The following is a 122,071-nucleotide window of genomic DNA, read 5'->3' as shown; positions in this document are numbered from 1 at the left end:
ATTAATTTAACGAAATTATTTTTATTTACTTTCTACGTGGTATAATTGAAAACATGGTGTTACGCATAAAGCGAGTACTGGGTCGCGAGATATCTCGTCAAAAGCGTTGATCGGCCAGTATCGGGTCGCGAGATATCTCGTCAAAAGCGTTAATCGGCCAGTATTGGGTCGGGAGATATCTCTTCCAAGGTAACGAAAGGGTTAAAGGCTGAGTCTTGAAATCGATCCAATTACCGGCGTCGGTTAATCGGGAATATCGGGAGGACGTAAAACATTGCAAATCGACCGCTTGGGGTCGCGTCCATTCCGGATCGTCGTTATCGCCGGGCGATGGTTGCTGAAAATGGTCACATCCGGGGAACCCTCGGTCTCTCGGGACGATCTTCCGGACCCCGGTAGACCGCGCGGGCGAGGGGACGCGGGGCAGGCCCCGACCGAGCCCGAGCTCCGACTGAGCCGCCGCGGTCGAGCACGCCTCGTCCCGCGCCGCGACTGGCCCCGCGGTCGATAGGACCGCGCGTGCGCGCGCGAGCCGAATTCCGCAAACCCGCCCCTTGCTCGCCTTCGACTCGTTATTATTTAAGCGGGCAATTCCGCCCGGTGGAAAAGCCTCCTGGCCCAAGGCGGACGCCGGACGCCACCGAGAGGCGGCGTCTATGGCCAGGGATCCCTCGAGGACGAGGGATGCTAGATACTCTCCCCTTATCGAGGTCATTTTTCACGGCCGTTTCCCTTCATTCTGAGCGTTCGAGTTGTTGTTAAAATGGACGATTCCGTTCATTGTGAGCGTTCGAGTTGTTAAAATGGACGATTCCGCTCGATGGAAGCCGGACGCTAAATTCTAGACTCCGTTAAAAAATGGCATCCTTGGTCAAGGATATCTCGGAGACGAAGGATGCTAGAAATGTTCTCGTTATCGAGGCCATTTTTAAGGGCCGTCTTCCATCATTGCATTAATTCAAATTGTTGTTAAAATAGACGATTCCGCCTCGTGGAGTAGCCTTCCGATGTATGCCGGACGCTAAATTTTAGACGCCGCTAAAGAATGGCATCTTTGTCCAAGGATGTCTTGAGGACGAAGGATGCTAGAAATGTTCTCGCTATCGAGGCCATTTTTAAGGGCCGTCTTCGATCATTGCGTCAATTCGATTTGTTGTGGACGATTCCTGGTGGAATAGACTACTGATGTATATCGAACGCTAAATTTTAGACGCCGTTACAATTGGCACCTTTGGCCAAGGATCCCTCGAGGACAAGGGATGTTAGAAGCGTTCCCCTTATCGACGTTATTCTAGCTCCGACCGAGTTTGTTCTATCAATTCGGACCGTCATTGTTTAAATGGGCATATCCTCCCAGAGGAAATATCTCCGAGTGTACGTCGGATACGGTCAGGAAGCTCGTTGTCGAGGATCGTTTAAGGACGCGAGACAGTAGGACGAAGGACGAAGGACGTGAAACAAAATCCTCGCGTAATATTTCCCTCCTGGCGTTTATTCCAGGACCGACCTACTTTACTCGTAATGTCAATTCGACTCGTTATTGTTTAAGTAGGTAATTCCGTCCGGAAGTTGGACGCCGGACGCGGCCAAGAAACGACGTCTACCTGAGGATCGCTCGAGAATGGAAGTGTTAGAAAAGTTCTCTTAATCAAGATCGTTCCAGGTTCGATCGACTTTGTTGGTTATGTTAACTCGAATTGTTCTCGTTTAAACGGGTAATTTTTGCCGGGAATGTGCCGAATATGATCAGAAGGCGGTGTTTGTTGCGAGGACCGCCAAATTGACGGGTAATCGAAAACACGCATTTTCTTTAAAAAATCGATTTATTCAAATTAAGTCTGTATTAAACAACACTAGGCTTTACGTTTAAATAAATTATTAATAAGTAAAAAGTTCTTTTTTAAAAGATTGGAACGCTCGTCCTCTCATCCTCGGAGTCAGAACTAGAAAGAACGCGCATCCTTTTCTTGCTACGACACCCTTTCAAGAAGTTTTCCTCTTCACTATCCGAAGATCCTTCTATTTCTCCACTTTCAATGCAAACTTTCACTCTCATCTTCGCCTTACACTCACTGCAACGAAGCAAATATATATGGATTGTTTATGAAATTAGCTAGTCCGTCAATTTGACGGGTTTCGTAGAGATAGGTATACTACATACAGATTTTAATAATTAGAAGGCTTAGGAAAAAATAATTGTGTGTACAAATTCTTTGGATGAAATGATTAATTTACGATACAAAAATGGTTAAAATTAATGCTATGGTTTTTTCGGTATTTCTTTTTGAAGTTTGAATTCCGTCAAATTGACGGGTCCCGTAAACCTAGTGTTCAGTAGGTAAATCTCCGCTAAAAAGCCTCCGAGCGCAAGTCGGATGTCGAATGCCGGACGCGGCCGAAACGCCAAAAGACGACTATCAGTTCTCGTCAATTCTCGTCGATTTATTTTCTTCGCCATTATTTAGAACACTCAGAGTGGCCATGCTTTTTAAACTGCCTTAATTGATCTTAAATCAAATCTTTTGATTTTGGAGGAGCAATTATTAGCCATTAGGACCAAAGTTGCAGATCGGAACTATGGTTTTTACCCTGTGTTAGGAACATTAGTGCCCGTAGTGAACTCGTTACAAGTGTTCCACATATTTTTTGCACGTGTTTGTGCATGTGCGTAAATATCATTGTATATTTTTTTCGTTACAATTTTATGGCGCGAGTGATTTTGGCGTTCCGCAAATTTTCTCTAAAGCGTTCCAGGGCTGAGAAAAACTTATGAAGCACTAAATCAGATGCTTATTTATTCTGGTTAACAAACAGTTTAGCCGATGATCCGGTTCCCGACGCTTCGTGCCGTCTTTTCAAGACTTGTCACTTCGTTTTTGAAACCCGAACGCGTTACCCGCAGGCGTCTTATCAGGTTTTCCGATTAGACGCAAAAGTCCGTTCGCGATCTCGGGGAATATTCCTACGTATAAAGGCGGTCCTCCCTTTGACACGGTCCCCTCAGAATGACACGTCGAGCGTATTAAATTCCTTCCCCCCTGGTTTTCCGGGACATTATCTCGGGTCCGAGTTTCGCCTCTTCCGGTGCTCTGGAGACCCTCCTCGGTGATTTCCACACTTTCGACATCGCGAGAATGGCTTTTCTCCGTCGCATGACTCGCCGCCATCGCCCTGAGATCTTCTTCGGTGGAATCCGAGCTTCGGGATCTTCGGCACGAGTTCGTATTTCTTTTCGAAACGGGTTCACCTCGACCTAGAGAGGTCTTCTCGGGCTTCGAGAAACCGAGGGATCGTGCATTTTATTTTATTTCATTTTATTCTATTGGGTTTCTTCATTCTCATTCTTACGTCGTTAAGGATCTTTAAGGTAAATCCGGGTGAAAGATTAATATTAATGTGTTGCCTGTATATTATGTAAATTATTTGCTGTGTCGGTTTCTGAGGTTTGTTTCCCTCGAAGGAGTTATACGAGAAGTTTTAGGTGTATTCGATATATCAACACGTAATTATTTTTATTTTTGGACAATGGTCGACGAGTTTCTAACCTATCCTAAAGGCCCCTACACGCTATGCGTGGTTCGTGATTTCTATGACGAACCATGCGTCTACCCTGTACGTTTCCGCTTAGGAGCGATAAAGATATCTTTTTCTGTGCCATTTTCCGCTAAAAAGGCGAACCAGCGTACACTGAAGTGGCCGCATCAAATTTTGCACGGGTTGTATACGTAGGTACTATTCGTGTACAAGGGGCATCATGCAGGACGAATCACGAATCGTGCATAACATGTAGGGCCAAAAGAAACATTCGACGCGTTTTATTGTACTTGTTCGATTTTTTTATTAAGCTTAGCCCGAAAAATTGACGTTGTGTGTATTTTATTGTGTTCTTATGTTGGGTTGCCCAGGACCTCTAAAAGACGTCCAACGTGCTGGATTGTATTATTTTTCGTATTATTTTTAATATTATTTTTATTGTATTATCTTTAATAATTAGACTTCTGTTGAATCGAGGCGCGAAATTTGTAGACCGAGTAAGAGAATTCTAATGAAAAAAGTTTCACTCGCTCCAGGCATTATTGTTTGCTTCTTTTTTTTTGCGCGACCGCGGCACGAGTTTGCACTGCGTGAACCAACGAAGAAATTGGCCGTCTTCCAGTATTGCCTCTTCGCGTTACGCATTGGCAGAGCACGCGGTGTGTCTCGATATTTGCATAAGAAATCTGACGGGTTATTATGGAAGATTACGAAGCAACCGGGATTAGTCGCCGGTGGAAACAAGATCCAGGTTTACTGACGGGAAATTTGGAAAAAATGTAACGAGAATAGGTTAAAACGTACCATAAACACACGTGCACGGTATAAACGTTAAAATTGTATAATATTCGAATAAAGTAGCGATAAGCTCGTGCTTAAACCTTGACCTGAAAACCCTAGGTGACATCAAACACACCTGTATGCGATAAGAATATCACGTTTCGTTACAATTAATACTATTGTCATTCGCATAACGCGATCTTCTCGGGTTACAATGAGAATAGTATCTCTGTTACGAGCCCGAGATAGACGATAAAAAATTGTTTATTCTTTGTTTCAGGTAAGAAACATTATTAATATGCAGCGCGCGATGGACGTAAGATGAGATCACGGAAGGATCACCTCGAGATCGGTGAGATAAAATTCCACAAATCCGAGTGTCTTTGTAGACCCGGTTTTTACACACGTGCTGGATGTTTCGTACGCGAATGTAGGATATAAAGACCCTGCACATCGATCCGACTTTAAAGGCAACCGCATTGAGAGTAAAACATCAAGAGATGCTCTTTTTTTCTCCCCCTTTCTCCCGGATTCACTGATCTATGTACCAGCTAGATAGCTGATACCTATTTACTTCATACGGAGATGTGTGCAACGAATTCAAGGCACACAAGCACGAATGTGGGCAGTAGGACCAAACAAGTACAGAAGAACATATGAAGTTTTTGAATAATCATACAGGTACTTTTTTTTTTAAACGACGCGCTATTTTCGACGCATGCGCGAATACTAGAATATTATTAGGTTGAGGGACTTGTTCCTCAACTTAATAGTTGACGTGCCCATAATCCGAGGCGCGCAGTCGCTTTAAATCGTCACGCCATTTTGTGGGATAGCAGCTATCCTGGTATAGAGATCAGTGCTCCGATTTTGTGTAAAACAATCACGCAGCGCAATATGGCAACGGGAAGAAAGAAAGAAAGAGGATCGTCCCTTGTTCCCCTCTTTATTCTTGCTGCCGTTACAAGAATATCAAGCGAGTGATTCGCGGGTCCATACATCCTACATCCATGATTTCGCAAACGTCGGGGTAGTATATTAACCCTTCGTAACCGAGTACCTTTTTCAACCCGAGAAAAAGTGATATACCGTGAAACTCGGAAATGTTACCTGTTTCGTCATTTTACAATTTATGTAAATTTGTGTAAATGACAGTGTTTATTGATCTACAATTTGTAAACAAATCCCTTGGTCATAAATGAGTGGTAATAACAAGGTGCTACGTTAAGTTCTTACAGGAAAATAATATAACCTTAGTAGCATAGAATAATTTCTAAATATTTCTTTGTAATCTTTGCTAAATATCTCAAGCGACAGATTTTTTTTAAGATTTCTTGCAGATTTCATTCGATGATATTTGAAACATTTGTTGAAAATTTCAATGACATATTTAGTTTCAATAATTTATAAACATAGAGAAATATTTTTTAACTTATTAACATAATAAAAATACATTTTTTACTTCACACTTGATTTGGTATCTAAAAACACGAGAAATTTTTCTAATATTTTCGTTCCGCTATTTCATTATGGGAGCAAAACGTGTGAATTTGATTTTAAATATTTTTAAAACGTTTACAATGTATTCGGCAGATAGTATTTAAAAAATACTTGTATTAAAATGAAACGAAATGTTTTGTATATCTGGTAGAAAAATATTATGAAAACACATGGAGCTAATATCATATAAATATTATAGAGATAGTATTCTAAAGTGAACGTTTGGCAAATATTTCAAATGTCTGCTAAATATTTACAAAATGTACGATATTCGTTAAATATATAGACAATGTAGGACAAATATTTTGTGCAACTAGGGGAGACTTGAATAACAGTCACATGACGTTATAGAGTTTTAAGGAGAACGCAGCTTTTTAAAAAAAGGAGTATCGAATTTCCGCGAGATGAGTATATATATCTAGGTGGATAAAAAATGGACATTAAATCCCGCCCAATTGGCAGATCTCCACCGAGCCGCCGACGTTCCCGGGATAGTCTCTCCGGATTACGCGAAACGAGGGAAATTGCCGGAGTCCCTCGCGTTTCGCCGGTTTCGATCGGCCTCTTGCTCTTTGGCCGGAGCCCCGGGTGATTCGGCGGGCTCGCGAGGCACAAAGCCGGCGAACGAAAGGGGGCCCCCTCGGCAGGGGCACGAGGGATATACTTTGGAGCGCTTTGGAATACTTCGGAACATGTCGGGGCCAGCGAGGGAATAAATGATTGCGAAAGTCCCCGGAGGCGACGACACCGCGATCGCTCGCTGCCGGAAGCGACATCGGGATCTTTGCCTTCCCCGTTCCGTTTCGTTCCGTTCCGTTCCTTCGGTACGGGGCCAAGTGTCGGCCTCGGGGCCGGTTTCGCGAACTTCCGGGCTAGGAAAGGAAAATTGAGAAAGGACTAGAAATTAAGAAATTAAAGATGCAATGCAGGGCACAACTGCCACGGGGTCTCAGAAATGCACAGCATCCAACGCGAAGAGGTGCGCGGTCCTTAAGGTGAAGTGAAACCCCCTTCAAATCAGTCGATTCGAGTACAACACTCTTTTTTAAGGGTATTAGACTAAACTGTCCGAAACTTTGACACATCACTCCTGATGATCAAAGAATTGTCCTGACACATTCAAAATTTGGATTTTTGAACGAAATTTTTTAACTTAGCCCAGACCAGAATCAAAATGGCGTCGAGCTCTCATATTTCAATCAATATACAATTATCGAAGACTCTGATATGAGAATCGAAAGGGTCAGGACAATTTTACGACAATTAAAAACACTCTGGTAATCGATAAACTCGCATTTGAACGGGATAAAGACAAAAAAAGTGTTGTATGCGCTTATATGTCAAAACGATGGGAATACGAGGTCTCGGAGTGAAAATTTAATTGACCTGGAAATCACTGATGGCGCAGGGGGTCCTTTTGCAGTCAATTAGTGCCCCAGAAAGCACGAATCCAGAAGATTTCTGGAGTTTTATTTCGATTTCTTTATAATTATTGTACGAAAACGACAGGTGGAGTATGCCATTTGGGACAATACCCAATATAATTCGACCCAGCTATTCATATAAAAACAACGTCGGCAACGTAGGCAACGTAGGCATTTAGAAAAATCTTCTTTATCGAGGTCAATCAAGTTCCTCGACGTATTTCACATCACCTTAATGCGATATGAAAACGGCATCCGAAAGATCAATCGTTTATCCCCCGCACCGAGGTGTACAGAATCGTTTGTAACTATTACGCCCTAAGAAAGGCCCTGACCCCCCATAAAATTTCCTTTTCATACAAATTTGGAGAAATGCTTATAGATCATAAAGAAAGAAATTTCATGGGTGTTAGAATCTACTTTAGGTCCTCCAAATTCGCGTGGGGAAGTTTTCACAGGATTCGGTACTCCCGGGTCGGTGAAAAGTTTCATAAACGAGAACCCCTAGACGGCACTTTCGTATCACCTTTAAATATGTAGCTTGATATGGTCGTAACTTATTAATAAATCCGACCTCGTGTAGAAATTAAATTCCCTCCTGGCAACTGAGAGTTGGAAATTATCGCGCCCTCGGGATATCTCTTTCTCCCTCTCTCTCTCGGCTCCGACGAGGGTTTCTCGGCTCGAGGATACGAAAGAAAGGAGAGATGCGAGGAGGAAAGAGTCGCACGCCCAAAGACCACGTGCGGTGCAGTGCCCTGCGCCGAGGTGCAAGAGCGGGGCAACGCCGTTCCCAAATAAGCTCCTCCTCGAGGTCTATATTTAGCTGGGCTGGTTATGAATGGACCACCTTCCCGCTCGGTGCACGATCGCGATCCCGCGGTCCCTTCCTCCTCGTGTGTTTACGATTAGTGGCATCTCGACTTGGACACCCTTAACACGTTGAGCGCGGAACCGATTTTGCTGAACTTTCCGTTTGGGCGGCACAATTTTTTATATATAGGATTCTTGATGCCGTGTCAGTCCCAAGGGACCGACGCCGCCCAGACGGAAAGTTCACTGTCGGTCCCCAGGGACCGACGCCGCACTCAACGTGTTAACGCGTAGAAATTGGGAGGCATTAGGTCGCGAATCAACGGCCGGACCCCAATCGAGCTCGATTTACTTTCAATCGATTTCCAAAGGTGGATTTTCATGAGAGAACTTTTGAGCGTGCAAATGGTATGCTCGCATGCACGATGCATAGAAATCAAGGTGTGTTCTCACGGAGGTCTCGTTTTCGACTTGTACCGCGTCTTCCGAAACGCTATGGTCGCAATGTCGCACGGGTATACGCAAGTGTCAGGAAGAATTAATTGTTTTGGAAATTGATAAATGTCTAATGTTCGATAAACTTATGTAAAACCAGGAATTGAATGATGAACGTCACTGTCTATATATTGTTTTTATTATATCTCTTTGTATTTACTTCGTATTCGATTGTTGGTACGTTAGACACTTGAGTAACGGATAAGTTTCATTTTGATGGAAAATAGAGGTAGCAGAAAATTGAAGGATTTAGCAGGTGGCACACGAAGAGCACGAGTGTTAACCTTTCGTAACCCGATTTCTTTTGTTAAGCCAAGAATAAACTGACGTAACGTATAATTTCCAGATATCGATCTTCTGATATTAATCATTTGTATATACATTTGCAACGTATAAAGCAATTCCTTGGTTGCAAAGGAGAGGATACAATAATGAGGTGCTGTATAGTCATGCCGGATGAATCGGGGAAGACTTAAAAAATAATGACATACAGTAGACTCCCGTATAACGCGAGTTCCTCCAACGCGCCAAGGATATTCCGATTACTGTTTAGAAATAACGCGATTTAGTATTGCGCGCCAAGTAATAAAACACATTATACGCGTTATAGGAGAAAAATTCCCGTAACGCGAATTCCTATAACACGTAACGTATTAATCGCGTTATACGGGAGTCTACTGTACGGACCTAACTCCAAAATCACCCGGTGTTAAAAAGAGAAGATATAAAAAATCAAATGTAGACATCATGTCCGGATCATTGGACCCATCTTAACGAAGAAAATTGCAGTCCGACGAGTGGTATCGATAATTGGCCCTATCGGGTCCCTTATCAGCCATTTGCCACGTTGCCTCGCGCCGCCGAACCGCGGAACATCCGGAGGAACGCGAAATCGTCGACGCACAACGGGGCCCCGGAATGTTCCGCTTCCTTGGCAAATTGCGATTCGTTGCATCAACTCGGGATTCGCCGCGATGGCAGATACTCGGGGAGTTGGTGAACTTGGATTTGCTGACATGTCGGGAGGGCGGGGCACTTCCTCGGCCGACTCGACGGGGTAATCGTTGCACGAGTTTCGGAACCGATGACAGCGAGCAGGGTCGACTCTCGGAGGAAATCCGAAGGCGGAGACGCGTCGCGATTTTGGGTTAACTACTCGCCCCTTTTCCATTTTCATGTTCACCCGAGTCATAAGGTCGATGGGTCTAACTGCATCAACGAGGAAAATGCGGCTCCTAGACGGATCAAGCCGATTCTCCTGAAAGATCCAATACCATTGGAAAGTGATACCGCTATATGTGCCCATAATTATGAAAGTGGTCTAAGTCATATATTTTTTGTTTCGAAATTACATTGAATTAATTTCGTTTGAAATAATATGGCGTGAAATAACTGATAAACTCATTTTTTTTTTTAATTTTGACTTAGACCACTTTCATAATTATGGGCACATATTAAGATGTACCAAGATAGCTCTAATATTGATTACACATCGTAAACTATATCGAGGTGCACGAAAAATAAAATCCAGGCCCCGGGACGATGAATCCACCCTCCAGGATATTTTAATCGGGTCTCCGAAAAGTCCTTTTGCGGGTTTACCCTCGCCTGGTAGACTTTTCCGAAGGCGAGTCGTCCTCGGGGGCAAGGAAACCCACTCGGCTATTTTTCCCCGGGAAGGCTGCCGAGAAAGCCGAGACGGCACGGCAACCAGGTGCCTCCTCGTCGCGACGGAAGGCCAGAACTCGCCAACGGGGCCCTGAACTCTCCTCGTCGGGAATCCGACCCGAGGTTAATTTCGGCACAACGCGTCGAACCCAAAGCGATATCTGTAACCCGAGTCGCATGCCTGTACGCGCTCGTGGACGCTCGAATACTCCCTCGTACGTTGTTGCCGCCCCCGTACGTTCCTGTACGCTTTTATACCCTCCTAAACGTTCCCGTTCGCTCAAACGCGCACCGGGGGGCGAAAAAGGTGTGCGTGCTCGACGTGGAGCCGGGTGTAGCGGCTTAATTGTGTCGGCCGTGCGAATCCGCGTCCCACGTTTCCGGCGGTCGCGCGAATAATGCCGGCCGGGGCTCTGATTTTATTGACTTTTAATTGGCCACCGGTCCCCAGGCCACATTTGTACGTCGACGCCGGAGAAAAAGCGAGCCCGGGTCTCGCTGTATCTCTCCCTCTCCCTCTCGCCGGTTATCTCCCGATAAATCGCCCGATGTTGTGCCCGCCACCCGCGGGAATCCTCGCGCGAATTTTTAATCCCTTCGACGGGGCTCGATGAACGGAATTCCCATTAATATCCGTGATATGAGGATCTTGTGCACGGGATCTATAAATTAGGGAGTAAATAAGTAAATAAATAATTAGATAAATGATTTATTGCCGTTGACAATGTATCGTTGGCGCCGCGAAATTGTACGAAGTACGACGTCGGGTATCGAAGTCGATTCCCATTTTAGGCGTCCAAGATCTTCGGATTTCCGATTATCTGGTGTTGAGAGCAACTCTTTGGTGAAGCTTTGCTATTAAAAATTATCATCTGGTAACGTTTATGATAGTCTCTGTCGCGCTAAAATCATCGCATTCCGTGTCATTTGGGCTAGTTGTCGTTGTGTAGCTTGATTGTAAGATCACAAGCGATTTAGGTTATTTACGTCGGAAAATTTTTTTGCAGTGCCCTATCGGCGCCTAGGGGCTTTAACAATTTTCAGTAATGTACCGTAGGCGCCTACTGGCGTCCGGTAATTATTTTCAACGATGTGACAACCGAATGGCAACGAACAGAAAAGAACCTACTATTTAGGTTTCGCCGTCCATGGCGTAAGTTGGACGTCTACCGTCCGTCACGGGGGCTACGCGTTAACCCTTTAGTTGCAAAGCGCCACTATGGTGTTTCCCTTTATTCTCACGCATTCGAAGCGACATATGTATTCATAGAAAATGTACCATTCCGCAGCCGATTCCGTCGTAGTTAGCCTCTTCGGCTACAATATCGCGTGAGAGACGTGGTATGTAAATCGGGCGAAACGTATATAAAACGTACGAGAGACGTGTGAGACTTCGAATGTTCATCCAAACCATGAAATGGCCCGATGTATGACCGACATTTTTCTTGTTCATCGCACTATTGGAATTTAAATCGTAAGGCAAGTGGTTAAAGCGTTGAAACCGTAGCGAAAGGGTTCAGATCCAGGACTCGCTCGTCGATTCCACTCGTCCGAATGTCTTTTCTCAGTCCGACGGAATTCCAGCTAACTCCGCCGCAAACGAGAAAGAGGAAAGGAGAAATATAGGAAACGGAAAAGAGCCGAAGCGCGATAACCTCTAAAAATATATCGTGCCGGTGACAGGTCCGATCCCTCGAGGACGGCGGAGCGACGTGTATTTATAACCCGGCCGAGCCGGACAATCCGCCAGTTGCGATCGACTTTTTCCGCGGATTCCCCTCTCGGGCCTTTATTAGGCGTCGATCGGACCGACGCCCACGGCGCAATCCTCCGTGGAGTCGCCGCGTCGACTCGCGAGCGGACGAGTCGGCTCTGAATGGGGTTATGCGCGATATGAATGGACGGACCGGACGCGGAGAGGAGGGGAAAGAGAGAGAGAGAGAGAGAGATGCGGCACGCGTGCCCGGCGACGAGAGTGAGAGAGAGAAAGGGCTGGGGGGGGGGGCGGGGGGGCAGAAGACGCGCGACGTCATCGGGTGACGTGGAATGACGGGAGCGACGTCTCGCGTTGATTGATTTGTTGTCGCCACTGGGTGGCCTTGAATCTTGGATACTGTACAACCGATGCCAAATTCTGTGCAAATTCTTTGGGAATATGCAGCGAGACGGACGGACGCTTTCGAGGGGAATTTTTGGACGCCCACAGTGGGGGGAAGTTATGAAACATGGACACGTATATTTCATCCCCGGAAAAATGGATGTTACGTTCAGTTTGTAAATATTAAACGTTAGTATGTACTAATTAGTATATATGTACTTACGATTAAGTAAGGATTTTTAAAGATACTCGTGGTTCGGCATTGAGAAATTATATTGAGTTTTACTGGAGAAATCATATGAGGCTAGACAAATATAATGTACCGATATGTGGCTGTAAAGTTACTTGGCGTTATACAGGGTTTAAATGGAATTTTCGATGGAGCGTTGTGATCGATTTTTGCCCGCGGTTGGGGGATGCTTTTTAAGAGGTGATTTTATAAAGATTCACCAAGAGGTAGACACGGTGGGTGAATGTGATTGCGTGGAATTTCTTTGATGCAATTTTTTATCTCACCGAGGAGGTACGACCTTGAGTCGCGGTTATTGCTTGTACGATGCCAAACTGTGGGCATATTCCTTGGGGACATATAGCGGAATGGACATTTTTTGCCGTAAATTTTGGAGCATCGAAAATCGGGGGAATGAAATTTGGTCGCAGGGTTGGGACGGGGAATTTCAAAAATGGAATTCTGAATGAAGGTCTGGGACCGATTTTTTGCGTACAGTTTGGGGTATGCGTTTTTAAAGAGGTTCGGCAAGTGGTAGACCCATAGGTAGATGTGGTTGGGTCGAACTTCTTTTTATTAATGCAATCTCTATTTCACCGAGAAGGCCTGCCTTCGAGTCGCGGTTATTTACGCGATGCCAAATTGTGTGGAAACTCTGCGAAGTTATGCAGGGGGACGGACATTTTGGCAGGGAATTTTAGAGCGTCAAAAATGAGGTAAATGAAATTTGGCCGGTGGGTTGGAGGATTTCGAAAATGGAATTTCGAATGGAGGGCTGTAATCGATTTTTGCGTGCAGGGCGAGTGATGTGCCATTATTTTCTTCATTTCACGGAGGCAGACCTGCAGGTGCGGATGCGAATGTGTTGTGACATTTTTTTTTTTTCGTGCATTTTTCGTTGCACCAGGGGGAGGAAATGTCGTTCTATTGGCTGGCCTTGAATCGCGGGTGCATGTGCGGCACATGCGAAGCCAACCTCGGCAAGTTCTTTGGGGACGTGCAACGAGATGGACGGATATATTTGCGGGAAATTTGGAACACGCCGGGAGGGCGAAACGAAATTTGGAGGCGCGGGCTGCGATGTTGGACATTTTGAAAACGGAAATTTGAATAGAGAGCCATGGCCGATTTCCGTATGCAGTTCGGCCGACGCACCGCGGTTTTGTGGTAGACCCATAGGAGTGAACGTGGCTGCGCGGACATTTTTGTATGCAGTTTTCGTTGCACCGGCAGGAAGGAAATCCCGACTGAAGTGGTAGTAATTACGCAATGGTGGTCGAGTGTGCGGTAATTCGCGAAATTGAGGTTATGGTCGATCCGAGTGTGCGTTTCAGACCATGAACCGTACACGCACGGTAGACCGGACAGTGCTGAACTCCAGCCGTGGGTCTGCACTCGATGTTTCCAAATGAGTGGACTGGGCATAATATGCTCCGCGTTCTCACGTGCATACTCGAATCGACCGCGACCCTGATCTCCGGAATCGAGGAATTCCGAACGGCGCAAATGCCACTACTTGAATGGCAAAGTAGACGAAACTCGTTTATCAGGATTTCGGCAAACGTCGCGCAGGCGTGTTATCATCCGCGCATAAAATATAGCAAAGGAAGGGACAGGCGAGAAATAATTAGGTGAAATTCGGGACAGCCGTCAGGTGCAGAGTTTCCGCGAGTTCTATAAGCGCGAGACAAATCGCGCGAAACTGGGTCGAAGGCACCGAAATAAAATGGGGAAAAAATCCCGCGGGATCGAAATAATTCGCTCGGCGCGTCGCACTTATTTACAGGCGAGGCGGGTGTTGTATAGTCCTCCCCGAATAGTTTTCTTTACTATATCGTAAAATATTCCCCTGCGATAAAAATTTACATTTAAATCGACGGACCGGTAAAGGTCATCCGGCGGGTTCGGAATTGCATCGGAAACCGTATGGTGCTTGAAAATAGAATTTAAGCTAGCCGAGAGAGCGCGAGAGAAGAAAGGCAAGAAATGAATTTCGGTGTTAACAATATCCCTGTAATCTTTTATCTATTCATTTCCTTTTAGGCCGGCCCCTCATAGCGGGTAATGAAATTCGCGGCGCACCGATAAATAAAAAGCTTGACGTCCAAAATTATGGAAAGCGCTTTATTTCCCGCCGTACAACGAGGCTTGCTTTCTCCTTTTTTTCGGTTCTCTTTCTTCTCCTTCGCCCGGCCCCCTCCTCGTCCAATAAATTACAGGAACCACGCGATAGAGACGGCCCCGAACCTTCGAGCACCTCCAGGTTTGGTTTCTCGCATCCTCGAGGAAGGAGCGAGGGTCGAGTGCTCATTCTCGATTCATCCTTGAATCGATCTCCCACAGCCATCTTGATTTTCCCAGGATTTTCATGGCAAGATGCTCTTCCGGGCTTTCGACGCTAGTCCTCTAACTCCTGTAAAAATATTCTTCGCGTAGTCAGCTCGGTTCTCGGTATTTCCTGAAAAACTCACTCTTTTTTCTCTGAGAAGCTTTTCGTTTACGCGTGTTTACGCGCAGACGAGGTTCGAGGGCTGGTTCTCGATTCGCCCCTGAATCGATTTCTCACAGCCATCTTGATTTTCCCCGGATTTTCTTCGTAAGCTGCTCGTCCGGGCTTTCGACGAGTCCTCCCATCCCAGGAAAAACATTCCTTGTCTGGCATATTTCGTCCTTGGTGTTTTATAAAAAAAATCCTTGTTATCCGTGAATTTTTTTTATAGGGCCTGCCCCTACATACCCGTGAATGAGGGTTGAGGGCTCATTCTCGATTCACCCCTCAATCGATTTTCCACAGCCATCTTGATGTTACCCGGATTTTCTCTGTAAGCTTCTCTCCGGGCTTTCACCGAGCTGTCAAACGGTTGGGAAAATATTTCTCGTACCGGTAATTGAAAATAATGTTAAAACATTCTACTTTACGAAAGAAGAGGCGAGGGTTCCCTTTTATTTCCGGATGCTGTCCCATCGAGCTTCTGGCCAACCGTCTACTTACATCTTATTGCTTTTGCTTTTTTATATTGCGATCTATTTGTCAGGAATAAATTCAAGGTTTGTCACATTTACGTGGGTTTCTGGTCGGTCGAAAGATAGATATTCCGCTCGACAGCTTCGTCATGTCGACTCTCGAGTAACAGGGTCGAGATTCGCGGCTCTGGTAGAAAAATCCTGGGCATCGCGCTGAAACTCAGAATAGGAATCGGCGCCGGTCGGAGGCCTTCGCGTATCGCTTGAATAAATAATTCGTCCTATTCCCGGCACGGGTTTACTACTGCTCGACTTGTTCGCGAGTGTTCGTACGAAGACACCCGGTAGGAGCGTTTTACTGCCCCGCTCGACGAACGGTCGTACACAAAAGGAGATGGCAAGGAAGAACAGAAAGAAAAAAAGAAAAAGAAAGAAAGTACCTCCGCTTCGATAAACATTCATTCCAAAGTGAATTTTAATTGTGCAATACCGAGTTTCGAGTAGATGCTCAGGTCCGTGAGAACGCGATTACGCGTTAATTTCTCATCGCCAATATTTGGCTCGTTAGGTGGCGCAAAAAAAATGCGACGAAATTATCGGGACACCCCCGTTGGGGTGTGATCAAGTTATTCCGGACTTTTCCCTTCGTCGCCCTTAAAGTTCCCCTTACGAGCCACCCTCGCCCCTACAGCGTTTGCCTCGTTATTCCTCGAAAAGTCTTTGAGGAGATTCTTCGACCGAGGGGCCTCTTCCTTGGGGAGGAAACTCGAGAATTAGCAGGGCTAAACTTTAATCGAATCCTGATAAAGACCTCGAGTCCGGCTTCCACTTGGGCCGCTAGTCAAAATTCAATTTAACCGACAGCTTCGAGGGCAATGGAATTATCGAAATCCTAGGAAAACATGGCCGGGCCGACACCCGAAGAATCGGGACGGAGAATTAGGAAAGAAAAACATCAATGGCGACGCTCTCTTTCGCACCGCGCATTCCCCGGGATCTGGGGGAACTGGAGGTTCGGCTACGGATAATGAACGCACGAAGAAACGGAGAAACTTTTACCCTAAAAGTTTGTCCTCATTTTCTATGAGCTCCTTTTAAAAAGGCGACGCCTGCGCACACCTGCAAGGCTGAACCCTGGGGACGGAGAACGTTTTTTAGACTTCCCGCCGAAGTAGGCCGATCTTCTGCTACGGGTAACCCGAAAACGAACGAGTCGGCCGTTTAACCGAATCTCGGTAATGACCCCCGCACTCGTTACCTCTGATTGCCGCAGCTCCTCGTCGAGAGAAAACGGAGCGCGGTGTACCTACTCTGGGCGGTGCGCATCCGCGCTCGCGCAGGCCCGATCCGGGCTCCCCTCGACTTCGCGTCGAGCTTGATTGCCGTAATTCGATAACGACTGGAAACTTGGCGAACTTGGCCGGCTTGGTGCGCCCCTTTGGTATACAGGCCGACGGGGAACTCGAGACTCGTTCCTTTGAACTTCTCGGCCGTGGCCGGGCATTCGTCCAACTTCTTCGCTCGCGGGTCGTCCGCGACCGCTCGCAGCGCCCTCTGCCGCTCCGACGCCAGCACCGCGGTCACGTGACCGGGGAAGGCGTGTTCAAAAGTGGCGCGGGAAGGGAGAGTCGGTACTTAACGATTGGACCGTACCTCCTGAATGATCTTTCGATATTTCGAACACTTTCGAATGCAAGTGTACGCACTAAAAGGAAACAGCGGCACCCGAATTGAAAGCCTGATAAATGTATATCGTGTTTCGAGGAACACCATTCTTCCACGAGGATTCGCACGAGTCCTCGAAATTTTGAACGAAACGGAAAAATCAGAGTAGAAATCGATACAAATGGTAATGAATATATATACTAATTTTCGATCACAGTACACAAGAGTATCCACGATTAAGTACAAATGTCGTAAAATAAGCATGCAAAGGAACTCTATATCTCGACCGATAGAGCTTCCGCCTCCTGAGTAATCTTCAAACAATGTTTTCAATCCTTTCTTTTGTGTGGTCTCATAAAGGATTCTATTGTGGTGCGTCCTTATAGTCTCTGGGTTTCGCGTTCCATGCTTTTCTGCCCAGATCCACGGGCTGGACGGGGTCGCGTCCGCCATATTGGAAGCCGAGTCGCGCCACTGGCCGGTCCAACGGAAACGACCAATCGGACGGGCCACGCGATCGATTCCGATTCCGGCGTTCCTGGCGTTCCGGGTGGGTCGCGCGTGCCTCGCCGGCGCGGAAAAGGGGGCGCACGCGTGCATCCCGGACGCGCACCGGTAATTAGGGCGCGAGGCTCGCGCGGTGTTGCCGGCTCGCGTCGGTGCGTGTCGGTGCGAGCCGTCCGGTGGGAGCGCACGGTCGGAACGGCGTAACGAATTCCATTCGCACGCCACTTTTCTTCGCTACGTTGAGCGAGTTTGTCCAGCCGAGGGAACGCTCGCGCGTGGCTTCCCCCCGACCTCGTCGATTCCTTATCAGAGGTGGAAGTCTTCCGGTATCTTTTAAGCCAACCGCCCCAACGCGAAATTATTTCCTGATGCACCGACGGGAGAAAAAGAGAGAGAGAAAAAAAAGTGGAAGTTCTCCAAATGCCCCTAAAGCGTAGGTTGCCATCCCTCTCGCGGAAGTAAAATCCTCTTCCAGCTTTAAGGGCCCGTTTACGTGGTGGGTTTTCAAACGCGCGTTCGTTCGCGCAACGACGCGGCTTACATATCGCGTTCGCAAGAAAACGCGCGCTTTGCTCGTAAATAGCACGCGTTTTCCTTCAATGTCACAGCTATATCGCTCTCGCAAGCAGATCCACGCGTGAACGGGCCGTGAGATTGCATCCAGGTTTTAATGTCCTTCGAGATCAAGCCTAGATGAACGTTTCCTTTCGGTGCGTTGCGTTATGGGTCTCGGGAAAGTAAGATTTAGTCGTGGACTCTCCTCGCTCAGGCCGGTCCAACGGGAACGGCTAATCGGGAGCGGTGGCGCGATCGATTTCGATTCCGACGTTCCCGTCGTTCCCGGTGGGTCGCGCGTGCCTCGCCGTTGCGGAAAAAGGGGGCGCCGCGTGCACGTGGTACGTGGCAACGGAGCCGCGCGCTTATCTCTCCACCTTGCTCGTCGTTCCAACGCAAATATTCTCGACGTTAGGGAGGTTATCTCTCGCGCCCACTATGCGCCCGTGCACGTGCACGAGGCTTGCGCGGACCAGCCGGCGAAGCCACCACGAGATTCCGCATCGGGAGGGTTAGGGCTCGCCGCGGTACCCCGGGTGCCCTCGACTCCCAAGAGACGGTTCCAATATTCCCTAAGCGAATACCGCATAGTAAAACAATTTCCCTCGTTAAACTCGCTTCTATCACGGCGAGGACCTACGGCACGCGATAAGAGTTTCCGCAAACCGTCCAAACTTAATTACCCACATCTAGTTACAGTCCCGCGGACCTTGCCTTATTATCCGAGAAGTCCGACCGTTTAATTTTAATATTTCGGTTATCGGTTAAAAATCTTTTCTTTTTTTTCGTTTTTATTTTTTTCTAAATCTAACCGCGGCTTCACGCATGGAAGACCGTATCACGGTATGCATCCGTATCTGGTAAACGGTTTTAGATCCAATTTTCGCGAGTACGAAGTCATTGTTGTCCGATTTTCATTCCGTCTTATGGCAAAAGTCTACCGAAATATCTGAAAATGTACTCGCTACTTCGCGGTACGGCACGCATGCGGTCGCCGGACACGCATCCGTCGAGCCGCTCGGCGTCGCGGAGGCACGCCGCGGAATAGCGCAGCGTGTAGGGAGCTATCGCGCGGGTGCCCGGATCAATATTCCGTCCGGTCCATCCTCTGACCCATATCTCTCTTTCCCTCTTACTTACGCGTCCTCTCCTCTTTCCCTCTTTCCTGCCCCTCCCCAGCCACCCACCCGCCCGCCCCTCCCGGCCCGCTCCGCGCGCCCCTACCGGCGCGACACCGAGTCTCCCCATTACCGCGGTAACGCGACATCCCTGCCTTTCCTTTTACCGAGACCTCTCTCCGTCCCTCTCCCGCCTCCTCCCTCTCTCGCAGCCTCTTCTCCGAGCGCCGAATTCTCGGCTGCCGATACCGCGGCTCCACCTGTTCTCCCCTGGGAGGAGACGCCATCTCGCGGATTCGATTTTCCGCCCGGTAATGGACCCGATTGCGATCGATCACCCGGATGTCGATATTTATTCATACCGTCCGTTTCTCTAAGTATACCGCTAAATGGCCGGCCTTAGGAAACAGCGGGCCTGGCTTATATCGCGCCGAGATCGTTATCGGGATTATCACTGGCCAGGGGGCGTCGCGATTTAACGCCGGTCTTGACGTCGTTAACGACGTTGACGGGGTGGACGTGTAATAGAAGCAGTCGGCGTTACATTTCAGCCGAGTTTAATACCGCGGCCTTTATGGAGCGGGCTTTGATAAGAGCCAGGCGGTATCGTAATATTACGGTCATCGGAAATCACTGGTGCCCGAGGTTCTCTTAAAACCCTCTCGGATAACCCTTGGACAAATTCGTTGAACCGGGTCATCTTTTTAATCTCTTTTAGCTTTTCTTCCCTTTTTTTAACACCTCGTTTAGATCCGCGGCCGTATCCTTCCTCGTTACGTCCGCGACGACGTCGTCGGGCTCGTCGGCTCCAACGGAAATATCCCGGGGAGCAATAATCGAAACGGCCGGTTTTTATTATACACGTACCTCCGCGCATTGCATTACGCCCGCTTTTCCGCCGTTTCGCGTATACATCGCTGGCGGACCTTCGTTAAATGACGTAAAACTGCACGGGGTAGTTGACATCGCGGATTACCGCGTGACACGCCGGGGCGCGGGAAGAGACGTACGGGTTTAATGAGCGGCAGAGTGCGGATGCAATTGCACGGCACTTTTACGCGTACTTGACCCGCTCGGGATTTTATAAATGCTAGTATTATGTACACGAGATGGTCGGGGGTATGGTGCTGGGTAATATGGACAATAGCTCGGAGATGCTCGACTCTCTGGAGATGCGAGTCGGCTGTAATATGGAATCGTGCGTGGCGATGCAGACATATTGTCGCCAATTCGGCGCGGAATTAGATTTAATTTACGTTCCTCTCTCGCGTCGGTTTATTTTTCTCGCCCCTCCTGTATTCCTACCCGAATCCTGTTTTTTTCTTATTTTTATTATAGCTTACCGACAACAATTTCGATCTCGCTTAGTTCATCAAGAAACTTGGAGTTCATTTTTCTCGTTAGAATGTAGAAGTCCTCGGTACGGTTGAATTGAATCGATTGAACGGATTGACGTTTTAATTCAGATGGAATGGTTATTCCATTTTATGCGAGTTGAACCTAATAATCGTGAAATTATTAGACATCGGAGAATGACGGAGAACATCGGTAAACTTTGGCCTTGATTTCTTTTTTTTCACATTATGTTATTTACAGTCTATCGGGAATATGAGCTTGTTGTTTTAATATGTTCAGAGGAGGTACAATCTTTAAGGCGTCAAACTTAATATTACTATTTATGCTAATAGTTTATATAAAATTATTTCTAAGGGGTGAGGGGGAGGACCTCGAGGACGAATCAAAGTTCGGTTGAGTATTTGAAAATGGAGGATGGATTCCAAGGTACACCCGAGTCTCGTTTTAATGTTCTTTTGGATCTCGATATGAAAGGAACGGATACAAGCTTACCCAACGTTATGGCTCAAAGAGGCCGATTTCATTAGCACCTTCCCATCTTAAATTCTCGTATATATCTCGAATCCTCGCGTTTGCGAGGCTTATACGAGGTAAAAATACTACCCCAGGTTCGGCTAGTGAGTGACAACGCCAAGGACGATCGCGTGGTATTATTTTTCTCCCTTCTTCCCTCGGTCGTTTCGGTCGTCTCTCTACTGGCGGCCGTCGAGACGGTTCCCCATGGCGAGCCTTAAGTGAGAACTGTATTTCGCCCCCGTGGGAGGAGGAGCGATTAGAAAAGTTTGTTCCGCGCCGGCCACCTCCGACATGTTCATCCCGAAACTCATTATCCGTTCCACGCTCCCCCTCCCTCCCGGCCCCCGAAGGACCCCTCGAGATGATTTATTTATATCGGCGAAGAGAAGCGAGCCCCCCGGAGATTCGCTCCCAGGGCCTCCCGAAGTCCGCGTTGCGTGCAAACTTCCTCGGCGGCCGAGATAAGGCGATAGCTGCTCCTCAGGATGTGGATGCTGCCCTGGGTCCGGATCGCGGGAGGAGATAACCCGCAGTGGCCGTAAGATTTATCTGGGTCAGTACGTGACTCCGGCTCGTTTAATTTGTTTTTTTTGTTTTTCTTTTTTTAATCGCTAGGAAGGGAGCGCTCCTTATCACCGCGGCCGTTGCCCCTGGCTAAGACGAGGGGGCGAGAAAAGCCGCGGATGCCGCGTTCCGGATTGCGGTCGAATGCGCAAGGATGCGACGTCGACTCGCCGCAGGAAATCCGAGCCACCGTGTTCCGTCCCCACCTCCCTTTTGCCATCTTTTCCTTCCCCTCCACTTTCCACTTCTCACGATGCCTCGTTCCCAGCGAAGCAAACTATTCCCGAAATTTGCCCGGACGCGGAGCTCCATACTTATAAAGTTCTCCGTGCCCGGTTTACATCCCTTTCCTTTTAGCATTTAGATACGTCCAAGTAAATCAAGCGATATACCGAGCGATGAGATTTGCATTTTTCGAAGATTCGTTTCCCTCGGCGAATGGAGGAGAGCGGGGCGGGCAGTCGACGGGTGGTCGTGCCTCCGTAGAAATTCCCCCGATTTCGTCGGTTTATCGCGATAACGAGATTATCTCGACGCTACCTGAGTTATTTCGGGGGTCTTCGACCCGCGGCGACCTCCGGGGTCAAGGAGGACCCGCGACTCGGAGATACGCATCGGCTCGGACGCGTCGCGGCGGAACACCGAACGGTGCGTGGAAAGTTCTTAGATTTTCCCCTAGATCTTTTGGATAAATCTCACGGCAGGGTCCGCCGTCTAGGTTGCTCGTGCGCCTGGGCGAGGAGTTTTTTTCGAGGGCAGCGCCACCTGTCGGGTCGTTTGTTCAACGACCGGCGGATAATACGCTTGTGTCTCACCTTACCTCTCGGCCGACGATGCCAAAGTGACGAAGCACGGCCGACTGGCCGACTGCCAATCCAGTCGTTACGTTACGCGCCGGTTCCCGCAATATCCCCGACGTCCCCCGCGAGCTCGTCCCTCGGCGCTGCTAATGGCGGCACTCCGAGACACTTTGATGGACCGCCGGACTCGCGCTTTTTATCGCGCGACGACACTTCCTCCGTCGGGCGGACGTGCCAAGCCCAAAGTTTACGTGAAACCTGAGTTTGATGAGTTCGGACGACGCCCGGCGCCGGGGGGAGCGTCGGAAGTCACGAGGTGGAGAAACGCGACGCGGTGTTGTTTCGGTCCGCCGTGAATTTCGTCGATTAGCCCGGCGCGTCGAGCGGAGCGCTAATGGCGACGCTCCCGGATGCTTCGGTGGGCCAGAGATTTTGTACTTTCCGTTCCGCGATGATGTTTGCTTCCCTGTAGGATCGTATCAGGCACAAGGATTATGGGGAAATTGATTTTCCTGAGATCGAATGTCGGGGGGCGGTATAAGGGGATTTGGAAGTCGCGAGGTGGATGAACGCCTTGCGGGTTTGGTACGTTAGCTCGACCTCGCTCGGCCGATGGCGCGTCGCTCTTTCCTCTTCTCTAAGTGGGGCTTCGGAATACTTTAACACGCCACGAGTCTTAGCCTTTATGGCATTAAAGCATTTTCTGTGATACTCGATCGCGCGAAGCACGCCGTTTGCGTTAAAGCCGGAGACAGTCGAGGTGCAAATTAGCGGGATTTTATTCCCGTTAAGGTTACGGAAAAGTGGCGTCAAAGAGCTCTTGTTCATGAAACTTTTCTTCAAATTGGGTGTTCGTAATCGATTTAAATTTTACAATATAAATATGGAGAGTATAAGGAAGGTCCTGAAACCCATGAAATTTCAATTTTTTACAAATTTGTTCATAGATGTTTCTAAAGTTTGTTATAAAAAATGAAATTTCATGAGTGTCGGGACCTTCCTTTTAACCTTCATGTTTACGTTGTAAAATTTGAAACGATTTGGTACACCCAGTTCGGAGAAAAGTTTCATGAACGATTGATTCTTCAGATGCGACTTTCATATCCTCTTAATCTCAAACCATTCCAATAAGCCTGTTAATTTTGTTTGTGCCTCAAACTAGATTCCAGGTTCACACAGCCTGCAACTTGTTCGTGTAACGCAGTCGCGGAATATAATTATCATCGGCTGTGTGATATCGATTATGGTACCATCTTGGAATCAGTCAAACGTTTCAGTTCTCGATTTCGGGGTTTGAAACTCTCAACCGAAGCGTGTGCTTGCATACACACGACCTTGTCGTTTCTCGTGAAATTCTAGTAAATAGCATTCACCTTGAACTCTTCACCCGTTTCTGGCTCAGACAACAGGCGATGTGAAACTTCCCGAATGATTCGCACTCATCTGGAACGTTACAAAATGTAGCGCCCAAAATGTATATTATTCAAGAGACATATGTATTTTCTTATTATCGCGTGAAATTATGCTATAACGGTCGGATATAATCCCCTGGTCGACAATCAATAATAAGTACCGCAACAATCGGGTATCGGCGAATGATCTTAAAAAAAGGAATGCATTCTTCCATAATAAATGCAGAATCTGCAGTTTTAATCTCTCCCTATTGCAGATTTACGTCAATCCCCTAGGAAATTTCTCATCGGGGAAACTTTCCTTCCATCGCATCTCGGCTTTAGCTCGAAGCGGGTCTTTCAAACTTTCCCGCCCAACTCGTCGATCTCCTCGCGCCATCTTTGGGGATTTCGGAAGTTACCCCCCCTTCAATCTCCTCACTCGCCGCGAACGTATCACGGATCCTTCGTTGCCGAAGAAGGATCCGCTCCATCGGCCGGGACGCACGACGACTTTTTCTCCGCTCCGCGGCCTATTTCCTGGGAAATTATTCAACCACCGTAAGTATCGTATTATTTCCCGGCTCGCTGCCCTCGAAACGTCGTAAAAGCGCGATTTATCTCATCGCGCGGCCGTCACGTTGCGAGTTTGCCATTTGTGCCGAGTGCCTTTTCAAAGGAGACTTCCGACCTCTGATCCTTCTCGCGGGTCCACGAAAAATTCCTCGACAGGATCCCCATCGCTTCTTGTAACTTTGCAGTAAGGACACTTCGTAGCGGACGAGCGAGTTTCCGTTCCCGTTCCCGTTCGCCATCAATCGGTCACGTCGAGATCCGCCATCTTGACTCGCCGTCTCGCTCGAGCCCGAAACCTCGTATTCCACCGAAAATAGAGAGGAAAGAGAAGAGGATTATCTCCGAACGGCAAGATGTCTCGTCCTCGACTCGGATTCGCACGATTCGGATCTTATTCCGCGCTCGAAGACCCGCGAGCGATTTCTTTCGCGAGGAAAGATCCTGGAACCCCCTGAGTGCTCCGGCACTCGGCGAACGAGGTGAGCTCGGGAACGATCCCCTTAATGCTATTTTTATGCGCCCAATTTTGCTCCTTTCACGCCCGTCGACGGTCGGTCTTCATTCGCGGGGTTAAGAACGGACCGGTTACGACCGATCGCGAGATTCGCTTGCCTTTTTCCCTTGGATGGCCTTGCTCGTCCAAAGAGGCAAGGCCGAGCTCCTGCGAGCTCGAGATCGGCGCGTTCCGGAAATACCTGGTCTATTTTCGTGCGAAAGAAGCGCCGTCTGGCGGTGCCAATAAGTACCGCGTACTTTACGTGCCCCTAACGGCACCGATCGGCTGGTGTCCGCGTTCGTTTACCTATTTATAAGTGCCGCGAGTATATCGCTTACCGATTAAAGCCTTAACACCCGCGGTCGAGCAAGGCGCTTTTGTCAAAGCCGCTATTTGTGAGGGGAATTTTTGGCCGGCGGCCCAACTCTACGGCGGTCCTTCTTCACGTTGCGAGGCATTGCGGAATTGGCCACGTGGTCATTATTTCACTCTTGTTAGAGTTTAATGCATCCCGAATATCCTAATCAGAGGTATTGCGGCTACACGTTTGGGAGGCGTTCGCGCAAATTTTCACGTATTTCTCGGTCCCCTCTCGACTGGTCGGATTTAAATACCACCTTCGGAAACGCTACAAGGCGTAATTTTCTCGTTGAACCCCCAGGTCCAGTCTCGATGATCGCCGGAGATCGATGAACGATCGTCCAGGATCGGACGGATGGAAACGGCCGGCTGTATCTCGGGCGGGCCATCGGAGCGGCATTTAGGGAGGTGGATGCGGTTCCGAGTTCCGCCGGGGAGGAAGCTGTCCGTAGGCGTTTCGGACGATTCCGGACCGGTTCCGCTCCAAGGAGGTCCGAGGCCCAACGAATAGGAAGCAAGGTTCAGCGGAATTCCCCCTTGGGAAGGGCATGGAAGTTCTTTTTAGGCTTTCCCTTGAAGCCGACCAGCGTCCAATCGCATTTCGTAGGGAACGGGCATTCGCCCCGACTAGCCGGGGATCGCGGAATCAGCGACTCTCGTCCTCGTTTTATCCAATTTTACGTCCTCGTCGTGGTTTTAACTTGTCAACGTCGTTTTTTTACCCGTCATCTTTTTAACCTGGTTAATGATTTTAGAGTCACTTTGGGTGGATTCCGCGATCCTGGGGCGAATTTCTTGCGTTCCCGGGATTTTCGATAACGGACGTTGGATAAGGCAAATCATTGGGGAGCACGTTGCAGGAAATCAGTTATGAACCCTGAGAGTCCACCGATTTTCCGATTGAACTGCTTTCGTTGATTTGCGCAGAGAATCTCTTGCTCGAGGGTCGTTTAGTACGGTGGAAAATCGTTTTAATGTGATTTGAACCGAATTTCTGGTTCTAGGTGATGTACGGTACAACTAGGAAGGAATACGATGCTTCAGGAATTAATTAATCGAGCCACTTATTAATGTTTGGGGAAATAGTATAAATAACGATAGCTGACATTCATGATTTTTTGTGTTTTGCCGATTAAGGCTTATAATTACCGGCGATGGCGAACTTCTTGAGCTCCCAGGCCATGGTTTCTATTTGCGAATTTGTGAGGCAATTTTAGGGTGCTTTTCTCAGGATGAAAAATGGGATTCGCGACGGAATCGCCAATCGTTCGATGCCTGGTGCTATGTTTGCTGTATTGATCCCTTTTCCCTTCGAGTTTTTCTTCTTCCTTTTTTTTTGGAAATGCATGTACGAACTTTTGTCGACGAACAGATTTAGTCATGTGCCGATTTTTCGTTCTTTCCGGTCTCAGACTTCGAACGACCCGATCGATTCGACGATTTCGACCGTTCCGGCGATTTTGCAACTTAGCGATTTTTTCCGTTTCATCTTCGCGCTGAAATTATTCGCAAAAAATGACGAATCGGATCGCTCTCTGAATGGACCGCGGGGAGAATTGGTGGGCCCGGATAAAATCGTGAGTCGCTGGGACAAATTCGAAGGAAGTTCGCGAATTGGCGCGACTCGGCTCCATTTTTTAAATCGCTGGTTAAAAAATAAAGTCGGCCGCGCGGATTTCGTGGATTGGCGTTCCGCAGGGATTCGTTCGACGTCGAGCACCACTTGAAGAAGAATGGCGCATACGAATTCGGATTTTCGCCAGACGAAGCTCGGTACGATGTTATTTCTTAAAATAGAAAGAAAAAGAAAGGAAAAACTCGGAAAAAGTCCCCTTGTCATATTCGACTCGGCCCGGAGGACCTCGGCGAATTCGGCGATTAATTTCCGTCGCTCGCTTGGTCCGAATTATGCCGAGCGATCGGCAGAAAATTCATCAAGCGAACCGGCGCAAAAAGTCGCCGAGCGAAGAAAAGCAAACCTTTCGCAAAAACCAAGCCCCATTATAATTAGTACATGCTCCAGAAAATAATTCATATCTACAGTTTGGTCTCGAGAGACTCGTTCATTCGAGCCCCTCGTCGGATATCGAGGAAAATAAATACAAGCTGCCCGGAATTTTGCACAGCCAGGAATTTCGCGATGTTTCTTGCTTAATAAATATTATTAAACGAGAAATGTCATTTCAACGGAGAGTTTGCTCGTTCGCAACAGTTGAAGCAACCGTTGCGAAGACTCTTTCCAGGTAATAAGAAATGGTACGACGGTTCCTCGGTTGCTTGTGGGAAATTCTCGATCAGCTGGATTTTACTTTTTCTTCGATATTCACTTACAAGCTGTATTAAAGTGGTAATTGAAAAACTCGGGAGCACCTTGCTCGATGTATCGAACCATTTGTTACGAATTAGTAGGAATTGTTTTTACGTCAAATAATGCAATCTCGAAGCAAGGCTCCATATTTCCTGGCGGGAAAAAGTTATCTCGATGAAATAGTCGATCTGTACCGAATCCGGCGACGGCGGACGTGAATCAAACTTGTGTGGCCGAGTACATACATCTCGGTACGTAACCGCAGCGAATTGAACGTGGCTCGCTGATTAACCATAGTTAGGTCGACGCGAAAATGCGAGAATGGCTGGAACGTGTCGCCATTGGAAGCCGAGCCGAATGGGAGATTTCGGTGTTCTGGGTAGCGAGTACATTTTTCCCCTTTTACCAATTTAATTTCGTGAAGAGAGCATCGCGTCGTGTGCCCTTATTCCCGATATTTTACCGGTACTATTTATCCCGACTAAAGTAAGTCTTAGAATGTCGTCTCAATTTTAAGGCAAATCGATGTCGGTTTTAATATCGGACTTTTATCGCCAACTCTGCCCGAGGAATCTCCTCTTCGGCTCGATTTCCATAACCTGCAGGTCCAGCCATTTTTTCTTCAATTTCGTTCGACTTTAATCGCAACTATCAATCCTGACTGAAAGTACGGAAATTCTCCTCTTTCTTAATTTTTTCCTTTGCGCCATCGAATTGTCCTTTCTGAGTGCCGACGGCGGAATTTAGGAAATTTTCATATCTACTGTCGGATGGATTTGAGTCTCAACTTTCCGAGCTGGAGGAAAAATTGTCAAACTCGTCGCTGTGACAAACCGAGCGATCGTCGTGCGTCTCGGCTGTAGGGCGATCCTGACCTACATTAAGTTTGTGTATCCATTATTATTTGTGTCTAGATAGTTCATATAAATGAGTAAATCGTGTGTTTCTACGTGTATGTAGTCGATAAGCAATATTTGTCCAAAGGAGGAAGGATCCGATCTGTGGCGTAAAGTTCGTGTCGATTAGTGTCGTATTTGTATTATTACCGATCGATATTATTTGCGAGTATCTTAGAAGCCTTAAGTACCTTTTTTGCTCCTCTATGGACTTAACGGTAGACTTAGGAATTTCGATCGAGGGTAATCCCGATTATCTCTTATTATTTCGATACTAAACGCGGCGATTTAATTCGTCTTCGTAGTTACATTAAATACTAACATTTTATCTCGATTATGCTTTTATTTTAAGGAGGAAGTAATACTTTAATCATCAGACGTTATCGATTAAGGATGTGGTATATAGTCAAATTCATTTAAGTTAACATTATTATTATATTGATACGGCAATTGATTTAAGTTACGTATTGAGTGTAGCGAGTAATTCCCATATATGCGATGTTTTTTTATTTTGGGATCACGAGTCTTGTATTATTATGGAGGAGCTGGAATCTCTACGATGGCAATCGCGCGAGACCCTCGTCTCGTGCATTAGTAGTAAGCTGGAAGACGTTATGGAATGTATCGTAATAAAGCAAAGAATATTGCCAGAAGCCGGGGAGCGTTATCGCTCGCGTAATACCCTTTTGCAATCCGTATCCGAGCTTCGCAAGACTCGGGATCCTCCCATCGCGACCTGATTTCGTATCTGCGTTTTCGCTCGCTTCGAAGTAACGAAAGATCGCCTCCATCTCGATTCGGTCGCGGTCCTTGGATCTTCACCTTGGGTCTCATTTTCACAAATCCCGCCGGTCGAACCGGCGGCTAGGAGTTGGCAGAGGCCCCGTAATTCGCGTTGCTTAACAAACATCAACTTGTCGCCAGGTCGTCTCGCTTACTCGACCATCCGTCACGTGGCCGAGGGATCGGCAGTCGGTGCCAGGAGTGGGTTTCTTGCTTTTTTATAAATAAGACCAAAAATAATAAATAAAGCGCAGCTCTTTGAGAAGCGGCGCTCCCCCGTGCTGGGCACTCGCGCGAGATCTCGTGAAAATTTGTTCAAATGTGAAAATGTTAAAAAAAAAAAAATTATAATTTTATAATATTTTTGTTGTTAGTGTTCATGTTTTTCTCCATGTACGCACTTGCTTCGCCTCGAGGACGCCCTAATGGCTAACCTACGCGAACTTATACACCGTTAAAAAAGAAATATTATAATTTTATAACATTTCTGTTGGAAGTGCCTTCGTGAGCCTCCTTGGCTCATGAACCAGAATAAAATTAAGTTTCGCCGCATCCGTCCATTATTTACGCTTTTCAGTAATTAACAAGGAAATTATTGCCTCTGGGGCGATCGCCCCCAACCCATTGCTACAGAGGAGACGCGTGTAAAACTGACTAGAAAATCTTAGCGTCTATTTAAAGAATTTCATGTTAGAAATTCTAGACATAGCTAAGGTAGGACTTGAGTCTCCATGTAAGACAATTTTTTCTGTTTGACGCCAAGCTCAGATCTAGTTAGGACGTAATTTTACTTCTAAAACAATGTTATCGAAGTTTTCTCCGACAACGTACGCTAGGGCCTATTTAAAATTTAATTATGCATGAATGTATTATTGTTTTTATTTTTTTTTATTTTACATTACATTTTTTATTTTATTTTTTTTTATTTTACATTACATTTTTTATTTTATTTTTTTTTATTTTACATTACATTTTTTATTTTATTTATTCTACATTATATATCTTTGTCGGATTCTTCTTTTAATCGTCCAACCGAGGACATCTTAGTTCGGTCTATATCGAATCCCCTGCATAGAGAAACGTGATATCCCCTGCTCTAGATTGGTAAAGGGGTATTTTAGCTAGCAGGCATATACTCTGTGAGCTTCTTTTACTGGTATTAGTATTTTTCCACCTCTTTGTATAGTACTTATTTCCACGGCCTTAATGGTATTCACAAACCCGGTAGAATCTCCGCTAAAAGTAATTAGCCGGTTTAATTAAAGGCGGATTAACATTTGCGGAGTCCTCGTCGCAGCGGCGGAAATCGGGAAACAGCACTAAAATCCGGGGAAAATAGTCAACATTATCTAGGAATAATCAGTAAATAATACGCTGAAGAAAGAAAAAACGTGACTCATTAAACAAAATCGTTCGATTGGCTGTGTTTGGTTCATTCTAGAAAGAATTTTGATGGAGAGAACCGAGTTTCATTTCACTTAATCAATACTCGTTTGCTTATGTTAATTAAAGTGTTCAGTTAAATCGCTTTGTTAATTTTAGAAAATATTTTCATCAATAAACGAAATATTTTAGTTAAATGTCCCAAACTTCTTTAGTATTTGGGGTGATCAACCAAAAGTTGATCAAAGAATTTTGTCATGTCACCCAGATATTCCATATGATAACTACACGGTAGAATTAATACACATTTTATTCATTCGACTAAATAGTTTTTCTGCGCTAATGGAACTGCCCAGAAGTTTAGAACCTAGAATTCCGGGGACTCGTATGTTTCCGTTGTTTATATATGTTCGTAGAGTCGCCTTGTTTTCATTTTTGTCCTCGCCCTGTCTTCGTGGTCTTGTAACTGTGGAATTTGGATTCCATTGCGTATTTACCCAAAGTTGGTACGAATCACAAACGGGCTGGTCTCGCAGTACTCGCGAGGCAGTCGAAGGGCAAACAACCGTGAAATGCGAGTCTTGCTCTCTTAGTACCGACTCTGCATTCCACCATCTGTCCGAAAAATGTTTCCTTGCCCTCTTTATACGACTCCACATCCAAGGTGCATCACTCCATTATCAAGGGTAAGTAAATGAAAATCGTGTTATCTAATTATCAGTAAAATGAGAGAAGAAGTTCCTAATAATTCACGGAATTCCTATTATTGCTAAGACTGGAATGCGAGAGCTCTCTGTGTCTCTGGTTATTTAAAGTAATTTTCAAGTAATTACATATCCTGAATTAATTTCTTTTATTATTTTTTTTTCATTTTTACGGCTTAAAATTGTCCCTATTTTTTAGAGATCTAACGAGGAGATGTCTCGTCTTTGCCCGGACGACGAGGTCTTAGATAAAATCTTGGAGAAGGAGTTGTCCCACATAAGCATGCTCGATATTGAGCAAACAATATCAACGAAAGATGTAAGTATTGTGAATAAAAAAGGATGTTGAATCAGAGAATGTATGTTCATTCGTTATCCAACCGATATAAAGTTTTCAAGTTAGAGCCTTCTCTCGTGTTTTTTAAATATCGTCGATAGTGTAAGATTTTGAAAGCTCTTCCTCCAGGAAAGCTAAAAAACCTGAGCCCTGAATTTGTTGGAATCAAGGGCTCCTATAAATCGCAGATCGTGCATTATTTGTGGCGAGGTTGAGCCGAGCGAAATAAAATCTTTATATATCACTCGAAGGAACCGACCGACGTGGACGTCGGGAACGCAGAATTGGAATCAAGCTTCCGAGATGTGTCCGACGTCGTGATTCTTCTGATGAAGACCAACATGAACAAGAAGGCGAAAGAGAAGACGAAGCCCCATGTCCTGTCAGCGGACTCCGACGAGCAGATCCTCAAGGAAATCATAGATAACAGCTTCGGAGACATGGTCTCCCCGGCTCAGAAAAGGAAGGTCCATCGGAGCTACTGCGAGGTCTTGGAGGGTGCCAAGAGAAAGATATTCAACCAAGAAAGTCCAAAACGTAGTAGCCAATTGTCTACGTTGAATCCCTTGTGGGACCAAACCTACGAGTACAAATCCGAAGTTAAGTTCTTCGTGGGTTCGTATCAGGACATCGAAATGATGCCAATTACTTGGCAGACCAGTCCAGAGTCGAATGCTTCCCCACCTCCACGATTAGAAAAGTCCGAGTTGTTGGTCTTCATAGATCCGCATGGCAAACATTCCGAGACGGAGAAGGTGTACAAATCCGAAACTAAGTTCTTCGTGGATTCTAATCAGAACATCGATATGCATAAACTTTCGTCGTACAGCAGCTTAAGACCCGACGAGGACGTCGTATTATACGATTCCTTCGTCACGGCGTTGGGATCGCCCAGGGTGAGATGTGCGACCATAGACCTCGTCTCACCCGACATGGAAACGATAGACACAGCATCCTCCTCGTCGGAGGATCAGGACGTTTTTGAAGAAGCGGCTTCTGGTTATTTGACGGTCGAGTCGCAGCGAAGAATCTCGTCCCCGGCATACGGCAGGAGGAAGAGCTTGGAGCCCAGAAAAAATATATCCGATGATAAGACGTTCGTCCTGCTCTCGGATAAGAAGAAGAAGAAGAACTGGGTCGATTTCGCTATGTCCCCTGTTAGCATTACAGTGACCCGGTGGCCGAAGAACCGGCCGATAGAACGATCTACCGAAAGGCAGATCCCAGGTAATTGAGAAAAAAAATCTTTAAGAGGTTTTAAGGGATGGTGAAGCAACGGTGCCCTCGTACTAGTTTTACCTGAATGCTCGTTGCAGCGCGCACGAGTCTACAAATAATTAACATATTTATACATCTTGTTCGCTGTTAAAAATATTCGTAATATCCATGCACTTTTAGTACATGGCTGCAGTAGAATTATACATTTAGTGTCCTGAAAGTGAATTAGTATATGTTTATTAGAAATTTCTAAATAAGTGTATAATTTAACATCATGTTATAAATGGAAGTACATGGGAAATTAATACACTGTCACACATTTTATGATCTTTTTGGCAAAGATATTTTTATTTTAGTGACGATAGTTATGATATAAAGTGAGTTATATATTTTTTTTAACAGTGTAGATGACAAGTCCCTGCGTCGGTATTATATACATTTCTTTTTTATATCGAAAATGTGCAGATAATGTTAGTGAATTTAACTAGAAGTTACAATATGTGTACCTGGTTTACTCGATTTGCTGGGTTTTCATTTCAACCGGTGTTGAATAAGAGGAAGTTAGTCTGTTCGTTGATTCTAGCGGATTACGCGAAAAAAAATGGTTGCGATCTTACGGGGAATTTCATTCCTCCTTGGGGAAGTGAAATATAAAAGATGTATAAGAAAGAGGGCTTGCAGGGCGAGCGGTCGTTACGCTTCTCTCGGGTTGCCTCTTCCTCGCTTTCGAGCAGGAACTTTTTTATTCCTTCGGTCGGATGGAATTTTTTTTCTTCCATGGCGCTGGGTGGAAAGCGTTAACGATTTAGATATCTACGGTTTGGAGTTAACGGGGATATTTCATCTTGCAGATGTGCCGTTTCCACCGTCGCACAAGTTGACCGTAGGAGAGGTCTTCGATGCGCGGACGGGGCAGCCGAGACCGGAAGTCCTGAAGCAGCACTTCATCCTCGAGGGCAGGATCGACGAGGAGGCTGCCCTCCTCATCGTCAAAACTGGAGCTACCCTCCTTCGATCCGAGAAAACGATGATCGACATTGAAGCTCCCGTCACCGGTAAGTCCGACCAACGACGAATTCCCTTTCCTGGGATGTCGAGAAACGTTCGTTTTTCTCCCCCCTTTCGAAATCATCTTTTTTTTTTCCAAACTTAAATTTTTCCCACCGAGAAATCCTTTCAAAAGCACGAATTTTCGGAAGGCGTGGGGAACTGCCGTTGTCCAGAAATTTGAAATGAAAAAAAAAAAAGAAAATGTGAAAAAATTGACGATACCTGCGAAATGTAATTGTTTCGAATTTTGATATTCGTTAGGATAAAGCACGATGCAAAGGCGTGCTTCTACGTGGGTCTTATTTTTGACTCGTTCCCCGCCTTCCGTGCCGCAGCAATTTGCTTACAAGTATCACGACAAAGTAATTATGTTTTAAAAGTTGAAGAGTGCTTGAACATTCGGCAAAATTGCGGTTACGTTTTGGAAGTGTGATATGATTGGCTCTAAGGGGCGGCGCGGTAGCACCCCTTGTTCCCTTTTGAATCGTGGGATGAAGGTTGATTTTTTCCTGCCATTTTATATATAAAAGCCCTATACGGCTTTCGTTCAATGTCTTCCCGTTTGTCGGGTGGTTCGGAAAGTTCTGTTCAAAAATTCGACTCGAAAAAGCTCGTTCTTCTCGATACCCAGAGGGTCCAGAGCCGGCCTCGAGTGCCATCCCCTTCGGGCGGCGATTCCAAAGAGTGGCAAGGTGCCCTGACTTCCGGTCGGACTTTGGCGACGAATCCGGCGAATTCCGACGTCTCGAGGGGGACATTGGAGAGACGAAATCGATAAATCGCGAGCGAACATTTAACTCGGTCGTGGCTCACTCGGTCTTCCGGTCTCGTCGTAGACATCCCTCCCTCCGAGCAGCCCCTCTCGCCCCCCGAGACTGGGTGCTTCCGGTATCGATTCGCTTCCGCCCTCCAGCGTCGCGACGCCTCGGCCCGCCCCGGACGCGACCGCGGCGTCGTCTCCAGGGTGGCCAACTTGCCCCGTTAATCGCCAATTGGCTCGCAACAAACTTCATTTAGACTTCTCTGTCCTCCTAAGTTGCAATAGATTTCGGAAAACGACGATTTTTCCCGCTCCTCCGCGATTTCAGCAACTTCGCGAAGCGGAATTCCTAGAGAATCCAAATTGTCTCGCGACCACTCTTTCTTTCTTTATTTTATTTTATTTTTTTTTTAATGGAATTATCTGCAAAAAAATACGATATTTGAAAGTGTTACCTCCGAGTGGCGAGGTTTTTGCACCTCTTATTTATCTCAGAGATTTTCTTCAAAGAGATTGGCGACACTTGCGACCTCGCAAATTGGTAGCCCTGGTAGTTTCTTGTCTAGGTTATATCGTCGGTGCACGCGGTTATTACTTTCCGCGGTTACGCGCCGCCACGGTCTACATCTTTCGTTAGAAAAATTAACGGCCCGTGTCGCATCTAAACTCGCGGAAATAATTCGCTGCTACCCGAGGGGCTCCTTTGGAGATCGTTCAATGCGACTTCTGCTGCTGGTTCACTCGGTGGAATAAATGTAACGAGGTATAAATAGGGTGCTCTCGAAAGCGGGTTATATTGGATTGGCCTCAGAGGTATTGGATTTTTTTTTTTTTACGGCGGGAAATGTAAAATAATTGATAAAATTAGACGTTCGCTTTTTCATGCCATTTTACAAAGTTTGATTTCTCGCAAGAAAACATTCTTTCCTTCACTGATTATGTATGCCTGTATTAAATTAATGACGACTTATTAAATAATGCAGGTGTAATACGAAACCGTTGTTGTCAGTGGTTTCTACTTTATTCGTTCGTATAATAGTTACTCTCAATTATATGTAATTAGATCACGGAATCGAGTTCTGGTACGAGAATAAAAGGACGTCTCCCGCCCTATAAAAAATTCCCGTAATGTATCTATTATACATCCCCTTCGGAATCACCCTATTTTTATCTCGAATACTTCATTTTCCAAAAGGGTGAATAATGAGGTTCAAAGCGTTCCTCGGGTTATAAATGGGAAAACTTCTCGATTTTAATTTCTTTTTCATGTCGAGGCCATTTTGTGCACCATTTGTACGTTTCTGTTATCGTGAATTTATATTAGCTGCTTGGAAGTACTCTTTTCGCGGTAAAGTTTGGAGCAAATTGCGTTCAAGAAGCTAGATTCAGCGGAATTGTTTAGGAAAATTCAAGGAATTTTCTTCTGACCTCGCGTCTAAGTAAATATAAATAATGTTCAGGGGTTGGGCGGGTAAAGGCTGAGTCCACGGATTTCCGTAATCGGTTCATAGGGCTTGTGTGTAACGAAAGTTCATATATACATGCACGCGCGGAGAACACCGAGCGTAGGTATCCTTTATACACGGGATTCTGTACCCCGGGGTACAAAATTACACATACCGGTGCTTCCTTCTCCGTTCCTGCATGCACTTCCTTCGCGGAATTTGCATCACTACTGGTAACCCAACCTGCAACCTTCCGCAGCCCCGCGTTGGATTTCTAAATCTTGCTAAGATACATTGTAAAGTAACGCGTCATTTTAATGATAATTAATTTAGCAGTTTAATGAACAGTCGAGTTGGTGTCTTATCAGGAACTACCAAATGATTCCCAGGAATCCGCACGAAAAAAAAAAACATCAAAGCGACTCCTCTTTGACGCCTTACGTTCCCGTCGTTGTTAAAAGGGCCGCGAAATTGGTGCAACATTGGGGAAAATTCAAAATCTCGCTAAAATACATTGTAAGGTAACACGTCATTACAATGATAATTAATTTAGCAGTTTAATGAACAGTCGAGTTGGTGTCTCATCAGGGACTACCAAATGATTCCCGGGAATCCGCAGGAAAGAAAAGAAAACATCAAAGCGACTCCTCTTTGAGGCCTTACGTTCCCGTCGTTGTTAAAAGGGCCCTGAAATTGGTGCAACATTGAGGAAAATTCAAAACGAGATCTCGTCGGACGCGGTTGCCGGCGGGAAAGCGCCGCTGGTTTCCCTTAGATCGCGAAAACGAAGAGTCATTAAATTACGCGAGAGAATTTCCCCGGCAAACCGCATTACGGAAGATGGAGGGAAGAATTCATGAAATTGCAAAGACCGTCCCTTGCCACGCGGCTTCGTTTTCGACTCGAGTCATTAAGGAGACGTGAAAGTGGCATCTTAGGGTTCAATCGTTCATGAAACTTTTCTCCGGGTTGGGTGTATGAATATCTCTCCAATTTTACCACACGAATAAGGAGATCCTTAGGTAGGTCCTGAGACTCGCGAAATTTCATTTGTTATTAAAATTGTTGAAAACAGCTATAAACAAATTATGTTAAAATTGAAATTTCACAGGTTTCAGGACTTTTTTTTTAGCCTCCATATTCACATTGTCAAGTTAGAGACGATTCGATACACCCAGTTCGGAGAAAAGTTTCATAAACGATACCTCTTTGACGCCACTTTCACATCACCTTAAGGACTTTTATCTCTTTAAACCTCTCAAACTAGGGGAACATTTATATACCGCATTGAGTGTCTGAAAACCACTACGACACTTTGCAATTTTCTTCGAACAAAAAAGAATCTGTATGGAACTTCTGTAGATGAGATGTTGGGAGAAAAATGTTGATTCTTGGCAAAAAATGTGAGCGTAAAGAAATGTCTGTAGTGAACACAGTTTCAATTGTGTAGCAAGATCTCTACGTAAGGAGCTAAGTAATTTAAAGACATATATTTTGTTAAAGGGAAGCGAAAGGGGTAAGAAATGTGATGAAACTTTTTTCTTTACGATCGAGTCCATAAAATATAAGAATGCTCGAAGTCTATCATTAATCTAGAGTCATCAAACAAGTATCCTAGTTTTCACGTGTATGTCTTGCCTGTATGCGTGTATCTTCGTACCCAATTATCCACGAATTCTCACAGATGTGATAAAAAATGAGTGTACGAGAGATTCCGAATTTCAGTACAGATGCGTGCCCTATTGTATTCATATAACGAAATCATGAACACAAATGCTTACGAGACTTGGAATTAGTGTACCTTATGTGGCTGTATCTCTGACAGAGGTTTTTAAAAGTGAGTGTAATTAAATGCACGACTATTCCTCGGTGATATTTTTTTCCTGGGAATTCTCTTGAAATTGAATAAAAAAAAGAAAGATCGTCAGGTTGTCTGTTTTGACCGACACGTAGCTCGCGAGGTGGAGGCCGCGGTCTCTCGGCGCGAGGTGGAGGCCGCGACGCCCGGCGTCGGCGCACCGGGATGCGCGTCGGCGCGTCGGCCCGCGAGCGCCGCGGGTCCTAAGAGGCACAATGGGACGCCGCCTGGAAACTGGGTCGCCTGCCGAGCGCTCGTCTCCCTCGAGCGGCCCGACTTACGCGGAATGGAAACTAAACACTTTAGGGCGGCGAGCTGCTCCGATATTTTCGGAAATATCTCGGCCTCCGCGGCACGTCGCGCTGACGAGAACGAGGCGCCGCGGTGGAACCTTTCGAGATATATATATTTTTTTATTTATTTCCTCTCCCACGGATGTTCATTTTATCGAGTCGCCGACCTTAATAGATCGTTCTCCGGAAGTCCGGATAATGGAATCTCGGTTTCGGGGGAAATTGATGTATGGCATGATGGATTACGGGATCGAATTTATAGAGGTCGGGAAGGAAAGGGGGAGTGCATTAGGGTGGGCAAGATTTTGGAAAATAATCTCCGCGGGAGCCGGGAGGTACGGAAGAGGGCGATCTTGCCGGGGAAGAACGCGCGAGATGAGGAAGTCGGAAAAGAGAAGAATGTCGCGACGGGATTATCCGAACGTGCCGACCGATCGATCGATAAAGCCACGGAATTCGGAATTTCTTGGCACCGATCCATGAGCGGGGCATCGACGTCGGTAATTGGGGATAAGCGATTGGCTAATTACGGGAGAGGAGTACGGTCCCTTCGAGAGGCGCGGGAGATCAAGAGGGCACGTAGAAAATTGAGAATTGGCAAGGAGTCACGTAACGAGACGCTCCTCTGTATTTGCAAGGGAGGGTAGGGCTAAGTTTAACTTTACTTTTAATCGGGACGGTGTTTGAATGGTTTAATTAGAAAAGTACAAGGAAACGTCGTGTCCGGGTCATGGCAAGTTTTCTACGGAACGAAACTCCGGCCACGGTAATCGTATGCAGCAATTTATTTTCCCGGTGGCACCTCGTCGTATCGCGCGTCCACGGACCTCCGGAATATTAAATATGAAAGGGGGTGTATGGGGTGCAGAGAGGAAATCCAGGAGAGTCTCCCCTTTCTTCTTGAAAAGTGGTAGGTAATTCGTAAATTTCCCCGCGACGGTGGAGACGACGTGTCCCCGGATGATCCGGAAGCGGGCGAACGACGTTTCCGGGGTGCAACATACAGATTCCTTCGACTCGCCATTTTCTACCCCTCGTCGCGAGACTGACTTTCACGAGGGCGCGTTCCGGGACGCGAAAAAGCTCGATCGGAGCCTTCTATATGCATAGGGGGAAACTTTCTGGATGCGATTCAGCCGAGTGGGTGAGGGGTCCGTAAAAATGTCGGATGAAACGCGGCGGAACGTCCCCCTGCCCCTCTCGTCTTGGATCTCCATCGGAATGCCTGTAGCATTTTGGAGCCGGCCCCTCGACGTCATGAAATTCCACCCCGGGGTCGGTCGGGGCCCTGGAATCGCGAAAAATCATTTCCTCTCTCATGTCGATCTCCTCTAATGAAAACACCCCCGTCGCGCCGGAAAGGGATCCCCTCTCCCTCGAAAGAAATCAATTTAATTCACAGAAGGTAGGGTTGAAATTTATTCCTCGGGTCGAGAGGATTTTCCTTTCAGCGGGTGCGACTCCTCGATTGATCTCCGCGCACCGAGGGGAATGATCCACTTTTCCGCGGAATAATAACTATTTCACCCGAAAATCCACCCGTACGTGGATTCGTATTATTATTACTTGTCCGAGGAAGCGAGTCCCCCTCCCCTCCGGAAATTAAATCTTCCTCCCGATTCCTCGCCCCCTTTTCTCAAATTATTTTAATTAATGACCCTTCATTAGTGTTCCATATTACCCGCCACGTGGAAAGGAAGTATTTTCATTTCCGCTAATTGTCTTCGACCCTCGGACGTCTCTCGACTTTTTGGACTCGCCACAGGCGGTGGACGTTATTCGCAGGAATTTCAGAGTCCAGGGAATTTTCGCGCAGTTTGAGCACTTTCGGCAGCTACCGTCCCCACAGTAGCGGAAACTCTCGTTTCCAGGTTAGGTCGTTCCTTTAATTCGTGGGAGTCTCCTCGGACGCGGCCCGTGCGGTCGCCATTATGCGTGGCTTCTCTCTCGCGCGTTCCTCTGGGCCTATGTTGCTCTCTCCCTTGTTCCTCCTTCGCAACCTCGTATCATGCCGGGAATTCTCAAGCGGTGCTTATATACGCGTACACGTGGAATCCGATGCACCTATATGGCTCATGGAAATTCTCACGCCTCGATCCAAGCTGAAATTTTAGTCCTAGCTTAAACCCGCGCGATGCAACTTCTTTCTTTGTTCCCATTTCTCTCTTTAAGTCATACTTTCGACCTTGTACGTCCTACTTAATACGAATTAAGTCCTCCCGAGTCGAAATTTTCATCCTACTTAGAACCTCTAATTGTAGGCCTTAAATGGGTTTTGAGGTAATACAAGAGAGGGTAATTTCTGGACCATCGAGGTTCTACTTTACACCTCGAAGTGGCAGAGATTTCCATTTCTTCTACTCGTAGGCCTATAGTAAGGATTAATTCGTGTAAGTAAGAAGTATAAGGTCGAAAGTAGGACTTAATGGGGGAAGTAAGACCGAAAGAGGGATAGATCGGAATCTCGACGACGATATCGATGTCTTGTCCGTGTCTTCGGTGTCCCGGGCGTCAAACTTGTCGACTTGTCTTGGGCGATTTGTCTCGATACCGAGTTACAAGTTTTCAGAATTTACTGCCGGTAAGGTCAGCCATTATGCGTAACTTCTCCAACTCGTACCGCTGTGAGCTTGAACTTCTCTTTCGCTAGTTCCTTTGCCATTCATATATATATATCGTGCCGAAGATCCACCACTGATACTTAGGTACATTAACGCACATGAATGTCTTACCATCGTGAGTACACTGGAGATACCATATCCATAGGGAACGCATTATTGTTTACTAGTATATACATACATGTATATAAGTTGATGCGGATGCTTCTATACAGACATAGTAAATTCTTATGCGAGTTAAAGTTATATAGTTATATATATTGTTTATGCATTCCTTAAAGAATGAAGCAACTTTATTTTATATCCATTTCATTTGTACACTGAGAAATAAGTTTATGAACTAAAAGAAATATGCATTGCAGTAACAAAAATCTGCAATCGAACACATCCAAAGAAATGTCAGATTGAATAAAGAAAATTTGTTTAAAATAACATAAGTTTTTCTTCTGAAAGAAATAATTGTTTCTTGCAATTATGTATGATTCAGGCAATAATATAAAAATATATTTGTTTTAGTCAACTAATCTGTTTTCTCAGTGTAAAATTCATGACCGAATAAGGTTTTCCATCGTACGTTGCCTTTCTTTTCCTCATCGCCGTGGTCTTGTAATCTTCTCTTGCTCCCTCTTTCGTAATCTCGCACCATGTTAGAGATTCTCTGCCGGTATTATACGAGTACATACGTGGCTGCAGATGCACCTATGCAGACGCAGTAAATTCTCGCGTCGAGTTAAACTTTCATACGCCCTGTTAACGCGTCTCCCGATGAGCCGAAGAATGTTATCTCGTTTTGAATTAATTTCCAGAATTCACCGCGGACAAGGTCTGCTCGAGCCCGCGGCAACTTTTCAGGTCGCCAGTGCAAATAATCTATTTTTTCGATCTTCAAGAGGTTATTATACAAGCACGCGAAGCACGCGAGGGTGCATGCATCCCCTCGTTCCGTTGTAGAGCTGCCACTGATAAGAGCTTAAGGTTTCTTAACGGGGCTCGAGGGAAAAAAAAAAAAAAAAAGAAACCCTCTTAAGCTCTTCTGCCTTTGGTATCAAAATCTCGGAAAGGTCCCTCGGTCTTCGGTTTAAGCTTTCGCTTCGCCAAAGTTGGGCGTACACGATTTATATGGATTTTACACGAGGGTGTGATATTTAACCCCGAGCAATTTTAATATCTCAAACTAATGCCTTTATCGTAATACGAGATAAAAAGTTCCCCTTAGGGGTATTTTATATAATTAAAGGGGTAGCTAATTGCGACTGGAAACGTTGAGGGGCACTTCATCACTGATACGTTCGCGTGTTCAAACTTTTTCCTCGGAGCTTATATCGGTAGTGTAATAATTCGTACTATAAACGGTAAAAGGGGTAACTCGTTAATTAGGAACTCTTTTTTTTTTTAGAAGTCGAGGTTCCCATTATCGGCGACCTCACCCCGGAATCGAAATTACCCTCCATAATAATTTCAACATCGTCACTTTTTCCACGGATCCCATTATCGTAGGTGCAGCCCATTAGCGTTTCGCCTTTACCGCGCGTACGCCAATTGGCATTTAAGCTAATCGTCCTTTTAATTGGACGGACAAACCGGATTCGAACTAATTTCCCGTGTTCCGTTTTAACGCAGAAACGCGAAAGAAATCTTTAATTGCAGTCTCTCGCTAGAGAGGAGTGGTAAAAGAAAAAAAAAAAGGGTAATAGAAATACCAGGTCGTTCGAAAAGTTCTGTTTTATAGATTTTACAGATTACCGATTACTAACTAATCTTACGTCACTGACTAACTTTCAGTGCTCCGTGATTACCAGGTTACGTCAAAGTTCACCCGTGAAAGCGACTGAACTTTCCGCTTGCCCTAATGGAAGACCTGCCATTCGGTAGCGCTGTTGCGATAATAGTTTTTCTTTTTTTTTTCTTTCATTTCTTTTGCGAGCATTTGAGGAATGCCGTTCATGTCAGAGGACGGAATGCGTAGATTAATTAGGGTTTCCTTGGAGTATACGTATTTCATGCGTCAGCGGTGCGGCCTGGCGAGGGTGCGCCTCCCTTTTCCTGTAACTCCTGGAATTCCGGGGAGGGTTTTGCCACTTGGCCGATACCCTCTGCTCGTCAGGTCGGCAATTGGCTCTCCGACACCCTGTGACGCGAAAGTGGTGCTTTAGGGGCAAAAGAGTGCCGGCGAGGGGGCGGAAGGGCTCCCGGGCCGCGGGGGAGGGCGCCCCCGGGGGTATGCTGGCTCAGGTCGGAACGGCATAAGGGTTGGCCGGGGAGTTTTCCTACGGAATACTTCCGGCACTACACAATGTCGGGAGGAAAAGGAAAATCCAATGTTGCCGCGGAAATTGCTGCGGGCGAGATAGGGTGCTCATCCACCGGTACGCAGCCTCCCCTCCTCCCCGATCCGAGTATCATCCCCTGGCTATCTCACGGGAAGAAATTCGCCCTTCTCGAGAGCGGGGCCGGAAAACGCCGATTACTCCAAGAATTACTTCCTGCCGATATTTCACGTATACGGGGACAGTTACCGGTGCCGAGTAACTTTTTAAGTGAAACTTCTCGTGGTATGTACGCGTAAGTTCGTATGGCCGTTCGTACGTATGAAGGGGACCCGTTTTGGAAAGTGAAACGCTATTCTTTTATTTTATTTTTTTTTCTTTACTGTTAATTGTTATTCACCCTCATATTTGTGTTTTAGCGTTAACACAATTCGCGTAAACGTTTTCCTCAGTGTTATTTAATTTCGAACTTGTTGTCTGAGAAGTCAATCAGCGGGTGCGCTTCCGGCTTAGCGAAGTTGGCACTAAAATCGCTGCTTGATAACAGGAGCAATATCAGTATCTCGTCCCAATTGTATTTTTATGGTTAATTAATATTTATATGCATTTCTGCCTGTTAGTATTGTCGCAACTGGCGTAAATGTTATATTCACGGTTGATTACGATTTATATTCAGTTTTGTGCGTTAGCGTCGGGACGATTTGCGCAAACCCTGTCGTTGGTTTTACTGGGTAAATCTCTTAGTTATTGACACTTAAAGTGAAATAACAATAGTACAAATTTATAAAGAAATGTAATTATGCCCAAAGCAAGCAGGATCGATCGCATTTCGTGAAGGTGAATAGTTAATAATGATTAACAATGTTTAATGATTCTCTTTTTACATCGACGTTTCACTTCCAATACGCCTGGCGATCACGCGTCGATTTTTTTTTTCCTCTAATTTTTCTCATAAGTTAAGATAGCTCGCTTCGTCTATATTCGAGGAGTGATTTTCTCGTTTCGTGTCCTTACTGTTGGGTGATCACGGAGGGATCGCCGGCAAATGGAGGAAACACTTAGGCACACGAATTTCTAATCTCGTCAGGCTGTCATTCGGCGGAGGACCCTACGTGCCTCGCCTGTAAACGCGTTCCTGACGAGGATACAATCCTCCCAGGACTCGGAGCTACTTGACAGAGATCGAAGATCCTCATCAGGAGCTCTCGATCTCCTTGATCATTCTTTCCCCTTTCTTGCTTACCTGCCAAGAGTGCGATTTATTTACAACCCCCCGTCTATTGACACGTGTTCAGGATAAAAAGGTAATTTTAAAAAGTCAACCCGAAGAAAGTCATATTTATATACGCGTAATCCTTTAAGCAGGATGTTTATAATTGCTTCGACATCATTCGAGGAAATTATATTTTTGAGATATGAACACGTCTCGGATGTATTCGTTAAACCGAATTCTCGGAACGTAAATCCGATTGGGACATTGTTTGGCAATGTACTAATATTGTGAAATCCGAACGTTAAATGATCCGTACGCATCGCCGAACATTTAAATCGGGAAGGGAGGTCCGCTTAAATTGGAAGCGAACCGCTTAACGGATAAACAATTACAACTACGAGGGAAATAAATCTCCGTTGATCGGGAACGATTTACACTTTTAAATCCCGATAAACGTCTCCCTCAATCATCGCCCGGGAAATTACCACCCCGGGGAGGGAACGCGCATCAACAATTAACAATTTTCCGTCGGTGATTTTGGCAGTGGGAAACCCCATCGAGAACCGTTCAGCCTTTGATTTTCCGACCTATCTCTAATTTTTCGATTAATTACCCGGAGCTAATCGCTCGAAATAGGCTCCAACGAAACGTGAATCTCGCGGAAAGGAATAGTACCAGCGTGTTATATACTACATTTATATATTACTCCATTCGTCCTATTTACCGTAGTTTCTCTATCAGTACCCCCTGTTTTGGTTTATGCACACGTGCATACGCAAATATCTCGCCAGTCTCTTCTAATTGCGCGGTAATCAGGTTCTGGTTGATGGAATAATATATTTCACGTATGCACTAGAGTGCATACCGGTGTACGTATATTTCTGCATTGTTTCCCTCTTCCTCTCTGCCGATCCCTATCTCTACATCTGTCTATCTTCTCGCCTGGCATTTCTGCATGCGTTTGTCTGTACCTACCTGTGCATGTGCAGGTAGTGCTGCATGACCTATACGCCAATGGCGCGGCATGTTATATTGTACATGTATATGTATATCTATATCTAAACACCGGGTGATCAACCATAAACGACACGTTTCAACACCTTTCCCATTTTTTACTGGGGCGAAAAAACGAATCGAATAGGGTTCCATGGCGTTAAAAGTGCCATTTCACGTTGCGAAGTGGATCGTTTGAATTTACCGATTTTATTTGTCATTTCTCTTTAACGCAGAGGGCAATTTTTTTCACCCCGACGAAAGTTGTAGAGCGGACTCAGATGAAACCAACGGCCTGGAATAAGTGACTTTTCGATGAACCGTTCGTGAGATATTGCGACTCAAAGTGGGAGAGTAACACGCACTACGTGACCTGGGATTCACCCTTATGCGACGCCGCATGGCGCACATTACTTTCCAACTTTAAGTCGCCATATCTCACGAGCCGTTTATCGAAAAGCTACTTAATCCGGGTCGTTGGATTCGTCAGGACCCGGTCTACAACTTTCGTAGGGGTGGAAAAATCGATTCCGTTGGGAAAAAATGTATCTACCCCCGATGTTTCACCGAGACGCGCAAAGTACAGCTGAGTTTTCTCAGAACATGTATGACCGTTGCTTGACGTACATTTGCGTTTTTAAAAATCCGGCAAAATATTTAACGAAACACCGGAGATATTCCGATGTTTTGTTCGCGAGGGACCACCCGGTATATCCAGGCTCAGGACACGCAGGTGGCGCTTATAGCTTCGCTTACATATATATGTACGTATATATATATATATATATATATATATTATACGTTGCCCACGATATATCCTATACCCGGGTCTATCCTTGAGCAGCCATTTATGGTGCGGCCACAATAACGTGCAGGGGTTGGGGAGTACCTCGTCGGGGGTATAAATCGTTGGACGTCCACCCCTCGATCGAATGATACGCGAATGCACGCACCCTGTGCAAGGGACACGCAGTGTGTCACACATAGACCTACACACAATGTGTCGCACGCAATATGTCACACGCGATCCGCATGGCTATGTTAACACCCACCGAGCCCCGCTCGAACGCTGATCTCGATCTTTCAATTCCACTTGCTACGACTATTCACCGGCGATTATCATTCTCCCTATTCGAATTCATCCGGTAAGGGATGAAAAATGCAATACGCTCCGAAATATAATCTCTGCTGGGCACTTGGCGCACGGGGAAAAAAAAATGCAGATCTCGAATGTGCAGATTTCTGCAGCCCACCCCACGAGCCCCTTCGCTGCACCCCCGCGACTCGCGTAATGCATTAATAATTGGGTGGGGTTTCTTTTCCCTTCCTTTCGAGATAATTTCACCCGGGACGCAAATAAGTACTGGCCGTTCCTACCATTTGGCCTTTCTCGCTTTACCCCTTTCTAGAGCACTTCGGTCATTTTTCAGTACCACCCCCAGGCCGGTGCACCCGGCGACCTCTTTCCCTACTCCCCCCCGTGACTCCCGCGGCGTGCATTTGTCATCCTAAGGGGACACCCGTTGGACCGTCCTGTGGCCATGCGTGCACAAATGCCGTATAAAACAATGTCCACGCGTGCAGGGAACCCCCTACGCGGCCATTTTTAAGGGCCCTGTCCAAATTTTTCATTTCTCTTCGGGGTGCAAAAATTACTCGCCGGGTTCGTTCCCATAATTTGGAGGGATTGTGATTAATAGACTACTCGCAAAAGAGCGTTCCACATTAGGATATAATGTAACGAAATAGTGACTCAATTTTGGTTTAAAAAATATTTGAATTTACCGCGGTATTCTCAGTCCCCTTTCATTATGCCGAACGATACGTGTGCTTAACGGACATGCACAGCTTTGATTATTAAGGGGTGCAGTTTTTTTTTTAACGGTTCGTTACGCATGAAATTTCTGCAAATTTCTGATATCGTGCCAACCCGTTATTTCAAAATATATTTTAAAGTAGTTCTTCCACCGGGTATCTAAACGCGAATAATCGGCCGCCGCGGTCTCGCGGCCAGCGTCGCGCGGACACACGGCGGCCGTAATTATGCAAACATAATTAATGCGCGGCGCAATGCCGGTTGTAACTGCAGTTGGAAACAATACCGGAATCTATATTCTCGCGGTACGACGTCAATTCGCGGAGAATCGCGTCAATATTGGTGCGCGGGTCCCGACGTTTCGCACCCTGACGGCCGGTCGAGCTCGCATCCCCATCACAAGAGGCCGAGAGATTTGCCGGAATTAGCGCAATTTTTTTCGAGGGCACTCATTTTTTGGCTCTTTTTTTTTATTCGCGTCATTTGACGCCACGTGGCCGAGAATCATAGGCCGAGACGCAATATCGCGACCCCGCGCCGAAACTTTAGCCCTGCTTCGAACCTGTATAACCTAAGCCCCCTTTTGGTCCTATTCCACTCTTTAAGCCTTCTTTTGGTCCTATTCCCCTCTTTAAGCCCTACTTTTGACCCGATACGTCCTACTTAACGAGAATTAAACCCTACTTTAGGCGTACAAGTAGAAGAAATGGAAATATCTGCCACTTTTAAGGTCTAAAGTAGGACCTCGATTGTACAGAAGTTTACCCTTCCTCGCTGTAAAATAAAACAAAAAAACTTCATCGAAGCCAAGAATTATTTCTTGGAGTAGTACCAAAGAAATGTATTTTTAATTCAAAGAAAGATAATTATTTGGCTGGAACAAGTTGTCAGAATTCCGAGGGAACGTCGCATCCGATTTATTCGATTTTATTCGAGTCAGATGATTATTCTTCGAATTAAGAAAATATTTCTTTGGTACTGTTCGAAGAAATATTTCTCTGGTTTATCGACATTTTGTTTTTAGGGTATGTTTGCTGGAAATCTATTTAAGCCTACTATTAGAGGTTCTAAGGAGGATGAAAATTTCGACTCTGGGGCGATCGATCGACTTGGATTTTCTTGGGGGATTGGTTTTTAGAGTTTTGATGTCGCCCGGGGACGGCAAGAAACTCTTCCTGGGCAGGCACGACCACGAAGCGTGGGTATCGCGTACACGTTGGTTACCATCGGTAAGCAAGGCACACGGCCGGCACGCTAGGCCGATATCAGATAATAAGCCGCTTACACTTGCATCACTCTGCCGTGATTAACTGCTTCGATTCCCACGCGAGCGAAGTCTAGAGCCTTCCTTGGCTTGTTTTTTTTTTTTTTTTTTTTTTCCCAGCGAAGGGAAAAAATCCTTGGAATAGTCCCTAGGAAACCGTCCAAAAGAATGGTCTTTAGGGTGATACGAAAGAGTTATATATATAACGTCAAAGTATTTATAAATTTTTTCCCCATATTGGGCACACCGAATCATTTGACATTTGAACACGTGATTATGGAGGCCCTAAGGAAGATCGTGAAATTTAATTTTTCACAAAAACTGTAATGGTTCTAGTCTGGGCAAAATAAACAAACATTTTTTGGGGGGGGAAGTGAAATTTTTCGAGCATCACGTTCTTTCTTAGGACCTCCATAATCACGTGTTAAAGTGTCAAATGATGCGGTGCACCCAGTTTGGAGAAAAGTTTTATCAATATTTTGATGATTCGATATATAGAATGTCCTATCGTATCGCCTTAAATATATATAAAAAAAGGTTTTGACAATTCTTATCCGGAAAAAAAAGTCATCGATTAACGACAGAACTTTCGAAGTTAACCTAGTATAATATAATGGCTCGTAATGTGGAATTGTCTTTCGGGAGGAAAGATCGGCCGACGTCTTACACTTGTTATCGCAAAGAGCCTCCGTTCCGGTCATCGCTACATATGAGCCCCATATGAAACATTATAAGCATATTATTCGAAATGGAGTAACTGCAATACGATAGGTCTCCCGTCTCATGCGTAATATTATAACCGTGCGACCCCAAATGGAGTAACTGAAATATGATAGCTCCCTGCCTTCTACGATATGCGTTGTACGTACACACGCGACGTTTCTCCGGACCGATAGATCGATTCTCACTTTTTTACATCCTATCCATAGGATTACGGGGGTTTGCCGAACCCCTTGCCCTCGTATTAATTATAGACTCACGTTCGACAACGCTTGATACCTAGAATCAGGGTCTACGCAAAGAAAATGCTTAAAAGTCCAACATTAATCGCACAGTTGAAGATATTCGTTCGAAACATAGCACACATGTAGTTGAATTTTTTTCAAGCTCCATCATTTTGAATTATCATATACAATTGTATTTGAACCCAGAAGTTCAGTACATAGTTCGAAGTGCACATGAATCTGTACTATTTTGAGAAAGGCGCGTTGTATGTAGCACATATATCAACATTTCCATCGCCTTCGTTCTCATCTCACCGTGTCGTTGACAAATTTTGAATGCGAATCCTCGCTTCGAAATGATATCGCGTACATTTGTTCGGTTTTCATTTCCAATGGCGCTGTATCTGGCTTCGGGGTAGATTTGCATTCGAAAGTGTTCGAAGAATTTTTAACGATGCGGATAGCCTGATAAGATTTTCCAAAAAATTCTTACAAAGCCGAGGAGTCCTTTCCACCCCGGAAACTGCAAGGGAAGGGTCCTCAAAATTTGTGCAACCCTCTTGTTCTCCGCAATTTGCGTGGTTTTCGCGGGGACTCGAAAGGAAATCCAGAGGGTCAACGGAATGTGGAGCAGGGAACTGCACGAGGAGGGAGTACCGACCCGACGTGGGGGACCCTTCCCTCGAGCTCGTCTCCCCTCGGGACCCGTAATCCGATGACAAACGAGAGACGCAAAAACGGCGAGTCAGGAGGGACGGGGGAAAGAAGGGCTCGAGAGGCCCGGAAGTCGCGGAAGTCGCGGAAACCCGGCGGAGACTTCGTTTTACAGGTGGCAGAGGCGGACTTCCTTTTCGGGTGACCTCTCGCGAGCCTCGGGCACGCCGGAAGCTTTTCGAACGGCGATGCAAAACCGGGTCAGCCTCTCGGCCACGAGTGCGACGAGGAGGGGGCGAGGCGCGCGGCCGCGCGCGCGAGAGAGAGGGAGAGCGGCGAGGCCGAGCTTTCGACCCTCGCGGACCCACACACACCCTCGAAGCGACGCTCTCGGGTCCGCGACCTCGTTTTAATTAAACGCACGGCTCCGCGAAAATATCCCATCGGCGTGGAAAACGAGTTTAAGGGATCCCGAGAAACGAACCCTTTCCTTTAATGAAACCGAACTTAACCGTTCCCTTTACTTCGTGTCTGGGGCTTTTTGAGATTATCAAGTGAAACTTCTTAAGGCTATACGTGTACGTTCGCAAAGTATGAACGGAATCCGTTTCGGAAAATGAAACACTTTTTTATTTTTTAAATTACTTGCCATTCGATTTATATATTATTATTGACATTAGTTACGTAAACATTTTCCTTCGGATTATTTGATTTCGAATTTGCTGTCGAAGAAGTCAGTCAGAGGCTGTGGTTCTGCCTTGGCAACGTTGACTTTAAAATCTCAGCTCGTTATTATTGGTATTTCATCTTAATTGGTAATTTTCTACGTTTAATTATTATTTATATTCTCAGTTGTGTTATAGCATTGATGCAATTTCCGTAAAAGTTTTCGTCAGCATTGCCGCGTTATTCTCGCAGTTGATTATTGAAAGTTAAAGTGAAATGAAAGGATAATTGAGAATAATGATATTTAATCGTATCTAATACAATGTGATAATTCTTTTTAACTTTGATGTTTCACCTCTAACGCGCATTATGGCCACGTGCCAATTTTGTTGCCTGCTTGTTTCTGGGCGGAAAATCAAGGGAATATGGAAATATTACGTTTTACAGGGTAGGGCAAAATCAGGGGTCGGTGGAGAGTGAAATGCGGATAATTGATGGTGTCGCAATTGGGGTCGAGAAGAAGTCGTCGAAGGGCTCCGTTTTCATAATGGTGACCGACCGACTCCCTCGGGAATTTAGTTTCACTGGATTCGTCGGAGGTTTTTCGTCGTAGTCCCGAAGATGTACCCTAAATAATTAAACGTCCGTTGTCCGTCTCCAGAAACTACCGACGAAAAGGGGGCCTCGTCGGAAGAACGTCAAAATTTTCAACCCCTCCCCATGGGAGAATGACCCTCTTGGCGACCGACACTCGACGCTTTTCCTTTTCGACGACTCCGACCCGGTTGGAAAGTTTTCTTTTCCCGGGAGCTTCGGATAACTCCGGTGACCGAAGGTCGGGAAAACTTGTCGCGAGATCGGCCCGCGAACTGGAAAATCTCCGAGACTTCGAGTGCCCTTTTTCACTAGAGCCCGCCACGATTTTAATTGTCTGAATCGACGTAAACGAGAGTCGTGTTCGAAATGGAGAAATGCAAAAAAGCGAACCGAATCACGCACTTTTCTCTCGCTTTCGAAACCTCACTTTTCAATCCTCGATAAATTCAAGACGCTCCGCAGGTGGATATATTTTCACTATGCGAGTGAAATTCTACTTCCAAGTTGAAGATTTTACCCTCGCGCGAGTAGTTCGACGTTTCATCCTTACGAGATTTCACGCGAATATGTGCCGGTAATGATGAAAGAGGTCTAAGTGGAAAATTGTAAAAATGGATTTTTTTCGTATTTTGTGTTGCGTACATTCCAGTTACAATGACGTAGAGTTAGTTCTTCAAGGATAAAATATCAAGGATAAAATATCAAGGATAAAATAAATAATTAGATCACTTTCGCAATCATGGGCACATATCAGTAGGGGAGACGCTGCACGGGTCGCGATCGTAACAAGGACATTCGGTGCAAAAAAAGAAATAAATTCGCCGATTTTTCATGAGCTTTTAAAGCGTTACGACGTAAACTATCATTGAAAGGAAGATTATATGTTTACCATTAGAAAAGCCATTAGAAAAAATTCCAAAAAAAAAAAGGTCATTACTCTCAACTATAGAAACAAGAACGAAGCAATTGTTACGATCTACCCCCCCTGCTCCGGTTCCCTTTTTTCCACCTTTTGCGCAGTCGTTGAAAATGTCTCGCACGTTACGGGACGAGTTACTTCCGGGACACGATAGGGAGGGAAATCGGCAAGGAAGCGGCAGGCGATAACGCGGATAAGGCGAATCCTAGTCGGATTCTCACGTAGGGGGCAGGTCTAAAGTTCAAACTCGGTGCCAATATTGTTAATAAAAGAGAGCGGAGCCTCGGTTCATACCGCCATAACCATAAGGTATCGCGTCCCGCGCGTTTCGATGTGGGTTAACTGCCTCGCAGTTCCAAACTGATAGAGACAGGTACGGACAGTTAGGTCCCATACGTGACGCGAATGTCTGCGCGAAGCTTCCTTACCGACCGAGGTAAGAAGGTATTAAAGAACCGTTCGCAGTCTCGACGTGTACTTACGCCGAGCAGGTACACTCTTCCGGTATGGAAATTTCCTGGAAAAGTACTTTTACGAGCTCCCGCGGGGGCCGATCGGATTCGCGGACGCGAATTCGAAAAGTCATCGGATTAATAATCGCTGATTAGGGCGTCGATGATTTCGAGCGGATTCGACAAAGCGGATATATCCGAGCCGAGTGCACGCCTCACTGGGCGAATTTGTCCTCGTTAATGGACAATCGAAGTGCGTTAGAGACGCGCGCCCGATAACGAGTACTCTCGGCGCGCACTGGCGCTATCGACGAGTGCGTTACCGCGGTCGTTACCGCAATTGACAATCCGCATCGACGATACCTTAGGGCCGTGAACATCGATTGGAAATGCCATCGATCGGCGGGACTCGCGACGGGGACACGATCCTCCAGTGCACGATTTTCTATGCCTCTTAATGAGCGAAAAAGGAGATAAGAACGATAACGATATGAACGGTCGGTGCTGATTATCGATATCGGGAATGTACAGGGCTTCCGGAATTGCGGTGGATCTTCTTGGCCTTAAGTTTTGACAGTGGTGGCGGTGGGTCGGCTGATCCGAGGATTATCGTTCAATTAGAGGATTGTGGTTCGTGGGCGATCAAGGGTATCTCTGTCTCGGTTCCTTCCGCTCCGGGGCCGATACGTGTCTCTCTCTCTTGCGCATACGTCCCATGGGGGGTCTCCCTATCTGTCTTCCGTGAACTTAATTTCATGTACAATTAATCGAAAATTCTCACAAGAGACCAAGTTTACCTCGATTCCACCTTCGGTGGTTTTTATACTCCGTTTAATCGTTTTTTTTTTTTCTAGAGGTAATAAACATTCAACGTTTTAATAGATATTACAAAAAAAAAAAGCGTATAAATAACAGAAGGTTCCTTGTACTTCTGATATGTAATTTATTTCAAAGACCTCCTTCAACCTTTAACAAAATAACCATGGGATTCCAGATTATATTAATATTTGGCCTGATCTATCAGAATATTTGATGTAATCGATCAAAAAAGGTTAACCAAAGGATTAAATCATATTAATCAAATATTTAGTTGTCCACATAATATCCATATTCCATGGCTGAACCAATAAAAATTTTCTAGACTCAGCCAAATATTTTCCTGCTCGTCCAGAAGAAACGTGAGGTTTCCCCCCGTTTCAAGTCGAAAATCGATCATAAATTTTTTCAATTTTCATCCACTCCTCCATCTATCCGGAAGTTGAGTAAAACTGGTCCAAATTGCCGTCGTAACGCCGCTGGACAGTTACCCCGTCAGCCATGACGGTAATTTTTTTATCCTTCGCGCGTGACCGTTATCTAGACGAACGCGTGTTCGAGGCAACGATCGATCTTGAACATCGACGAGTTCCGGTAACAACTTCGGAGCGCGACATCGGGCCTCGCAATATCGACGCGTGGGGGGTGGGGGTGGGGGGCATCCGCTCCTCTTTATGAATCATCGCGGCGCTCCGAGGGAGAGAGAAACTCGTTATTGCTCCGCAAAATGGTAGCATAAGGGGGGACCGTACTTTGCGCGATGAAGAGCCGGCAGTAAAGGTACCCCATGGTGATAGGTAGTTAATAACTTTTCAGCCGGTTTTCAGGGGACCGGGGAGTTCCGGAAGACGACGGGAAAAGTCGAAAGAGACGATTCGAGGAACCTGGCTCTGTCGAGGACGAGCTTTCCCCTTTCCTGTCCTAGGAAACTTCCGAGCCTTGACTGCGGATTTTATACCCGTTATCATAAACGCCGGAATAATTAATTTCGAAATTATTGCCCGCGGTCCCCTTTTTAATGACTCCTCTCGGGGCCGCTCGAGGGACCGGCCAGGATTTCCATGACGGGAAGGACACTCGTTAACGAGCTAACGAGATTAGCCTAAGAGATCGCCGTATTTTGGATCGACGGAGATTTAATACGCGGCTTGTTTTTCCTCCTAAACAGGATATGCTCATTTTTTTTTTCGGGGATTTTTCAAGACCTGACGAAATTAGCCCGACAGTCCGACGTCTTTCGGGTCGGTGGAGGACGTGGCTCGTTTTTCCTTTCTATCAGGAAATGCAAATTTTCTCTGGCGATTTTTGATGACTTTAGGGAATTAGCCTAAGTAACGATCGTATTTCGAGTAAACGGAAATTTATATCACGGCTAGTCTTTCCTCCCATGATGGAAGCGGGAATTTTGATAACCACCTTCTGGACGCGAGATATCCACGGCAGTATTTCACGTCGCTCCCAGGGATAACAATTCTCGATTATTTATTCGACGGTTTTCCAATCATCCGGCGGTGTTGAGAAAATTTGCGGAATTTTCGAAATTCGCCGCTTTCCTCCTGGGAGTAATAACCCAACGTTACGACGGTACGATGCAACCTCGCGGGGGTAATAAAAGAGCATCGTAAATTTATTCGACAATTTCTCTGTTGCTCAGCTTCTTTAGCGGTCTATTATCGAGTCTCTCTGTACACGTATACGTGCACGCGTTTCCGTGTACCCCGTAATATCCTCGAGTCTTGCACGTGAGCTCGTCATACGTACACACGCGACGTCGACGCAACATGCGAAACGTACACGCGTGTTCGCGACAGCCCCGTTTCCATCCCCTTTCCCCCTGCTCTCGCCTCGTTGCCAATTTACACGTGAGCTTTAATCGATGGCCTCCGATAGAGAGCGAGGGAGATATGTAAATGTGCCTTTAGTTATGCTTCTAAGCCCCGTACACGAGCACACGCACCCCTGCACATATCCGCAAGCACAACAGGAAGCTCTAACTTGCGGCACGGAATGAAAATCGACGGAACTGCCAAGTCGGAAGACCTTCCTTCTTCGGGCTAAAACCGTTATCAATGTTTACACGTTTATCCGCAATTTCGCAAGAAATAATTGCAGAAAAAGTACTTGCACCTACGGCGTAACAGGGCTCGCCAAAACCGTTTCATTTTTAATTCGTATTTTATTTATGCATACAAGAAGTGGTTCACACGTGTGATAGAAGGAATCGATTTTATTACTTTTGTGGGGGGTAAGTACCACTCGTCTGTTTTATTTAAATTTAGTATTTTGTACGTGACATTCATTTGATTACATTTGTGAAATTAATCGTTACTGTTTTAATTATGGTAGGAACAAACTGAATTGACTTTACCTTTTTGCGATCATAAGAATCAATTAACGTATTTGGCAGAAGTAATTTCATTGCTTTCTCGGAAAGATGGATTGATATCATTATTTTGTACAAAGTATAAATTTTGACTTTATCTTCTTGCGGCTATAGGAAACAATGCACGTATTTGGCCATGGTAATTGATTTCATTACTTTCTCCTGCGGATAATAATACGATACCATTTTCGTATAAATTCACCGTATTATTTTTTAATTATACCGATTTTAATTATTCTTGTTATACGATCTGTAGTTTATTCGAGTAATCCGCAGCAGAAGGAACTCTTACAAAATAAAATATCGGAGAGACGTTACGAATGTTCGCAAATTTTATGCAATTTAAAGCATGTAAAGTTAAAATTAATATTACACACTCGATGATAATTAGTGCAAGATGTTTTTATATTTATGACCAATTTTCGAATTTAATGACATTCCGTCAGTAGCTTGAAAAATTAAAAAGCATGTATATTAAATGCACCTACAAGGGTATTGTGGAATTAATATATTGGGTTTGAATAAAGCTGTCAATGCACGTTTCATGAATTTATTAGTTTTTTTTTTTTTTAAACAGTATACGTTCAGTTTAGGTGTTATTTCTTTGTCTTGCAGAAGGAACGTTAATTGATTTCTATGCTATGGAGTGAAAATCGTTATTCCTTTTAATGCTTGACATATCAACGTTAAATAAAATATCAACGGTTCTTAAGATCTTCACGGATGACGTAGCAGTGACTGTAAGCATAACAATGAGAATTGGTCAATCAAATTGTCGAATATCGACGCCATATTAAGTTTTCTATAATTTGATTGGCCAGTTCTTCCCGTTATGCTTGTCGGTGCGTTTACACGTGATATGCGTGAAGGCCTTTACGGTACACAAAATATCAACATATCAATTTGATATAATTTCTTCTCATTTCCGTTGTGAAAAAAAAATCCCGATTAATTTTAGTACAAGGAAACGAGAAATTTGGGCGCCTTTTGGTCGAATGAAGTCGTCTCGTAGATCGATCGTTGGTTGTTCGACGAGAAAAGCGATGTTGATATTAATATTCTTTGGACGCACGCGAGCCGAATGGAGCCACGAAACATCGTAAATGCGCGTCTACAGGAGCAGGGTGAATATTTATGCCCGACTACACGATATTGCACTTACCGTCCATTGAGGCGGAGACAGAGACAGAGAAAGCGGAGAGAGTATCCGCATCTACGTTTGCATCTACGTATGCGTCCATATCTGCATCTACATATGCGTCCATATCTGCATCTACATATACGCACGTAGCGTGCGGACGGCACTTCGGTGCGCTCTAATGCGAAGATACAGTCGACATTGCTATCTCTGCACCGCATCGGCACTGCAAATCGGGATATGCACCGGTCGGCTGTATCCTCCCCTAATGTCAATGCAGATGCACGTATGATACCGCTAAAATTGATCTACCCGTCGCGATTTAATCTGCTCTCGCGAAATTCCAGTTCCCCTTCGCGTACGGACGGAGCTCTCGGTAAATTGGTATTTATTGATATTGTCAATTGTCAGAGCAAGACACGCCGCCATGAAAATTCCTAGGATTCCCCCGAGAGTGCACCAATGTGCAGACCTAATTGCACCTCCGCACGGATATCGCTATCGGCTAATTATCGGGAACAAATCGAGCCCTGATTGTTCCTCCCCGGCACGCCGGTCGACCTTTCCCGGTTATCTTTCATCTGGCTGCCGGGGTTCATACATCCATTATCATTTGCAGCCCCTGTTTCCTGGGTGGCCTCGACTTCGTGTGCAGCCTTGGAATGGCGATATCAACGTCGCTGATAAAAGAAACAGGAGGAAATCTCCCGCTTGATCGGACCGCGATTATTCCCACCCCTTGAAGATAAGCTTAAATTAAGATGATTTATTTCCTGATTTTTCGATTCAATCCCGCGGGTTAAATCCTTTTTATTTCTTTGCGGATGGAGATTTGAACCAGTTTCTTTTTTTTTATTATCATAATTCCCTGCACTTGATACAGGGCTCATACAATATAAAAAGCAAACATTTAAACTTTTAAACACAGTTAAAACGTGCCGTTATAATCTATCAGCAAGGTCGCGTTATCTCTCTTATCTGAGCACGATATTGACCCTGTAAGGGAGTTCATCCCCTAAATTCGGGAGTTGTGAAACGCATTATAAATACATATGTACGTGTATGCCATTTTTCCTCATGTAGGCGGTTCACAGAGGTAGAATCGGCTGGGTCACTTAGTCGTTATACGAGGTGATGTTAGTTAGGGGCGCCTAGGAGGCGTCGCGACGTCCAATTAACGGGACGTTGGCGCCCGATATATCACCCTCTGGGGTCTCCGGTGCGTCCAGTTCTGGACATTTGGCCATTGTCCCCTATTTGCCCGGCTTTATTACCTATAATTCCGCCCGCGTTAAATAGACTTATTAATTTCGGCCTGATCAAGGCGATCGTTAATTCTGATCAGCTGAGCCTTCATTGGCCCCTTCGGAACGTTTTTTCGTCCCGTTCTTGAAGGAACTTCGCCGATCCTCCATTTGCAAAATCGTCAATTGACCCGACGTTCACTTCTATCAATTGAACTGGTTGCTCCTCCCCGAGTGAGAAGAAAAAATTCATTCGTTCCATAATCATTAAGTTGGTAAAATCGGAAATTCGATAATCTAATAAATCTTGCTTCACATTAATCTATTCACCCGATTAGAAATAATTTATTTATCCAATTTATTCCGAATGGAAATGTAATAAATCGTTCGATTATTTACTCGGTAAATTCATAGGGCGGATTAATTTATACGATTATAATTTTTTTTTTTTAGTCGATTTAAGTCCAGGGCGCATTTCCTGACGAAGGAGAGTGGGGAGGAAAATTCATTCGTTCTGTAATCAGGTACTCCACCGCCGGAAACTGTGGCAGCGGTATTCTCGCCTCGAGAGGAAATACTTCCGATCGACCGAATTAGTCGACCGATCCGGAGAAGTCGATTAAATTTGGTTCGATCTCCCATAATGAGTATTCCGGCAGCTCGGAAGCTTTCATTTTTACCCCTTATCAATGTTTCTCGTAACGTGGTTTTGTAAAACGTAATCCGGTTCGATCGGCTGGGTGAACCTAGAATCCAGTTTGAGGCACAAACAAAATGAACAAGCTCATTGGATTGTTTCTGTGATGTAGACGTTTGTGTCATGTTGAGTTTTGTTTGTGGCATTTTTTTTTTACAAAAACCAGAGCTGTTCAAAAAGATAAACGAATTCCGAAATCGTGGAAACTTGGATTTTTCGACTCTAATGGGTTCTCTGACGTTAGGAAAATTCCGAGCCTCCCAGAACCTCGAAGACGTTAAAATGGTCATTTTCGGAATTTTTTTATTTTTTTTAACAGCTTTGGCTTTTGTAAAAGAAAAAATGGCACAAACAAAACTCAACATGGCATAAACGTCTACATCGCAGAAACGTTCCAATAAGCCTGTTCATTTTGTTTGTGCCTGAAACTGGATTCCAGGTTCACAGAGCTGGTTCGATCTCCCGTAATGAATTTCTAGGGGGCTCGGATATTTTCATTTTTATCCCCTTATCAATATTTCTCGTGACGAAGTTTTGTAAACCGTAATCCGTACCGTCTGAAATATCCGGGATAAACTCCTTCCCCGAGGTCGGGGGATGGTTTCGCCGGTGAAAAATGAATTTCCCCGATAATGAGATTCTCGATCACCGAAAGTTTCGGGGCACGGGGGACCATGGGAGCTGCCGGAGTTTCCGGGTAGCTTCCTCGTGAATTGAAAGTTTCCTCGAAACAACCCCACGGCCCCTCGTTTCCTTCATCCGTCCTGGGTGGCGCGAGGCCGAATGGAGTTTCGCTTTGAAACATTCGCAAACAAGTTTGCGACCACTCGGAGTGGCGGCCGAGCGTTTGTGAACGGGCGGGCCCTTCCTTAATAATGCCGAAAGGGAATTTGGGAAACGGGGCCGTTTGATCCCTGGATATCGATCCCCGATTTATCGGCGGACATTTCGGGGGAACTGCGAATCGCTCCGGGAAACTCGCCGTCAGTCCCCGATAACACGTCCCAGGACTTCGGTCGAATTTCCCACACACTTTTGTCAGAAAATATTTTTCCGGAACGTAGGAACAACTTTGCGTGACGTAATATTTCTTTTTTTCTCTCCCCTTGGGTTGTATAACGAGCCTTTAAAAGTCGTGGAATTTTCGCAACTGCACGTTTTTGAAAGGACTCGAGTGAAATTGTATTCGACGCTTAGAGAGTTCGCAAGCCACTTTGCTCGCGTGGTATGGAAAAAAAAAAAAAAGAAAAGGAACGATTCTCCGGGATTGTGAGGAGATTTATGTCGTGCGGAGCTGGTCTAAAGGCTGAAAGCGTTTACTGGCCTCCCCATTATGTGTCCCCTTCCAGCTTGATTCCGCCCTAAAAATTAAGCGCGGCGCCCATTTATTGTCGAGATATAACCCGCCGAAGTCATATTTCTTTAATTCGTCATAAAGGGTCGCTTCTAAGCGGTGCTTTCCTTGTCTCGTTCCAGTATGCGGTGACATTCACGGCCAGTTTTACGATCTGATGAAGTTATTCGAGGTGGGCGGCCCACCCTCCACGACAAAATACCTCTTCCTCGGCGACTACGTGGACAGAGGTTACTTCAGCATCGAGGTGAGTTGAAACATTTCTCAATTCGACGTAAAAAATTAAATATCCAGAAAACATGCTCCTAGTAGGTGGACAATTTAGCCAGAGCCTTAATTTTCTGGCAAAAAGACGTAACTGCCTCTGTACGTGGTAAATTTCATTTTTAATTTCCTACAAATGCGTTGAATTGAATTCGAATTTGAAAATTTCTCAGGCCAAACTAATCTTAGGAATCGCGGTCCCCCGAGCCGTAAAAGTTAACCGGAGTTCTTCATTAGAGGCTCGCAAATTCCTAATTAGATCGCCAAGTGGAGTATCCTCGCGGAGGATAATTCCCACGGTTCGTCCTCTTGTTAGGGCGAACTTCCGAAATTAGCCACAAAGACGCCAAAGAAACTCCTTTCCACCGGCGCCACGCGTCCAATTATCGACTTCTCTAATTAACGATCCCCTCCGCTAATTAGCCACCCCCCCTCCTGCTTTTAGCCGTGCAAATTCGAAAGTAGATCCCTCCCTAACCTTCCGTATAAATAATTAGCTCCAACGCCTAATTATATTTACCACGAACGGCCCGACAAATACTTCCGAGGGAAATTTTCCGAAAATCAATAGTTTTTCGAAGTCAGCTTGATCCTCTCGATTATCATCTCTTCATGATGGCGATAACGTCGATAAGTCGAAGAGTGAACGACTCAAGTCGGTTTGTTCTAGACTATGTTAAGTCTCAAGATATTTGTCTTATGCTCCATGGAAGCTCGTGAGAATTCGAAATATAATATGAGAAATAATATTTAAGATAGGAAATTGTTAATGAAATCGGTCTTACTTAAACCTAGATATACACTTAAGTCCGTTTTTATAGGGTTTATCAAATGAACATTAAATCGTGGCTCGGTCAAACTTCGGAAGTTTCAACTTTCAAACATATTCAACTCGATGCCAACTCCGAGTAAAGCATTCGTGTCTGCTGGTTTAGTTTTAAAGTGTATTCGGTACGTTAAGATATCTATGAAATTAGAATTGGTAGTGATACAAAATATGAGCCTCATTCGGATGAATACTCGGATACGCGTCTGCTTATTTGGCCTTTTGATCAACCTGTATGAAGCTTATTGAAATCCCCTATCCCATTTATGCGGTCTATCTTTGTGAGACTATTACAAGATTCTCACGAAAAAGGAAAAAAAGTGAACTTGTGTTGAAATGAAGTTGAATGTTGAAATTGAAGAAAATTGAAGAAAAATGAAGTTTCTGTCGACAAATTAAATGGTGAAAAGAATAGAAGATTTAGAGGGTCAACCGAGGTCGATAATTTCGACTCGAGGGTTTCGTCGTTTCAGGGAATTTCAGTCTCCCTTAGCGGAAACCTCATCCCTCCGGGAAATCTGCGAAATGGACTTTGGGAAATCCGTGCAATGGACTTTGGGAAATCTGAAGTAGGGGGGAAGTTGCTGAAACTCCGAAAGCGACGGCGCTCCGAAGGGTAAAGTTGTCGGCGAGCCCGTCGATTTCTGTCTGGCAAAACTGCCCCCGCCATTCATCATTATCCTCTAATCGCCGGAACCATATCGCCGATAGGTACACCGATAAAGGACTGTCACAGAACGGGGAAGGGCGTAACGAGGAGAAGTCAAACTTCGGACTGAACTTAAGTCGGCGACGGAGGTTAGGGGATGACTCGACCCCCGGGGAGAACTTCATTCACACGCCTCATTAAGCTCCCATTTATTTATTTATCTGTTTGCGCGAGTCCCGATTATAGTTCAATAATTATTTAACGTCATTTTCACACGTTCTCGTGCAGGGGGAAGATATTAAATCACAGTCCGAAGGCCCGCACACGTCCTTATCCATTTTTTCCAAAGCTAATGGAATCGCAAAACATTCAGGGTGCGAATAAAAAAGTAAGATCCTTTCAGTGGCAAGGCCTCTTGGTATAGGATCCTTGCACGCGAGATTCAATATTCTTGAAAATTTCATCGAAAACTCCCTCGAGCTCCTTTCGATCCTCTTGAGAGAGCTTTATTGACACCTGTTATCGGCTAATCATTGATTTCTCATTAATCTTCTATGTATTTATATAAGTCTGCTTGCACGAGCCTCAGCATCCGGTTATGGATTAACAATTACTCGTCGTCGTTTCTGCGCGTCTCTTTTTATAAAAAGGGAATACTAACGTCGGGGGCAATTTTATTCTCTACATAGAACGGGGGAGCGGAAGGGGTTAATGAAAAGCACGATCCCTTGCAAAGCACATCGGTACAGGAGCTTTGCAACGCGAAAATCAGTTTTTTCCGAGAATTTCATCGGAAGCTTACCCGATCTGGTTTTAATCCTCTAACAACGAGTCCGAGCGAAGAGAATGGGGCGGGACGATACCGATGTCAGGAACAATGTCGTTCTAGTGCTCCCTTTGTTTTTTTTTTCCTACCGATATACCGCGTAATCGATGATTCCGAATTGGAGCTCGTCGCAACAAAGGTGAGCTCCCTCGGGGCGCTGTCGGTCTCTTTAAAGCGATCCCGAGAATTACATGTGTTTTCCTCTCAACTGTATGCCGCGTGCAAGGAGGGGGCGGAATGCAATCAGGGGATCAAAGACAAGTCGAGTGCACGTTAGACAATCTTCGGGGTCGGAGGAATCCGCTTTGCCCCATGTAATGCCTCCGTCCCCCCATTCGTGGAAAAACCGCACCCGCGCCGTCATGCGGCATCGCCAATAATTTATGCCCTCCAAGATAGAACAAAAAATTCTTCCATAAAACTGCAACTTCGCTCTTGAAAAGGATTTCTCCCTCTTTCCTCTTTCGGCTTACTTTTTCCTTCGTAAAATGCACTCGGGCTTGCAAAAGTTCCCCCTCATCCCAACTTTTCCAATATACTTTTAATAGCTCTCCTTCTTCCATTACATTTTTACATTAAAGCGGTGTTTAGCGATATCAGTAAGAATATGTATTTGCACAGTTGTTGTAAAACGGTATCGAGAATATCGACGTGAAAAATAGATGCCGAAGACTCTTGTCGGACTAGGAGATTCAAGAAGCCGCGAAAAGTTTGGAATTTTCAGGTAACAAAGTACGTTACCGAGCTGCAAATCGTTCATCAGTTGGATTGCGAAATGCTTGGTTAAGTTTGCGGATTCTCGCGAGATCAACGCTTGCGGGCACTGAGGCGAATGCAAGGGTGAATGCATGCGTCTGTCGCCCCGCAATGCACGACATGAAGTGCAAAGGGTACGCAAGGTGTATAGGGTGTATAGGGTGCATAGAGTGTATAGAGTGTATAGAGTGTATAGGGTGCATAGGGTTCTTAGGGCGTGGAGACTGCATAGGGTACATACATAGGGTGCATAGAGTGCATAGGGTGCACGGGGTGTATACGGTGCATAGGGTGCGCGTGGGCGTCGAACGCAAGACACGTGGCCGACCTCTCCATGCATGTTTCCATCGATTTTTCCGTTTTCGCCGGGAAATCGTATATCCTCGTTTACAGGTGTGTACGGTATGCCGTGCGGATAATAGGTACATACGCGATGCCGTAAAAAAGAATTTAAAGGAAGGCAGCATGCCTCTCCGAGCGCATTCCTCTCGCCTTTTTTTCGTAAATAACCACGGAATATCGCTCGTTCTAGTTTAAATATTTACGTCGAACGTTACGTATAAATAAATAGCGTGCTTAAACAAATATACCTGTACGGGGCGTATGAGATAGTGCGCTATCATGTGGAAGTATCGAGAGCGAGTATTAGTATCGATTTTGTTTTACCTTTCCTCGGGAAATCGAAGGTCCTCGCTGAAACGAGGGTGGCAGGTGTTACGCGGGAAATAAATGCGTGTTTGATGTTGTAAAAGCGTATAGGGTGCATCACGGATGCGCACGTATACTCGGTCGGCTTCGAGGGTGTCCGAGGATTTCATCTTTTTCGATTTTGGTCCTTAAAGTTGGCTCGAGGAAGTATTCGAAGAGGATTTTTAACAGCTCGGGGGTAAGATTGCGTTTGGAAAAGTTATATGGGTTTACTTAGGAATTGTGTATCGAGAAGCTAAAGCCGCAGTTGATATATGCTTTATCAGATCTTTATCTTTAACAAGGATAACGGACTGCTTTCCGCCTACCGGTTGCAGGGGAAACGGGAAACGCACCATCGGAAAAGCTCGGAGAAAACGCTGACCTCCTCTCTCGGGTCGAGCTTCTCTTAATAAATCCCGCGTTGCTATTGGCTTAGAGGAAACACGGACTTGGATAGGTTCCCTCTTCAGACTCTTTCCTGTCCCCGGGAACGAGGAACAAAAGAAGGAACTCCCAGTTATTCCTCGCGCAAAGATCGTTTCTTCTTCGGATGTTACGTTGCCCTTAATAAGGACGCGTCTCTAATTGCCAGGGCAATTTACTATATCTCTATCTAATTAATATAAGGATGGCCGGTAAACACATTTCCACCTAAGAAAACCTTGATACTTTTCGCACTATCCCCGAGTATAATGGATATCGGAGAAACGGTATGATCGTTTTCAAACGGTTTAACAATAGAATTCATGGGATGGGATTCTTTCCTCCTATCAAGATTAGGAAGGGACAATCATGGCGTTTCCAGGTGGTCATCCGATGCACCATCGGTGTAGGGGATGTTACCACCAACTGTGTTCGACTGGTCGGTTTAGTATTACTCAGCCAGAGTATCCTATTCGGTTTGGCAGGGTTGAATCAATGGCGTACGGCTATAACCCTAGATTTGTCAAAAAAGCAAGCGGAACGAGTACAATATGGCAGCGCCCGTGAACAACCAACACAAATGCTTGCAAGTAATCCTGAATTCTTTTAAACTCTTCAACCGACGGTGAAAACCCCGAATTAAAAACGCTTAAACGTTAACTAGTGAAAACAGCCGCGAAATAAAAAAAATACTCTCATTTTTTATTTTTGGCAAATATTTATAAAAGTTCGCGCGTCCGTCCGGGAGGGTAGCGTTGCCAGGGAGGAACAAAATGCACAAAATACGTATACACCGCCAGCACCGAAACTATGTTGCCGTGCAGTTGCATAACGCTCGCGCGACACCGGCATAAAAAAAGTGTAGCTCAGCTGCGCGATAAGTAAACTAAAAACGAGCCTTTTCGTTAAACGTTCTCGTTGGCTTTCAATTTTGTTTCACCCCGAACGTCCAATAAGGTACAGGGTAGACCGTCCATGTCCGTATATTTATCCGACGGCTCGCAATGTATATTTACTCGACGGTATGTTGCAAACTCGGGTGTCCTGTCCGCAACACGTAATTAATAATGAAATTTGAATAAATCCCAAGCGACCAGACATCGCGCGTCGCGGTCCTCTAGCAAAGCCTAGCCCGGAATTTCGGCAATACCGCAAAGAATGAGTAATACCGAGGCGGTCGCCGGTGCCAAGCGATAAATTAGCCGGCGGCTCGTTCAATTTAGAACGAGAGCCGTCGTTTAATGCGAGCCCGGCTGCCACCCGCGCTCGCGTGGGCACCGAGTGCACCGCGAGGACCGCGCGAGGCCCGGTCCAAAAGCGCGGTATTATTGCGGTAATAACCGGGCCCGGAAGCCCCGGGCCGCTCGGCTGGAGGTCTCTCGCTCGCTTTCGAAACGCGCCGCATGACACGAGGGTTTAATTCGAGCCCGACATTGTTCACGGCCGCGACTCCTCCTGAGGTCGCCTCGATATAAGGATGCCCTCTCGAGTCGAAACTATCGACCTCGGCTGAATTTCTGTCATGTATTGTTCCGATCGTTTAGGTCAAATTTCAAACGATTTGGTTCGCTCAGTTCGGAGAGAGGTTTCTTAAATGATTCACCTCTTAGACGCCATTTTCGTTTCGGTTTAAACCTAAAAATCGTCAAGTTAATAGTCATTAGAGAATAGCACGAGAGTATAATTCAAACCCGGCATTGTTCGCCGCTCTATTGTTCCGATCGTTTAGGTAAAATTTCAAACGATTTGGTTCGTCCAATTCGAAAAAAAGTTTCTGAAATCATTGACCTCTTAGACGCCACATTCGTGTCATCTTAAGCCTGAAAATCATTAAGTTATTAGTCTTTCGAGAATTACGGAGAAGATGAAAATCGGTACCGGTGATCTTGATCTTTCGGTCCTGTAATTTACAACGTATTAGAAATATAAGGTCGTTCCATTATTATCGTCGCAAAGAGTAGAATCTTAATCGCGTAAAATTTGCTCCTACGATGAATGTTAATAATTTAGACATAATTATTCCTAGGGTCGGGGATGAAGGGTAAGACCTGAAAGTTGCGGTTTCGAAGGTTTGTCGCGTCTGGACCTCGACCCTACATAAACGGGCATAAGTGCACCCTGAAGTTAATATATTCTTATCTTAAATTCTTATTTAAAAATCTCGGATTATACTCCAAATCCTCACGTGCGTTCCCGAGATTTATACGAGGTAAAAGTTTTCGACCTGTGCTCCGACGACGCGACGCGCCGTCCAAGAACCCCAGGCGGATGGATTAATGGACGCTCCCCGTGGAGGGAAATCCTCTAGTGAGGATTTTTCTTCGCGTCTTGGAAATCCTCTTGGGTCGCGACTCCTGAAATATAGCGACGCGTCGCCATCCGAAACGCGGAGGGGAGGAAAGAACACGCGGTGCATCTTGCCAGGATCATCTTTACGGCGGTGCAGCAGGCGGATAAAGAAGGGCCAGGGGTGGGTTAAAAGGGTCCGGATAGGATGTAATATGTAATGATGATGGATGAGCCGAGGGGTTCTTTGATAAGGATAGAGCGAGTTGTTTCGTCCTGTTTCATTACGTTTTGTTATTAGGAAAAGGGTGGAATAGTCGGGGTTATTAGATTGCATGGGGCTAGGAGCATCTAAGTGCAGCAGGGAATTAAGAATGGGAGTGGCCGCTAGGGGGTTGAAAGGGTCTAGGGGGGATGTTACATGTAATGCTAATAAATGGGGCGCGTTAATAATGGAGGGGGGTTTAAGTTAGGTTAGTAGGGGTCTCTTGTGTAGTGTATTATATTTTATTATCAAGAAGGGAGAGAGAGGAGGGTGAAATAGTTGGTGTTGTTGCATCGCATTTTGCCGAGGGCATCTTTGCAGCGAAGTGCCAAGGGGGTTGGGAAAGAGTTGGGAGGTAGGAGGTTAAAAGGGTTGAGATAAGATGTAACATGTAGGATGGTGATAAATGCGACGAGGAGTTTTTAAGCGGTGATAGAGAGGATCTCTTTTATGTATATATTTATTATATACGTATTATTAAGAAGAGTGGGTAGAATAGCGGGTGTTATTGGATTGCATCTTGCCAGAAGTATCTTTGCAGCAAAGTGCATCGGGTAGTTAAGAAGAGAGTGGTTGCTGGGGGTGGGTTAAAAGGGTCGAAATGGGATGTTATAAGTAAACTGAAAAGACACCCTTGATATGAAAAATCTCCACCAATTACGCTTGTTGACGGAAACTTCAACTACGAAAGTAAGACGTGAGAAATGACAACGTGGATAATCATGTGTGGGTAGATTGTATTATGAATTTATAATAAAAAAGAAATCCTATGAACAGAATTTGAACAGCGGGTAGATAATTGGAATAATGATTTGGCAATGAAGACACGTTTCGCAAAATTTAAAGAAACCAGCCCCTTAAGGAACTAAATACGATTCAACAACATTCACGGAAATATGATTCGATATTGATTGAAAATTAAAAATAAAAATAGTTCCAGGAGAGGGATCTGAGAGGAGGAATTACAATTAAAATTTAGGGTTCGAAACATTGTTCGACGGAAAGTGAAAATACATTTCGATACTCTTTGGGTTTCTCGCTTAAATGTATTTGGCTCGAAACGCTGTCGAGTTTCTTAATGACGAGACAGAGATTTCCGAGACAGAGGTCTGCCTTGTATATATCGCGATATACTTTATTCTTAAGAAAACACGTAATAGTCGAGGTTATTGCATCTCATAACTTGGCACGCAATCTTTAGTGGAGTAATTTCGTATTGTTCCAGTGCGTACTGTACCTGTGGGCATTGAAACTGTGCCATCCAACGACGCTCTTCCTCCTCAGAGGTAACCACGAGTGTCGACATCTCACGGAATACTTCACGTTTAAGCAGGAGTGTAAGTACAATCGCATGAAGTAATTTAATTCAATCAAGCTTTACTAGTTCTTTCTCAATCTGATGCGTCATTTGCGTGGAACGTTTGTCGCGTTTCGTTAATTCACTTATGTTAGTTTGCTCCTTTGCTTACGAAAGGAGACGAGACAGAGCTTTTTTTATATCAACTTTCGCTAAGTTCATCGATTAGAGACGTTCAATACATTCCAGAGATTTCATTCCCACACATACTCCGTTTTATTATAAGTTTTCATCTACAGCCTTTATGCTTTAATTCATTCAATTTATCGTGTAATCTAATTTGACCCTCTGCTTCCTATGTAGTAACAGCATAAATACATCCTATCCTTTTTTAACGCATCGTTAATCACACAACAAGCATATAAATAAATCGCAGACGAAGTTGATGGGTATTTTTAGAAAATGCAACTTCCCAATTCGTCCTGGACGTTTTGGCACGCATACGATTTTCTAAATTTGTCATAAAACTATGCAATCCCTTATACGGTATGAAAGACAATTATGTCTTTTTCCCACGTGATTTAAGGTGAAGTGAAACCCCCTTCAAATCAGTCAATTCGAATACAACACTTTTTTTTAAGCGTGTTAGACCAAACTGCCCGAAACTTTGACACATCCCTTCTGATCATCTAAGAATTGTCCTGACACATTCAAATACAATTATCGAAGGCTCTGATATGAGAAACGAAAGGGTCAGGACAATTTTACGACAACTAGAACACTCTGGTAGTCGATAAACTCGCATTTGAACGGGATAAAGGCAAAAAAAGAGTTGTATGCGCTTCTATGCTAAAACGATGGTAATACGGAGTCTGGGAGTGAAAATTTAATTGACCTGGAAATCACAGATGGCGCAGGGGGTCCCTCTGCAGTCAATTAGGGCCCCAGAAAGCATGAATCCAGAGGATTTCTGGAATTTTACTTCGATTTCTTGATATTTATTGTACGAAAACGACAGGTGGAGTATGCCATTTGGTACAATATCCAATATAATTCAACACAGCTGTCAATATACAAACGAACGTCGGCAACGTAGGCATTTAGAAAAACCTTCTTTATCGTCGTCGATCAAGTTCCTCGACGTGTTTCACTTCACCTTAATCCAACGATAAATAAACCAATAGTTATATCTGTACCGTAGAGGTAAATAGTTTTAAGCTCAGCTTTAGTCTGCATAGAGATTTAATTTTTATTTCGTACTTAGATTTTCATTTCGTTTCGCGGCAAAAGTTCTCTGAATGTTTCCAAAAGTGGACTTACTATCCTTTATCAGAACGGTACAGAGATCTAAGACGAACTTATTGGTCGTTTTCCGGGGATTGGACATGCGAACCGATTCCGGCGCACGCATTTGCTTACGCATCTCCTGCCCGTAAATCTCCCAGGGTGTATCGCAGCTCCGCAATATCTCGGAGCCGCGGTCGCGGCTTTTACGAGCGCATAATATATTCGGCACGGTATATAGCACGTAAATAAACGCGGCGCGTGCAAGGCCGCTCGTCGTGCCGTTATACGGTCAGTTATCGCGCCGATCTTGGGACACTCGGTGCGTAAGCGTGCGTGCACGTATGCCCTACATACGCGTATTCACATGGGACCGGATAATGTTGCGGTACCCCTTCGGTATATATTATTATACATACATATATGCACCACCCCGCGGTCTTACGGCGGCTTGCGGGAACGTCATGTCTACAGATACCCGGCCACGTGGTCACTTTTTATTTACACTGCACTTGTCTCCACGTCTACAGGCTTGTAATTTATTTTTCTATTTATGTTATATTTATATCGTTTCCCTTACTATTTATTTTCTGTCGATTAAACTTGCATTCTCCGCCACGGTTAAAATAATTAAATCGATTGATGTTCTTTTCGGAGAAGACGGAATTCTTTTTTTACCGATGACGATAATTTGTCTCGAGGTTGGACAACTGTTCCTCGTAAACCCACGCTCATTGTTTATTTTAATATTTATTTTATACCGGTTAAATTTCTCCTAGGTTTGCGGCGGTTAAGGGGATTGATAGGCTGTAAAATGCGTTTCAATCGAAGTGAATTTAAAAGAAAAGGAAATGGTGTAGGAAATATTTGTTCAAGGGGCGGCTTTATTTGATATTTTACGGAGAACTTAAGATGAACAGAGTGTTAAAGTGTTTCAAAATCGCGAACGTGTCTCGTTGATCGATCAGTGTGAAATGGAAAGTTGAAGTGGTGATAGAAACTAGAAAAGATTATTTAAGAACCGATGGCATTGTCTTTGGATAAAATCAAAGCTCATAAGCTCTTGTAAGAAAAAGCCTATAGAAATCCCCTTTCCATTGCTTCTTGTGCTCCAATTGTTCATATCTCGCGAACAAGAATTTTTATCAAAAATCCGTGTTATCGGTTCATAAATAATTTGTTCTGGTTCTTAAAATCACCTTAACTTCCTATTTCAAATCAGTCGTTCTCCTGGAACCATGTATACCATCAAAAAGAATAAGAAATTTCTCGCCTCTCCAAGTCCGCCATATTGTGAAATAATTTAAAACTTCGTTTATCTTAAATTCTTCTTAGAACATTAAACAAGACGGTAAGCAAATATTCTATGTAGCTCTTCATCTGCTTTTAAACTCATTACGATTAAAATGCATTTCACGACCTATTAATTTACTTAAATCGATTGATATTCCTTGGAAGGAATTGAATTTCTTCTTACCACTGTAGAGAATCTGTCCCGAGGTAAGGGATGGGTATTGCATTTTGGGTATCTGTTGTTTTTTGCTATTTCGGGTGTATTTATTTTTTACCTGGGGATAATCGATTTCGCGGGGAGATACCTAGACGAGAGTCGGAGTCGCGCATAATTCACTCGCACAAACGGCGGCTGTTTGGGGCGACACTTTGATCCATCGTGCGTCCCGACGTCGGGGAGTAACGAGGCGCGAGAGACGATGCTCGTCGCACTTTCCACCGGTGATTTGACGATGCATTCATCGACGCCCCGACGCCGCGACGCCCGTTTACCCGACGCCTTTACCGGCCGTAAAAAGATCGCGTTGATTCCACCGCGAAATAACAAACGCGAGCGCGCGCGGCCACCTTGGTCCATTTTCCCTTCCCTATCCCAGCATTCGATGCGTATTTTTTCCATCTGGTACCAGCTGCATTGAGCTGGGAACTATGGAGGATTCCCTCCCGGGGGTGGACTCTATCCAGAATCGACGCTAAGTATCGATTCTAATCGACCCCTCGCTCTCTTCGAGTCCATCATCGAGGCTTCGAATCCCGAGTGCGGCCTTCGGAATGGAAACAATGCGAGATGCATCTTTCTTGCTCCTCTTTGTTGCGAGAATCGCGGTCCAGTGGGCGGATTTTTAATCATTGCAAAAAATCCCCCCTTTGAATTTCGAGGTTGACGTTTACAGTGAAATCGTAACCTGGTTGTATAGGAAGACGTTTCTTTGATAATCGCTAGTGGGGAACGATAACACCAGATTAGGTGAAGAGCAGGGCCAATGATGTATTGATAATCTCCTTTATATCGTAAAAGGGTAGATGGATATCACCTGAAGATTTGCTTTCTTCGGATGGTTTGGCTTTTTATTTTTTATTTTATTAATCGTTAGGGAGGAAGGAGATTCTTTTTATTTTTTTACTTTTTATTTATCTAAGAAAGCTATGTGCGCTCTTTGAGAATGAGCGCTGAGATGAGTTTCTGGCGGGTAAATTCAGAGTTCGAGAATTTGCCCCACGCAGAAATTTAAATAAAACGACAATAACAATTTTACATACTCGTAAAATGATGGAATGAGAATACAATTTGTTGATGTTAATTAGCGGTAGAATCGCGCGTCAGGATTACGCACTAAGTCCCAGTGCGGAGATAACCATCCGAATTGTTCGAAGTCCTAGCTGAGTCTAATCTTAAAAATAAATGGAAACTTGCATTCTTGATGTACTTTCTTCCCTTTCCTCGGTCGGGACCTAGGAAAGGATGCACTTAGAATACTGAATCCTGATTGGATGATTTTCTGTTAGCACATCTAAAACGTTCGCTTCTCTAAGACGACCCAGACTTCTTCGAATCCTGAAGAAAGTCCGCGGTGTCTGTTAGCCATACAATATCCCCTGGAAGTGCGTCCCCATGGCAGATCCTGAAGTGACCACTTGAAAACGTCTCTGGTCAGGTCATAAATCCCAAGTCTTTTCTTTAACTATTTTTTGACCACGTGCAGGACACTTTTTCGAGAAAGCGTCCATGGCTAAATGTTGCTTAAATGCGCTTCGAGCTGCATCACTCCAATCAGGTGATTCAACAAAAGCAAACGTCCGACTTTGGAGAAATTCATTGGCGGGAACTTTCCCGTGACGTTCCGGTGGCTGCCTTCGAGTCGATCCGTTGGTTACTATTCGAGATTTATTGCTTCGTGGTCTTGCAACTCGAATTGGGCACGTCGGATGAATTCATCCTCTCGGTCTTGCTTGACAGCCCGGTGGCAGCTCAACGAGTCAATTTGTCCGCTCCCGAGGACGCCAAGGAAGAACAGAGGGTGGCTATCCTCGGGACCACCCTATCCTTATTGACAACAAATCCTTCAGGAACGTCAAGGGGACCCTTCGTCTTCTGGAGGATGCTCTCGTCCGTTCCGAATCCTTCACTTTTTTGTCTCACGGAGAATGGAAGCTTTCCATCTTAACCACTATCTGATTTATATACAGCGAAGGATATCGCCTAGTTGATTAAAGTGAGAAATCGAGGACTTCGAATGGATGCAAAATCTTCGGGAAGATGATGAATTCTTCATTTTTCACTTCTGCGGAAAATGGAGATTTTCCATCTTCATCGCTTCCTGATTTATACGATGAAGGATATTGTCTAATCGATTGCAGTGAGGAATCGAAGGCTTCGATTGAAAATGAAACGTACTGCGTGCTCGAAAATGGATTCTCATTCAGATTCTCGCCATCGAGGTCTTTACCGAGGGTCGCGATTTGGAGTTTTATCAATTTTGAGTTATGCTCATCTTTATTGAGAAGGGGATCCGCCGGGAGCGTCTAAGGGGCCCTTCATCTTCGGGGAGATGACCTCGCCCATTTCGAATTCTCCGTCTTTCCCTCCTATTCGAGAAATGGAGGCCTTTCGTCCCGACTCCACGTCGATCTATACAGAAAAGAATATTGTACACGGATCTCGGGCTCGTGGACTAAACGAGATATCAGACTTCTCGGACGGGATGAGTCGCTCAAAGAAAATGTACGAATATCGTTGGGCGAAATGGATGCATGAATCAGCATGGCCACGTGAAAAATTATTCTCATTCCTGCGTAGCTGATTATCTGGGGCATTGTTACACGCTCGATGTTTGCTTCCATAAATTAAACAAAGGGATACTTTCAATGTATACTTGGTATTTATGACTTGAGAGAGTCTGGAGAAATGACGCGTAGAGCCGATCTTTCCGATCTGCGGGATGAGTAATGCTCTGCAATCCCGTTAATGACATGTTGTTTTGATTTTCCAGGCAAAATAAAATACTCGGAGAAGGTGTACGACGCGTGTATGGACGCCTTCGATTGCCTGCCCCTTGCAGCGCTCATGAACCAACAGTTCCTCTGCGTGCACGGTGGCCTGTCTCCGGAAATCCACAATCTCGAAGACATACGCAAGGTAAGTCCGACAGATCGGTATCACATGGATAAAAAAAACTGCTTTAAGCTTGTTAAGACCCCGGTTGATTTGTAAAACCACCCTCTTACTCGGAAAGGTTCATCGATGGACTCTCTTAAACAGAAGTGGAGAATTATGTTGATTATATCATTTTAAACATTTTTTTGTAGGGATTGTTTATTAGTTCAGTTAACTTCTAACCATGTTCCTCCTGACTTTGTGGCGTGTACGGTGAAATTAAAATACTCGACAGTGTTCCGCGCCAAATTGCCAGGTGCGCGATCAATCGAGTTTTTTTACTTGAACGGCGAAGTGTAGAGAGATTTTTAATTTTAATTGAAGCTTGGCAATCGTTTAACGGGGAATTATAAGGTACGCGGTACGGGGTCGCGAAAGGAACGAATTTCCCGAGGACCGTTTTTGAGAAATTCATCTGGACGTTCTGGGAGACAACAGGGTGGGCAGAGGGAGTGGATGAGAGGTTAACCTTGATCCCCACGAGAAATCTGGTCCAGATGCTGCGGTCTGGCGCTTTTATTTCATCGTGCTCAGAACTTGAATCACCCCCTTGCTGCTCCTCTTCGCGACTGGGAGTTGACACCGTCGCAACAACCACCAACCCACCACCCACCACCCACCGCCCACCGCATCGGTTTCTACCGGAAGGGTCGCAATGCTTTTTTCTACGAAAGAATGACGGGCCCATCTACTGTAATTAGACGGCGATGACAGTTTTATGATTGCGTGGAACTGCAAATGTTACCTTCTTCAAAGGACGCTCTTATACCAAAAAGTAAAACGAAACATGATCACTCAGCGCCTTGAGATATATTAATACGTCCCGATCGTCCATAGAAGGAATTTAGGAGAAAAGTAAACGTTCAGTCGCGGTTTCCTCGAATGCCTTGAATTTCAAAAAACGTTTAAAGGTGCAACTCGATGAATGCCTAGGGAGGTGTAAAAAGTCGCGGTCGGGAGGTGATCGATACGCCAGTAACTATCGATACCCGCTCGCGCAAGTTCGGTCGCCTTTCTTTCGACAGAACGATTAGGATAATGGTTTTGCTATAACCCGGTGTCCGTACACAATTGATCAACGGTTTACTGGGATAATTAAAAAAGGAGCAGGTGAATGGGACGGGGATGGAGGAAATTCCAACCCCGATAGCCGATAGGAAATCGATACGCCAATACGTGCGGGCGAATTTTTCCTTTAAGCCCTTTTACAGTTTCCGAGATTTTACGGGATTTCGTGATTATTGTGTCGGCGGAGAAAAGGGAAAAAATGTTCGAAGAATTATACAAAATATTCAGTAAGCCGTTATTCGGACAATTTAGTATAAATTAGGTCAACGTGTAAAAATTGAATTCATTACTGCGCATCATTTTAGTGCCTATTCGAGCGCCCCTCGACAGAGCAAGCAACGTACATGCGGCATCAGCAATTGTTTAAACTCATTAACGAGTTAGCTCGGTTTACACGGGACATTTTGTCGCACGGTTTAATTTCCTTACTCGACCCAACTGTTTCGCCGGTTCTCTCGGTTTCCCCCATTTTCGCAGCCACGGATTAGGACCGAACCAAAATTTCCAACGTATTCCTAGCTTTCAATTACACGGGAGTAAATAAACGCATACATTTCCAACAAACGAAACCGTCTACGAAGTGAGACCCGGAGTTGAATCTTAATCCACTCTCATACCCTATAGAGTGTCTCTTCAATCAATACAGACGGAAGAAAATGTAGAATTTATGAAAGGAATCCCGTATTTCTGGAATTTAATCAATCGTCGCGGCAACGTTATCAATATTCATTTTCGATATCGACGTTCGCCGGTATTTTCGACCGTTCCATTTTTCTAGCATCGTTGGGGCTGAAGGAGAACCGAGAAACGGAATTTATTCGATCGGCGGGGTAGCGTTCTCCAATATTCTCGGATCCTCCGCCACCCCGTTTCTCCGATGGGGTTGTCGATGAAAGAAAATTGGAAGATGGAAGAGGGGCGGATTTCGGAAATTCGGGCGCATCCGGGGGCGCTCGGGCACGGTGAAATAAGATGAGCAAACCCTTGTCGACGTATATATAGGTGTATATAAAGTCCCCGAGAGATTCCAGCATATTTGCGGACGTCCGAGGGGGTGAAAAACCGGGGGCAGGGGGGCGGTGTCCCCGCGGAAGAGCGGCGGGCCGCACCGCCGCATTTCACGCTCGCTGCTTCTCAAAGGATCTTTCGCACCTTCTCTGGAGGTGCCCCGAAGGACGAGAGTCAGGACCTCGTAGGTCGGCCGGCACAAACGGGATCTATTATCTCCCCTTCCTTAAACAATACACGCAAGAGCACCCCGGAATCTCCACCGAAAAATCGGATCAAAATCCCTCCGATAATGCTCTCCTTGCCCCGATTCATCGACGTGGGTTCAAAAGGAACCCTGTAACGCTTTCCATCCGTAGAAGGAGGTAGATGGATAAAAGTCCTCCCCTTTTATGGCAGGATAGAGCGGTCGAAGTATGAGAACGATAATACGTACAATTTTGCATATTGTAAAGGGCCCCGTTTCGAAAAGTGACATGCTTTTCGTTTACAGTTAATTACTATATTCATTCATCTCTGTGTTTTAATATTAACACTGTGTAAATTGTAATTTTACAATTCTTCACTATTTATATTCAGCTCCGTGGGTTAGCGTTGAGAAAATCTACGTAAACAATTTCCTCAGCTTTCGCGCGTTATTCCCAGTATAAATTTTTGACATTGAAAGTTCGAATGAAAAACAATATAAATGAAAAGAAAATTAATCGCGCCGAAAAGAACCAGTACCGAACGCGTAACGCCATCTCGTGAAAGAATCGTCAATAACGATTGATAACATTTAATGATTCTCTTAGAAATTTCACAGTCAAAACACCTGACGTGCACTCCTCGATTTTTTTTTCCCCGACTTCCCCAGATTTTTTCTCGGCGCCTTTCAAGTATCATGGAGCAAGACCAGGTGAGAGTGCTCCAGTTGCCCCGATTCCTTCGCTCGTCCCGATCTTTCATTAACATTCTCGGATTTCTCGTCCTTGCCTATCGCGCTGCACCTTGAACTCTCCAACGGGAGAAATAAGGCCGACGCGTCCAAGTCCACCGCGAATCGGAGAATCTTGGACAAATCCTGAGAACCTCATCCCAGCTTCCATTGCCACGTCCCAGTGGCGCGATTCTATTAATATAATCTCCAATTCCCTATTCCCATCCCACCCCGGCTGCGCCTCGACCTCTCCGACGCGAAATAGCAGACCGGATTCCGGATCAGTCCATGACCTACGAAAATAACCAAGGTGGACGATCGGATTGCGAGCACGCGTCGAGGTGGAGGTTCCGCACACTCTCGGGGCGGATCCACCCCGTGGCGTGTGGGATGGGTACAGGTGCATCGGTGAGGTCCCGTGTACGGTGCCGATACGTCTGCGTACACGTCTCGTACACAGACGTGTACGTACGAGGTGAACCACGGCGTAGGTGGACGATCGATACAGCAGGTGGCAGCACGTCGAGCTCCCTGGTCCGCCTCTGCCTCGGTTTGCCTCGACTTCGATAGCTGCTCGACCCTCTGGAGCGATCGACCGATCGATCGATCGGCCTATCCGGATTTCGCGCACGAGTGGACCAAAACTGACCACCTAACCCTTTAGGCTTGACAGGGAACCCTGTCGTGCTCGGATTAAACGGAACGGCGACTTTTTGGACAGGGTTTCCTCCCAGCCCGTTGATTATCCTTGATTATGGGGCGCCTTTATCGTGGAACCACCTCGGGGATGTAATCTAGAGTGAGGCATAGGTATCAGGGGTGTCCCTTTTAAGATTCCTTTTTTTGAAACTGGAATAATCTTTTTGTTTTTTAACTAATTTTGATGAAATCTTAAAAATAGCAGAGGGACGTTGTAAGATTTTCTTTATGAAAAAAAAAAATGTTATTCTTTTGATATGATGTCGCATTAGTTTTGAGTGTCCCATCAGTATCGGAATTGCCCAAGGAATCGAGGGAACCGAAAATTGTCGCGTTAAGATAATTTTGTAGAAAGTTTTGGAGCCAAATATCTACCGGCAGGAAAACAGGCGGATAGTCGATGTTTATTAAGTAGAACAAAAATTAATGAATTTAGTCCGCATATTCAAAGTGATGTCATGTCATGTTTTTCAGGAAATAATCTTATGACGTTAATGTGCTCTATTTAAAATTTCATTGAAATTGGTTAAAAGGTAAATAAGTTATTCTGCACTACTTGTGCAATTATTGCCGAGTCGACAGACCTTAAAGATGTACGTAACTGTCGAGAAAAATTCGTATAAAAAAAAAATTATATACATGTATAAACCTTCCATTTTGGGTGATTCATCAGAATGGGCCCTGAAGATCGACTCGGGATTATGCCGGAGATGCCGAGGTTTATTTTTAGCGATTTTTTTATGTTCCTGGATGGAGAAGGACATTCATCGTTCACTTTTGCATGGGTCCAGGGAGGCCGCAGTCCCTCGGGACCTCTGTCGAGATCTCGAGGGACTCCCACTTTTTCTCGAGCAGCTTCTTTTCACCAGATGACGGAGAGAGACGGACAGATGGAGGGACCCAAGGGAAGAGAGAGACGAGAAAGGAGGAGGCTCCTCGAGTATACAATATACATGAGGCACCGAAGTCGCTTCTTCAGGAGGTTCGCGCTGTCTGGGCCCATGTATTATTCCATAGAGGCTGGGTAAGGGCAGGTTTTACCAGCCTGACCAGCCGATATGAATACCAAATGAGCGAGCAGAGGTCGCGAGCTCAAAATCGGCCCGTAACTTTCGTGAGCCCGGGTCCGATTCCGCTCTTTTCGACCTCTCTTCGGCAGGAAGATTAAGCGCTCTTTCCCACTCTCTACCTCATAGAAACCCGAAGAATAGGATCCAGGGAATCTTTCTTGGCACACCTAGGATGAGGCATTTTTTCCTCTTTTTTTTAATTCTATTTCTTTAACTGTATCAGGCGGTCCGATTCTGCTCACTTCAACCTCTCTTCAAAGTTGGACCGCTGTTGGGCGGGAACGCTAAATCCTTTTTCGCTCTCTCGGAAACCCGATCTCACGGAAACTCGAAGAATAGGATCCAGGGAACCTTTCTTGGCACATCTTGGAGGAGGAATTTTTCCTCTTTTCTTTTTGCCTTTTTTTCTGTTTCTTTAATTATACCAACCCCTTGCCGTGCCGGATGAATACGAAAAGAGGCACCAGGGCTCCCAGAGCAATTCCTCCGTTCCTCCACCTTCGCCCTCCTACGATTATGACATCACCTTCACGAGGCTCCGCCCTTGAATCCGAAGAAAACGCGAACTCTCGAGCTCTCATACCATCCCTCTCGGGATATCTTAAACCCTTTCTCCGTTTCAACTACCTTGGAAATGTCTCGCCCACGAAACTTTTATTTTCCACCCTTTCATCTACTCCCATGTTTATTGTCGGTTCTTCCAGTAAAACTGTCGGCTTTATTTTCATCACGGAGGCTAGACGTTTATTTTCGAGCGTTGAATAGATGTTCTTTGAAAATCCTGCACTTGATCCGTTCTTAAATGGACACTTTTTGCGATTTATTTATAGGCAGTCCGTATTTTGTTTGCTTTGTTAAGAATAAAATATCTGGTGTTTGTTGGAAAGGTTGTTTCGATAAGGGGGTCGCTTCCGTTCCCTTTTCAGGGGCCTTTTCCGGTTCCACCTGGATTCGCACTTTTATATTCGATAATTAGGTCCATTTCGCCAGTTTTCAGAGATTTACAGCTGAAAAAACCTCCTTTCCCCCAGAAACTTGCGAATCCCTCCTCTCGCTTACTTTTCGATTAACCCTTTGAGTACGGAGTCCTTTTAACGTATGGGCGAAATTTATCAAAGCGTGCAAGCAATCTGGACCAAACGTCGGACGTATTTAAACGTCTTTGGGATGCAAAGGGTTAACCTAACGTAACCTAAAAAGACCTTCTGTATCTAGGTCCTCTTCACAGTCGGAATTGATAAAGATTCTGCACGATTGATAGAGGATTTTATATTCGGGACGTCGAGTAAACCAATGGCAGCAAGCCACTAAAAATGGTGCAAATACACGTACTCCTCGTTGTGCTCGTTAATTCCCCCTCTTTTTTCTTTTTTTTTTTTCAACGTAGATCGACTCGCAACAGTGAAAAGCCATTGGTCATGTATAACGTTCGACCGTGGAAAACGGGAGGAAAATTGCATCGTATTTCGTTAATCCTCCATTTTGGGCTGGCCTGATCTTTGCTAACGCCATCCAACGAGATTTTCATTTCACAAATTCACCGTAATCCGTCCTCTTGCATTACCGGGACCGCCAGGAATTATGTCGACCGAAACCAATTTGATGGTCACTCGCCTCTCTTCCTCCATTCCTCTTTCCTCCTCTCCGTGACTGTGCACGATAAACTGCAGAGTATACAAAATTTCGAAAAAACAGGATTTTTTTAAAAATAGGCATATTGATAATTTTTCGTTTTCTAGGGCTCGTCCTCATATCCCACTTTTAGCGTTAAAACGTCTTTTAGCCATTTCAAGACTACAGGGGAAAAAATGAATTTTAAAGCTGAAAGCAAAGCGCGAGGGCGGATGTAGGTATTTTGGTCGGAAATGGTAAAAGTAGAAAGTTCGAAAAGTCAAGTCAGGAAATGATTCGAGAGGGGAGAACTTTTTCTTGCCGGGGTCCTCGAAAATGAGGGACGATATACTTTTCAGGGTACACGGGAAAATGTAAACGCGACGGCCACCGTGTCGCAGGAAACATTCCATTAAGGAAATGAGACGAATGCCACGTTAAATTACATTTCCCAAGAGAGGAGGACAGCTTCTTTCGACTCTTCTTCAACCCTCTGGGCTCCGCCGAGACGGACTTACGCCCTGAAGAGACGAAAACCTATTCGGAAATCTACTCCCCAAGATTTCCGCGCTTTTCCTTCGCAGGCCAATTTCTGAATTAATAGTCGAACGAAACTCTTCCCGACGGGTTTACTTGGTAAACAGATGAAAATTTGCTTGAAATCCTACCAGTTACTAAGTCCAATGTATACACGAATAATGAAAAGAAAATGGATTGACGTGGGCAACCTTTTTCAGAGGGGCCTTCCGTATATATTTCCTTTCTTGATCTCATATCATACCGATAGCACCAATCTCATGAAAACCACCTACTAAATAAGTATCGATCTTCAACATTTGAAATTAATTTACATGGATTTTGGATAAATAAATAATTGCTCGTGAACGGGTTAACACGGTTTGACATTAATAAGACAGGGTGTAACAATGATATTGAAGGGTATTTGTTATTCACGCTTCTGGAAAGAGCGCCTCAGAAACTCCTACTTCTGAATGTTGCGGTTCTCCTTAACAAACCAATTTCTAAATTAACAGTCGAGCGAAATTTTTCCCGACAGATTTCCCCGTTAAACAGATGGAATCTTGCTTGGAATCCTCCCAGATACTCGGTCTAATGTATACACGAATAATGGAAAGAAAAATGGAGATGGAAGGATCGAAGTGAGCAACTACTTCCAGAGGGACCTTCTATCAATATTTCCTTTCCTGATCTCATCTCATACCGACGGGTACCGATATCATGAAAATCTCATTTCTAAATACGATCTACTCTTCTACATTTGAAAATAATTTCCACGGAATTTAGACGGATAAACTGTTGATCTCGATTAGGCCAACGCGGTTTGACGTTGAAGAGATGGGACTTAACACCTGGGGTTAGAGGGCTGTTATTTTTTTTTAACCACCCTCTGCAGGGTTCTTCCTCGTAAAACCAGGATTGTAAACCTAATTGTACCGCTGTTTAATTAGTCGTTTAGTTCTTTTTCGGTAGTCTTTCTTCCGGGTTCACTGAGAGGTTCATCATGGCGTCTCCCAACCTAGGGTTCGCGATTATTAGGTTCGTCATAAGCTCTCCCAATTTCTGCGGAGTTCCTCGGAAACATCTTCGAGGCTCGTTTGGGCCAGAAGACGTTCTCGATGCGTCGACGGCGTCGATGACGACGAGCGTGACTCGTCGAGGAGTGCGTTAACGTAATTATAGACATTAGACGTATCGACGGAGCAAGTATATACCACGTTTACGTTCATATGACTCCTTGTACGTTCCCTCGAGAGAGGGAGAGAGAGCACCTCTCGTTGACGAGCGTTAAGTACTCGTTACGTCGATAAGGGTTGCAGTTTAGGATCTGTTTATCGACTAAAGAAAAATGGAAGTTGGTCGCAGTAATTTCTACCTAGCGGTGGAGAGCCTCAAATAATGGATTTTGAGTATCTAATAGGTTCGTAATTACTTTTATAATAAGTATGTTTATTGAAATTTTCCTATAATAAATACCTTTTGCTGGTAATATTAGCAGTGATTACTAGATAAAAATAAGTGCCCCGTTTATTCTCATATGATTCATTGTACATTCCCTCGAGAGGGAGAGAGGAGAGTCCTTTGCTGAAGAGCGTGACATATTTTTTCCCTCAATCAGATTCGCGGTTGAGAAACTATCAGATAATGGACTTCAAGTTGTAAGATCGGCATGACAACGATTGTAATTATTTAAAATTTACTCGCAAAAAATATCTCTCGTTTGGTAATTTTGATAATCGACGTTAAATAATATGATATATCACAGATAAAGAGAGGGCGAGTATCTCTCGTTGAAGAGCGTCAAGCACTCGGTACACCGATAAGGGTCATTTAAAATTCAATTATCGGCTAAAGAAAAGTGGACAATGAGCATCGTCATTCTTGGCTTACGAAAGTAGTCGAATGGGTTATAGACGACTATTCCGATACTACGTAACAACCGTTTAAATTACTTTAATTATTTCAATAGATACTTCGTTTAGTGATTTTGGTTGAATTAACACGTTGAAGTACCGCGTTTAAAATAGCGCACTCATAAGCTGTTCCGGCACTCAGCGTGTTAATTTCTGGACTGGCATATGATTGTCATATTCGTTGATCCCATATCCGACACATATGTCAGTCCAGATCCTCGTGTGATCCCATGATGTAGTCCGACTCCCCCTAGGGTGCTTCAAGTACCAATTACTCCGTAAAGGGCAGCTGTTTACGGTGCGATTGCGTATGGAGGGAAATTACGCGGTGTACCGTCTGATCAATCGTCGTTCGGTGATATCGGCAGACTCTACTCGTTTCTCTTCCGAGTGTGCTCAAGAGAATTCCTTTTTCTTGGCCTGTTTCAGTTGGATAGGTTCAAAGAGCCACCGGCGTTCGGTCCTATGTGCGATCTTCTCTGGTCGGATCCCCTCGAGGACTTTGGCAACGAGAAGAATGCCGAGCACTTTTCTCACAACAGTGTTCGGGGTTGTTCGTATTTCTACAGGTAAGTGGTAGAACAATTTCCTGATAGTAATTGAAGGTACAGGAAAAAAGGAATAATTAAGGGTCGGATGCACCAACCGTGATTATCCTGAAGTTTCTTACTTATGATTAAATAATTAATTTCGGACTAGTGGCATTTGTGTTGCACCGTCCGAAATTAGGCTAACCGGAGATTAAGATCCCATGTTAGGTAAACACCCTAAATAAATGAATTCTAATCACTCGTTAAGTAATCCTTGATCAAGGATTTTCACTTGAAAATTGGTGCTACCGGCCCTATGGTTATGATTAGAATGAGAAATTTTATCGCCTTGAGATTTTCGCGACCAATATGTTTGTGATTGATTATGGAAATATAGGCTTAAGTATATTTCGTTTACGTGCAATGTTAATAATATCTGCGCGAAATGTGGTATACGTGAAGTCGAATTTTTTTTTTCAAGATATAGTTTTTCAAAGTTTCTTTTATGGAAATGCGTTCGAGATTTTAGTATACAAGTATACGAATCTCAGAGGGCATGTATACTAAATTTCGAAATCCTTTGTGTACCAGTTGTCGATCACGTATCATATACAACTGCATGTATTTTGAGAAAAGCGCGTTGTAGGATAGTTAATAACATTTCTACCGATTTCTTTTCTCTTATCAGTGTTTTATTCCACATTTTGAATACTTTTGTCCGAATTCACACGTAGAGATGATATTCTTCGAAATGTAGTGCACATTCGTAGAAACGTCTTTAACGGGTATATATTACAGTATACGAGACGTAAATTTTTGTATTTGCTCGTTTACATATGTGCCCATAATTATGAAAGTGATCTAAGTCATATATTTTTTGTTTCGAAATTACATTGAATTAATTTCGTTTGCAATAATATGGCGTGAAATAACTGATAAACTCATTTTTTTTTTAATTTTGACTTAGACCACTTTCATAATTATGGGCACATATGTCCCTGCAGTCGAGAGAACAACTTCTTGCCCCAGGAAGCGGAGAATCGGTCAATTAAAATTGCTCCCAAAAGTAAAGCCGCGAGTGACTCTTGCTAAACGCTTTGTCGGCAAACTTAAAGACGCTTCCAATACGCATCGATCACCCCCTCGACTCTCGATCGGTCGTCGGACTTCCGCCAAAGTTCGTCCCCTGATAAGAGGAACCCATGACGTTACTTTATAACTTTGATCGCTGCTTTTTATCAGAGAAAAGTTTCCCGAGGAATACCTCGGTCTACAATAAAGCGCTTTCGTCCGCAACGTCGCACTTGAAAATGCAAAAGTAAAATATATCAACGTACCATGCAACCCCTTTCGCCTCTCTTCGCCGGTTTCCGACAATTCTCGAATAATGACAAACTAAATTAAAAAAAAAAAAAAAAAACACCGTACAGAAAACTATTTTTGGGAACGCATTTTGGATTCAGGAAAGATATTTATCATATCCGCAGTCATTTCTTCATAATTTCAAAGTAATTTCGTAATAACATCGCAATAAAATCGCGGTGACTTCGAAGGAGTTATCCGAAGAGAGAAGTCGCGGACTCGAGCGACCGGGAAACAATTGCACTCCGATAATTCGTTTGCAGGTGAATTTTTCCTGGGACAAAGTTAAGTTCTTCGAGAGCAGGGTCGGGGCTTCCAGGATTGCGAGGTTGCTCCCGAGGTCTCTTTAGGAGGGCAAAAGAGACGTCTTTTTCTCGCGTCCATTAAGCCCTCGCTTTCTCTCCTTTAAGTCCTCGGCCCCTCGGGGAAAGCTCCCCTCGGGTCGAGTGCAATTCGAAATTTCGACTTTGGCTTCGCCGGGGTTCGACCGGAGCTCTGACGCAACCCGTTGACCTCTTTCGAACCCTTTGGCCTCGCCTCGAAGGAGCTTCCCGAGGTCGAGGCACGTCCTTAATCCCGAGGAAGCGTCGCCGAGGGCTTTTCGCAGTCCAATTTCGCGGGAGAGTCCTTAGGTCCGCAAACCGCGGACTTATCGGCCCCGGTCGATCCGCCTTGCGGCTTCCTTCCTCCTTTGCGAAGGATTAGCGAGGATATCGGTCGGGTATTAGCGACACCTGCTGCTCGACGCCTTGCCCTGCTCCAATTTCGCTTCTTTTCCGATACCGTCGCTCGATTTCGCAGACACGCCGGACTAGAAATTACCCCATAACGCGAAACCCCTCGTTTCGGATATCTGAGGGATACCTACATCTCCGGAAAGAAATTTTCTGCGATTTACCCAGGATGTATTTTGATCCCCCTGCCCGTTTATTTACAATCCGAAACCGCCACAAGAAATTCCGAGGGAGACCGGATAGTGCGGTGGATCTCGTTGAACCTTATTTCTCGAATTACGTCCCGAGTGAACCGGAGAGCTTCCACGTTGTCGATAATGCGGACCCAGGGAAGAAAGCTCGATGAACGGTCGCGGAAGAAACGCCTTTGACTCGTAGGCAAAAGCTCGAGGATCTTCCCGAGGGGTATCGAGGTCCTAAAGAGACGCGAGATGATGACGAGCTTTTATTTATGTCTTCGCTCCCCGGGTCTTCAAAAGCTCTTCGGTCTGCCCATCGTGCGGTCTGATGAGTCAAACACGGGGGAGCTTTCGCAATTTTCTTCGGCTTCCTGTGATCGTCCTGCAAGCGCCGCTCCGAAGAAAAACCACCTCGAAAGCTTCTCTGAATTATCGGGGAATTCCTTTCAAGGAAAAAAGGCACTTGTCTGGCCTGGGATCTTGTAAATGTTTGGCGTGCCGACGTTTGCCGTCAGATCGATGGATGGAGAAGGAGCTTTCGAAGTTCGTTAATGTTTCGTCTATGAAAAGAATTATGCACGAATAGGGTCTAAGCTCCTCTTTCCCAGGAAAAAGAATGGTTCTTTTGTCATTTTTTGGATTTAACATATTTGATTTGCTCGCATGTATCTCAAAGCTCCATAAATGAAGTGCAAGGGAGCTTCCACAATTTTCTCCAACACCTTGCGATCGACCTGTAAGCATCTTTTTAGGGAAAAGAACCTTGAGTGTTTTCCTAATTATCGGAGAATTTCTTCTAAGGAAAAAAGAGACTCATTTGGTCTGTGATCTTGTAAATATTTCACATTCCGGAATTCGTCACGAGACTAATGAAACGCGAAGACACTTTTGAAGTTCCTTAAGATTTCCTCTTCGCAGCTATTCCGCACGGAGAGTTCCGAAAAGCTCCTCTGCATTTTCGACAGAGATCTTAGGAGAAGAATGACGGCTCTCTCGAATGACGGCTTTTCGTAGTTAACATCTATGATGCGCTCGCATTTGTCAGGAACCTTGACGAGTGAAACGCGAGAGAGCTTTCAGGGTTCCCTTTATCGTTTTCGAATCGCCTGGAAAAAGCTCTTCCGTATGCAGAATGCCTTGAGACCTTCCTCGGAATTTCGGCAAAATTGCGGGAAAACCGAGGAAGCTTTTTTCGTTTCCATGCTTAAAATTCTCGACTTGGAGATACTCAGGATTTTCTGAAAATCTTTCAAAAGGGGGAAGTCCTTTCTTCGAAGTGGTTTCGAGGCGTCTTCTAATTCTTTTACGAAGCCAGCGTCGAAGGGAAACCCAGAGGAAGAATCCACCTCCGCTTCGCTGACTCCGGGTCGGCCATCTCGACGAATCATCCTTAATTTCAGTAAGAAAAGAAAGCGAAAGCTCGGCGGGAAATCTCAAAGAAGCGTTTCCCCACCCCGTGTCAAGGTCTACAAAAGTGCTGCGATATTTCACGTGTCTTCGCCCTCTCGATTCTCGAAAGCTCTTTGATCCTGGAATCTGATGAGTCAAACGCGACGGAGCTTCCACGGTTTCCTTTAACGTCTCCTAATCGCCCCTGAGAAGCTGTCTCTCGCACGGAAGCTGCCTAGGAGCTTTCCCGGAATTCCGAATAATTCCCCGAAGGAGAAGAAGTCTTTTCCGGCTCCGTTTTTTGCATCACCGGGGCTTTTCATCACCGTGGGGTGAAAATAGCAGGCATTAATGAGCATTTATTCCCGTCTGCGCCCTTCCGGAGCTTAAAAACGAACCCTTAATTACCTCCTATAAATAACGCCGGAAAATAATATTTCCCCGTTAATTTGGCTGGAAATTATTTCCCAACGGCCAGGTAGAAGAGATGAAAATGAAACGTGCTTTTCTCTAACGTGGTGTTTCTTTCGCGTCCTGATTGGCAGATACGCCAGACTCCCCTGCAAGCTCCGGGAAATTCAAGCGCGGAAAGATTCCAGGGAGTGTACGAAGAGAGTACGCATGCTCTTAACGAAACGCAATCGCGGCAATTAAGCGCGGACGAGGTCGAGTCCTGTCGGCCATTGATTTTCGCGAAATTGCAGGTCCCGGGCTCGAATTTCCGGCGCTTTGAGTGCCCGGTAAAGGCGCGCTCGCGACTCGAACTCCTGGAATCGGCGAGCTCCGCGATGTCGCGCGGTAATTCTCGCCTCGTGCAAACAGGCCTTAAGGCTTGCGGCCTTGCCTAGCCTTGGCCCGCAACGATGACATGAATTATTCGCCAACTGCTCGCGGCCCTGCTCATTTGTCGACATGCAAAACCGCCCAGATATCGTGCCTTGAGTTTCGACTCCGATGAGGACCCCTTTGACGAGTCCAGCTTTGGCCACTTTCAGCCAATCGCGACCAGACTGTCAGCCGCTTTTTTAAGGCGAAGTGAAACCCGTCTCGGATCAGTCGATTCGAATAAGACACATTTGTCAAAGGGTATTCCCCCATAACTAGATGAAATTTTAGCACATTATTTGTGTGCATCTAAAGAAAGTCCAGACTCTTTCGAAATTTTGATTGTTAAAAAAGATCCTTTTCGCTTAGCCGGGACTAGAAGTAAAGTGGCGTTGTTCCTTGCGTTTCGACTCCGACGAGAACCCCTTTGACAAGTCCGACTCCCATATGAGCCGCTCAGTGCACACGTCGACTAACTCCACTTTTTGAAAAATCTTAAATTTAGGTGTCAAATCACTTGGTATAGTCATAACTTTTTATATTTATAATATCTTTCCTGATTAATAGAGATTAACACCATTAAACGGCAAAATTTTTTTGGGCATTGAATAATAAGTAATTTATTTCGGAAGCCATTTTGATTAACTCCATACTCTAATGTAAATCGTAGACGAATACCTGACAGTATAGTATTATTGGATTATCTGTTGCGGCCGTACATCGACGCTTTTTTTTTTAAACAGCCGAAGATGCTTTCCCCCTTTCAACAATATGAGTAATAAAATCGCATCAGCAAACAGATAGAAAGAAGCGCAATGCAGACGGTAGTTAGTATAACAGTGATCTCTCACGCTGAATGTCACTGTATACTTCACCAATATTACACGGACTACATATTTTTTGGTCTTTTCAACATTACTCCCTGATTGTTTTTAAAGAACTAAATATTATACCGTTATAATCAAGATGAGTGAAACTAATAACAATGTGGATGTGGAAAGCAGGGATGATTCTTCGATACGATTTATCAGCAGAAAGTCTGGGGCAAGAAGACGTTTATCGTGTTTCTCGGATTCATCCGATTGCAACGGAACAAATTCCCCAACAAACACATCGATTGGGAGGAAAAGAAGTCGTAATCCTGATAAATGGGTACGAAATTTACAAAAGCATAACGGAACAAAAGGTTTGGCATACAGGAATAGGGGAGGAAATTTAATACCTGCAAAAACATTTGTCGATATAAAATGCAGACGATTATTTTTTGGCTATTCTTTCTTATTAATTTTATATACCGTTAGATGAAAACTATAACTGTATTTATGTATTCTACATTATATATTTGAAGTTATATTATAATAGGAATTTTAAAAAAGAATCTACATTACTTCATCGCATTTCTCAACTTTTTGTTTTATGGAGTTAATCAATGTGTGCACTCACAATGTGAGCGGCTCATATGTCGATCAATATACAATTCCTGAAGGCTTTGATGCGAGAGACGAAAGTATCAGGACGTCGCGCAACACTTTAAAACGTTCTAATAATCGAGAAACGCATATTTAACCGCAATAAAGGCAAGAAAAGTATCTTGGGAACTTCTGTGCTAAGATGAAGGCAAGACGAGGTCTCTGACAGAAAGTTTAGTTGGCATGAAATATGCACAACAAATGACCCTGCGGTCGATAAGTTTCAAAAATCACGAATTTAGGGGACTTCTCGAGTTTTACTTCGATTTGTTCATAATCATTCTATTGAAATCACGTATGGAGTATGCTAGTTCGTATAATTCTCAATATAGAGTGCAACGGAAATCAATATAAATGTCGGCAATGTGGCGCGGCAATTTGCATTACCACTAGATTACTCTGAGTGGAGATCGGAAATCGTTTCCGATGGTACACCAATTGGAAGAACTCCTTTTTATCGACGTTGATTAAATTTCTCGCCTACTTTCGCGTCACCTTAACCGTCGACTTCTGAACAGTTGATTCGGGAAGGTACTTATTGCTCGCGAGAAAGTACCTGCACTTCGCGCAATTGCAGCTCGGCTTGCACGCAAGGCTGCACGCGAAAAGTTGCGAGCTTGCCGGCTCGTGAGGGGATAATTTTATCTCCCGCGATAAGGGCCTCGGCTGGTCGAGCGCTTTATAAATTATAATACGCTCGATAAATCATCATCAACATCAACGTCGCTCGGGACGTTCGAGAGCAGGGTAGGAGGGTGGTCGCGACCTCGATGAGGGATCGATACCTTGCGAAAGGGCAGGAGTGCCGCCATCGGCTCTTCGCCTGGGTGAAAATTGTCCCTCAAATCCCCCAAATTTGGATCGAACCTGTAGGAGTGCCAAAAGGATCGTCCATTTCTCCGGAAAATCAATAACGGACCAGCGAATCTTGCCCAAACCTCGAGTAATTACCCTAACGAGCGTGTCGTTCGTCGTACAATTGTGGCATCGAAAATGGGATCAGCGAGCATTGACTCTTTGATCAAAGCAAACCCTTTTGAGCATTTTTTCTATACGGATTTAACTTACAAACTGAATAGAAAGCACTTTAAATAAATAGTATTAATTTAGAATTAGTGATTTATTGTATACTAGCCGATGTACTGCCGCAGTTCACGCTAGGACGAGAAGAGTCCATTGCCCGAATTTCATGTTGCCGACTCGTGCGATTTCGCGGTTACGAGTACCCATTCTACCACCCCAGTTATTACCCCTTCAAAAAGCGAAGATAGAAGGTTCGTCCGATATAAATGCAATAAATTTCAGTCGAAAGTATTTCCGCCAAATTTTATTCTTTTAGATCCACCCGTTTTCGACAAAGCTCAAAATTTCAACCCCCTAATCACCCTCTTAGGGGCTTGAAAACTCCCTTCTAACTGGGTGCGTACGAACAGGGTACGCACAAAAAGGTTCACTTCTGGACCCACCTTAGACCATTCCCAAAATGTCAACTTTCCAGGCCAAGGAATTTGAACTCGATTATCTCCGTATCAGTGAGTCAGTTATTTTATGTGTCGAGAGTATTTGTACGAGCATTTTTCAAATATCTCGTAAATCAAGGTTGAGATTCGACGGTTTTCAGAGGTTCACTTAGCAGGGTCTTCCTCGCGGCGCGTTGGCCTAGGTCAGGGTCGCGGGGCAAGGTCAGTCACGCGAGGGTCCGAAGGTCAGCCGGAAGAAGGGCAGGAGAACCCGGTGGATTGGGGGTCGGGGGGTAGCCGCGATTCCGTTGGCGCCGGGCGTCGACCAATCGGGGCGCGGGACCGTCCCCTCGTGCCGGCAGGGTGGTTCCCGGTTTTACGGCAAGTAAAACGGGAAATTTCGTAGCCACCGGTTTACGACGTCCTCCTCGCCCTTCCTTCCAACCCCCTCGGCTCGACACACGTACAGGATGGGCGGGTTGAAAGCAAAATGTTTGTTCTAGTACACCCCAGCCCATTACGGAATTGCCGCTACACGTGCATACGTGCGTTATGACCAATGGGGTTCGACCTCGCGAATTACGACCGGCCGTCTAATTACTTCGGTATCTTCCTTACTCTTACTTTAATGGGTTACCTGTTCTCGTATGGGGCCCGAGAAATAACGGACGGGACTTTTCCATCCACCTTTCAAACGCGGTTTTCGGGGGGAAAAAAATCGGAATTTCGGGAAAAAATTCGGCATTTGATCAAATTAAAAATTGCTGTATTCGCCGTTTTCTTAGTTCCTCCTCGTCATAATGAATTTCCAATTTGACGATATTTTCTAAATAATTAGATATGAAGGGTGGGTTTTAATTTAATACTTCTTTTCTTTGGCTCGTCTTGTTTAAGAGCGATGGTGCTCCTTTTCTGTGAATTACTGACTGAAAAATTCGGCATTTGATCAAATTGAAAATCGCTGGTTTTGCCGTTTTCTTAGTTTTTCCTCGTCGTAATGAATTTCCAATTTGACGATATTTTCTAAATAATTAGATATGAAGGGTGGGTTTTAATTTAATACTTCTTTTCTTTGGCTCGTCTTGTTTAAGAGCGATGGTGCTCCTTTTCTGTGAATTACTGACAACCGATGCAGGCTTATTTGTATTTATTTTCTTGTACAACGTCGAGTTGCCTCCGAGCCTTTCTCGAAACTCGCATACCGTTTCCTCCGTTATTTAACTTGTAGCTTCAAGAGCGGGCTTGATGTTCGGCAAGTCTCGGAAGTTCCGAAACTTTTCCGAAAGTTTCACCCCCTGCTACGTCCCCGTTCGGCTGCATTTAGATTTCTGCATACAAGCGCAGTGTTAATGTTTTGGAGCGTGGAAATGTATGTTATATAAATCAGCGTAACAAAGCAACCGACTTTCTGTAGTACTCTTGAATCACGAATAGGTTATTAAATTTATTCCAAAAGTTTTTTCATTATTATGAACTCATTGCCGAAGATGAATTTTGATCCATCATACGTTCGTGTTCTTATTCCCGATATCCACGCATCAAAATGTTTGGTTGAATCAATAATGTTTCTATTGTGTCAACTGTAGAACAATTGTATTACATGAACCATAAAATATTTAGCCGACATGATAAAATCCTTTGTTAATAACTCTTGGTTTATTACGCCAAATATTCTGGCTCACCCGAAATATGTATTAATTTGGTTGATTTAACCAAAGTATTTTTTAAAATCAACAGAACGATTTTAACTAAACCCTTTGAATGAAAAAAATGAATTTGATCAAGTGAACTGAAGTTTGAATTACTCGCCCAGTATTTTTTAAATCAACCAAATGCAGTCGATCGAACGATTTTGTTCAATGAAACACTTTTTTTCTGCGTGTAAGGAAAGTTCAACTAGGATGTAGATGCGTTACGGGGCATCTCGATAAAATATCATAAGGATCTGCCGTAACAAAATGAAGGCAAAATCGGTATCACGTGCGATCGAATCGGTGGTCTGAAATCTGATGAATGACCGACACGATATCAAGCTCTCACTCGGCGCTTCGAGTTGCCAATTTATTACCGTATCTCCCTCGAAACTTGGTTGCCGTTTCCCCTGTTATTTAAGACGAAGCTCCCAGAGCGGGGTTTCGGCTCTGGAAGTTGCCGAAGTTCCAAAAGTTTGCGAGTCGGGTTCCTGCAACACGCCGCCATTGATAATTTCTGGATACTTAACAGATGTACCCTGAATTGCAAATGCGCGGAGCGTTGAAATCAACATATCACGGTTTGGCAGATTGCCGAAAGTGGTGGAAACTGCGAAGGTGCTTTTTTTTTTCAGCGCGCAAAAATTAAATCAGGGAAATTTCTTGGCGCCTTAAAACAGTACCTCGCAATGGATAATGCATTTTTATTCTGGGCATTCCTTGGCGCATTAAAAGAACATTACATTTCGTGTAATGTATTTTTATACTGACCTGAATAAAAATTGGGCAAGATATTCTAGTGTCTACTGATAGTGCAGGTAATAGGGAGATCTGCTTACCAGAAATTGCCCAAATCGTAATCGTGACGTCATGTATACAATTGATTCACGCAGATTTGACCTAATATCAGAAATTTAATAATAGTAAATTTCCCGTCATGTAAGCCTTTCCTTGGCTTGAAATTAAAATTGGGTTGCAGGGGGTCAATCGTAGGCCATGATTAGGTTAAGGTCACATCATGCGTTTTTGCCGGACCTGCTAAAACGCATGCGGTTTGATCGGATAGCCTCAAATGTGTCACCCTCTTCCGATTAAGGTGAAGTGAAACCCCCTTCAAATCAGTCGATTCGGATACAACACTTTTTTTTAAGGGTATTAAACCAAACTGTCCGAAATTTTGACACATCGCTCCAGATCATCTAAGAATTGTCCTGACACATTCAAAATTTGGATTTTTTTTTTAATTTTTTAACTCAACCCAGACCAGAAACAAAATGGCATCGATCTCTCATATTTCGATCAATATACAATTATCGAAGGCTCTGATATGAGAATCTAAAGGGCCCCAGAAAGCACGAATCCAGAGGATTTCTGGAGTTTCGTTTCGATTTCTTTATAATTATTGTACGAAAACGACATGTGGAGTATGCCATTTGGTACAGTACCCAATATAATTCGACCCAGCTGTCAATATACAAACGAACGTTGGCAACTTAGGCATTTAGAAAAATCTTCTTTATCGACGTCTATCAAGTTCCTCGACGTGTTTCACTTCACCTTAAGATGCATCGAACCCATCGGTCTCCCTCGAGCTGTCATTCGATTCTGCGTACCAGGATGCGGCAGCGTGCGGTAGACGCGGCCAAAACCCAGTAGCGTGTCACGTTCCATTTAGATACAACAGGCCTTGACCACCCCTTTGGTCAACCCGAGCGTTTTCGTCGGTTCTCCAGCGCATGTTGTGACTAGCTTTATGTTTCTTCCAGTTACGCAGCTTGCTGCGACTTCCTGCAGAACAACAACCTGCTGAGCATCATTAGGGCGCACGAGGCGCAGGACGCCGGTTATCGTATGTATCGCAAATCGCTGACGACGGGCTTCCCATCGCTCATCACAATTTTCAGCGCGCCCAACTACCTCGACGTGTATAACAACAAGGTAAAAAAGAAAAACCGCCGCGATATTTTAATAAGGCGACAACGCGTGGCGGAAGAATGGTCGCTGTGGGACCAAAGTGCCACTCGACGCCGCTTTATAAGTAAATGTTTATTATTAAATCTAATTGAGATCATTTGGTCACTTTAGTCGTTTCAAACGACAAATGATTCGATTAATGGTGGAAGGTAGAGAAGTTTAATTACGATAAGCACGTAACAACTAAATTGAGCCGACAAACGTTCGCGTGCATTTTTAGACCGCTCTTAGGTTGCGAGAGCAACGTGACGAATATCAGTAAATTATAGTACTCCGTTATTAAATTGAATTGAGAGGGTCGATTTGGTGATTTTTTTTCCCCCTGGGTAATGGTAAAACGCAGAGGGATGTAATTATATTCGACATGGACAATGCAGCTATGTCGTTCCGAGAAATATCTGTGTACGTGAACTTTCAGGCGGCCGTTCTGAAGTACGAGAACAACGTGATGAACATCAGGCAGTTCAATTGTTCACCCCATCCGTACTGGTTGCCGAACTTTATGGACGTTTTCACGTGGTCGCTTCCATTCGTAGGGGAGAAAGGTGAGGAAATGGGTGGGAATAATTTGACGACCGTTTGGTAATACAGTTTCGGGGTAATAACAATTATTTCGGTGCTTTCAGTTACGGAGATGCTGGTCAACGTGCTCAACATTTGCTCGGACGACGAGCTCATGAGCGACGGCGACGACACCCTCGAGGAAGGTAGTCAGCTGTCGTTTGTCTTATTCCGGACATGTTAATGGACACCCTTGTCTCGCAGCTGCATCCTGGGGTATTTCACGCACCGGTCGCCTTCCAGGTCGTCGGGGTCCGGCAGTTCCCCCCAGACATCTCGCCGAGTCTCCCCGGAGAGGCGTCTCTTTCCGGGACACTTGGGGCGAGATTTGCAAGAACTCCCGGCCCTAGACCTTGAAAGAGCCCGCGTTAAGTATCCCGGGGGGAGAATGGGCGAAAATTTCCAACTACCTCCCATTGGGAATAATTAAGCCCCGAAACCCCGAGCAACGAGGCAATTTATTCGCCTTTCGTGTCCCACTCCGGGCGATAAATCATAAAGTAGGTATTCGGCGTCCGCGGAGTTCCAGGGCTCGGAGGGTCTTAATTCCTTATGTCATTAGCCGAGATCATCGGACAATGAGAGGAGCGAAAATACCTCGCGCCGGTAGCTCTGGATAAAAAAAGATTTTCATTGAAACGCGCTCGGAGTGTCCTATCGGGCATGTATACGGGGCGCGACTCTGTGTTGGAAATTTCCGCCCTACTTGGAATGATCGATACCGCGAGTCGAATTACACCCGGAGAGAATCATTTCTACCGACTGCGAACATCCCAATTTTCCATACATTTCGTCCCGGTTTACCCGCGTGATCGATCATACGCGGTGTATGCCTCGTTATTACGGAAGAGTAACCAGCTCCATTTTCGACATTCCTTGAAAGGCCGAGCCACTTTGCGCGCGTACACTCGGTAAGATAATCGATTAGGAATTTTTCATCTATTGCGGAGGTTTCTCTCGTTAAATTCCCATGTACCTTGTAATCCCGAGGCTTGGGAAAAGTACATGCACGAGGCATCTCCGCAACGATGCCGATGCAGAAATAATGCAAGGCTGATTTTCGAGGAGCTGCAAAATGAACTCGAGTACCGTGACAATGGTAACGTCAAGCGTGTAATTTTACTCCGACCGAGAGACTGATATTTCTGAGGAATGAAAAATATTTTTTCATTAATATCGATATCTTTCCTGCCGATTGAGATTTTCTTCTTGGCCTTTCTTCACTTTTACGATTAAATCATGTGAAGCTCGTTATTCTTCCATTTCTTGTATTGTTACAGACAATGTAGGTTTAAGGACTTTCAGATACCCTCCAAGGCAGACTCTTAATTATAAACTCGCATTTGATTATGTATCGAGATATATATCTCAAGATATACATATATGTATGTACATGTATATACTCCCGAGTCCCTTTCGTTCTACCACATTTCCCCTTTGGTAAATGTTTCTCTTTAAAAACCCATATTTTCTTCCCTTTTCGGCGGCTTGGACAGATGGTAAGAAGCACCAGTCGACATTTATCCATCACCCGTTACTATTAAGGGCTTTCATTATCATTGATTTAAGCTACATAGATAGCCTCGGTGTACCGAGTTTTCACTTATGATGGTACATTTACGCGGTCACGGGTGCACGTATGCCGTGTGATGATTTTTTTCGCCATTTATTCAATATTCTGATGCTGCAAATATGCATAAACGGAGACTGAAGAGATTATATAAAAAAATATTATTTCTAAATTGTGTTTATTTTGACATTCAGAAAAAAGGGATTTTAATACGTGCATTTTTTTTCTGGCCGAGTTATAATTTTTATTTATAATGTAATTTCACCATTTTCCATTTGACTGTCATTTATGAGTCGTTATTACGGTGCGTTATTTTTATTTTTTATGATTTTGTCCCCGGTACGTCATTACAAGATATTCTACATGTACCGTGATCCGTTCTTTTGAGGGATTAATGAGGTTTCGCGGAAATGGGACAAGAATATTTTGGCACACGGTGTACGTGCACAGGCGTAATGTACGACAGTACCCGCTCGTACGTGTACATATGCATTTTATCCCCTTTCATCAGATGCATTTCGAGTACGAGAACCGAATTGCGATTTCCCGCTCCCCTCCGCACTTCTATCTCGAATGTCTTTTCTCTCTTCGAATTTACATTCCCACATAAGATTGGTATTATCACGCATTTATTGAACGAGATTACGCGCATATGCGGCACATCGCCTGAACTCCACATACTCACCAATAGCTATTTCCTTTTTTGCATCATTTTGTGATAGTTATCTATCCTTTGGTACGTCGGCGCTTTTCAAAATTGCAATTTCCATTCCTAAGTGAATTCCAGAAAGACCCGGTCTATCGAACATATTTTACTTAAAAAGGAAAATTGAAAGTCACTTTTGGAAATCGCCATTTTGTCGTGGTGACGACAATTTGCGCATGCACACGAGCGCTCGAATTTCGACGATTTTTTTTTTTAAACATTCATTGATATACGAGGCAACTCGAAGGGAAATAATTAGTTCTTGGGATTCTTTAACGTTCTAATTTGGATAAAAAATGAAACGATGGACATTTTTTCCGAGTACTTGAAGAGCCTTCAACCCTGCTACTTAGATAGTCATCGCCGAGATTCGTCCGTTCGCATCTTCTCGATGTTTTCTTCAATATTTTTTTTTATCGCACAATCTCTTCCCCATTAAAGAGATGCGAGAATATCTTTTTCGAAAATCACCCCCATCCCTCCAACCCACCTCAAATACTTTTGTCGACCTTTTGCATATACACGTGTTGCCTCTGTCGATCCGTCCGAATTCCAGTTCGAGGTTCCGTGACTTATCTACCTCTTTTGACACGTGTTTAAGTAGGTTTTCAAATGGACCAATACACCTGCACTTTAAAATCAGACCTCTTCACAGTTGGGGTACTTTTTCTTTGAATTTCATTCACCGAGCGTGGAGATTCAGTGAAAAGGAAGGAAAGTCGTGGAACCTCTTCATCGAGAAATCTTTCACCTTGGCGTTTTCGAAAATTCGTTTCCGCCGCCCCAACCCCCCAGAATACCTCGCGAACACCTCGAATGCGGAAGTTGCACTGAGTATCTATTTTTATCATACTCCTTCTCTATTATATTTGTCTCGATCACACCGGCCTTGGATCTCCTCCTCTATCGGCACGACACTATGCTACTACTACCTCTACCACTTCTACTACTTCTACTACTACTACCTACTACTACTACTACTACCACTCGAACGTTCGGTCGGTTCGGCAAACTCGACCCCCTTAGTCGCAGCGAAAGTCGTTATCCAAAAAAAGAATGGTAAGTCCGCCTGACGACTTACTTGACGTCAAAGTAACAAACGTTGTTCGTTGCCGTTCGCGATCGACGCGACGTGTCACTGCCGTCCGGAATTCCGGCTACCAAGTGCAACGATGTCGTCCGGTTTCCGAAATCACTAGTGTCCACGATTTTTCAAAAGAATTCCGACTAGTTAAAAGACTTTCGCAAAATGAGAAAAACGTCTGAGGTTCACATCACGTATAACGGCGTGAAAAGTGTGGAGTGAATAATAACGCGAGTTCACGCGGGAAGAGTAGAAGTTTGACAGCTCGCGACCACGTGGTACGGCCACGAGGTATGATCACGTGATGCGACCACGTGGGTTTGACGTTTTACGGAAGCCACGCGACACGCGCGTGCACTCTCAAAAATGGACATATGAGGCAAGTGGGTTTTTGTCGAGTCAAATTGAAATATCTATTTTATTTCTTAGGGAACCCGAGTTAAGTAGAAATAAAAGTATCGATTTAGTAGCGCGAAGAGTAGAAAGGAATTAAAATTAATGATATTATATAGTCATATCGATAGTGTTTATAGAGGACTTTTTTGTTACATTCTATGTCGATTGAAAATCAATGTTCCTTGGGTGTTTTAAATGCAGGAAAGTATCCGTAGGATAACTTGCTTCAGCCCAATCATTTTTGAAAATGTGGTGCCTGGTGTTAGGTCGCTGTCACGTCCGCGTCGTCGTGAAGCATAGCTCTTTCTTTCACGTGCTCTGGTACTTGTTAGGTTTTGAATTGACTATTAATCGCCAGTCGTGTAACTCGATCTTTCAGTTTGTTCTTCACCGCCGCCTTACTACTTTACCCGCCATCACTGCTCGCGTCTTTAACACCACACAATCCCACCTTAAGCTCGACTTTGCGCAAGCTTAAAGATCCGTTGACAGTCCGTCATTTTACGGGAAAACGCGTGATCGACACCGTCGAACGTCCAATGGCTAAATGGCACTCGATTAAACGGAAATTCACATTTTTTTTCATTCCTGCCGAGTTCGCGCATTCGCGGATAAGTATTCAGGAAATTTCTCCATTCACGGAGCTAGGCAAAAAAATTGACGTACGTTTAAAACGGGCGCTTTTAATTAAAACGAAACTTTCCGAAAATTAGAAACATTTTATTTTCCAAACAATCGACGAAAAGAGATTGAAAGAGACTTCTTTTCTATTTTTTTTGCGATGTCGTTACTCGTAACTTCGTTCGATCGTTTCATGTTTTCACACATTCCAATCCTCGAAATTAACATCTTTAGAAAAACGTTGTGCATGTAATGATTGATCGTTCAACGTGAAAAGTGCTATTATGTATATGCCGCTGAAGAGTTGACTGGCTGCTAGTGTATTCCACAAGTTTCATACGTCATGGCAGACTAGAGAGGAAAGTTGCTTTTCTAATATTAAAGTAAGAGAGAATTGGGTACAGTGGAATATTTGAATTATTGCAGACTGGACAAGGACACCAGTTTTCAAAAGAACCGAAATCTTTTTACGAACCGATGACATCTAAATTTTCGTTTGTGCGATGAGTTTAAGTTATGTTAATCATTTAATAAACACTTGCACTGCTTATAAATATTTTTACAAACACTTGCATTGCTTATAAATATCTGAACTTATAGAAATATTTGAGGACATTTAACAAATAAATAATACTGAACTACATAGTAAAAAGACCATTTAACATCGTGCACTAGGTCTCATTTTTCTAAAGACTATACTTTGAAACTTATCACGAATTCAAACTTTTTCCACTGTGCCCCAGTCTCTCCTAATCAACACTCTCAGGAAATTAGTATCTTATTATCATTCACGTAACAATCATTCACTACAAAAAGGCTTTATATTATACAAATTTATTCCTGTTTTGCTACATATGTACCGTAGTTCAATCGATCAGAAGATCTCCCTTGTTCATTAATTATTAAAAATCCCAACACTACCCGTACTCGTAATTTTCAATCGTACGTGCGCACCATTATCCGCGGTAATTAGCGCAATTAAGTTACGCCTTCTTTTTTATCCTTCGCTTTAACAGACTCGATTCTTAATTGGGATTTGCATTCTTTCTTGATAATGGATTAGCCAAAACGTCGTCTCTCAGCCCGGTCTTGAAATAATAAGCACTGTTCACCGATCGAAGACAAGTTGCGGAAACAATTGCGCGGCGGAAGAGCTTACTCGAAACCGTAAGACTTGGAGACGGTTTTGAAAGAGCGGGATGCAAAATTTCAAGATTTCGCCCAATGGTGCCACTCATCGTTCCGAGGCCATTCGGACGCGACGCGGTTTTACGGTCCCGAACTTTAACCTCGTTTGAGTTTGCTCGTTTGATTTACGTTTGGATTGCGCTTTACGACGTGTGAGATCTCACCGTGTGTCATTCCCTTAACAGCGGCTAGGAACAACCGCGACGGTAGTAAAGCACGGCTTTACTCCACTTCCGGCTTTACGATCTCTTCTCCGGAGATCGCCGCCGATCTGACCCCTCTCATCCAAAGAATCAACGGACACCCGGACACTTCACACGGGATCTATGGAAAACGGGTCCGCAGATCCCCTAAGACAATTGCGAGCAACCGCACTGAGAAAAAGTGGCTGTGAAGTATGCGCCAGTCCCTACAAGGGATAGGATATGATGTACGACCACAGAAAGAAAGAATAACTACAAACTGTTGTTGTATATCGTATCCTTTTCAGGTTCTGGCGCCTATCCCACAGATTCTGTGGTAATGTTTAATACTATTTTTTCTCAGTCCCCAACGTAAGGCTCCGTTTACATGGCGGGTTTTTGGACGCAGATTAGTTAATGCAATGGCATAGCTACAGATTGCGTTGACAAGAGAACGCGCGTTTAGCTCGGAAAAACGGAATATAGTTATGCTATCCGCAATCGTCTCGCGTACTCACCTGAAATCGGGAAAAGTGAAAATCCATTTCGAGAAAAGGATACCTTACGCCAAGTCTAAAAGTGCCAATCGGTTCGATCGATTCCTTCCGGTGGAATTAATTTTTTTTCTTTTTTTCGCAACTGGTTCCTTGATCGACGTTTTTCCGACTTCCCGAGTGGTCGCGTTTGCGGAAGGGAAAAAGGTAGGGGGAAAAAGTCGCGGACCGACGGAAAGTACCGACGATTCCGAAATACCCGACGTGGCTTCTTATTACTTCTTCTCCTCTGCGACGTGTAGACCGACTGAACTAGAAGACCCCAGCGAATCGCGACTTCTGAGAACGGACGAAAGGATTTCCCGAAGGACACGGGAAATGGGACGTTCATTTCTCTCCAAAGCCTCCACAAGTTCGAGTGTCGAGAATTTCCTTGAGCCGAAGGATGTGCACGAGGATCATTAGTTCATTTATTTTCTTAGACGTTTCCTCTTAAATTGGCATAATTAAATATTGCTATTCCGATGAACGGGTCAGGCCATCGTATTTAATTGGATGAAAAAGCTATGACGCTTTATGCATCGAATTAGTTACTTGTCGCCACCGAGAAAAACGTTTCCTTGAAATATTGCCGATTGATCGATCAAATGTCCACGTTGACGTTAATAAACGAAGAATTTGTTGTTCTCCATTGGAAGAGTCGATTAATTCAGACGAGGATTTTTTGCCACAGATTCCAAGGATAATTCGAGTCTAATGTCAAGTGCGTCATAAAAACTCGTGCATGTCCTTAACGGAGTACACCACATCACACGTTATGAATCTTTCGTTTTTCTTTTTTTTCCCGTTTATCCGTATTATTTCTCTCCCAAGATATTCATCCACACGACTCTTCCGATGGTCAAGTTCTCGGCGACTTCCCTCGTATCTTCCCAACCAAGAATCTATCTCTTTCTCGACCCCTCCTCTCGCTCGCCTTTCTTTTTCGAGCACACCTGAAACTACAACTGCCTGTTTTCTTTCCCCCTTTTCGAATTACCGTCCCGACTAGCTATCGAAACACCCCTTTCTCTTAGATCGGCCCGCAATTGGCCGGAATAGTGCCAAGTGTTTGCCTGCATTCGATTTTATTTGCGCATGCTACTCCACTCCCTACTATTTCTACCTTATTCCTCCAATTAGATCGCTCACCAGCTCGATACTAGTTTATACCAATTTAAAGATCGGGAACGAGGGTGCAAAGTACCTTGTAAGGTTTAAAAAAAAAAGAGCTCCACCCCCAAGTTTACCACCTCGCTGCGAACTCGGAGAACCACCCTCGTTCCCAGCGAACGATTAATCAAAATCTTTTTCGAAGTTTTGCAGGAAGCTTCCGTAGCAGCGTTGTGCCGCGCACCGTTTTGCAATTTCTAACGAAGGCACGGAGGAATTATTTCTCGAGAGATGGCCGAAGTGTTTTCTCAAAACTGCCGATCCTATCTGTTTTTTACCTTGAGATTGAATATATTAACGTATTTTTTTCTTTTTTTTTTCTTCTCACCAGGACGACCCTCCAGAAATAATCTCTCCGCTTCAGTGCAAGAGTAACGATGCGTTTCGCTGCCTGCCTTCGTCGAGTGCAACGAAGTTGGGGATAAGAAAAGAAACACAAATGTAGATATTTATTCGAGTGGGGCTGGATATTAATCGAAGCGGTCGAAGGCAGACAGGGTCACGTCCATCACCTACTAATATACTTATTCTTGTGCTTTCAGTAAATCTCGTAGAGAGTCTCGAGAGCGACTTTGTCTCCTCTCGGGAAATCGCGCGGAAATACGCCAGAGATCCGGGCCGCAGGCTCGTGCGAATATCTCCTCGTTTGATTTCTCATTCTGTAGACCTAGAACGTCAACACGCGCGCGAAAGAGTACCAAAGGTTCAGTCGGTAGCCGGTGAATGGAAACTAGAGTACCTTGAAGCGGAGCACTCGTGAAACTACTTGTCCATGAATAATGAAAATTCCGAGTGCCCGAAGGCCAAGAAAACAATGCCTTGGGGTCCCGTTCGGACTTCTTCCCGGCTTTCCGGCCTCTTCGTCTGAATTTTTATACCTATCCGATGGTTCCAAAATTCCACTTTTCCTTGCCCCCCTAACGACCACCCCGAAGATCCCTTGTAGCCTGAAAAGAGGAGTGCTCATTAAAAAATAGAATTTATTTACCCTACTTAGAACAGGGCCGATAGTCAAACACAATTTAAATATAATCAGAGGGGATTACGTTTCCGTAATAGATCCCAGGACAATTTCTCCAAAGTGTCCATTAAGCATTAAAGTCCCAGGGGGTCCGAGCAGCGCCTCGGTGCGTCGTCCAGATTCCTCGAGGCGTCCCGACCTCTTCGAGGCTCCTCTCTTCGGCTCCTTTCTCCCCGTTCCCGTTCGACGTGGATCCCAGCTGTAATAAAGAGAATCCAATTCCCCGAAACGATTTTTCCCAACGTCCCTATCAACGATTAAAAGCTTCAAGAGAGGTCCGAACGGCGCCGGCGCGACGGCCGCGGCCGACCTGGCTATTTTTGTCCGAATTAATGACATTAATTTTCAGCACATGCTTGAGAATGCTACTTACGCTGTGCACATGTTTTTCGTCTGTTCTATGTGTTGTTTTCTTTCTACCACACTGAACCACTATCTACTGCTACTACTACTCCACTACTACCACCATCACAAATACTACTGCTACTACTACTACCACCACCACCATCACCCGTACCGCAATCTCGACAACCGAAATGAACGAAAATACGGTCGCAATCGATGCTGCTCTCACATTGTTGGTACTTCTGTCCCTTTAATCACGTCCTGACCATCGTCGTCGATAATCGACCATGCCCGACGTGGTGGCATCGTGCTACATGCTCCTCTTCGATATTCGACCCCACTACCACCGCGTACGGTGAGTTTTTTATCTGGTTATCTCTGTCTATCTCTGTGTGTCGCGCTGAATGTTGGTCCGTCCGTCTCCTTTTTGCCGGAGAGTTAAAGATATACGGACGTTTCCCACCATTTTCAGGCGATGTGAAAGTGCTAGATACAGGGTGGGTGTATATGGTTGTTTTTGTTTTAATTTTTTCCATAATTCAATAGATGGATTTTAGGGAGAAAGGGGAAGATCGTATTTTCTTCCTTTTTTTTAGAGGAATGCAGCCGATTAAGATAAATGTGAACGTAATGGCGGATAATATTGGAAAGTATTTGCTGTTTATTGTAGTGCACCTCTCTTAGGGTGCGCTGTAATTAGATAGTGATTTTTGCTGCACTTTCACATCCCCGCGAAAATGTTACTAGTTAGTAACGCGAAGGGATTTCAGTATTGTAATCAAAATTGGGTGGTTAGTTCCTTAACTCGCAAGGCGGTTGTTAATTTTATAGAAGTCGTTAAATGTATGTAGTGTGTACGTGTTCGGAGTTGGTTAATCTGCGCCTGCATTTTTGGTGACGTGGGGTCCCTAGAATTTGCTAATGCGCGGCTTTAGAGTATCTGGTGAAGTTGAAATGTCGAATTTCCCTCCGAAATGTAGTGTCAGGGCTCATAAAGTGGAGACCCAGCGAAACGATTTTACTCGGGTAAAATTTGATTTAATCAAGACTCAACTGCCACCAGATGCACTTCCGTTGATTAGCTTTAAACGCCATCGCATATCGTAAAATTAAATCCGCGTAGAGGGAAACATTCAACGAACTTGGAAGTACGATCGAATTTTCTTCCTGGTAGCTTGAACCATACAGAATCAGTAAACACTTCCTGAGGGAAAAATGATCTTTGCGATATTATTTAAAGAAATCTTAATATTACTTGTACACCCTTGGAAGACAATATTCGGAATAATCCATGCGAACGATTTTCCAAAAAAAATTCTTTCCTAACGACCTGAAGTGCGATCAAATTCCTAAAGTGAAGATCTTTCTTGTGTACCGAAGATTTCTAACCTTAATATTACTTGTACACCTTTGGAAGACAATATTCGATATAATCCACGCAAATGATTTTCCAAAAAAAGTTCTTTCCTAACGACCTGAAGTGCAATCAAATTCCTAAGTGAAGATCCTTCTTGTGTACCGAAGATTTCTAACGAGCGATTGACCACTTTATCGGTGTATCGACTTTCCTACAGATCTATCGAAATCTTCTGGTCTTCCCAGCAAATCTCGAAGGGAGCTTAAGTTCCTAGACTCTAAAAAGCAAATCAATCCTTACATCGCGATCTATTGCAACGAAGCATACTTCATTCGGAACGATAAAATCTTTCCTGGTCCCGGAGGATGTATCTCTGAGGCGCGAAGAAGTATTTATTTGGCGCGAGACTTCGGTTTATCACTTTCAGGACGAGGGTCTTAGGGCCAATTTCGAAATTGGTCAGAGGCTGCAAAAAGTGGAGGCTTCGAAAACATCTTTCAATCACTTCGAATACTACAGTCCCTATTTTTCTTCCTCGTCCTTCCTCGCGATCAGGCAAATATATCCTCCCGAAGGAGCGTAAGCTCGAAACTGGGATGCCGATATTGGAAATACTAGATTCGCTCGTCTTACGAGCTCGACTGCTTTCGTTGCCCTCTCAAGATTGTCAACTCCTCCATTTCCGAAATTGACCAAAATTTTTCCAATAATGGACGAGATTTCCCAACTGATAAAATGGTGCTCCAGATATACCCATTCCGAGAATAAGAGTTAACATCTGTCCTGAAAACTGCCCTACTCCAATTTACCCGTTTTGACATTTTTCTCTCAAAATTCGATCGTACTCCCAAGCGATATACTTAATCAATTCTCAATCTAAGTCTCGTTTAAATACTTTGCAATAATAATAATTGAACCTAACCATTCATTTAAGTAATTGAGGCCAGTTTAATGCGATAAAAATAACTATTCGACATTGCAAAACTTGCGTGTGTACATATGCGAGCTGTCGATCGTGCGTTTGTCGAGTAACAATTCTCTAATTGAATTTACCGGTTTTTTTTTTTTTTTTTTCGGAGATACCGACGGGATAGGAAACACGGACACGGCCAGCGTAAAAAGAGATCTCTCGCGAACCGAACGAGGGGAAAAAACATTGCCAAGGAAAATAACAAGCGATTCGACGATCGATCGATCACGATCACCCGAGCGTGGAACGAGCGATAGGCTCGTGTCTGCCGACGTTTCGATCCGCCTTGAAAAATCGCTCCGGGATTCGGAAAAACGTCGGCGATTTGTTCGCTTCCTCTTCTTCTTGAGGCTCTCGATCTTCGTAACGTCTTCCGGATGTCCGGATATCCGGATATCCGGCTAAACGAGGCAGGAACGAGGGCAAGAGCGGATGGTCGGGCGATTTCCATTTCGGCTCGTCGCGACGACGTTCGGACGGTGTAATGACTTTATCGCATTTTTGCTGAGAAATTCGCAATCCATGATTATTGCTGACCCCGAAAATCCACAAGAGAAAATAAAAGCTTTCTGAAAGAAATAAATGAACAAGAGCACATTGGGCTTGCACATTACCGCGTTCAGCGACTAGGTCTTAGCCGTATGCTGAGCCCTTGGGGGAAAACTCGATTTTCCTCGTTAATCTGGAATAATACGAAAAAATTCCCTAGACAAAAGTTGTTCGGTGATATTATTCGAGCAACTTTTACTCGAGACATTTTTGGCTCTCGCGTCTCGGTGGGCCAGAATACGTCGACGACCGAGCGCGCGAAGTCGCGAGTGCGACCTTCTCGTCGAACGCCGTTGTGTTACACTTTGGCCTTTTCACGGGAAATGGTGTTCAGCAATTTTCTCATCGATTTATCGGCAAAAGTGCACAGACGTAAAAGCGATACTGCGGACCGTAAGTTACGACGAGGACTCGTTAACGGGGCGTATGATGCATTTCAACATCGTGTATGCGCCCACTGCATGTGCATGCTGGCCGGCATCGCCCCGCACGTTCACGCAAGCTTCGATGCAAGTGCGTGCACGAGCCGACATTCGTGTGAGCGCGTAATAACCTTTTCAACTTCTAAGCTGTAATTTTCTCCCTGTCGGTTGAATGCGAGTTTGACGTCGAAGGAAAACGGGTGCCCAAATTGGCAAGAGAAAATCTCCCGGTAGTTCTCGTCGCCGCGGCGATGCACGTTTTCTAGAGAGCGCGGAAAAATTGGACGATGCGTCGTTTCAGTCATTGGAAGTTAATCGTTATTAATTTCTCTACTTAAAGACCCGTAAAGCTAAAGTATCAAAATTACGTTACGTGAGTTCTTTTTATTTTTAAACGAGGCAGAAATATTGGTTTAATTTTCTCGAAATAACCGCATCGGTATAAACGCGCATTCACTTCGGTTGACGAGGAGCTACGACGAGAGTTTCTACAAGTCGAGGGGAATTTCTGACGATGATTTCATGCGTTGGACGTGATGCGTTTTAGGTGCAGCAGCGAATCTCCGCAAGGAGGTCATCAGAAACAAGATCAGGGCTATTGGGAAAATGGCACGAGTCTTCTCGGTACTGAGGTCAGTAGACACTCCCTCCTCGCGTTGCCACAAAAATGTCCCACTATCCTAACATGCCCCGTCAATGGGATTCTGGGTCGAGGGTCGATCCCTCTCGAACCAGGAGGAATCCGACGATGAATATTCCGCTTTTATTCCTCAGGGAGGAGAGCGAAAGTGTCCTGCAGCTGAAGGGTCTTACGCCGACCGGGGCCCTGCCTCTTGGTGCACTTTCTGGTGGGAAAACGTCCCTCAAGAATGGTAAATAGATGCTTTCGAAATGTCCTACACCGTGTAGCGGTTATCACGCTCTTAGAACCGACGCCCGGAGATAATGGCACGTCTAGAAACGAAAAGAGAAAAAATGACAAACAAAAGGGTTGATTCAAACCCTTTTATTCTTGCCGGCGCCTGTAGGCGGTTTGACAATTTGCGCCTATGGGCGCCGACAACTGTTATCGTCAATGGTATAACAAACCAGGGATGAGCAAATCGGTTTTGGTCTTGATTTTGCCCTTTTTGCAAGACCTGATCATAATGGTAGTTTTGGGACCTGTCGCATGAACATTCAAGCGAAAACTAAACATTCGGTTACTCTAATTTTCATCGGTGCGACGCAAATATTACCAATCCGAGATTAACTAATCTTAACTAAGAAATTTCACGTTAATCATGGTTGGTGCAACCGACGTCTAGTCTCAAATTAGTCCACCACTGATAGCAACTACATGGCGGTGAATAGAATAAAATAGGCGCTGATGAAAAGTTTCACCGTCCACCGCGTTGGTTATAATTCTCTATCGTCTCTCTCGTCTATTGTTTATCACGCGTGATATATATTAAAATATACCGTAGCGAAATTGATTTAGACTGGCTAGGTATAAATGAACATAGTACCGAGGATGAACATTTAGCGTTTAGTCCCGAGTAGTTGGAATTAATATCGATGGATCGTTCAGCTCTGCAGGGCTTCTCGCCGAATCATAAGATCACCTCGTTCGCCGAGGCGAAGGGTTTGGATGCGATAAACGAGAGGATGCCGCCCAGGAAGGACGCACCTCCGACTCCTGTCAACGAGGAGAAGCCGGCGTCGAAGCCAACCGCGGCCGCAGCGGACAAACGGGACCACTGTTCGCCGCAATCTCATTCGTGAGCCTCGCGATCCTCCGATCAAGGTACAACCTATAGATCCGACATCGACGACATCCACGTTACCGACACATCCCTTAATTCCTACAAAAGTCAACGATTTTAAATAGAACATTACATTTGGCATTGCACTTGTCTCGCGATTTGTAATTGGAACCGTACACGCGTTTTGTAATAAAAAAAAAAAACCATTGGTCGCTTTCCGTCTAAGTGTGGTTACAACGAATAAGCGTTTCATTGTTTAGAATGAAAATTTTGATAAGAGCATCCTTTCAATTCAATGGTATTCGAATTCATTGAGGAAATCGGGACCACTGTTCGCCACAATCTCATTCGTGAGCCTCGCGATCCTCCGACCAAGGTACCGCCTATAGATCCGACATCGACGACATCCACGTTACCGACACACCCCTCAATTCCTACAAAAGTCAACGACTTTAAATAGACCATTATACTTGGCATTGCACTTGTCTCGCGATACGTAATCGGAACCGTATGCACGTTTATAACAAAAGATAACATCGCTTGCTTTCCGTCTACGTGTGGCTACAACGGATAAGCGTTTCATTGTTTACTATATTTTGATAAGAGCATCCTTTCAATTTAATGGTATTCGAATTCATTGAGGAAATCGGGACCACTGTTCGCCACAATCTCATTCGTGAGCCTCGCGATCCTCCGACCAAGGTACCGCCTATAGATCCGACATCGACGACACGCACGTTACCGACATACCCCTCAATTCCTACAAAAGTCAACAATTTTAAATAGAACATTACACTTGGCATTGCACTTGTCTCGCGATACGTAATCGGAACCGTATGCGCATTTATAACAAAAGATAACATCGCTTGCTTTCCGTCTACGTGTGGCTACAACGGATAAGCGTTTCATAGTTTACTATATATTGATAAGAGCATCCTTTCAATTCAATAGTATTCGAATTCATTGAGGAAATCGCCATCTTCATACCCATAGAATGTTCATAAAAGCAACGAGCCTTTTTGTATCATAATGTCGATAACGATTAACATCGGTTAGTTTAAGCTAGAAGGTAATCGATTTCAGTCCTTGCAGCCGTTTGCGTATAAAAGTCAAATTTTCGTCCCTCACTTACGATATAATTAAATCTCAAAGACGGTAAACGTGGAGCGATTTTTATTTCACGAGGGAAGAAACCTTCATGATTAAATCGAGGATAACCGCAACGGCGGGTATTTTAAGAAAAACTTATTTTCTATATTTCTCCTTAAAAGGATATGTCTGAAGGTGTACGATTGATAAATTTCAGGTGACAAGGGTGGTACGTAAGGTACTTCGCGGCCGCCGTGTCAACCAATCATTGCTCTCGTCTCTTCTCGGATCTTAGGATAGCGCATTCATCGAGTCAAGACATTCGTCGAGGGAGGAATATTCGCGTAAAGTTAAAAGTCGCGATCATCGATACGCATCATCCTCGGCGTGACCCAGAGCGAGAAAGAAAGAACGAGTCCTGCGGCGATGCATGCGGTCGTTCTACCGCGTAAACCCACGGTTCGCTCTTTCTCTCTCTCTCTCATACTCAGTCCCTCTGACTCTCTCTCTCTCTCTCTCTATCTCTCTATCTATCTCTATCTCTCCCTCGGATATATGATAAAGTGCAATCGGTCGTTCGGTCCGGCGTTTCTCTCGCTCGCCGAGAAGCGCCTCTCTTTCCGTCTCCGTCGCGGCCATTCCGCGACGACCGGCGATGTCGTTCCGTCTCTTCCTCTCCGACCGGTCTCGGTATGCTTCTGTCTCCCTTCCGCTCCACCGCCGAGTCCCCCTATTCCCGTGTAGCCGTACCTACGTATAAGGAAGCGAGAACTCAACGTCATATGCAAATGCAGCGACGCACAGGGCAGATACGCGCATCGAAGAGACGCGGGGTCTCCGAAGAGACACGAGCGCAGAAGATCGGGCCGCGAACCCGGCCTCCGGTCGTCGAGTTTCTCCTCTTTGGTCCGCCACTTTTGTTTCGACCCCGAGCTCGGACGGGTCCCTCTTCGTCCCGCTCCGTCGAGGACGTGGAAATTTTCGCTAAACCTCAATTATTCTCTCCCCTTCCATCGATTATCAGGTAAATTGACCTTAACCCAGGATCTGGAGAAACTCGCCGACCAAGAGGTGGACGCGGCGTGCTCGGAGAAGCGCGAAACCGCGAGGACGCGCGTACCTCCCTGGAAAGGACGAAAAGAACGGGAGCGAGGACGATCGGCGCCGACCGACCGCTGCTGGAAGAACGCGCCTGCACCGCGGATAACCCAAAATGGCGTTTAGCGCTCCTCAAACGGAGGAAGATAAATGATAAAGGGAGGAAGAACGGCGCCGACTCGCCGCTCGCGTCCTTCCTCGCGGAGTCGCGAGGACCGAAAGCGTACGCGCTCGTATTTATATACATATTCGAGACACGCGCGAAACCCCGTGTACATACAGGAGATTCAAATGAGAGGGACGAGTCGCAGGTCCGGCGCAGGATTCGCAGCTGGTCTGCAGGTGCGCCGGACGTATCCCGGGTTAGGACTACTAGGCTCTTAAGGTACGCCCTGGGCGGTGCACGAGGGCATCCCCGCGGGAGGTGGGATTACTTAAGTTAACTCGAGAGAGCTAAGTCTAGACTAAGTTACGTTGATGAATTTATTTAATATATATAATATATATCATATACATATGCATACGTATAGACGCATACATACATATAATACAGGGTGTCCCGCGGAGCTCCTGGAGCGCTCATCCGGAGAATGCGCGCCGAGGCGATTATCCTCGAGGACGAGACTGCCGACGATGGAGAGATAGATTCGAAGCGATTGGCCAAATTCCTCGAGTCTACTCCGGATGATACGCGGAATCCCCTGATCGGGCCAATCGTCGGTAGTTTGGTCCTCTAGAAAGGAGGCTACGGGGGCTACATCCCTAGAAGTACCGGGGACGTCTTTGAACGATCCCGAAGCTTGGATGCGTTCGGCAATTTTCTCTCCCAAATTGAGCATCGATAGGGCATTTAGAATCTTCTGAGACGGGAAAATGTAACGGCGAGGGTCTATTTCTCGCGGCTTCCAATTGGATTCGAGTTGTACCCGTTTGGATTGGGGCGGAAGAAGGACTCGGAGGTCTATTCGACGTATGAACATCCAAATGATCTCGTGGGTACGATATCGCAGGCTGCAGCCCAGCTGCTTTACTATCACTGGAAATAATTTGTAACGATGGAATTGGATTACATCCTACCGGCTGTAGTTTCAGCACGTCAGAAGTTTGGATATTCTCGCGGTAGTTCCGAGATGGGATCCTTCTTAATGTATCTTTTCTGAGCCTGGCGTCGAATCCTCCGCAGTTTCCTCCCATTGACAAGTTGCCATTGCTAACGCCTGACATCCTCTTCGGGATCGTTCAAAGAGACGCCATCTTGGTACCCTACTTTCGGCGAAGACGTTAAAAAGCGAATCGGCGTTCGCCCTCGGAAGGAGCGCGGGAGTTCCGCGCCGTTTCTTCTCGCGCGACACCTCGCCTCCCTCGAAGCTAACGTATGCCTATCCTGTGCGTTTACTGTATTTATATATGTATATAGTAAGAGAGACGGGGAGAAGGAGAGCGAGAGAAGCCACTCGCGCGTGTAAAGAACCTAATAAAAAGATCGAATCGCTGCTCGATCGAGCGGGTCTCCGTCTTCCCTTTGAGAATCGCCAGTAGCCGGGGATTCGAGAATATAGCGGACCTAGGCGATAGCGCGGGTCTAAAGGCCCTCTTTGATCTTGACCTCGGGCCGGACACCCGCGCGGAAGCGCCGCCATTTTGGTGCCCGGTGCAGAGGCTCGCCGGATATTGCTAATTCGCGCCGCTCCGGTTGCGGCCCTTGGGTCGGCGATCTTGACGGCCGGTGCACGCGGATGGGCGAGATGGGAAATGAACGTTTGAAAAAAAATATGAAAAATCATATTTACGCGTTACACTTACGAACGGGAGTTTCGAGAGCGTTGTCGCGAGTCGCGCGACGCGATGTCTTCGGTGCCACTTCGGCTGGACGTTTTTGGTGTTTTCACTGTTTCGTGCGACTAACTTTCATTGTATCGCTAATCGACCCTCGTCGGACCTTTCGATTTGTGCCTGTTGGATTAATTCTTAAAGATTAACGTTGCGAGATAATTTTAGGCGACGTCGTCAATCCGGATGGCGAACCGTTCGCCCCTCGCGATCGCCGATTTATCGAAACGGACCGAATTACTCTCTAGGTGTATACTGTGTGAATTTAAGTATACCGGTTTAACGCACAATGCAATTTTGCCTCTATTTATAGAGAGATCGGAGGTATTAGCCGCACGCGGCGGGTACCGAGATGTCTTGACAAAAAAAAATAATAACGCCGCTCGTTCGAGGCTCGTCTCCTTGGGAAGACGGAGAGGGAAGCGATAGGGATCGCGAAATATGAAAGAAAAACGATGAAAGTAGATGCGGAATGTGGTGGCAAAGCGAGTGCGCTTTTTTGGGACTTCTTCCACGGAGTCGCCGCCGATGATATGAGACGCCCTTATCAAAGAAAGCTCGTGACGTGTCGAGGTGGACTTATGCCGTGTGCGGTATGATGCGGCGCTATATTTTGTCAAGAAATTAATAGTTAAGCTGAAGGTAAAAAATATAGGTCAATTCTGTTCAGCATTTAATCCAATTATTCCATGTCTGGAATAAGTTCTATTGAAGTCGGTATTATTTTTATAAATTCGCATTCGATAAAATATTGTTAATATTTGTCATACTTGTGAACTCTGCATTTTAATATGTTACGGGAAAATGATGTATGGAAGCAGACAATATCCATTGTTTTATCGGTGTACAGCGAAAAACCGCAAACGGTGCAGTTCCACCTCACATCAAGCCGGGGCCGCTTTACGAAGTTCAGTAATTTCTCGCTATCAACTTTCATCCCCCTACTTTTTTCTTACTAATTTTAGATTCGTGGATGCACCGATCAAGGCCGAACGGTACAATGCGATTGAAATAAAAGCTCGTATAAAAGGATTAGTCGCAATAACGATCAGTCGTCACAGGGCGTTAAACACGCGGAGTAAACTTCTAACAATTTTTACCGACAAATTTCATACTCCGGAGAACAATCTTACCGCAAAAGGCACTAGAAGAACGCGCGACTAGGGTAGTGCACGTAGTACAGTAAATCGTACATGGGTTTACTCGACGAAGAAGCGATTTTTGTAATAACCGCGACGACCTTTCAAACCGCTAAGCGGTCGGTCGTCCATAAAGATAATTAATATTCCTTTGAAAAAAGGTGTTATCCGCGTTAAACGACTACCACGCCTCTTCACTTACAAGATTTCCGAAGGCATCGGTTGCACGCGAAGACTTTCGAAGGAGGACTCAGCCGACTCGCTCCCGAGTTAGCCAATTCGCTTATCACCGCCACTCGAAAGCAAACGTGGAGGAGCATCTCTTGAAAAGAAATGTCGCGTCCGCGTGTTTTAAATAATTAAATCTATTAACTGAACCACTAGATCGGTACGCATTTATCCGTGCCGAAACACGTGTTCACTCGGTACGTTCACATCGGGATCATCCCCATTCTCCTTTAAAAGAGGCTTCTTATTCCGGCCCTAAAACAATTCTCTCAACGTCCAATCGCGCTTAAACACGACAACGATCGCTTTACTATCCGGTTTCCGCAAAATGTCGCAAGGCTATCCCCGCTTGATGCGCCAGGCACATTCGACGAGGGCACGAAGGAAATCTCACCGAGTCTTATAGCATTGATCCTCTATGATTTTAATGTGTGTTCTTGCTATCCGAAATAAGTCGGGGCCACTTCCGCTGCTCGACCTCGAGCCGGGAGGTCCGGGCTCCCGGAAAAGGGGGCGCCTCGCCGATCTCGGGGCCTCTGGAGATCCCTCGATCTTTCGCGATCCAGCATCCCTAGTCTCGAATGGACCCCCCCCCCGGGAGGGGCCCGCGTTTAATCGTAGCATCGCGCGTCTCTATACCGTGTTTTCTACCTCCTCTCAGAGCCCCGAAACCCAAAAGTCGAGGCCCCTCCGAGCCGGCCCTCCGGCCCGAAGGCAGCGCGATCCTGAGCCGCTCAGAAACATAATGAATTATTAATGAAAGATTTAAATTACTAAGTAAGATATTATACACACCACACATCTCTCTCTGCTCTTCTCTCGTCTATGATATATAAANTACATATATTATACGGTATATTAATTACCTACTGTTACTGTAAGGCTGGAGATATATTATCATCATCATCATCATTATTATTACTAGTGCCACTTAATAGCGTTATTACTATTTACTATTGGGAAGAGAAGACGAAATACCTGTGTACCGTCGTTGGGTAATCTCCGAGACGCCCCGTCGAGAGCGAGTTAAGTTTTCGACGTCGACGGTGACGTCGTTCTTTGACTTAGAGGACGGCAGCTCCGATTTTCAATTCACTTCTCTCCTTATTCGAACACCGTAGGGATAGATAGTTTGTAAACGATCTTTAAAGGTAAAAATCGCTATTACTTTTGTCTCGATTGTTTCGGGAAAATCGAAGGAAGGAGTAATCTAAAATTCCGTATACAGAGTGGAAGAGGTAATCGATGTTGATTGACTCGTCTCCTTAATTCTTGATGTAAAACGATGTTTTTGAAAAAAGTATATAATATTCATATACAGGAACTTGATATACTTCATGGTGCTTTCCCCTACTTGGAGCATTGGAAATATTTTCTGTGTCGTTATATTTCTTTTCGCTTTTCTTAGCATAAAGATTAACGTAAAGAACGACATATAATGCGATTCAAAAAATGTTACTGAAAGCATTGTTTAGTTTTTGCCATTAAGACCTAGAAAATAATTAAAAATAACTATTTTATCCGGTTGTTCTACTCTGTATACATCCAAACCGAAAATCAATAATCGATCGACGGAGTTTTTGTATCGGTTTCCTCTACTCTGACAAACGTCAAACGCACGTGGCAGCGATCAGCTGATCGTTTCGATTTTCAAGATGCGTTCGCTCTATCGGTTGTCATTCCGAAAACGATAACTCTCTCTCTCTCTCTTTCTCGCTCCCTCTGTTTGTCCTCTCTTTCCCTCTCTCTTTCTCTCCATCTTTCCCTCTTTTTTGACTTTGTATATATATTTGTACGAGCGACTCGTTCTCACCGTGTATAATCTGTGCCGTGTCGTAGACTTTTAGATAGGCTATTAATACGATTACCGAATGTCGGAAACGACGGAGTGTCCCCGATGGGTGGAGGCCGAATTGACAGGGTGTCAGAAACCGCGTATCTTCGCGAACCTGTCACTGTCAATGCTCGTGGCGGAAGAAAAGTGAGCGATCATTTCCGAAGCTCCGAAGGTCCCCGGTCTGGCAGGAAGTCAAACTCGCGACCGTTTTCGCGGTCATTACGTGTAATGCACGCGGCGGAAAGTTTTTGTCAGTTACGACAATTTTAGATCCCCAAAGCGCTGTCATGAATTGACCGGAAGCGAGACCGGAAGCTGTAGACACTCTTTCCCGATGCTTCCAATGAAGAAATCCAAGGAGCGCGAGGACGCCCCCGGAAACACCGTTGAGCAATAAATAAAGTCTTCTACCGGGCCACCGCGTAAACAGAGTGACGCGTTGAAAGGAATCGAAGCATCTCGCTCAATTATTCACCGAACATTAAATTAATTAAATTCATCCGATAATTTGGGACTTCCGCAGTTGATTCAAAGTAGCGACCGTGTAAGAAATTGATCGGAAATCAACGCAAATCGATGGGGGCGATTAATCGACCAGGCCCTCCGATCGCGTCGGGACGCTCCGTCGTCGGCCTCGAGGACGTCGCAGGGATCCGCCAAGACGACGCCTCCGGGATCCTCGGAAGCGCGTCGCGACGTCCCTCGGGCCGAGGCGATCGAAGGTTGTACGATAAGATGCTAGGGTTCGATTGATCGAACGATCGGGGAATTCCAGAGCCTTTTTCTTAGACTTACTCGCGGCGAGGTCTCCGCGACCTGGGCTTGGCTTACCCCGATCACTCGGTACGCGCACTAAGGGTGTAGTTTTGTCAAACTGTCGGGGTAGACAATGGGGTACCAAGACGATATGCGAGCGTTTGCTCCGACGGTTTGATAAATCCACTGCTTTAGGATGCCGACCGAGTGATCGGGGTAAATTAATAAGCCATAGGCCTCGACCCCGCCGCTTGAATCGCCTTCGAGGGCAGCCGACTCTACGGGTTTTAATCTCTTCCGAGACTTTCACAGGGGAGCTCCGTTCTCGGCGAAGTGTACATCTCTTTACGATTAGATTATTCGAAGTCCTTCTAAGTACTCGGCCCGCGACTTGTGCCCGAGCACTCGAGTCGCCCTAAGTGCCGATTTTACGACTTTTATCGTTACTCCACGCTACCTTGCCCGCGAGTCGTGCCCGCCGTCGTCGTCGCGTCCTCTTCCCTCGCCAAACCCCGATGGAGCCTGAAAATGATCGGAAAACTACCGGAAAAAATTCGAGGAAAAGTGCATATATTTCACGTCTTGTCGCACTCTCGACTCGGTTCCGCGGGCTTTATCGGGCTTTCCTTGGACCGGCCCCTTGCGAGACGCCTCTGGGAGGCTGCAAGAAAGTCCCTCGAGTTCTCTCGGAGACTCCGAAATTATCAACCGCCAGAAATTCTCTCGAGATAAAGGTTTATGCCGCGTATCTGCGCGCACGTTTTAACAAAGTGCCCCCGAGTTTCAGTGAAATCGTTAAGGACGAAATGGTTGTACCTGTACTCTTTTTAAGTCTTATGGCGGTCTCTCTCGTTTGTCCCTAAAATGCCTCTGGAAGGCTGAATGGACTTTCCTCGGGAATTTTCCTGCTCGAAGTGAATTCTGATTAGAAGTTCTTTACACGTGTTTTGGATTGACTTTGTAATCGCTCTTTTGTACATTTGCAAAAGTTACGGGCACTCGGGGGAACCACCGAACGACGTCGACGACGCACGACTTGCGCGATCGCAGTTTCCACGATTTGCGATAATTGTATATCGATAATATAAGTAAGCGACGTTTCTCATCTCGACTTCATATACATATTTACGGATACGTATACATATGCATACGCGTACACCCTCGGAGCGTCCAAGCGTGCCCGCCTTTTTCATCGTAGAATACGAATATTGAAAGTAAAAGGAAAGGCCGCACTTTTGGACGCCCCGACGACTTATAAAAGCGAATTCCGAAACTCGTCGTTCGTTCCTGGGATGATCTTAATTTTCCTGTAATTCTCCACATCCGAGAAGATAACCGAAAACGCAAGAATTGAAACATTTACAGGCCCGAAACTTCTTACCCTCGTTAATCTCGTTAAAATTAGCATCGTTGTTTCGATGCGACGTTTCATATGACAGATGTCAAAGCGTTAATAAACTCTTCTGCATTTATGCCTCCCGACATTGTTTTTAGGCCTTTACCTAACAATCGTTGTTAATGAAATCGCTGGATGAGCGACGAGTCGCGAATCTCGGTTGACATTACGGAGCCCTTCGACCCACATGCGAAAAATCGCTTCCAAAATGGATGAACTAGTGTGCGAAGTGGCGAAAATTCGGAAATATCGCAAGACCCACGGTCATTGACAATTAGGCAGTGACAGACCCTCTAGGAATGCGATCTCGAACGAAAGTACCCATAAACGGGTCCGTAATTGAATTCGTCAAACTAGAGGGTCGACTGGTGGAGTCTTAATTATCGTTAACGAAATTCGAGGTGGCAAACTATGTCAAATTATGGCACACCGTGACAGTTCGTCTCTGCCGATTTGACAGGCATATCGAGTGCTGTCTTTTCGCCGACTAGGGAAGATCTGGGGGAACATGCAAAACCAAGAAATATCTAGGGTACTTCTGTGTCTATCGAGTGCGCACATGGGTCCGAGGAATCGCGTCGAACGACGCTAAAGTTGTACATACACACCTTTACTATTACCATTTACCATTGCGAAATTAACTCTGTAAGTTTCCCGATCTTTTCGGCCGCTCGACGCGCGGTTATTGGGCGACAATTACGAATGCGTCGAAGCACAGGATGCGACGAATGCATCGAACGCTTATCACTGTAAACGCTTCTTTTTCTCGAAGTTAACGTACATCCGCATCTAGGACCTTCGTTAAAAGTCCCCGTTAAAATTAACGAGCAGGGTTTTAATTATTTTATTATTTTATTATATTATTATATTAATTTAATTAACCACGTTATCCCTGCAAAGGCCACGTCCGTAAGTACTCCAAAAAGAATGATCCGTTCAAGAAGCGCTCCCAGAAGATACCAAAAATGAACCAAAAGAAAAAAAAATACAAACTTGAAGGTATGCAGTTCTTGTTTTCGGGATATCATTTGTTAATAATTCCTAAGGTTCTCTGGGTGTTTTCATCCAGGCGGCGGATATTATCAACGGCTAGTAATTTTTCTCAAAAATCATTCTTAGGACCCTTAAATTCAAGCTCACCTGTTCGTTATATTCTGGTCATGACACGAATGAGTGATTTTTAATTATTGTATACGTGTCTTATATTCATTATATCAATTATTATATATGTGTCGAGTGCTTAACTTGCGGTAAAAGACAAGTGCAACGGTTAGATTTGGCCAGGGGACTTTTAATGACTTTTTGCATCAATGCACCGTGCCGCAATCTTCTTGCCTCGATTATGGAAATTGGAAAATGGCGGGGAATACGTGTCATGAAAGAAGTACACGGTTAAAGTGTGTCTCATGGTATGTGTGATGACTCTGAGACGACATTCGAATTTTCGCTAGCTGCGTTTATCCAATGCTTTTCGAAAGCAAAAGTTCAAACTGTGATGAAAAGGTAGAAAAAAACGTAACGAGTCGGCGCATCACATGAGGTGAGAAAGGATCAACGATAGATTAATTTTTATCGTTATCCTGACTGCCTAGAAAGGAGTAGTAAATTCCTATCGTATCACCGAATTGCCGTATCGGGCGAGAACATTGTTGCACCCGTTGTCAATACGATTAAATCGCAACATTGATTACTGTATTTATTATCATCGTCATCGTCATTGTTCACTGCGGCGACGGTTATTGTTTTTTTATGATTACCACTATCGCTATAATATAATTGTTTACCGATTAACGAGGAAGTGCGATAAATAATTACTAAAAATTAATAAATTGGTCTTACTTATACATAATATAAATACACGATGACGACATATATAAATATATAAATATATATATACACACCTACACACACACACCCACATACACTCGACACACGGACACGCGTAATGATTAATTACTATGATAACATTACCGCTATTAAAAATAACACCCTACTCCCATTTGTTGTGAATGTTTACGTTGTTTTATGATATTCAGAATATTCTAAAAATAAAGTCTATGATTTCCATGTGGACTGTATCAATCAATCATTGCAACGTCCGATCCGCAACAAGTATATATAATTAATTGATGGGCACTAATATTTATTGATAATTGTTAACTTCATTCTTCACGGGCATTGGCCTCGCGTCTAACAGTGTTAATGTTTCCTGTTTCCATCCCTTTGAAAACTAGGCCACGTGATTTTCTTATCAAAATATTAGCCTCGGATAGTCTGCGTAAACGTGATTCATTACCCGCCGAGATTTGTGGACCCGGTCACGCGAAAATCGATGATGGTGTTTGCCGTGTCAACGAGCAAACTCGACTTAACTGCCTAATCGTGAGAGATAGCTAAGCCAGTGACCTTGTTCGGTCCCAAAAATGAAAGAAGCGCTAATTGGGTCATACGTTGATTTTCACCGAAATTTCCTTCCATGTACTGGCAGTATTCATTATTAAAAGCATTCGTTTTTGTTAAGGACTAAGGGGTAGAGACTAGAGGGGCTCTTGATGCTGAAAAAGCTCGGAAATTCAGTTTTAATTAGGATAGGCGACTTTCTCTAGCCATGCATGGCCAGTTTGGTCGTACAGAATTGGGTGTCGAGGGCACGACCCTCCATTTTTGGTATTTAGGTCAATGGTCGATCGTTGATACGCGTGTCAGAGATGAATTGGAAATTACGAGATTTGCGCAATCGCCGTCCCATGCTGCTGCCACCGGAAGTTTTCGGAAGACTTATGTACATATCGGCTATATCTGTCTAGGGTAAATTGCAGCGTGTATACCTTCTGTACTACCATCCAACGTTCCCCGTGAGCAATATGTACACGTTTTCTTTTATTTTTCTTCCTTCATTGGAAAAAGCAAATTATTTCCCCTTTTATATATTTAACACATTCGCGAACGCTGACGTGAATTCACGTCTTTTCAAGTTCCATTCCTGCAGCCCTCTGGTTTTGTACGTTAGCTTTCACCGTTTTTTGCCCCCAAGGGCGGCGCAACGAATTTCTGGTAGGGGCTCGCGCACTCGCGATGGCTGTGCCATCTACCAGTTTCCGTTGGCGGCTCACGTATTCGTGATGGTAATACCATGCGGCAGTTGGCGGTGGTAGCTTACCATTATGGCAATCGCCCAACTCATCTCTGCCAAATCAGAGATGAGTTGAGAGATTCACGGGAAGGATCGAGCGAACGCGTCCTGTACCACCTCCGGTGGAGGATGCAGACGGCTAATGCACTTGCCACCTGTTACAAATCTGGGCAGCCGGAGAACCGGCTGAAAAAATGAAGAACTCCTCACAAAAACTCCAGAACCCTGTA

The 122,071-nt window shown here is 44.9% G+C and overlaps 1 protein-coding gene and 1 long non-coding RNA gene across 7 annotated transcripts; both read left to right on the top strand.

The window, feature by feature from the left end:
• Positions 1-24,315: 24,315 nt before the first annotated feature.
• LOC105702801 lies at positions 24,316-29,266 on the top strand. The gene is made up of 3 exons (XR_001104317.2): positions 24,316-24,538; positions 24,739-25,032; positions 25,711-29,266. It is a non-coding gene; the product is annotated as an uncharacterized LOC105702801 (long non-coding RNA).
• A 1,898-nt stretch (positions 29,267-31,164) lies between these two features.
• LOC105702800 (serine/threonine-protein phosphatase 2B catalytic subunit alpha isoform) lies at positions 31,165-120,775 on the top strand. 6 transcript variants are annotated; one of them, XM_012430653.2, is made up of 16 exons: positions 31,165-31,465; positions 31,683-31,802; positions 32,072-33,047; positions 33,890-34,093; positions 60,602-60,726; positions 68,690-68,801; positions 74,329-74,474; positions 83,729-83,868; positions 94,705-94,876; positions 95,331-95,457; positions 95,539-95,619; positions 98,776-98,808; positions 108,147-108,222; positions 108,365-108,462; positions 109,161-109,376; positions 110,642-120,775. In XM_012430653.2, exons 1-15 carry the CDS (start codon positions 31,406-31,408, stop codon positions 109,352-109,354), a joined length of 2,664 nt encoding a protein of 887 aa, XP_012286076.1. In that variant the 5' UTR covers positions 31,165-31,405; the 3' UTR covers positions 109,355-109,376; positions 110,642-120,775. The 6 variants fall into 6 exon arrangements, with proteins under 6 accessions (XP_012286076.1, XP_012286075.1, XP_012286074.1 ...); XM_012430652.2 differs by having other exon boundaries at positions 108,144-108,222; XM_012430651.2 differs by having other exon boundaries at positions 108,138-108,222.
• Positions 120,776-122,071: the final 1,296 nt, after the last annotated feature.

Source organism: Orussus abietinus, unplaced genomic scaffold (assembly GCF_000612105.2).
Source record: "Orussus abietinus isolate OABI.00-Male unplaced genomic scaffold, Oabi_2.0 scaffold283, whole genome shotgun sequence".
In the NCBI taxonomy this organism is placed as follows: Eukaryota; Metazoa; Arthropoda; class Insecta; order Hymenoptera; family Orussidae; genus Orussus; species Orussus abietinus.
Note: the sequence above shows the minus strand (reverse complement) of the source record. Positions and strands in the feature narration are given on the sequence as shown.

Bases quoted from the DNA above. Each gene is read 5' to 3' on its own strand.
- LOC105702800 (XM_012430651.2), top strand. From the start codon at position 31,406: ATGTTTCCTTGCCCTCTTTATACGACTCCACATCCAAGGTGCATCACT. The intron at 31,803-32,071 runs GTAAGTATTGTG...TATCACTCGAAG, and splicing joins AAACAATATCAACGAAAGAT to GAACCGACCGACGTGGACGT. The intron at 74,475-83,728 runs GTAAGTCCGACA...GGCCTGTTTCAG, and splicing joins ATCTCGAAGACATACGCAAG to TTGGATAGGTTCAAAGAGCC.